General features: G+C 36.9%; 2 pseudogenes; both read left to right on the top strand.

Annotated features, from left to right (window-relative positions):
- The first annotated feature begins 5,255 nt into the window (after positions 1-5,255).
- On the top strand, positions 5,256-6,426 carry LOC143407254 (kit ligand pseudogene; annotated as a pseudogene).
- A 27,895-nt stretch (positions 6,427-34,321) lies between these two features.
- On the top strand, positions 34,322-130,853 carry LOC143407586 (cordon-bleu protein-like 1; annotated as a pseudogene).
- Positions 130,854-138,888: the final 8,035 nt, after the last annotated feature.

The raw sequence follows: 138,888 nt of genomic DNA, 5'->3' as shown, positions 1-138,888 counted from the left end.
ACTAAAAGAAGAAGAGAGAGAATTCAAATTACCAACATATGGGATGAAAAAGGCAATATCACAACAGACACTACATAAATACAGAAGATAATTAGAAATTATTTTGAAACCCTATATTCCAATAAAATAGAAGATAGTGAAGATATCGATAAATTTCTTAAGTCATATGATTTGCCCAGATTGAGTCAGGAAGATACACACAATTTAAACAGACCAATAACAAAGGAGGAAATAGAAGAAGCCATCAAATCACTTCCAACCAAGAAAAGCCCGGGAATGGATAGGTATACAGCAGAGTTTTACAAAACCTTTAAAGAAGAGTTAATACCAATACTTTTCAAGTTATTTCAGGAAATAGAAAAAGAAGGAGCTCTTCCAAATTCATTCTATGAGGCCAACATCATAGACCAATATCTCTAATGAACCTAGATGCAAAAATCCTCAATAAAATTCTGGTGAATTGGATACAAAAGCATATCAAAAAAAAATTGTACACCATGATCAAGTAGGATTCATCCCTGGGATGCAATGCTGGTTCAATATACGGAAATCAATAAATGTTATTCACCACATCAATAGACTTAAAGATAAGAACCATATCATCATCTTGATAGATGCAGAAAAAGCATTTGACAAAGTACAGCATCCCTTTATGTTCAAAACACTAGAAAAACTAGGGATAACAGGAACTTACCTCAACATTGTAAAAGCTATCTATTCTAAGCCTCTGGCTAGCATCATTCAAAATGGAGAAAAACTGAAGGCATTCCCTCTAAAATCTGGAACAAGACAGGGAAGCCCTCTCTCACCACTTCTATTCAATATAGTTCTCAAGATACTGGCCAGAGCAAATAGACAGACAAAAGAAATTAAGCCATAAAGATAGGAAAAGAAGAACTTAAATTATCACTATTTGTGGATGACCTGATCTTATACTTAGCAGACCCAAAAGGGTCTACAAAGAAACTACTAGAGCTAATAAATGAATTCAGCAAAGTGGCAGGATATAAAATCAACACGCATAAATCAAAGGCATTCCTGTATATCAGCAACAAATCTTCTGAAATGGAAATGAGGAAAACCACCCCATTCACAATATCCTCAATAAAATATACTTGGGAATCAACCTAACAAAAGAGGTGAAAGATTTATACAATGAAAACTACAGAACCCTAAAGACCGAAATAGAAGATCTTAGAAGATGGAAAAATATACCCTGTTCATGGACAGGCAGAACTAACATCATCAAAATGGCGATATTACCAAAAGTTCTCTATAGGTTTAATGCAATGCCAATCAAAATCCCTATGGCATTTCTTGTAGAAATAGATAAATCAATCATGAAATTCATATGAAAAAATAAAAGATCCAGAATATAAAAAGCAATTCTAAGCAGGAAGTGTGAATCAGGAGGTATAGCGATTTCAGATTTCAAACTGTACTACAGAGCAATAGTAACAAAAACTGCATGGCACTGGTACCAAAACAGGTGGGTGGACCAATGGTACAGAATAGAGGACACAGAGACCAATCCACAAAATTACAACTATCTTATATTTGATAAAGGGGCTAAAAGCATGCAGTGGAGGAAGGATAACATCTTCAACAAATCGTGCTGGGAAAACTGGAAATCCATATGCAACAAAATGAAACTGAATCCCTTTCTCTCACCATGCACAAAAGTTAACTCAAAATGGATCAAGCAGCTTGATATCAAATCAGAGACTCTGTGCCTGATAGAAGAAAAAGTTGTCTCTGATCTACATATTGTGGGGTTGGGCTCCAAATTCCTTAAAGGACACCCATAGTACAAGAGTTAAAAACAAGAATCGACAAATGGGAATTACTCAAACTAAAAAGTTTTTTTTCTCAGCAAGAGAAACAATAAGAGAGGTAAATAGGGAACCTACATCCTGGGAACAAATTATTACTCCTCACACTTCAGATAGAGCCCTAATATCCAGAGTATACAAAGAACTCAAAAAATTAAACAATAAGAAAACAATAAACAAATGGGCCAAGGACCTGAACAGACACTTCTCAGAGGAGGACATACAATCAATCAACAAGTACATGAAAAATTGCTCACCATCTCTAGCAGTCAGAAAAATGCAAATCAAAACCACCCTAAGATACCATCTCACTCCAGTAAGATTGGCAGCCATTATTAAGTCAAACACCAACAAGTGCTGATAAGGATGTGAGGAAAAGGGTACACTTGTACATTGCTGGTGGGACTGCAAATTGATGCAGCCAATTTGGAAAGCAGTATGGAGAATCCTGGGAAAGCTGGGAATGGAACCACCATTTGACCCAGCTATTGTCCTTCTTGGACTATTCCCTGAAGAACTTAAAAGAGCGTACTACAGGGATACTGCTACATCGATGTTCATAGCAGCACAACTCACAATAGCAAGACTGTGGAACCAACCTAGATGCGCTTCAATAGATGAATGGATAAAAATTGTGGCATTTATACACAATGGAGTATTACTCAGCACTAAAAAATGACAAAATCATGGCATTTGCAGGGAAATGGATGGCATTAGAGCAGATTATGCTATGTGAAGCTAGCCAATCCCTAAAAAACAAATGCCAAATGTCTTCTTTGATATAAGGAGAACAACTAAGAACAGAGGAGGGAGGAAGAGCATGAGAAAAAGATTAACATTAAAGAGGGAGGAGAGGTGGGAGGGAAAGGAAGAGAGAAGGGAAATTGCATGGAAATGGAAGGAGACCCTCATTGTTATACAAAGTTACATATAAGAGGATGTGAGGGGAAAGGGAAGAAAAAAAACAAGGGAGAGAAATGAATTACAATAGATGGGGTAGAGAGAGAAGATGGGAGGGGAGGGGAGGGGGGTAGTAGATGATAGGAAAGGCAACAGAATACAACAGAAACTAGTGTGGCAGTATGTAAAAACGTGGATGTGTAACCCATGTGATTCTGCAATCTGTATACGGGTTAAAAATGGGAGTTCATAACCCACTTGAATCAAATGTATGAAATGTGATGTCAAGAGCTTTGTAACGTTTTGAACAACCAATAATAAAAAAATAAAAATAAATAAATAAGTAAAAAAATTAAATTACCATAATAATTAAACTTACTTTCTAGGGTTTCTTGGGGAATTAAAATAACTAGTAGAAAGAGTGATTCATGCACTTGGTAAATTAGTTTTCTTACTTCCCTCTGTCTCTCTGTATTAGTCAAGGTTCATTGGAAAAAGAGAATCAATAGATTGTTTGTTTGTGTGTGTGTGTGTGTGTGTGTGTGTGTGAGAGAGAGAGAGAGAGAGAGAGAGAGAGAGAGAGAGAGAGAGAGAGAGACGAAGAAGAAGAAGAAGGAGCAGGAGGAAAAAGAGGAGGAGGGGGAGGGGGAGGAGTGGGGATACAGCTTTAGTTTTAGGCATTTGCTGAGATTGATAATTCTAAAATCTGCAGAGCACTCCTGTGGGCTAGAGAAGAGATGATGATGTAGTTTCAGTCTAAAGGAAGTCTGGCAGCAGAATCATGCTTGTTTAGAAGAACTCAGTCTTTTCTCATAAAGCCTTCAGATGATTATCAAATTATGACAGGTATTTTATCTTACTGAAAGTCTTTTTAAATATCAATCGCATCTAAAGAAATCTTCATAGCAACCTCTGTATGGGAATTTTATCAAAATTTTGAGACTTATTCAAGCCAAGTTGACACATAATATTAAGCATCATACTTCAATGTAGCAAGCAGTAACCACATTTCAAGGCAAATGCAATCCATATATTTTATACTCTTGTATAACAGAAAGTCTATTCCATTTTCTCAAAAGTAGGTGGGAAAATTCAAATCATAGGATAATGAAAACCACCTTATCTTAATGTAACTAAATTTAATTAAACATTTTATTGAACATTTTGGTAGATATGCCCCCTCCTAAAATTAATTGGTGTATCCCTTTATCACCAGAAAATAGGAGGAAGTAAACAGTAGTATGGGAAGCATGTGTTACAATAGTTTTCCTTATTTCTGTAATAAACTTTCTTTATCTTAACAGAACCAGATAAAGTTCGGGATGTCAGAAAATGTCTCACTCAGAAGATCCTATTTAAGACTGGGAATCACATAGGGCTGTATGTTCATTACACTTTGGAGGTGGGTTGACAGAAACTAATATCCTAGTAAAGGAAAAGCTTATACATAGACTCTGAGGCAATTGTGAGCCAGCAGGAGATGGGGAAAAAGAGAAAAAAGAAGAGCCTTTCCATCACTCCAACTTTAAGAAAAGCAGTCAGGGCAGTGGGAGGTCTTCTGGGAAAAGCTACAAAAACCTGGATTTTCATGAGGTTTCCTTCTTTGAGGAGTCAAATGTCTTTTAGGACCTGTCTGCTTTGAGCACACTTCAGTGACTTCAGATCATTACCCCTGCCCCAGGGTTTACAATTGTTATCTGCAGATATCATTACTAGAATTAGAATGACCAATGTTCTTTTTTTAGACAGAGAGAGAGAGAGAGAGAGAGAGAGAGAGAGAGAGAGAGAGAGAGAGAATTTTTAAATATTTATTTTGAGATTTTGGTGGATATAACATCTTTATTTTATTTTAATGTGGTGCTGAGGATTGAACCCAGCACCCTGTGCATGAAAGGGAGCGCACTACAACTTGAGCAACATCCCCAGACCACCAATATTCTTTTTTACATTTTTTACTATAAAAATATTTAAATAATTGGAAAAGTAAGAATAATATGACTACAAATACCTGTGTTCCTGCTTCTTGGCATTTAGGATCTCAAAATTTATGACAACATTGCTTCTAAGACCTTTCATTAGGCAGAACATGGAAATACATTTGAAAAGTCATGAATTCTTAGAATGTCAATTCAAATTTAATTTTTATATTTTCATTTTGTCTCTAACAATGAGAATCTGCGCTTCTAATAACAATAACATGTAACATGATATATTCCAACAGGTTTGACTTTGATTTTGTTTCTTTAAATTTATTCTCTGTTCCATTATAGGTAATAGTTTATATTTATTTTGTGTTTTATCATTACTTCTTTTTAATATAAGTATAATATATCTATTCCTCTGGTCCTACTTGTATTCCTACTTATTTTTCCTTTTTTTAAAAAAAAATGTTAAAATATAGCTGTGAGCACTGCTTGTAAATATAATTATGGATATTTTCAAAATATGGAGATAAAAGGCATCTCTGCACATCATTGAAAATGACTTACTTCTTTTCTCGCCACCTCGCGCTGGGACCGGGAGCGCTGCGGGAAGCACGGGCTGTAGAGAGGGCGCTGCGCTCGGGCTGCCCAATGCTCGGACTATCTGCCGCTGCTGCTCGTGCAATATGCTGGAGCCCCAGAACAGCTAAACGGAGTCGCCACATCACTGCCTGGGCTGGATCGCAGCGCTGCCTTTCCTTATGTAGAAGACACAAACTTGGATTATCACTTGCATTTATCTTCAACTGGTCCTGTTTAATCCTCTGGTCAAAACTAAAGGGATCTGTGGGAATCCTGTGACTGATAATGTAAAAGACATCACAAAATTGGTGGCAAATCTTCCAAAAGACTATCTGATAACCCTCAACTATGTCACCGGGATGGATGTTTTGCCTAGCTATTGTTGGTTACACAGATGGTAATACAGTTGTCAGTCAGCCTGACTAATCTTCTGGACAAGTTTTCAAATATTTCTGAAGGCTTGAGTAATTATTCTATCACAGACAAACTTGGGAAAATAGTGGATGACCTTGTGGAGTGTGTGGAAGAAAACTCACCTAAGAATGTAAAAGAATCATCTAAGAGGCCAGATCCCAGGCTCTTTACTCCTGAAGAATTCTTTAGGATTTTTAATAGATCCATTGATGCCTTCAAGGACTTTATGGTGGCATCTAAAACTAGTGATTGTGTGCTTTCTTCAACGTTAAGTCCTGAAAAAGATTCCAGAGTCAGTGTTACAAAACCATTTATGTTACCCCCTGTTGCAGCCAGCTCCCTTAGGAATGACAGCAGTAGCAGTAATAGGAAAGCAGCAAATTCCATTGAAGACCCCAGCCTGCAATGGGCAGCCATAGCTTTGCCAGCATTCTTTTCTCTTGTAATTGGCTTTGCTTTTGGAGCCTTATACTGGAAGAAGAGACAACCAAATCTTACAAGAGCAGGTGAAAATATACAGATTAACGAAGAGGATAATGAGATAAGTATGTTGCAAGAAAAAGAGAGAGAGTTTCAAGAAGTGTAATTGTGGCTTGTATCAACACTGTTACCTTCATACATTGGCTGGTAACAGTTCATGTTTGCTTCATTAATGAAGCAGCTTTAAACAAATTCCTATTCTGTCTGAAGTGACAGACCTCATCTTTATCTGTTCTCGCTACCCATGACTTTATATGGATGATTCAGAAATTGGAACAGAGTGTTTTACTGTAAAACTGGCAATGCATTAATCATCTATAAAGAAGAACTTGCATGGAGCAGGACTCTATTTCAGAACCTGGGGGTCTTGTGGTCTCATTCAGAACTTGCAAGTGATGATGGGCGAGAAAGCATGTGTCCCAGTCTGCAGGCACCATTTGCGCGGCTCCAGAAATGTCTAAGTGCTGAGAAACCACACGGCTTTACTCTACAGTTACCACCTGAAGCCTGTAGTCGTTCTGGTCTCTGCAAGTAGATGTCAGCCGGGATAATAGGGGGAATACATTTTTTTCTAAAAGGGATCTAGAAAACTATCTTAAAAAAAAAAAAGAGTAAAATCTCAGTAGTATCAGCTAGAGTCAGGTGTGGGAAGCCGTGGGAACAGAGGGGTTGGAACAGGTGTTATCAATCTTGTAGTTCCTGATTAAAAAAAAGGGTCTGATCCTGATCTCTTCTGACACAGACATGCACACCCATATCCCACTAGATTCATGGACATGGTGGCTGGCTGGTTCTATTTATGCAGGGGAGCCAGTGCTGAATTAGAACCGTAATGCCTTGGCATAGGGAAGACTCTCAGATCGTCCCAGGAAGAATCTATGAACACTGCCCAGCAGAAGAATGTTCCCAGGAGGATCTTTGGCACCCCTCGTGAAGTTGGCCTTTTCTCTTGACCATTCTATAGCATGTAAATTGTGTTTGCAAAATATATTATGACAGGCTTATATTCTAAAACTGTCACACAGTTGTGTAAATGGACTTGAGAGAAAATGCTCAATGTACAAAGGTCCCATTTTCAATTTCCACCATGGGAGAGAGTAAAAAGTAAATTATGATATTTAGCATCTAAGGTTAGAAAACCATACCCACATGCTAAATGGGTATTGAAAAACTAGGTTACTTGGCTTTTACTTGGCAAGGAATCAGGAAACTTTATTTATAGTATAATCACCATTATCTGTTTAAAGGAACCATTTATTTAAAATCAGGCACTCTATATTCATTAAGGTTAATGGATTAAAAATAAACAAAAAGAGAGCTTTATGTAGTTATGCATGTCAGTTTGCTATTTAAAATGTGTGATGGTGTTTGTCATGTTAAGAGTGAAATCGGTAGAATTCCCAATATGTAAATTGTACTTTTAAGCCAGAATTTGTAAGACATTATGTTAATTCCCCTGGTCAATTTTTAATAGTTGAAAGAACTTCTGACTAAAATCAAAGAATGATTTTTTTTAGAGTTTTTACTTTGATAAGGTTCTTCTAGCAGATCATGAACAAATACATAAAAGAATCCAAAGCTTTTCATTCTAAATCCTTGTGATAACACCAGTGCCATATACTATAACCATAAGCTGACCATTTTCAATGTAGTTATACAAAAGGGCATGAAAAATTAACTGCTAGCTTTCCTTTGATTTCAAAGGTCCAAGAATTTCTAGTGTAGTTGGATTTTAGCTCATCTTCACAGCTAATCTACATCCAGTTTCAGTATGTGGCCTTTGCTCTTTTTTTATACCAAAGAGCTCAGCTGACTTCTAGGGTCCCTTTCTTGTCCAACATGCTGTGCTTCCTCAAGTGCTGGCCATTTCTTTAAGAAACAATCCAAGTGCATTGGGAAGCTGTATTAACTTGTTCAGGCCCTCAGATACCCCATGGTACAAATGATTAGTAATAAAATTAGAGATCAGTTTAAATTGCTGAAAGGACCTAGCTCAGTGTGTGGCATTGATTGTTTTGAGGAAAATAGACATAGGTTAACATGAGTTTTAGGTGTAGGTGGTATATAGATGGAAAAGATTGATACTTCTAAGTCTAATAGCTTGATTTATTTATCCAGTAGTTTCAGTTTCCTTGGGCATGTGAAAATGCTATTTCCTAGCTTGAGAGTTCCTTAAATATAGTTTTGTTCTCAAAGCTAGTAGTTGGATTTTAAAACACTGAAGGACATGGTAGTAATCAATACAGCTAAGTAAATAAACTTAGCAGGTTATGAAATCTGACATAGTAAAGAGAGAAGAGTGTATCCTGTCTATTAAATGTATTGGTTCATTGAGAGTTACTTGGATTGCCAATTTTTGAAACACTAAAGTATAATAAAACGCATGAATAATAGAAAAATGTTCATCATTATTTTGGATGCTAGCTGCTTGGACATTAAATATGTCATATCTGCTTTGAGATTAAAAATTACATATATGTAGATATATAAATATATATATATATATATATATCTTTGTTTATTTTATCCCATATGTGTTCAAATATCCTTTATTATAAATTATGGAAAACTTACACTGAGATGATAAACAATGAAATCACATTTGATTTGGTGCCATGTATCTAATAGTTCTCTCTTGTAATATTTCAAAATTGTCTTTTAATTAAAATGATCTCATGTGTCTGCAGATTCTCAATTATACTGAAAGCTCTGAACCTTTTTGGTAGAAACCACGTCTGTAGTAAAACAGGCTGTGTGATAAATGGGGCCTGCCTGCCCAGTGCTAGTGAAGTGATCTTCTTAGATATGGTTTCATAATCTAATGTGCTTGACACACTACCACTTTTAATGAGTCAGAGGCAAATTGATTTTTTATTACAAGAATAGAACAAGTAAACTAGCTCTTTAAAAAGGATTACTTTGTGAAAAAATGAAAATATGAACAAGTATATGTCCACAATGAAGTATTTGCTTTTAGTAAGAACTAGACACATTTCACTGAGCATTAAGGTATCTAGAGAAACTTTGTGGCATATTTTGCTATTCTAAATCTAATTGGGGTTAGAAATGGACAGAAAAATCCATTCTGAAATAAATGGATATTTCCTAATCTCCTTCTGCAGCTAGGTTTTGGTTTCAAGATCGAATTCTAATATGGAGCTTCTAGTCATTCCGTATCTATTCTTCATTAAGAAATGTATTCTTCATAAAGGCAGTTTGGTATAGTGGTATGGATGTTGGAAAAGATTTTCAGGAGCCTCCACTCTGCCTTTGTGGCAAATGACCTTTCTTCTTTGGATCTCATTTTTCTATTCATGTGTACAGTAAACTTGGAGGTTGCTTCTCTTCTCTGAGGGTGAGTCCTTATTGCTTATGATGGACAAAGCAGAAAATAGAACAGAAACTCTCCCATACAAAACATCCATCTCTGATCTCTGAATAAGCATCTTGACCTTAAAAAGTCATTGCTGTTTTTTTTTTCTAATGTAAATAGGGTCCATTAGTAAAAGTGAAATTCAGTCTCAAGTAGGGTGAATTGGGTAACCATTTACATGAGAGATGGCTTTTATATTTGCTTAAATAAATATTTTGGATCACCTCTGAGGAATGCAAATAAGTAGTACATTTTAGTAAGGAAGAGATAAAAGGAGATGCATATAACATTTGGAAATACACCAAATTAAGCCTTTAAATGTCCTTATTTTACTGAAAGCTCACAGTAGAAGATGTAAGATGCTCATAAAGTTTATACATGCCGAAAGACATTTTAGGACCAATATATAAAAGGATAATCCATAAATTACATTTTAGATTTGGACGGTGGGATGAGAATTTTAAAGTGACCCAGCTTATCTTTGAAATAACATTATTTTGAAATTGGCTTTAAAATGCTTTATTTGTGGAGTTTGATTACACAATTCTTAGGGTTGCTGCTTTCCATTAACTAATCTTGAAATGCCTTTTTAAAGACAAATAATGGTACTTTCATTTTTATAGCAAGGTGTTTCAGAAATAATCCATATTAAAATGGATGCTTATGATCCTAAAATGTTTGCTAAGCATTGTAAAAATGTACAACTGCCATCTCCAACTACATTTTATAATGTTATTTTTTAATAAAATTAAGATAATAATTGTTGAAACTAAAAACCATGGTGTTTTCATTTACTTGATTTCTGACCTGTAAGACTTAATGTAATTTTCCAATCGAAATAGCCTATTTCCTGTACTCTAAGGATCAATGTATGAATATAGTGTCCACTTGCCACTGTCTTCTAAATCATTGGACTTGAAAAGTATTCAGATATTTAGATGGATGCACAGATGTATCTCTAGTTCAGTCATAGATTGGAGTTTGCATATTGTAATGTAAATGTATGTCAACACTATTCTAAATAGTTTTATTATGACTGAAGTCTAATTAAATAAAAAAGGTTGTAAAATGTGAAAAAAAAGAAAATTGACTTACTTATTGCTGCTTATACAATTTGGTATTTACCTTTGGTCTAACAATTTAAGACAAAATTACTTGTTAAGAATTTGTTTGCTCACTTATATTAAAAGTAGTTATCATGATTGTAAGGTTTATAATTCTTTGGTTCTACTTTTAAATTATGCATTGTTTATCTGCCTTTTAAAAATTTTACAGATTGTAAATCCAGGTTGCTTCTGGATTATTATTAAAGGAAGTGAATTTGAGTATCCACAACTAAATACTGCAGTGAAAGACTTTTATAACAGCATGTGTCTAGATACAGAAATAAAGCCATGCATACAGGAAGAGGGGCAATTATGTTCTATATGTGCTTTAATCACTGTGTCTTGGAAAACTACTCACAATGTAGCATACTTTGTCACCTAAGCTGATGAAGACTTTATGGGTAATGCCAGTTGTTTATAATTATCACTTGTGTTAGGATTTTCAGCACAAGTTGGAAGATAGCCATACAAAGACTGTTTTTTTATGATCAATGTGGGAAAACTGGAAATGGCACAACATCCAAATCCAGGCATTAGAGTCATAGTCTTGGGTATTGGAATGAGAAAATTATTTTAAATCCTCAGCCGGTGTAGACACTTCAGCAGAGGGTTTGCAGTTTTCAGTTTAGTGCTGACACACCTCCCTTTTGGTTGCTTTAGACTTAGGCCCAACGCATGCTTCTGTATTTTGCTTACACCATGTTATGGCCTGCTCTCTTTTCGACTTCTTACAATATCAGGGCCCATCATCCACCGTGTGATGCCACAACCAGCATGGCCAAAGTAGTAGGTTCCAGTGATGGACAAAGAGGGATGAGAAAAATAAACATACACACACACACACACACACACACACACACACACACACGATTTGCTAGGCTTTGGATTATCTGTTGAGTATGATGATCCTGTGTTTCAGTCACGATGTCGAGGAATGTCACTTAAGTTTAAGGGGTTCCCCTTAAGAGAAGCTGCAAGTATTTATTCATTCATTCAGCCACCCAATATGTAGTTTTTGAAGACTTATTATGTGCCAGGCACTGTGATGGGTCCTGGAAATATGGCAGTAAGCAAAACAAATAAAAATACACATCTTCATAGAGCCAAAATCCATTTGTTATGGGAAGTAAACAAACATAGAGGGTGGAAAAAGCTGTGCAAGTGAATGGAGAGGATGGCCGTGTGGTTGCAGTTTTATATCAGTCTCACACATGACATGACTGACAATTATTTGTAAGCTTTCTGATTTTAGAAGTTAAAGCAATGTATTTTTAAATTTTTGCTTTCTAAAAATTTTCCTTAGTTAAGGAGTCAGAATGATTTTATAGTACTTCCCCTAACCTGTGGGTGATATGTTCTAAACCCCAAGCGAAAACCTGTGTATATAGGTGGGGTTTTTCCATGTACATTAATATTTATGATACTTTAATTTATAGATTAGTCACAGCAAAAGATTAATAATAACATGTAAAATAATAATAATAATAATAATAATAATAATAATAATAATAATACACTTTAATAGTTTGCACTTTGGGGCCATTAATGGTTACTTGAATATAAGCAACTGCAATACCAATTCTGTAATGGATATGGTTACTGAGTGACTAATGGGTAGGTGGCACATGCAGCATGGGTATACTATACAAAGGAATACTTCATGTTCTGGGCTTGATGGAATGAAATGGAAGGAGATGGTGAGATATCATCAAAATACTCAGAATGGAGCGTAACTTAAAACTTGTGAATTGTTTATTTCTGGAATTTCCTATTAATATGTTCAAGTTTTATTTAACCAGTGAGCACTGAAACTGTGGATGAGGGGACTACTGTAGTAAGAAAAACAGTGGAACAGAATCTGGGAGACCTGTATTCCTCCTGAAATTCTTTAACTGGGAGACTGTGTTCAGCTTAGCAGGTCTAGATGGTGACATCTCTCCTCTTCTGTAAGATAAATTGTAGGCTGAGATGGTTTCCAGAGCAAACTTTTGGTCCAAATATGTGACTAGAGATTCTTGACATCAAACAGAAAAACCAAATCTTTCTTTTTCTTTTATAGGTTTGTGTGGTGGTGCAAGGCAGCCTCTCTCTTCTCCACCTTCCTTCCTGGCAAGGGCATATAGGTTTGGGCACTTTGTTTTTCATCTCCTGGAGCCTTCACCAGCTGTTGCATTCCCTCAGTTTGCTCCTGTGATGGGGCAAGTCCATTAGGGAAGGGTTGCTGTAAGAAAGACAGTAACAGGAAGTAGAGAGGAACACTTATCTCCCCAGAAGGGTAGGTTGCTGGTCCGGCCTCAGGTTGCAGAGATCAGATTGTGTGCTCAAGTGTGTGTTCCTTATTCTCCTGCTTATCAAAGTGGCTTAAGGTGGAGAGAGAGATCATAATGAGCTGGTAACTGGGTGGTGACTGGGTAGTCTTCACTGACTCTGGAGCCACATGTCACATTTTTTTAGAAAACATGAGCAACAAGTCAGTCTCAGTGTTTTGTGATAAAGTTTATAGTTTTCTTCTCAGAGTAAGAGATTGTCAGCTTAATAAATAACTATAGTATTCTTCTACTGAAGGAGGAGCAATACCAAGTAAACTTCAGTTGCAATAGGAGGGGTCTCCTGAATATAAATAACAATGTGACAGCAGGAATTTGCAGATATTGGGGACTTATAGGTACATAAGGAAAAAGTAGATCCTTTTCCAGCTTGTAATTCTGCATGTTTATAACCACAATTGTTATCAAAATAACTTGTTTTGAGCTCTTGGGGACTTTGTTTTTGTATCTGTTGTTTTGATCTAGGTTTATTGAGGCAGGAGAATAATATGATGAAATTGGGCAATCACCTTTTCCTAAACTTTATGAGACAAAAGATGATGTACATAAAGGCATGATGAGGATCCAGGGAAGAGACCAGTTCACATTGAAATAATCTGGTAGAGTGAGCTGTCATTTGCCTTAATCTGAAGAAAAACATTGTACTTTTTTTGGTACTGGTTTTGTTTTGTAGTATTGAACCGATGCACGCTATCCTCAGCCTCATGCATGTACTCTATCACTGAGGTCCATACCCACCCCCAGCCTGATATTGAACTTACTATCCAATCTCAGTATTTTACTTCTTCGTACAAAATTGTCAAATACTGATTGTTGTGAAATCCATCTATTTAAAGAAACTTTCATGTAATTCTGGTCTTATCAATGTTGATATTTAAAGATCATAAATAGAATTTCTCCACAGATGTATTCATTATGACTCAACCACCAAATCCTCATTGAAACACTTGTTTTTCTTAAATTTTTGGGCATCTTTGTTGAAATTTTCATACCAACATATGCTCACCATCAATCTATGTACTATATGTATATTTGTGCTTTTTACATAAATATAAAGATTTTTTGTCATTCTTCAAGAAAGAGCTTTTGCCTTGCCTGTAGTAGTGCCATTAGAAACAATTATTTGTATGTGTTTTGTTTTACATTAAGCATAGTAATTATATAGGTATATTTAAATGACTATATTATGCACAATTTTTATTTGTAATGGAACTATCTCTGTTTCACTTTTCAGCATTCGGGTTGCTGTAGAATCTTTTATGCAGCTTCACTATAGAGGAAAATAATTCAGATAATATTGCACAAAACTATTTTGTGAATACAATGCTGAAATTGTGTAAGTACAGCTTCTTCAATAGTTTGAATCATTAAAAATCTTAAATTAAGTGTTTATTTGAAATCTATTCCTTGGCAGCAATGCTAAGGAATTCAGAGGTCTCTGTTCTGCAAAAAGTGGCTTCTGAGTCACTGCCAAATCTGGCTGTGCAACAGAGTCCCCTGGGCAGCCCCATCTCCAGAGGCTTAAGTTGGGGTCAGGAAATGAAGAGAGGGCCTATGCTGCTTGACCTTTCTAGTATTTTTTAACTTATAAAAATTAAGAAGTTATCTATAAAGAAAATATAAAACAGAATCATGGCCATGAAAGGTTTATTAACCAGGCATGGTGCTGCATGCCTGTTGTCCCAGCTGCTTGGGAGGCTGAGGTAAAAGGATAAGTTGAGCCCAGGAGTTCAAGGCCAGCCTGGGCAACATAGACCCTGTATCAACTAAGCAAAAACCAAATATTTACGGCATTTCTCTCCAGACCTGTGTCCTCCCTCCTATGAGGACTTGTGGTCTATTAAGCATCTCAGTAAAAAAGATTAATAATTTTCTTCCAGATCAATGAAATTTTAAAGTATTATAATTATGCTGTAGTTATTATGAAGGCAATGTTTTTACCTATATGTTTTTTCCTAATTGGTTATGATTAATACTTATAAAACACATTTATTTCTATATGTTTATTTCTTATTCAACTAATTATTAGTGCTTCTGTTTATCACTTACTTGCTGAGTGGAAATTTCCAGTCCTGCCTAGAGCCCACAGGTCCCTCATATTAATGTTTTAATTTCTCTAATTGTCTAGCTTACATGATTATCAACAAGTCACTAAGTTGTAGGTTTTGTGCTTATATTCTTCTTGGATGGACCAGGGAGCTGCTGTCCTCTTACAGAGGTTGAGTCTCTATGGTGGGTGACATATTTACCCTGGCAAGGTAAATAAAACTCTCTTTTGATTTGAAATTCAAACTTAGAGTGTTTCCTGGAGTGCCTCCCCATAACATATCCATTCCAGCAAATGCCACAATTTCATTCTTCTTTATGGCTAAGTAATAAGGAATATATATTTTTGTTACAATGTATTTTTCCAAATTAATTTATACAGCTTCATACATGTTCTTTTAAAATCCCAACATGATTTCTTTAAAAATTGAGCACTTTGTGTAAAACTATAATGTTCATTTAGATGAATAAAATTCTAAAAATACCTAAGAAGAAAGAATAACAGAAGTTCAGAGTAGACTAGTAGTTACCACAAGCTGCAGAAAGAAGGCGGGGAGAGATGGGAAAGGTTGGCAAAATAAAATAATAAACATCCAAATGTCATTTTTAAATGAAGAAAATTCACCAAGTGAAGCAAAGCAATTTATTGAATAAACTTTTTTTTTTTTAAAAAGAACAATTCACAATCCAGCAGCACAAAAGTAGAAGAATAGGGCCACAGGATCAGGAGGCATTTACAAACAGAAAAGATATGTGAGGTATAAAAACAACTCAACTGGTTACAAGGTCAGCTTTGCAAGTTGCAAATGGTGTTTGTCTCATTTGGTCAATTCAGACCTCCCTACTGTGATTGGATTGGACTCTCTGTTAAAAAACAATACTCTTAGTTTCATTTCAATCCTCTAAATACTAAAATAGATTGCAAATGAAGGTATCACTGGGGATAGGAGAGCAAGAGAAGGAGGATGTGTACACAGAAGACATGGAGCCACATTATCCCTCCAAGACTCTCTGTTTCCACATGGAATTGTAACCAACAATCCAGGACTTTTTGTTTAATGAAATTAGACCCAGAGGAGCTTCTGAATTAATCTGACCTATCCCCAACTAACTGCCAGTCTTGATGGCAAAAATGTTGCAAAAATGTCCATGGGTATGCAGAAGACCAACCTCTAGGGAAAGATGAATTGGGTGCACCTGACTTCATCACACACCAACGCCCCAGCCAAACCATGCAGATTTCTAAACTGTTTCATAGTGTTTATGTTGTACCGGGTACTCTATGTTAATTCAGATGGTTTAGAAAATGTAGAGTCACTCCACCCCGCCCCTCGAGGCTCAGGGGGCCTTCAGCATTACCCCCTCCTTCTCAGAGGGAAGGGGTTATTTCTGTGGCAGTTCTGAAGGTCGTCAGATGTGCATAAAGCAACTGGCCAGGGGGTCGTGGTGCTGAGGACTTCCTTGGCTAGTGAGCATACAAGCATGCCCAGGTCTCCTCTCCCAGCCTCTGCAACTGACTCTGCGCTCAGGTCTATCACTGCAGGCAGCATGGACAGCAGCCAATTAGCGCATTCTGGCTAGCTGAGGAAATCGCCCCCAGAGATGAAGTTGCAACTCTGTGTGAGTACAGGCGGGTACAGGGATGCTGGCAAATGGGCGGACAGTAGGTGCGGCCAGGCGCTTTCTCTACAGACTTGTCCCAGCCAGTCTCCCTGGAAACGCAGCCACTTTCAAAGTTCATATTGAAGGTTTTGGAGGCGAAGTGTGGATTTCCAGGGCGGGGTGCCATAGTTACCACGGAAGATCAGACTGAAGTTTCAGCAGGGAGCAGGGTTCAGCCCTCTTGCCCATGCCCTTGGGGTCACCTCCAGTGGTTCACAGCTGCTGTTGGCCCTGTGCTTCGACCATTCAACTTTGTTATTTCAGTATTTTTCGTCCTGTGAGCAGGGCCTTCTAGATTTATCCTGAAGCCTAAGCTCTTTAAAAGGGCTAATTGTTTTATACCGAGGTAATTTCAGATGCACATTGAGACAGAATTGGTGGGGAGACCCCTTGCCCTTTACCCAGCCTTCCTGGGTGAACTCATCTTGAAACCCCGTGTTGTGGCCATATCAAATGCTGACAGCAGCACAGTCAGGGTGCAGAAGGGCTCTGGTGTTGAGCAGCTGGCCTGTCTCCCTTTCTTTTCACCTCTGTCCCTCCCAGTTCTGGCACATCCTTCACCCCTGACAACCTTGAAGTTGTCTTCTGTGTCTGTGAACTGGTCATCTGACCAGTGTTGCTTCAGTGGACTCAGGTGGTATGTTTCCTTTCATAGAGTTTCAGCATGAGACTCTGGTGACTTGTCCAAGCTGTTGTGTGTCAGCAGTGTATTTTCTCTTTGTTAAGTGGTAGCCTGGCCCATGGATGTACCAATCTCATGCCTTGACCATTGACCCACTCATCTTAGTTCAGGAATCCTTATGGCAAAGTACATTGAACACATTCCCTGTGACTGTATTCTCTTTGAGCATAATGCCCTCGAGTCTTGCCTTTTTCTTTTAGGATTGTTTGTTTTTGTTCTATGTTGAGTTTGGAGAATACCTTATACATTTAAAATATATAAACTCCACTTTTCTCAAAGTGGAGTTTATATATATAGTTTTATTTTTTCTTTTACTGGGTGGGGTATTGAGAATTGAACCCTAGGGCACTTTACAAATGGTTTACATCCCGAGTATTTTTTTTTTTATTTTTTAAGATGTGGTTTCAGGAAGTTGTGGAGGCTGGCCTTGAATTGAGTCATAGGCCATCCTCCTGTCTCAGCCTCCCACGTTTATGGAATGACAGGCATGGCCACCACATGCAGCTTGCATGTTCATTGAGTATTTAACTTATATTTTTATCCACTGAATCAGGGCTTCCACTGAACAGAAGTTTATTAATTTATTCATCTTCACTTTTCTAGGTTTCATTTCATTGTCAAATCTGGGAATGTTTTGCTTAACCATAGGTTCTAAAGATTTCCCCATATACTTTAGTTTTGTTTTCATAAATGTCATGGTTTGGGTCTAGAATGTCCCCCAAAGCTCAGGTGGCAGTGCTGAAGTTTTAAGAGGTGAAAAGTCTGGATTACAAGGGCCCTGACTTCCATCAGTGGGGTAACCATTCTAATAGATTAATAATTTGAATAGAGCAGGTTGGTTTATAGCTCATAGTAGAACATATGCACAGGATGTGTGAGGTATTGGTTTCCATCTCCAGTACCAACAATTTCTGAATTCAATGTTTTATATGAATTTAAATATCATTGAATAGCTGTAGAATGCTAACTTTAATTATCTACTTATGATTTTTGTCCCAATATGATTTTACTGTCATGTTTGCAATGAACAGATGATTAACTAATAATTTCTGATGAAACACTTAAAGTATCATATTTACAGAACACCCCTTTCAATACAAAATAAATAGTTCTGTGCATTCCAAGTAAGTGTGAGAGATATTTACAATGAATTTCTAGGAGCAAAAGACTAAAAGTAATAGTTCTACATTAAAATGTTATTTAAAGATAACATATTAATATAGGCAGAAAAATATCAAATTGAATCAAGTGTTCTCTGGGGTTGTAGCTTAGTGGTAGAGTACTTGTGAGGCACTGGGTTAGGTTCACCACCACATATAAATAAATAAATAAGCAGAAACTTCTATCAACAACTAAAAATATATCTTTATAAATAATCATGAAATAGTGACTTTATGTCTTTTGCTTGTAAGTGGATGAATCTAGAAACTATTATGCTCCGTGAAGTAAGCCAATCTACCCAACATTGTCAATCTATAAATGTCTCAATAATATGTGTCTGGGTCGAGTACAAACATGCATTGTATTTGATCTTATTGATATTATATACATACAGTCCATCAAATGCTTACACATAGTGAGAATCTCACTGTCCCTTTTACTGAAGGAGGCTCCTGACATTCCATGGAGAGGGACTGAGCCCTCTCAGGATCCCATTTTCCTCCCCTACTCCACCATCAGCTGTGGGGAAGGACAGGTTAGATGGAGTTCAGATGGGACCCTTAAGCAAGGAAAGAAAAGAGCTACTTGTTATAAGCTGGCCTGGGGAGAAGGGGGCGCTGTGCAGACAGGTGGGTTGTTGGGCTTCCAGACTGTAGTGGACCCCGCTTTTCAGAGCACGCAGCTCCAGGGTGAGGCTCTAGCCACACGTTCACTTCCTGGAAGGTTCTGCTCTCTACTTTTCAGGTTTGACCTCTAAGCCCCTGGAGACCCCCACCCAGTTGCCCTTCTGAAGCTCCAAGGTCCTGTCCCTATTACCCGGCCCCTGGTGCCTGAATGCCGCTCAACCATGGTGCCTTGAGACCCCCCCCCCACTTACTTCCACTGGTGGGCCCAAACCAGACCCACCAAGGAAGAGAGGCCAGATTGACAGCACAATGCTACAAAGTATCCAAGCTACAGCTAATTCACTAGGCGCTAGAAACCCATTGCCAGGATGGGGTGAGAAGAAGGAGGAAGCTGTGATCTGAACGACCTCTGCCCTGGGCACAACAAGTATAGTCAAAGCTGGACTGGTCCTTCTGCCCTCCTGCCGGCCATCAGTGGATTCCCCACTCCATGCAGACTTGAGAACTGCCCTGCAGTGGGTGTATAGGGGACTGCATGCTCCAGAGCTGTTGGATGGGGTGGCTCAGAAGCCTGAGGCCTGGGCACCTGGAGCTGGGCTTCAAAGGGAGAAGGCCAAATCTCCGTTTTTTGTTTTTTTTTTCACCTGCCCATTCTCTCTCTGACCAATATGGAAGCACTTTTCCTGAGGCCTTCCACCACTTTGCTTGCCTATGGGATCCAAAGGCTGCATTCATTTTTTTGTCTTCATGTAGAGTGGTGGTTGCTGTGTTCTTTAGTCTGAACCTAGAATCCAGGCTCAGAGGATCCTCCTTCCTCTGTTACTAAAGGGTCCATTTTCTCCCCTCTGTGGAGAATTGAAGAACAGGACAGAAATAATTAAACAAACAAACAAACAAAAACCCAGCATGTTTATTGCAAGAGCAAAAGGTAACAAAGTAATAAACGTCTCCCAAGAGAAGGGGAGTCAACAGGAAATACTGACTGGTTCTTTTTGTAAATATATTTTATCTGTAATTGGACAAAATAACTTTATTTTATTTATTTATTTTTGTGGTTCTGAGGGTTAAACCCAGGGCCCCACATGTGATAGGCCCTGCTGAACCAAAACCCCAGACCCCTGACTGGTTCTTTCCATAAGCTTTGGACCTTCCTCCTCCTTCTATCTCCTCCCCCTCCACACCCCCCTTATAACTCACTGGATTACTCCATGTGTATGCATCTTAGTCTTTCTGTTGGACCCCCAAGCATTGGAGTCTGCAGTGGGAGTGGGACTGGTATAGGCTGGGACAACTCCTCCTTTCTCCTAGAGGCTACAATTTGTCCCATGGCTGCATTACAGCCCCATCCACAATAGCAGCCAGCACAGCCATCTTGGGTTAGGCATGGGCAGCAGGGGCTGTGTGGGAGGGGGTGAGGACAGTGGTGAAGTAAGGAGGTCGACTGAGTTTCCTGGAAGCTCAGGGCCTTGCTCAGTTTGGTCATTCCATGCCAAAGAGGCTTTCCCCTCAGCCTTTCTAATTCTCTGTAACCACCCTAATAGGCTTTCCTGCTGGCCACATTGATGTTACCTGGTGGCACCTTGATGGGTATGCATAAGTGTACATGCTGACATTCAAGGAGGGCAGGGCAGTCATGGCAGCCTCCTTTTGCACACACACCTGTGTGAAGAGGTGATGTCAGGTGTCTGTATCATCCTTTCATTTCTGGGGACCTGGGATGAGCTCACCTTCCACAGTGTGAATTCTGCTGTTAAGAATCCTTCTGTACCTACATGTGTTGGCCAAAGTCTCAGGCTAGATTAGGAGGACCTTGAGGGCAGATGGGCAGCAATTTAGGGGACTGCAATAGCAGTCATGTGACTGTATAAATGGCAACCTGCCTTGTGTATGCTGTATGGAAGCAAAGGTTCCCAGGTTATCAATCCTCATTACCATCTCTGGCCTCTCAGCTCCCAGTCCTTCCCCTTCCCCTCCTGGGAGGCCAGCCTGTCACAGGCCAGCTGTGCTTGTGTCTCTGGTAGTCTGGATTTGGGTCCTGCTGGAGTGAAGGGTTTCTTGAGACATAGCTCACAACTCTTCTGTACGTCCTGTTCTGCTGGACTGGCCTCTGGGCCTGGCTGGACCTTGATGCAGGCATCAGAGTATAGGAGGAGGCATTAGCTCTATAACGGGAGGTGCCAAAGACCCTGACAGTGAGAACCGTGTGATAGCTTCCTCTGGTCAAAATCTGTGTCTGAGATATCCTTCATTCCTCCTTTCCATCATAGATTTGCCTCCTCCTGGGCTCAAGGAGGCCCAGGAGGCATGGGTGGACCTGTCAAAGCCAAAGGCTTCTCAGAAAATACCCTTTATTGCTACTCTGGGGTGAGGTTGCCATCTACATGGGTAAAGTTGGTGATTGAACTCAGTGTCTCGTACATGCTAGGCAAGCACTCTACCACTGAGACAAAATTTTGGTCCAATTTTCTTTCAGAAGCTTATAACTTTTTTAACAATTTTCATCATTGGCCTCAGATCATCCACACACCCAAATATAATATGTGAACACGTCCTTGTTTGAAATCCACATTCAATTCTCTGATGTTTCATGGTACTGCCAATAATTATATGTCCTATCTTGGCCTCAATTAAAACAAACTTGTGCTGCATACCTCTATAGTCCATGTCCCTCTTTGTTTTAAAAGCATAAGGCTTGGTGGTCCTTAACATCCCTGTAGATCAGCCTGTTTCATAATCAGTAACCCCTGATTAAACTTACCACATATTCAATATCAACGTGTATATTAATAGGGAAAGGAGTGTTGAGTTAAATTCTCACTGGTGTTTGCCTTTGATGTAAACTGAAACAAAGTTCCTTGGATCCTGAAATGGAAACCCTGAGATGACACAGATATATGAGCATGTTCTGTTTGTGTTATACTATGTAATAGATAGGGCTGGATTTTATATGCATACACTACAATTCCTGCATTTTAAAATAATTGTTACTTCCCAAGTGTGATAAGCATAAGGAATATTGTAAGAGTCATGTGATCTTGTGCAGGTGTTTTGGATTTGGAGTCAGATACAGCTCATTTTTAGTCCCAGTCCACCTGCATATGAGTTGTGAGAATTTGTCCACAGGAGAAAACAGATATTATAGCCTGGCCATTTGGTCTAAGCCCAAATTGCCCAAAAAGTTTGTATTTCATGTATTTAAACAATAGAATCAAGGCTGTGGAAGACTGCAGGTGATGTGTTCCTAACCTCCTGGAATCCCATCTTTTTTTTTTTCCACCTGATGTCTGCAATGGGAAAGAACTTGTAATCAGTATTAAGTGGGAAAAATAATCTCCTTTTGGACACTTACTGATTGGAGCTTCCAGCTCACAATCAGGACATTGTTTCTTCTAATTTTGGGGCATGAGGAGAAATATTAGTAGGGAACTCTATCCCTCAACTCTATCATGGAAAGAGATGATCAGGTCCTTTAAGTTCCTGATGTTAAGGGACCCCTAGCTCTAAAATCTGGATTGCGGTTCCTGTGAACTGAGATGACAGAGAAAGTCAAACTCAAAGTTGTAGTTCCCAAAACACACATACTTCATTAGTAGTACTTTATCTGTCACAGAAAGATAAAATTCTGGGTAGGATAGATATGTTATTAATACTACTTTCAACTGTTTCTTTTTATTTTGTTAATGGAATACTAGAAATATTTAAATTGCTCTGTGCCTTACATGTTTTACATTGGACATTGTTGCTTTAGGTGGTTGCTTTCCAGTTCAACATGAAATCTGTCCCCTAAGAAGAAGAGAGGGCACAAGAGTTAAGTGAAATTCTGTAATAATTGTCATATTATTTTTCTTCATGAATAATATGCAGCATATATAATTCATAAACTGAAATTATAAATTATACAAATTTGTTCTGCTTGTTGGGCTAGATCCAATTTCTGGAAGGAAATCTTGCCATAAAATAGCAGCAGCCTGACTAGGCACACCTGATGCATGTCTATAATCCCAGCATCTTGGGAATCTGGGAGAGAAGAATCATGACTTCAAAGCCACCCTCAGCAAAAGATAACTGCCAAGAAACCCAGTGAGAATCTGTCTCTAAATAAAATACAATATAGGGCCGGAGACATGGCTCAGTGGTTGAGTGCCCTTGAGTTCCATCTCAGGTATCCTGTCCCCCAAAATAGCAGCAGCTTGAGGCTCTGGTGTGCAATCTGAGACCTCAAAAAAAAAAAAAAAAGCTGCAACCAAGAATGTTTAAAACTGGCTTTATTCATGCATGAAATGGATACAATTCCCTGTCACTCAAAAAGAAGGCTCACTGGTCTCAAACTGGTAGGGAACAGTGTGAAGCCATATGTCAATCAAGAGCACTTAGTGAAAACTATCCAATCCTGCATGCATCCCAGAAGCAAATTATAAATCAAATTATGATTTGGTAAATATACATAATATTCATTATATACATAATAATTTCATAATATACATGAATCTGAAATCTGGTGCTTTTCTCTTGAGTCTGCCATTTCTGCATTCAACTCCAGGCTTCACTCTTATGTTTGGGAGTCCCAGGTTGCTCTGATGTACAGGTGGTGGAGATCCCTATGGAGCAGGCCTGGCTCCTGAGCACATGGAAATGGTTAGTGTGCTATGACATCATGAGTCTGAGGAGGGAAGCTGGGGAAGGGAGACTGTTGGAAGCTGGGAAAGGGAGATGGGCCTGGCTGTGGCAGGAACAGGTGCTGGCAAATGGGGACTCCGGGCAGTCTCTGTAGACTGCAGTCCTAAGGACTCCACTGGGGCAGTACACCCCCAATCCTACTGGCTCATCCAGGTGGGGAGCATATGAGTGGCAGAGACCTCTCACAGACTTCCTTAGCCTTGCAGGGCATTTTCAGTCCCTTTCTGAAATACTATCTCGCAGGAGTACAACTGCAACCTAGGCTCTTGCCAGATGCTGGTTATAGACAGGTGGGATGGCTATAATAATGAAATCTTTACATGCCCTTTTCCTTCAGGAGAGGACCTGTGGTCTATAGCACCTTGCTTGTTCCTGAGCTAGCTAGTTTTCATTTTTACTATCTTAAATATTATTAGGAATTGAACCTAGGGATACTTACCACTGAGCTATAAAACTTGAACTTTTAATTTTTATTTTGATATAGGGTCTAGCTAATTTGCTGAGAGTGGTGTTGTTAAGATTGGATTTATCTAGACTTTTCAATTGCAATTAAGTATGTAATTTTTTCTTATATGTGGATTCATATACTGATTTGTTCATATAGTGATTCCTCGGTGATTATTGTAATAGCATAATTTCATAATATACATGAATGTCAGGGGATGATAAGTATTTCTTTTGCTCTTACAATTGAAAATTTTTTTGTCTAATTACATAAAATTTTAAGAATGTATGCTTTGGTTATTTATTTTATTAAAAAGAAAAGCATGTTGATTTTTAAAATTATTGCATTACGTTACATATTATTTGAGTTCATTTTGACATAATCATATAAGCATGGAATATAATTTGCCCCACTTCATTACCAGTAATTCCCCTTTCACTATTTTTCTACCTTTTCCTCTTTTCCATTTATTTATAGCTTTAAAGAATTACTGCTTTATTGATACACATAAAGGTACAATTGCCTGTGATATATTCATATATGTACAAAGCAGTTTTGGTGGTAATATACTGTAGGTTAATTTGGGGAAAATTCTCATCTTTATAATGATGAGTTTTATCATCTACATACGGAATGTGTAATTGAGTCTTTCATGTGTTTCTGATAATTTTTATTTTCTCACAATTCCTAAATATTTTTTCTAAACTTGTGTACATGTGAATTACCACATGAATATTAAACCTATTCAAACCTTAAACATAGTGTTTTACACTATTTTAAACTGGATATACTATAACCAAAAATGAGACTGGAACCTAGTGTTCATTTACCCCACAGATTATTATTTATCTCTTTCAAATGTTTGGAAGAGTACTGTTGTGGTCTTTCATGTTTTCATGGTCACATATGCTGCGATTTGAGAAGTAACTCTCATTGATGGGGAGTGTCATGTATCTTGAAGGCTTGTTTTTTTTTTTTCCTTGAAAGTTTTTGACACTGAATTATGCATTCTATTATCCTGATTTTGGAGTTTATTACAAAAACATATGGGATAAGATTTGGCAAATCCTTGAAATATTTATACATAATTTATTGTTTATTGAATAAAAGGACATTTATTTTTAGTAATAGTTACATAATTATTAAATGTCTTATATGCCTTTTTGATTTATTTCTTTCCTGAGTCATACTTAGCATCTGGGCCTGTGGTATGCTCTTTTGCACTGTATAATTTCCAAGTGTTTATACTCATAACAGATCTGGGATAACAGCACTTTATTTGAAGAGTTTCGTAACATTAAAGAAGGAAAAACATTTGTGTTGCTCCTGGGATGTCTTCTCTAGGCATTGTCTTCAAAATGGGGAGAAAATAATATTTCTCCAGACAGACATTCCTTATATCAGGAACAAAATAACCTTTGAAGGGATTCTATAGAGTTCTGTCTCTGTGTAGTTCTCTGTGTTTTGCTGACTTACCATTTATTATGCAGAAATCTGTGTTTTCTCACCTTTAAAATGCAAATAATTGTAGAGGGCACTGATGGGTAATTTCATCAAGGCTCCTAATACATGTATGTGCTTTGGTCCACAGCTCACAAACCACTTGGAAGACACTGTGTATATATTGATTGTTTAGCCATTATGTGCCACTCATATGATTTTTTTTCAAAAGCTTGTAATAACCACTTCACCATAGGCCCCGTGTCATTCATGTGCCCAAGTATAACAGATTGAATCCTTCTTTTCTGAATTTCAGATTCCAGTTCTCTGATGATGCAAAGTGACACAACTAATTATATTTCTGCTTGTCCTCCTTTTACACTGTGTCCTCAATGAAATAGTTCTCTGCCCAATCCCTCTATCGGTCATGTTCTTCTATGTTTATAAAATGACATGGAAATCTGACCACAAGTCTGATACTAGCCTCAGAATCATTTGTAAAGGAGGGTTGAGATTAGTTTTGGCTGGTGTCTTCTTTGTTATAAACTAAACCAGGACTTCACTGGGTACTTAAAATGGAGCCCTATAACCAATCATGTATATAAAAATGTTTTGTTTATGTATTGTATGTATCATATATGTTCATGTTGTATATAATACATAATTATAAACAGTTCTATATGTATTCATAGAGAAAAGGCGTAGGATTGCCCACTTTAACCACTTATATTCAACATAGTCCTTGAAACACTGGCCAGATCAATTAAACAGATAAAATAAATTAAAGGGATATGTATTAGAAAAGAAGAACTTAAATTAGCACTATTTGCAAACAATATGATTCTATAACTAGAAGAGCCAAAATGATCCACCAGAAAACTTCTAGGACTAGTAAATAAATTCAGCAAAGTAGCAGGATATAAAATTAACACCCATAAATCAAAGGCATTTCTGTATATCAGTGACAAATCTTCTGAGAAGAAAATGAGAAAAACTACATCATTTACAATATTCTCAAAAAAATATGATACTTGGGAATCAACTTAACCAAAGAGTTGAAAGAGCTCTTTAATAAAAACTCCAGAACCCTATAGAAAGAAATCAAAGAAGACTTTAGAAGATGGAAAGATCTACCTTGTTCTTGGAGAGGCAAAATTAATATCAAAATGACCATATTTCCAAAACCACTCTACAGATTTAATGCAATTCCGAACAAAATCCCAATGGCATACATCATAGAAATAGAAAAAGCAATCATAAAATTCATCTGGAAAAATGATAGACCCAGAAGAGCTAAAGCAATCTTTAGCATGAAGAGTGACGCTGGTGGCATTGCTATACCAGACCCTAAACTATTCTACAGAAAAATAGTAACAACAGCATGGTATTGGCACCAAAAGAGGCAAAGGATTTTTACAATAACAGTTTAATGATTTCATTCCACAACCAGGTCTGGTTTTGTCATCACAATGTAACAAATAACTTAGTGGTCTTAATACTTGTACTTTTCAAATTTTCAAATAGTTTTTCTCCTACTTTAACCCTGCAAGAAAAAAATTAATAATTAAAACATTAAGGAAAACAAGTAATTGAGTACTCTTGTGCCACATCCCCTCAGATGCAGGACCCTTTCTCAGCATTCTCCTGTTCCTCCCTGCCAGGTTCACAAGAATCACCTGGGGTCACTGTGTTAAGCTGATGTGAATCACAGCCTCAAGAAAGATGTACTTCTGTACAGTGATACTATATGAAATAGTGAAGGAGAGAGCAGGGCTTACAGCTAGGCTCCCCTCAGCTCTCAGGCCAAGGACAGGATCTTCTCACCCCTGACCTTTCATCACCTATCTCTGTTCCATCCAGTAGCTTCTAGTTTGTCCTTCTGAGACTACTCTGAGGAGAAGGAAGGTCCAGGTCTTGACTTTATAAACCACATAAATTTATTGAGCATGTACTATGTGAAAATCCTCAGGCTAGATTCTGAGATGAGGAGTTATTTGAGGCAATGTGCAGTTTTTAACTTGCATGGAAATTGGTTCCTCTTATCAACATTATTACAGTCCTGCTTTTCTCCTGCAGAAAACACATAGTTTGCTGAGGAGTGTGACATATACTGTCCACTTTAGCAAGACAGGGCTGCAGGTAAATTGTTTCTTGGAAAATACAGCATGGTGAGGTTCAACATTGTGGGCCCACTTTATGGAATTATTCCCTGAAACTCATGCTCCCACCACTGACATCTGTCCCCTATCATTTAGGAATATTCAGTATAGCCTAAGTCATACTATGGTTGAGACTGGGTCCCAAATAGTGGAGCCCAGACCAACAATTTCAACAGAGAACTGGACATGAATGTGGATTCTCAGGTCACAAACAGAGAGTATTAGTATTAGTCTCAGAGTGGCTCAGGAATCGTAATTTTCATGATCCCTTCAGGTTCATGTTTGGGGCTGAGTACCTATGGTCTGACTTGGTCTCTCCTCCAAGAACAAGATCTTTTTTCACCATTTTACTAAAAACAAACAAACAAAACAAAACCAAAACCAAAAAAATAAAAAATAAAAACTTTTTAAGATGACCTCACTGACTCACCACATGCAGGCATCAAAAACTGTCCAGTTCCAGTGCAGATAGAAATACCCTGAGATCCAAAGGGGTGGGCACCACAGTTCCCTAGTGCTCAGGAGATGAGGGAATCCTGTTGTAATGACCCCTTTAAGACTCTCAATGACAACGCCCACACCAGATAGTCAAAACCTTGTGAACATTTTGAACTTTACTACTCTTCCAAGGTGGAATCAAAACCCACTGTCACTGTGCTCTGTCCACAATTGGAAAGATTGCAGTTTTCTTATGTGAAGATTCTGGTTCATGGTATGCTGATACCTGCTTGTTGAGACCACGAGAGGGCAAGCATGAATTTTCCTGCTGTCTTTTCTGAGCCTCTCCCATCACAGTGCTTGAAGTGTGCCTGTGCTCAGGCCCATTTTACTGCAGTGCCCAGGAACATATATGAAGCCAGGGGCTTTGACTAGAGGGAGCAATGACTATAGTACTGAGCAGGAAAATCCTTTGGAAGGTTACAAGTCCTCCTCCCCTTGAAGGTCAGCCTGACCATTTCCCCACAGCCTGTAGTTCAGGAGGTGGCACAGCTATGGTCACAGGCTTAAATACAATTTGAGAGTAGTGGTGACATAAAGTGGCAACAGTCTATTTTCTTCTGGTAAAAAAAAAAAAGTTTACTTTGTTTGTAAGGACACCCAGAACATATGGCCTGCCTTTTTTAATGCTTTAAAATATTCATTTGGAAAATAACTGAGGAGCTGGAAAGAGAACTAACATTTGATTCTTGGGTCCAAGTCTAGCTCTATCCCAATCTTTTGTGGGCTTTTGTCTGCTCCTGGGTCTCTTCTATGGCCCACTTTGAAAGAAGAGAGTGTGTGCAACAGGAACAGTGCTTGCACACTTCCTACTTCACAAATTCAGTGGCCTTCCTTTGCTCTCACCACTGAAAGCCTTTTCTATTACCCAGCATTAAAATGGGAGGGACTAACAGGAATCTGGTGCACCCCCAGGACCCAGGCTCAGGGTTGAAGGCTATATATGCAGTTGACCTAGCCCTATGGAGAAGCTTTACAGGTTTGGCATTATTGTAAGAGTGCTTTGGGTTTGTCTTAATCGGATATGGAAGACTCACAGAAATGGATAGGACTGTCACAGAGAGCTACATTTTTCTATGAACAGCACTGTAGGGCAATGAGGGAAGTACCAGGGTTGGTTAGGAGCAAAGAGGGTGGAAGGTGATGGAGAATATGGGAAAGAGACTTTACTGTATTTGTGCAGGAAGAAACGACAAGGCAGCAGAAGCAGGTTTAGTTAGGGTTACTATATTTTAGTCATTTCAGTGGGCTCTAGTGGGCAGGGGTCAACCCTGGTTCTTTGGTACCTGGACCTGCTGTGCTTGGAGCAGGCAGAAAGAGGCCTGTGAGGTTGGGTGCCTAATAGGGAACTGGTGGTGTGAGAATTTGATTGCTTAATTTGCATAAGGTGAACATGCTAGAGAGATGGCTGACTCTCTGTGAATTAGCTATATCCAGGAAGGTATGCCCTGGGTACAGCGGTACATGCCTGTAATCCAAGTGATTCATGGGACTGAAGCAGGTGGGTTGCAAGTTCAAGGCCAGCCTGTGCTATTTAATGAGACCCTGTCCCAAAATAAAATTTAAAAAAGGGCTAAGGATCTTGTTTAGATGGATATCATCTGTAGAATGTTCCTGTGTGCAATCTTCAGTACCTCACCTACCCCAACACATGCTTGCGATAGAGGAGGGGGAAAGACTACTTTCTCAATGGGGGTTACAGCTTAGGAATAATCTTGCCTGATGTTCAAGGAGGTACATCTGGCTTGACATCAACAACTGGATTTGGCCTGGAAAACTTTCAGATGGATTGCAGAACTCTCTGACAGAGAGACTTTAGCACTGCAACCAGGCCCAAATTAGCAATTTTCCTGTATGCAGCCTTTCAGTTTCTCTTGAGAATATACTGGGTGTCTCCTTCTCTCCCTTCTTTTTTCCCTCCCTTCCTCACCAGTAGGAGACACCTAGTAAGGAGATGATCATTGTGGTTAATGCACTGGGGACCAAATAAAAAACTAGACAGACCCAGTGCTTTCATGTGCTGCATGTATGATCTAGCCCAGGGTTCCTGAGCTCCAGCATGGTTAACCTTAGACACCATAAGATTGTTCATGGTGAGGTGCTTGCCCATAATTATGATGTGTAGCCATTCTGTTACCTACATATTAGATATGCTATGACCACACCTTAAATTTTTTAACAATCAAAAATGCCTCTAGACAGGTCCCATGTGCCATGGGTGTGACCACTGCCCTAGCCTGAGAACTGATGAGCAGTGAGGCAGACAGGTAAGTTCACACTTGCAGTGAAGTTTGAACAAAAGTCTTGGTGCCTTCTTGGGGTCTGCTCATAGTTTGCTACTGCTCACAGAGTCTGAGTTATTTGGATTTGCAGGGGTTGTTAATACACGTGAGTTGTGAGAGAGTAATTGACCAGAGACTCCCAAATAAAACACCCATTAAGAGAGGTGACATCTTAGTATGGTCACTCGGTTTATTATTGCCATAACAGCAAAACCCAGTGAAGGTATATGGTTTAGACCACTATGGTGAGCATTCAGTAAGTATATCTATTATCATTTTAAAAACATTTTAAATGACTTAATTGTCAACATTTACACACAGTATAAACTGAGTCTGAGTCCAAAGACTGAGTCTCCTCTTCCTCGTCCTCCTCCTCCTTCTTCTTCTCCTCCTCTTCTTCCTTTTTCTTCTTTTCTTGCTGGAGATTAAACCAAGGGGCACTCTACCACTAGGCCACATCCCCAAATCTTTTTTATTTTGATTCAGGATCTTGCTAAGTTGCTTACAGCCTTGCTAAGTTCCTGAGGCTGTTTTTGTACATGTGACCCTCCTTCCTCATCCTCCCTAGCTGCTGGGATGACAGCTGTGTACCACCATGCCCAGATGAAGACTGAGTCTTGCAGAGGCCTGGGAGAACCAGAAGTACTGAAGTTGAAGAGGTCTTCTCATACTTAATTAGCTGTTAAAACCCTAATTCTCTGAGAAAAAGCACCTTGCAGAGTGATTTGAAGAAAGGTACAAGGAAAGGTAAGTTCCTGAGTTTTCATACTGTTGCTGGAGAATGGCTTGCCTTTTCTTTGGTGACACACCTGCATCCTTATAACAGTTTCTGGCAAGATGAACGCATTACTTTGTGGGCTTTTAATTTACATCATTCTTACATCATTCTTATTCTTGGTTTTACAAATGTAACAAATCAGGATGTTACAAAACCAGTGATTTGAAAAGGGTGCAAGACTGTGGTTTTATTTTAAGAGAAAGAAAGCAACTCTGCTTCATCAGGTTCTGTCTTAGCATTCTGTAATACAGATGTCATATATATGCAAATAGAACCACACATTGTTAGAAAGGCACACCATACTTCAGCTGGCCTGTCTAGTAAATAATATAGTGTGTTTATGGGGAGGTGTTTTGTGCTACATTCTTGTTTCTGCAAAACCTCTGGAGGGTAAGGGACTCAAGGCCATGAATGGAGGCTCAGGGGCTCAAGGTCATGAATGGAGACTCAGGGGCTCAAGGTTATGGATGGGCCTCCAGCTGTCTATGCATTGTAAGCAGCCACACACACACACACACACACACACACACACACACACACACACGTGTGTGTGCGTGTGTATTTAACAACAGGGTGTGCTGCTGCATTTTGCTGTTCAACACTTTCATTTCTTAATCACCTGGTTTCAAAATTGTGAAATCTGTGTTTGATGTTCAAAGCTAAGTTGTATCATGCAGGGAATTTTAAAACCCACAATGTGATGCCTGAAGTGTGACATCAACATTTTTGGACTGTTTTTTGTGGACACGAAATCCTGAAAAATTTTTTCTTAACTAACTACCGAGCAAAGGACATTGTCAGCTGAATGTTTTGACATTTGCCTGTTATCCTAGCAGCTCAAGAGGCCAAGACAGGATGATTGTGAGTTCAAAGGTAGCCTCCACAACTGCAAGGCCCTAAGCAACTCATTAAGACTCTGTCTCTACATAAAATACAAAATAGGGCTGAGGATGTGGTTCAGTGGTCATATGCCAATAAGTTCAATCCCCAATCCCCTTCCAAAAATAAATTTAATAAATAAATAGATAGTTAGATATTGACAAAGGACAGTGATTTTCATCTGAGGTTATGGGGGCAGGGAGAATTTCCTAGCTCATAGCTGAACACTTTCTCTAGGTGTTTTAAGTCCTACATAAAATCAGTCAAAAATTTTTTCCTCATTGTTCTTGTTTTTGGAGTCATACTGGAAATCTGTGACAGAGACAGATGGACAGACACAGGGTAAGTATAAAATTTTCTGTAATTAAACCTAATTGTAGACACTCAATTCTCAAGTCTTTTGTTGGAATTCAGATTTATTTTCTGTAATATAATAAAACATCCAGATTTGATGCTCTGTGCATTTGAATAGCATAAGCAAAGGCTGATGTAGCAAGAACAGATTGTCATTTATATTCTGTGATCCAGAATTCCTTTATGAATCAGCTACCTCTAACAGAATGACAAATCTAGTCAATTAGAATGTTGATAAGTTCTGACTTCAGATCAAATTGATGCCAGAAATTTTATTGCCCAGAATTCATTCATTTTATGATTCTCTGAGTTTATGCTTATTTATTATTTTTATGATTTTCTTATATTGCATTACTCAGAGACAGAATCCAATCATCTAATATGTTTGTTCTTAAGGAGTAAAATCTTCAGACTAGTTGTTCATGTAACAAAAGTATTTTAATTTCATGGTAAACCAAATCTAAATAATCCTTTCTAAGCTTTTCCATTGTCAAATTGAGTTTTATTTCAAAATACACATTTCACTATGTATTTGTGCTTTACAAAAACAGTCTCAGCAAACACAATAATTAAAAGACATTTATCTACAGTGATTTGTACAATTTGAATTTTTCATTTTTGTCAAGCTCCAATAATATTTGATAATACCATTTATGATGCTTTCATGAACAAAATTATATTACAGAATAGGTGTATGTCACTCTACCCTAATAAAAATGGACATGAAACATATATTATTATTTAAATATTTATCTACTTTTACCTCTCAGTATATCCTACAAGTATTATTCTAAATAAAGCTTAAAAATAATGCAGACAAATCCCACGGAACTTTGGGACTCAAATGATCCTCCTGTCTCAGTCTCCCCATAAGCTGGGACTACAGGTGTGCCCCCTGATTTTGAGGATCCTTCACGTACACACACACAAAAAAAACCTTTTCAAAATATTATCTAATTCTGTGCATAAGTCTATACAGAATTAAGTGATCAGGCAACATGGATTTGATAGAAACAGTAGTGACTCAGTTAAAAAAAAAAAACATTTAAAACTTGAGTAGGTCATACCTATAATCCCATTACAAAACCTTTTTTCTGACAAAGGACTATATCCAGTCCTACTAAATATACTTCTACAACTCAGTAATAACAGGACAACTCAACAAATAATAGACATGATCCAAATACATTCTTCACAGAAAAAGAATGACTGGCCAATAAAAGACAGTCAAATGTTGTCAACTTCATTAGTCAACATGGAAGTACAACCCTAAGCCACAATGAGATGCCACTATATACGCAGCAAAATGGCTAATGTATGAAGACTTACATCACTAAATAATGTGAAGATATGCCACAATTGGAACTCTCATATATTGCTCATGAGAATGTTCAGAATTTTTGACAGTTTCTTTTAAAACAAAAAAAGAGATCAACCTTATGTGGTATCCATTCCACTCTTTGAGTTATTTACCTAAGTGAAACATACATGCATACATATATATGTGTGTATTCATACACATATACACATACACATACATATTTTTCCCCAATACATCTAGTAAGATAAAGTTCAAAGCCTGGAAAATGCTGACATGTCCTTCCATGGAAAAAATAAATGCACTATGATATATTCATAAATGAATACTATTGCAGTAATAAAATAGAAAGCAAAACAAAACACTGATTCAAGCAACATGGATGAACCTCCAAAGCATATTGATTCAGACACAGAGTGTAAGATCTCATACCTTTCTTACTCATCCTAATAAGACTCACATCCATAATAAGAATGAAGTAATTCAGACTTGAAGACGGCACCAGAAGATCTCAGAAATGAATATCTCCTAAATTAACAAGTGAGTTACAACTCCTGAATAGAAAATAGGTGGAATGTAGCCTTTGAATTGTATCTTTTAAAAAAACCTTATTCCTCCTGATGGGCAGAATCAATAGCCTCTGGGACAAGAGTCCCATTGTTTCTCTATTGCTAGGAAAAGAATAAAACTTCACCTTCAATTTTTACTAAAACAAACAAGAAACAAAAACAATAACAAAAAAAGTGTAAGTACCCATTATGTTTCTAGGTTGAGGCTCAATGGTAGAATACTTGCTAGCATGTGTGAGGTATTGGGTTTGATTGTCAGCACAGCATATAAATAAACAAAATAAGGATCCAATGACAACTAATTTTTAAGAAGAATCCATTTATACTAAATTATAAAAAGACAAAGTAAAACACTCAATGGTAGGATAAAACAGAATACTGCCTTTAATCAGTGGGAAAAAATCAATTAGAAGGAACACAAGGGAACTTTCTCAGGTGTGGTTTAATATTCTTTATCTTGAAAGCAGTTTAGATTATAATGATTTATTGAAATTCAACCCCATTTGACTTAAAATGCATTTCATTGTATGAACATTTCAGAACAAATGAATAATAAACATTGAAATATAAATGATATACAAATAAGTGTATGTATGCGTGCCTACACACACATATGCGAGAGCAGTGGCACTCAAACAGCAATGAACTCATATAGAACCCAGATTCAGGATTCTAAGTGCTAGGCCCACATTAAAAGGAACCAGGGCTTTTAGAGAAACAACTAATACCAGAGTTTGAACAGCCAATAAAGAGTATATTGAACCTGAAATATCTACTGTCAAAAGAAAGTACTTCATAAAGGCAAATACCACATATTCTCATTTACATGTGAAATGAAAAATAATTAAATTAATAGAAGCATAGGGTAGAATGGTGTTACCAGACGGTGTGGCATGGGAGACACGGGAAGAAAATGGTCAAAGCGTACAATATCTCAATCAGACAGAAGGAATAGATTTTTCTGTTTTTTGAGAACTATTGCACACCATGGTAAATAAAGAATAATATGCTATACATTTCAAAATTACTAAAAGAATAAATTTCAAATGTTCTCACCACAAAAATACTCTGGTATTTAAGATGTTGCATATGTTAGAAAGCTTATTTCACACTATGTATATAAACTATAACATCACCTCATATATTATAAGTATATACAACTAAAATTTGCCAATTTATACTTTAAAAAATAAACAAAGAGGAAAGTAAAGTGTTCAAACAATGGCCCAAATTGAAAAGCCACTTAGATTTCCTACTAATCATATCTGGCACAACTTGAAAATCTAAATCATGAAATAATAGATTACAGCCCACTGAATAAAATAAGTTTCAAGAAGTCTATATTAAAATAAATGTGAATAAATTTAAAGCACGATAATGATTAAGATACAGATACCCTATAAGTCATTCATTAATCACAAATGGGAAAGAGTAACTCACAAATGAAAGGCCTAGCAGAAAACTCCTTAATCAAGTATTTAAAATGAGCATAACCACTAAAAAACAAATTGAGTATTGTATATCATGCTACATAATAGGACTAAAGCACTGATCAAGAATTAGGTTATGGTCCTGGATTTTGTTCTAACCTAGCCTGAACCTAGCCTGAAGAAATAAATATAAACCTGTACATGAGGATGATTAGTCAAAACTACCTACACTTAAATACTATTGGCTACCCCAAAATAGTAATGGGAATATATTGCTTCATACTGCCAACAACATAGACCTACCTGGTGGCTGCACTCACACTTCTTCATGATAGAAGCAGTATGTACTATCTAAGCATTTCCTCCTAGTCTTTAATTCAGGTCAGAGTTCATTATCACCACACAGCCCAATTTCAAATTCATTCCCTCTCCTTACAAAATTGGACTACATATGGAAGAAGGTCAGTTTACTACTTGAGAACCTGGTGCACTAGTGAGAGGACAATCACTCCACCCAGTGTTTCAAAAGCCATGACTTGATATGTGCAATAAGGGAGTCAATGTCTACTTTTAAGAATCAGGAAATTAGAAAATCTGAAATTCTGAATGCATATGAGAAAACATCCTAAGAATGCCCCTCAAACTGGAAAGATCAAGTTGGATAAACTGTCCCCTTTTCTGCTCTTGAAGGCAATTCCAGGTTGGAAATCACAGCCAGAGAAGAAACTCACCACATTTCATGAGGGGAATCTTGTGTGAAGGCCGCACATCCCTTCCTGGAAGCCACAGGCCTGGAGAACCACCTCCGGAACTGTACAGCGAGCGTGATGACAGACACTTCACCCTCTGAAACATCCCCACTAGGGACAAGGAAGAAAAGGCAAGCCTCCTGAACGAGAGGACCACCCGGAGAGGCCACCCGCCTGGGGGACACCCCAATCACTCATCCAAAGTACTTCCCATCCCGGGGGAGCCCACCACCCCCTTGGCGCCACAGCCTCTCTGCCTCCCTGGCCACCCGCTGCTTCCCGCTCCGCCTGCCATCATGGGCCCAGGCAGGCGCAGTACCAGAGAGGACAGCCCGCTCTTTGCTGAGCGCCTTCCAGGCCTGACTTCCTGCAGGCGTCCGTGTCCTTCTTCCAGTGCCCTTCCGCTTCTCCAGGTCTCACTCTTCCACCGCCACCCGCCAGCTGCACCGACACTGAAGCACCACGTTCCCCACGTGGGGCTGTGACACCCAAAGACAAGATCTTGGCCTTCGTGAGTCTGCGCCACTTGGGCTGCCTGAGCCCGCCGACGGCGGGACCAGAGTGCCGCCTGGAGGCCTGTGGAGGGCATGACACCCACTCAAACCACACCCCACCCTCCACTGGTTGCAGCGATAACTTCTGCTCCAGTCCTGCTGTATCCCTGCAAGGGTGACTACTTTTGCATCCATTACCCTACCTCAGACATTTCTCTGTTCATTTAGTTCTACCCTGCTCCAGCAGACTAGCAACAAGGAGTTTGATGAAACTGTTGAAAAATCTGAAAGAATGAAACATTCCTGCACAGTTCCACTTATTAAATCCCCATTTTTTTAGAGACAGGGTCTTGGTTGCTCCTAGCCTCACTAAGTTGCTGAGCCTGGCTTAGAACTTGAGATTCTCCTGCCTCAGCCTCCATAGTGGCTGAGATGACCAGCATGTTCCACCACAACTGGCAGAGCATAGGTTTCATTGTATTTGAAGAGAAAAACTGAAAAGTCTATTTCCGTGTGGAGCTCTGTTACAGCAAGGGTTAATTATAATATTATCTGTACATATACACAGGTCCGTGTGTGTCTGTGTGTGTGTGTGTGTGTACGTACACGTGGAATTTAGTTGAAGGACAGAAAAAGGTACACAAGAGGATGGGTAGGAGGAAAGAATAAAATTCTAGCTGGTTGCTGAAGGGCTTGTCACAATTGTACCTCTCCTTTTCCTGTCTCTTTTTTGCTGTGTGTGTGTGTGTATGCTTTTCTTAAGTGATTCGCTTTGTGTGTATGTGTGTGTGTGTCTTAATTTCTTGGGCACCTGCAGGCACCTTTGGTTTTCAAATGCACATTTTCCTGCTGGTTAAGAGGCTTGGGCGGGTGGTGGTGGTGGTGGTGGTGGTGGTGGTGTTCCGAAGATGGTACAAGAGGGGGGTCTGTCTAGGGTTCAGGGGAAACTATATTTGCCTGGACAGATCTAATTTGATGCTAGGATTGAGCATTGGCCTCTATGAATTTTAACTGCCCCCCCCCATTTCCCTGTCCCTTCCCGCAGTGTTTGTACCACACACACCAAATGCTTTGAGACAGCCTCCTGTACAGTGCCAATTGATTTTCTTCACCCTTTTGTTTTGATCATTCATCCTATAGTTCTAGGATACTTATTTGTCATGCATAAAAGCCTTGTTACAGTGAACTCAAGCCATTGACATTTAAAATTAAATTGTAACAGGTATTGTCAATAGCTAAACCGGTCATTGATAGTGCATTCCTAATTACATTGGGAGAGTATCCTAACTGGATATTCTGCCAAATCAAGTTGGAAACATTGGCTCTTTATCAGCAAGTTCATTTTGACTTGCAGAAAGTTTGGGGATCCACTGATCCCTCACCATTTTCAAAATACTGGGTTTAGAGAGATATGGAGACTATGATATTTTGCTGAGGTTCCTTGCATCAGATATAGGTCTGGTCTCCTCTGTGTAATGTGCCAGGAAGGGAGGCTTTCCCTTTGAAATGGATGGACCTACATATTTATAGTGGGGTCAAGTTTACTGCAGGGCATTGGTTAGTTTAGTTCATGGGTGTTAGACTCATTCATAGATCCTTCCTTTCTCTTTCCTGTTCCTTAACCTTTTCACCCACTTCTTTTCTCCTTCCCTTTTTTCTCCATGTATATGGGTATACGTGTGTGCCAGGGAGTACTTACTCAATAGTAGGCTCTTGTCCTATGGTTTTATGCAAATTAATTTCTTATCATAACCCCAGGAGACAGATATTCTAACATATGATGAAACTGAGGCACTGAGAGGGTAAAACATTTGCATAAAGTCCTGTGGTTTGTCTGCTTTAGTCTTAATATGCATATGGGTGAAACACAGTGCCCAATAAATAACAGCCTTTTTGCATACTAGACAAACTCTGCCCCTGAGCAGCATCCTCAGCCCTTAATCAGTTATTCTGTATAAAATTATTCTGTTGGTATAAACATTGGGGTAGAAGTTTATAGTTTTCATGAATAATTTTTTATTATGAATATTCACAACTTTTTACTTCATAAAATATAAAATTTTATCTTAAGTGGATAGTTAATTTACATGTGACTTGAACACATGTATTGTCACATTTCTACATATTATGAAGTTTTTACAAAGTCAACAGGGTTTTTATAGCAAAACATTTTCTTTTGTATGAAATTAAATACTGAATATTAAAATATTGGACAAAATTCTTCTGTCTAGGTAAATGTTTACTGGATTTACTTGCTATTTATTCAGCTGTTAACCTGCTGTTTGAACTATTATGGAAGTAGTTTTATTTATGCTGTAACATGCACATTATCCATCTTCAGAGCCCCTCAATTATATGTGGTGTCTTTATGAATAAATGTCTTTGATATCTATGAACTAGATTATACTTAGTTGCTAAGTTCCTTTTACATAGGATTTAATTTAGTTACATAAAAGTTATGAGATTCTTAAAGATTTTCAATAATTTTGAATTATTAGTATAGATTTATAAATAGGAATACTTTAATAATCTTTACTATATTAAGAATTACCAAAGTATAATAATAGTAACAAAAACTAATCACAAGATAAAGTGTACTTTCATAATTTCCTCTGTGGCAGATACTGTGCTAAACTCCTTATATAATTTATCTAATTTATTATGGTTTGAATAGAGAGCAAATATTCTAGTGGTTTTTCAAAAGATTCTTCTTTTAATTGAGGCAACTGACAAATGATTCAAAAGATAAATATTCCTTAAATAAAGAATAGGATAAAACATGGGTGATCTGTATATTATGTATATTGTTAATTTTAAAGTAAACAATGTAAAAAAAACACTGGACATGAGATTTTCTCTTCTTTGGTTTAAATCTGCTTAATATGTAAGGGTTGTGGATTATTTAATCATTTATTACTTTTGCAGTACTGGAGACTGAATGCAGGGCTCTCTGTCATGGAGCTACATCCCCAGTTCTTTTTATTTTTATTTTAAGGCAGGATCTCTCAAGTTGTCAAGGCTGGCCTTGAACTTGTGATCCTCTTGCCTCACCCTCTTGAGTTACTGAGAATATAAGGGAGCACAATAAACCTGACAAATTTAGATTGTTTGATATGCAAACTAATATTTGTTTCTTAGAATTTGCTTTAGATATAGGAAATAACATTAATGAAAAAGAGAATAAGAAAGAACTGTTTATAAATATATAATTGTAGATAAACTCATTATTTTAGATATTTTAGAAAGTTTACTTTAATAAATTATTGTGTAACTCCAGCTTTAATCCATGTTTCAGAAAACTGTGAGAGTAATGATCAATTTCAAGAAAACACAGAAAGCCATATTGAGAGTCAGTCCACGTGCACCCCTTCAGGAACTGGTTCCTGTCATATGTAGCAAGTGTGAGTTTGACCCACTGCACATACTGCTGATGAAAGACTACCAGTCCCAGGAGCCCCTCGACTTGACAAAATCTCTCAATGTCTTGGGACTATGGGAGTTATATGCCATGGATATCAGCAGAGGTGAGATAGGCCTTTCGTTTTATTGATTGAACAAAATGTGCATACGTGTATGTGTGTGCTGTGTTTATATACAAGTGTTCTCAGGTTCATTATGACGAGAGGGAAGTAAATTCATGTTGTTGGGAATAAGAAGAAAACACTAAATAAAAACAAACACTTGGAAATAAAACAAATCAATTTAAATATAAAACAACTTGATTTCAGTTATTAAAATAGGAATAAAAATTTGTAGCTCTTATCCACTTTTTTTTTTCAAAATTCAACTTAATTCTTTGTGGTTTTTAGATTTAAACAGAAAACAAAAATTTACCTGAGAACTCATTGTTTTTATCAAGTGTGAGTTACTGTGTAATTTGTGTGAAGTATTCTTACAAATTTCTTGCCTATTCCTCCCCACCCCCAAGATCATCATTCACAATACACTGGCTTATAAAATGAATCAATTTAATTCCAAAATTTTTCCAAACATCTTGTAGTTTTAATCTATAAAAATAATGTTTTGTATTAAAATTTTTGGAGATCTTAGATGATGCTGGTTTGTCTGGTATCTTTTACACCCAGGCAAACGTATTTATCAAATATGAATATGTCTTACTGGGATAAATAAAACTTTAGTGAAGCAGACAATTACATATTCTGCACAGAGACCTTCAAGCATGCTGGTATTTTAGCATTATGTAATTCAGAGACTACTTTCTCAATTCAGCAATGTTTTTTACTTGAATAATCAGCATCTTCACAGTCAATTTACCCTCTTTTGCCCTCTCCTGTAGCCACTTCTGTTACTGCCTTCAATAAGTAATCTCTACAAGGTAAGACACACAAATCAGTAGAAATTATAAATTATAACATGAAATTGGGTATGTTGAAAATAAACTTATAATTTTTCCCGTTTTCTTAACTATTACTAACATAGATTCTGTAAGAGATTTTTAACTTGGACTTTGCTTTTATTTCCTAAAAAATAATTTATATGTTCCCTGTTTTGTTCTCGGAATTTAATTATGATAATTTTATTTCAACAAATACTTAAAATTATATCTTAAAAGTAGGAAAAATCATAATTCTTACTCTTGTATAAGAAAAAGTGATTTTGTTTGGATCTTTATTGAGTACGATGGTAGTACTTCAGTGATATTATAGAAGGATCTCAGATTTTTTTCTGTTGAACAACTATTCAGAAAAATAATGGTATATTCATAATAGTACTATTTTATAGTCATTAAAATCATTTGTGAACATTTTACAATATGGAAAGTGCTTATGCTAAAATTAGCTTTTAAGCATATAAATGTGTTTTAATATAATATGAAAAAAAAAGAAATTTCTGAAAGGAAATAGATAAAATTTTTTAATAGTGTTTACCTTTGGGAGTTGAACTGTGGTTGACTTTTCATAGTTCTTTATGCTATAGGATTTTATAATGAACATGGTATTTTCATAGAGAACAAACTTTTTTAAGAATTGTCTAATAATAAACTCTGGAAGTTGTTTTCCCCCATTAAAAAGAGTAGACTCAGGTAATTGATTACTCTAATAATTACCAAACTATTTTTAAAAAACTTAATAGCTACACATTCTCTATTAGTGTATTATTAGAATAATTTTTGTTGACTATTTTCAAATTTCTTTAAAGCACTTTCAATTCCAAGAATTAAGCCCACATAAGTAAATATTTATTATCAATGGCCATCATGAAGACTAGCCTAATCAAAGAGTTGAAAATTTTTATACCTTAAATTAAATGCTAAGAATTAGAAATCAGGCATTTTAATTCTGACATACATTGGCTGTCAGTTCAATTCGGCAAACTGATGGCAACAGCCTTATCTATCTGGATCTTATCTTCCACTTCTATAATAATTTAATAAAACAAAAATTGGAAAAAAAATGGTTTCTGTGTTCCTTCCAGAAACAACACTGTTACTTGCACTTGGCTTCTGCTCCTAACTTTGCCACTCTGTATGTATTTAACCCTAAGCAAATTTCATAATCCTTTGTACCTCATTTTAAAGGTGTTGAATATATAGATTGCTATTATCCCTTCCAGCAGTGGAAGTATGTGATTTTACAGATGATTGAATGCTCTGAATAAGATTAAGAAAGCTTTTTTTTTTTTTTTTTTTTTTTTTTTTTTTTTTTTTTTTTACAGTGTCTACAGGTCAATCCAAAGTGCTGTAAGTGTCTTCAGCTCTTAGGTTGTTTGGTATTATTGGAAACTATAGTATTGAGTTGTTTTTTAAAATTGGCTCAAATTTTCACTTGTCTTAGTGTTTCACTTTGACTTGTAGTGATCCTTACTTAGAACTTTAGGGAAGATGTCAGAGGGTGACAAGATTTCTGGAAAAATCATTATTTGAAATACTCTCCAGATAAATAAATAAATATTCTCCCAGTATTAGGGATTGAATTTAAGGGTGCTCTTTATTGAGCTACATCCCCAGCCCTTGTAAGAATTGCTTTATTTTGAGGCATGGTCTGGCTACATTGCCCAAGTAGGCCTTGAACTTGTGATCCTCCTGCCTCAGCCTCCTCCATAGCTAGGATTGCAGGCATGTGCCACCATGCTTGGCACTCTGGTTATATTATTTATTGTGCCACCATATGAATTTTCCACCTGTTCTTCTAACTAAACTTAATTGTGTGTGTATATATATATTTTTATTAGGGGATTCTATCTTAAAATGAAATGGCATAAAAAAGAAAAACTACAAGTATTACAGAAAGTTCTTTAAATAGATATTGGTTTTAGTTTTACCATGTATAACCTGTGTATCTTTGTGCAAGTTATTCAAATCTCTGGTCACCTGGCTCCTTGGATGTGAATTCGAGTGATAACATTGCTTATATTTCTTTATATCTATAGGGTAAATGCTGGCATTACTCAAATAAGAAGGGCTTAGAATTATAACTAATGATAACTCCTTCAAAAAGATGTTCTAAGAAGTAAAATGGGCCTATGAAAAAGTCTTTAAACATAAAGTCTTATCCACCTGTTCATCATTATTAATTGTTACTATTGTTAGGCTTTTCATGTAGAATGCATGCTACTTAATTAATATTTGGATTATCAGATATGAGTTTTAATTTGTGGAATATAGTTTTTCTTTAATGTTATCAAGACATATTGCATCAATATTTATTGGTACTATCTTTGCCTTCCTAGAGAAGTCCCTACATTATTATGATTTATTTCATTTATTGAATGTTTATTTTAAATAAACATTTAAGAATGTGTATTTACTATGTTCTGCTTTAGCTATATCAAATTTTGACACACAGTGCTTTGTTTTCAATGTCATTGAAATTACATTGTGATTTGCTATAAAACCTTGTTTTTTGTAAAAGAATGCTTTTTAAATTTATTCCTGTCCTATTTTTTTTTTATTTGCAATTGGTTTGTTGACAAAAACCAGGTCATTTGTTTTATAGTTTGTCTTACTCAAAATTTTGGTGATGTATCCTTGTCACATGTTTCTTTGTCCCCTCTATTTCCTGAAATTTGACTATTAAATCTAGAGCCTTAGTCAGGTTTTAGTGACACATCTCTGGCAAAAATATAGTAGCCAGGCATGGTGGCACTTGCCTGTAGTTTCAGCTATGCTGGAGGCTGAGGCTGACTATTGGTTGAGCCCAGCAGTCAGGCTGTACAACATAGGGAGACTCTGCCTCCAAAAAATAGAGAAAAAAGAAAGAAAACTTCATAGGTATTATTTTTGTGTTACCCTTAACTGACAGTAACATGTTATCATCTTTTCTAATGTTAGCCATCAACAATTATTGTCTGCATCTTAAACAGTAATTGATAAAGGACAAGAGTGTATGTAAACATTATTTTAACTGTTTGTTGAGATATTTCTATAAAACAAACTCACTCATACCAGCAATTTGACTCCCTAGATCAAATTCAGTCAGAAAAGGTCATATGAAAATGGGATAATTTCTTTCTCTTTACTGGATGTTTTTTTTAAATAATGGACTTGTTCTCTAGCATGAACATGATGAAGAGTTCTTTTCTTAGTATCATTATGAAAGCACAGAATGAAAGTATGTGATTGCTTCATTTATGGAATCATGACACCAAATTTGTTCAGATTTTTGCATTAGAAACCATCCTGAGTCCCTCTAACATGAACTCCAATATATTTTCACAGTTTTCTTAATTGTTTCAAGATCATCTTGTACATTTTTATTACTATTATTATTATCAATATATATTATACAAAGTATTGGGTTTTACTCTGACATTTCCATATATACATGTATCATATTTTGATCATGTCTACCTTTCATTCTACTTTCTCTTGCTCTTTGCCCACCCCCCAGTATCCTTCCCCCTTTCCAATAATTCCTTTTCTACTTCAATTCATCTCCTTCCCACTTTTTACCCTTTGAAAAAATACTAAGGAATGATCTATTTGGATTTTTTTTTTGATGGTGGTGATGGGGAGGGGGGAACTAGGGATTGAAGCCAGGGGTACTTAGCATTGACATCCCCTGTCTATTTATTTTTACTTTGAGACAGGGTCTCACTAAGTTGCTAGGGCCTTGCTTAGTTGCTGAGGCTGGCCTTGAACTTTTGATGCTCCTATTTCAGCCTCCCAAACTGCTGGGATTACAGGTATGCACCACTATGCCCAGCTCTAGTTGGATTTTATGGTAAATCTATTTTTAGTATTTTGAAGAATCTGTAAACGGTTTTCCATACCAGCTATACTAATTTACATTTTCATCAACAGTTTATACAGATTCATATTTTTTCCACATTTCAACTATCATTTGTTATTTTATTTTTTGCTTTTGCTTTGGTTTGTTTATTTATATGACAAGAGCCATTCTAAATAGGGTGACAGGAATCTCCATGTAGTTTTTTGTGATTTATTAAGGCTAAAGATATTATTTTTACATATATTTGTTGTCTTGTATTTGTATTCTTTTGAGAAATGTCTGTTCAGATCATTGGTCCAGTTACTGATTAGAATATTTGTTCTTTCTGAAGATTAATTCTCTGTCACATGAATAGCTGGCAAAGATTTCCCCCCATTCTATAGATTTTCTCTTCCTCTCTTGGAGGTTTCCTTTGCTGTGCAGCAGAGTTTTGATTTATTGTAATCCTATTTGTCAATCGTTGCTTTTGTTTCCTGAGGTATCAGAGTACTAGTCAGGAAGTCATTGTCTGTTCCAGTATTTTTAAGTGTTTCCTGTATGTTTTCTTCCAATAGTTTCAAAGTTTTATGTCTTAAATTAAGATTTTGATCCATTTTGAGTTGATTTTTCTTCAGCGTGATTGAAATCTAGTTTCAATCATCTGCATGTGGATATCCAGTTGTCTTAGTACCATTTGTTGAAAAGGCTTTTCTCCAGTATATGATTTTGGGCACTTTATTGAGATCAGCTGTCTGAAGATACATGGGTTTATTTCTGGGTCCTCAATTCATTATATGTGTGTGTGTGTGTGTGTGTGTGTGTGTGTGTGTGTGTGTGTACATATATGAGAAAGAGAAATTGTAATGATAATTGTATTATCTGTAAATAGGGAGATATATCTTATTTATGTTTATATTCTCTTTTTTAAATATTTATTTTTTTAGTTGTAGTTGGACACAATACCTTTATTTTAATGTGTTAGTGAGGATCGAACCCAGGGCCTCACATGTGCTAGGCAAGTACTCTGCTGCTAAGCCATAACTCCAGCCCCTTTATATTCTTTTTTGTTGTATCCATGAATATCTGTTTTTATGTCTATACTTTGTTTTTTAAATTAAAATAGCTCTGTAGTATACTTTATTTATTTGCTTGTTTAGTCATTTGTTTATTTATTTTTTGCATTACAACTCTTAATACACCTTTATATCACAATTTATCATATCTTTGATTGTATATAAGGTATGTTGACACCAAATTCACATCTTCATATTTTGTATACTTATGAGGGTCTCTATAGTATATTTTAAAATAAAGGATTACAATGCCTACATCCTTAGTCCTTTTGCTCAGAATGATTTTGATTATTTGTGGTCTTTGTTCATTCCAGATGAATTTTAGGATTTTTTTTTTTCTATTTCTGTGAAGAACTGTGAAAGATATCATTGGTATTTTGATTGTGATTGCATTGAATCCATAGATCATTTTCAGTACTATGGCTGTCTTAACAATATTAATTCTTCCAATCCATGAAAATGGAAGATCTTTACATCTTCTACTCTCTAATGTCTTTCTTCACAACTTTCCAATTTTCACTGTAGCAATCTTCCGCCTCCTTGTTCAAGAAACACTGATTTCTTTCTCAGTGCATTCATTACTGATATATAGAAAAGCTATTGATTTTTCTATATTGATATTGTATCCCTACTACATTGCTGAATTAATTTATCAGTTTTGAGTCCTTTGGTGGAATCTTTAGGATTTTCTCAGAATATAATTGTATTATCTGCAAATATGGATAATTCAGCTTCCTCCTCTCATATTTATATCACTTTATATATTTTCTTACCTAATTGCTCTGGCTAAAATTTCAAGCCATCTACTGAATGAACAAGTTGAGAATAGATACTATATTTCCTGATTTTAGAGGAAATGCTTTCAGTTTTTTCCCCATTCAGAATGATGATGGATATAGGTTTATCATATATAGCTTTTATTATAATAAGGTATCTTCTTTCGATATCTAATTATTCAGAACTTAATCATGAAGGACTGTTGAATTTTAGCAAGGACCTTTTCTGCATCTATTGAGATGATCATGTGATGTTTATCCTTGATTCTATTTATGTGCTGTATTACATTTATTGATTCCATCATTGCATCCTAGGAATGAAACCAACTTGATCATGATATATGCTCTTTTTAATGTGCTGTTGAATTACATTTGAAAGTATTTTATTGAGGATATATATCATCTATGTTCATCAGGGCCATTGGTCTATAGTTTTTTTTGTTGTTGTTGTTGTATCCTCATCAAGTTTTGGTAACAGGGTGATACATTGCAGAATGAGTTTGAAAGGGTTTTTTTCCATTTTAATTCATGGAATAGTTTGAGGAGCATTGGTGGTAGTTCTTTAAAAATCTGGTAAAAATTCATCAATGAATCTGTCTGGTTCTTATACTTTTTTGTTGGGAAACTCTTATTACTGCTTCAATCTCATTGCTTATTATTGATCTATTTAGATTTTTTTATGTCCTATTGGTTCGATTGTGGTAGGTCATCTGGGCCCAGAATTTTGTTAATTTCTTCTAGAATTTCCAGTGTATTGGTATATAGTTTTACTCAATATTGCTAATGATCCTATGAATTTCAGTGATATGTGTCATATTATCCTTTTTTCATCTCTTTATTTGTTTGGGTTTTCTTTTCTTTTTTTTTTTGGTTTGTTTAGCTAAGTATTTGTCAATTTTGTTTATCTTTTTAAAGAACCACCTTTTAGTTTAATTGATCCTTTCAATTCATTTATTTCCTGTTCTGATGTTTATGATTTATTTCCTGCTACTGATTTTGGATTTGGTTTGCTCCGGATTTTCTAATGCCCTGAGAAATATCATTAGATTATCTGTGTTTGCTGTGGTGATTTTTTTAATGTATGTACTCATAGTTATAAAATTCCATCTTACTACTGCTTTCATTTTACTTCTGAAATGTTGGTAATTATGCAACACTGGCTGAGTCATAAAGAATTGAGTGTATGTCTTAGTTGTGATTATTGATCCTGAGTATATCTTAGTTTAAGTTTCCTAAGTTGTGAAACAGCAATATTTGTTTCTTTGAGAATTTGATAAAAGTAGTCCTGAGTGATTCATTTCAGATTATAATGACAACTTTTATTACTGCTTAAGTTTTTGTTTTTATTTATTTTTAAAGTTTTTGGTACTAGGGATTGAATCTAGGAGTGTTTTACCACTGAGTTACCTTCCCTATTACCCCCTCTTTTTTAAAACAAATATTTGAGATGATTTTGCTTAGTTGCTGAAACTGGCCTTAAATTTGTGATCTTTTTGTCTCAGTCTCCTGAGTTACTGGGATTCTAGGCATATACCTCCATGCCTAGCATATTAGATAAAGTTTAAGAGGGAAAGTAAGAGAAGAAAAACTTGGAAGTGAGTATTCAACTCTCTGTACCAAAGTAAGATGTATTTCTTTTTTTTTTCAATCCTGCCAAATATCACAAAACCTGGACATTATGAAGGAAAAATGAAATAAAGGTTTTTTTTAGTTTTTTTCAATGTAGTAAGAAAAAGTGGGAGCAATTATTTTCTTATGCAATATCTTAGAAGAGTCTTCAAATCTTGTATAAAATAAGTGGTTTTTATCTTGAAATTGCATATAGACACTGTCTTTTTCTTATTAGACTGGAAGTGCTCCTGCAACCCCTTTAATAAATAAGCACCGCCCAACTTTTTCAAGGTCCAATACTATTTCCAAACCATGTGTTTCAAACATCCTGCCATCGGATGCACCCAAGAAGAGTCGTGCTCCATTGCCTCCAATGCCAGCATCTCAGAGTGCCCCTCAGGACCTTGCAAACATACAGGAGAGGCCAGCTTCTTGTGTGGTGAAATCCACAAGTGTGGAGGAGACTGGTAAGGTGGGTAGGTTTGTTATGTTTTACAGGATGAGACAAGGTTATGTAACTTAGACTCCCAAGAAAGTTAGTAACAGTTATTAATATGTAATAACATGAATAAGTACTTAACTAAAATTGGTACTGGGAAAAGATTATATGTAGTTTGATGCAATGAAGAATAAGTTGCTATTTTAAGAAGCTTTTTTTTCAAGCAAATAGCTGGTCTATAAACATTGTCTTACTTAATGCGTATATTACAGATGAAAATGCTTATTTTCAAATGAAAATGTTTTTAAACAACAGTCTTTGTGCTAATTCATGGGCTTCTAATTTGTATGTCTTCTTTCCTAATTTTGAGATTCTGCAGAGGAAATACTGGTGTCTACCTAAAATCAATACTCTATTTTTTAAAATGAGCCTTTTAATAGAACATATTGTGATTACCTTTATGTGTTCTTATGTTCAAAGCATTGCTCTATGTGTACCTTTTCCTTTAAGTTTTATTTTTGTTCTTCTTCTTCTTTATAGTCTTATTTTTACTCCCCTATTATTATTGGTTCCCTTTAATCCTAAATTTGGGAATCTATTAGCAAACAGCTTTTTATGACTAAGCAATCTGTACATTCTTGCTTTATTCATGTGGAAGGTAGATGATTTTTCAAGTAAATGTGATTGAACATAAGATGATGTATTATGTTGCTTGTAATCACACAATGATTTAAATGACTTTGAGAGCAATTTTTATTTTGAAGTATTCAAGACAACAGGTGGTCTTCTCATATCTGGTTGAAGGATTTTATTTCCTCCGCAGAAGTTTAGTAAATTCTAGCCTCAAGAAATGAACTCTTCCCATCACCTAATATGCGTTTGGGTAATTTCTTAATTTAAAAAAACCCAGCAACTTGATTATAGTTTTTTTTGTAAACTATCATGTGTGTCTTTAGAACATAGCAATTTGAATAGAAACACATCTTTAAAGAAATGCTTAATGAAGTTGTTACTTAGAAAATCAACTCTCTTATTTCTATTAAGATGTCTAATTTAATGTTTGTTGTATAAAATCTCATAAATCAGGGATTTTTTTTCTGTGATGGAGTCATTTTTCTGACAAAGTTTTCCAGGGTTACTTCTTTGTAGTTGAGTGAAGCTTTGCAAAAAAGGTGATCCTTGAGTTCAGTCTTAAAATGAGTGTGGGAGTCCATCAGTCAGGTGGAGGACCCTGTCCAGAAATTCAGTTCCTGAATACAATAGCTTGCCTGGGTGTGTGCAAGGATCAGATTGAACCAGCAAGGAAATCTAGAACCAAGTCAGGGTCAGAGACTTCATTTTGTGCTTGTAGCTCCTTTGCATTTCTTCATAACAAAAGCATTTTCAGGATTTTTTTATACTTGTATTTACCCTAAAATTACATCCTAAGTGTGTAAGTTATTATACTCTCAAGTAGTTACCAAAGCATCTGTTTCCTGTATATAGAAATCATCATAACCCCTGCTTATAAATCTTTCTTCTGGATTTCCTCATTCAATCCATTCCAGTGAAGTTCCTTTGTACTTGGCTCCCCAGGAGGTCTAGGTTGTCTCTTAAAATTCTGGACTGTGAAACCAGTGACCTTACTGAAAGCTATTTCTTTTGATTCTCGCCCTCTGCTCTATGACCACTTGGTGCCCTGTGTTAAGTAATCTTTTTTTAGTATGTTGCCTTTGGCAAACTACACATCTTTATACAATTTTTAATTATTTTTTTTTGATCTGGACATCTGGATAGTTCTTTGATGTGTTGTTCAGCAGAACCCAGAATTATTTTTTTAATTTTTTTTATTATTTAAATTATTATTTTCCCTAGAGAAGCTGAAGAACCATTTTTTTTATTTATTCATTACAAAAGTGCATGTATGCACACATGTGAATTCTTGGTTGCCTAGGCATCTTAGTGCCTTTTCCTTACATTCCTGGCCATATTTGATGTGAATAGTCACCCTTTGGTCCTGATTTTTTATCTTCTGCTGCATCTCACTGTGTACCTCCATACCTTGCACAGATCCAGGAAGAATCAGTTTTTGTTGTTGTTGTTTTTTTTTTTTTTTAGATGGGGATTGAACCAATGATGCTTTATCACTGAGCAACATCAAAAGCCCTTTTATTTTTAATTTTGAGACAGAGTCTCGCTAAGTTGTTGAGGCTGGCTTTGGACTTGCAGTCTTCCTGCGATTACAGGTGTATACCATGGTACCCTGCTAGGAACCAACTTCTTATACTTTAACCACATCCTATTTTTATTTTCCTTGCTGTCACTCTTTCACCCATTGTCTGAATTGGAGATCTCGCGACCCCTTGCCCACAAGGAAGACGCAACTCAGGAATGTTCTTTCAGCAGTTTATTCAGGCCTTGATTAAAGTATCTTTTAGTGACCCCCCTCTCTCCCGAGCGCCCAAGCACAGCCTAATAAAGCCTCCCACGTACCAATCTTAAGCCGCCACGTGGATCTTTCTTATAGGGTGGCAAGGGGTAGCTTGCCAACTCTCCATAAAAGGATTTGTTTACCACAGGACACAGTGGAAGCCGGCGCCATCTTCTAATGGCGGCCACGATCTACAACAATGGCTTACCACAGTTCCACCTTCTATTTTATAAAACAATGCAGGCGAAAGTAGAGGTCCTATCCCACTGTGCAGAAGCAGCTGCAATGTATGGTTCAGTCCTAAGGAGGCGCCTTCCCCAGACCTGACCCCATATCAGCCGACGCCTTTTTTCGTAGGGCGGGGGCGTGGACGTCAAACCCGCATGCAATAGGACATGCTTTCCTTGAGGTCCGCTGAGGGATCACTCAAGTGCAGTGCTTTGCCTCGCATCCTGCATCGTGACGACGGCGAGAAGTAGGGCAACACAGGTAGCCTGGTAACAATAACAAATTTTTAGTTGGCAACACAATCCCTAAGCCCCAGAGGAAAGTAAAGAGTCTGTAGTCGAGAAGAAAGACCAGTCCTAAAACCCATCTGCGTGCAATGGTAACAAGACCTGCAGAGTGCAAGGGCTATTCAGTACTGGGGGAGAATAAGAAAGAGGACATGCCAATCCCAGTGCAATGTGAAATTAACTTGGGGTGCAATGGCCATGCCCAGTAAATCACTGTTTCAGATGTGCAAGCCAGATTTGCGGAGACATGCCATTTTCTAAAGCTGCAAAAGCTTGGATGATCATAGCCCTATCGTGAGCATTGCGGGCCTTGAGGCGACAGAGAAACCACAAACAGAGAAACATACCGAAGCAACACATTGCACCAAAAATGCCTACCCCCACCCACTCTTTAAAAAAGGAAAAAGCAGAAGATATCCAATTGGTGAATTGACCCAAAGTCAAGGGATCAACACGAGTGCTATTCAAGACAGCTATCTGGGTTAGTTGAGACTGGATCATGTCTTCTGCTTCCATGGACCAATTTCCAGCCAAATATTCGCCAATGATGCGGTCTCCTGTTTTGATGCGGTCAAACAGTCTCCTGTTTTGACTTTACCCCTGATGGCTTTTTCTTCTTTTCACTTTCTTTCTCTGTCTGTCTAGCTTGAGAGGCCTTCTCTTTTACTTGAATTTTTTCCTCTGTCTGACTAGTTTGAGACACTTCTCTTTAAATTGATTTTTTTCCTCTGTCTGACTAGTTTGAGAGACGTTCTCTTTTAATTTAATTTTTTCTTCTCTCTGACTAGTTCGAGAGACTTTCTCTTTTACTTGATTTTTTCCTCTGTCTGACTAGCTCGAGAGACCTTCTTTTTTACTTGAATTTTTATCTCTCTCTGACAAGCTCGAAAGACCTTCACTATAACTTGAATATTTCTACTATAACAATAATACAACTCAAGAAGATAACGCCAAACAAAACTGAACCAGAATGAAACAAAAGTGGAGCAACACAAAATCATTATAATAGCTTTTCTATCCTCCTGAAATGTCCATCCGTCTTTCTCCCTATATGCTCCTCAGATGTGAGCAGTTTTTCTTCCATCTTACCCATCTCCAGAGAAAGGCAACTTAAAACAAATGTGAAGCAAAACAAAAGAGAAATCTTAAAATTGCTACCCATCCTCTTGCCCTGCCTTCAGGGGTGAGCAGTTTACCTTATCACTTACCCCCACTCATTTCCCTTGCAGCCCATCAATTGCCACAATCTGGCTGGGCACAATTCAGGAACCACTTGACAAAAGAAACGAACTTTATTTTAAGAACCACACACGCCAAACAAAACATCTTCTCAGGAAAACCTTCAGAACCCAACTGCCACCACCGGCTTCCCACAATCCAGGAGTGACTTACCTCACTTACTTGTTGATGGAACTCTCTGAACTGGAAGCCATGCACACAGAGCCAGTCCCAGTGGGCTCATTGTTTGGATTTACTTAGGACAGTGTCAGACTTTCTTGGTACATACTGATGTGAGGATGGCCAAATTCCAGGAGAGCTCTGAAGTGGAGCCTTTCCTGAGAAAGCAGATAATGGCTCACCGCTGGCTCATGACAACTTCAAAGAGTTGGCCAAGGAGACCAGATCTGAGACAGAACAGGCTATTTCGTGGGAACATACTAAGGCCACCCAGTCAGAGGACACTCCGGATAGTCACAGACCTACTTGAAGGAAGGAGGTGACTTGTGGGTGTGGGTGTGATTTTGTGGTTTTGTCTCATGTCCTGACAATAGGTAGGAAAGGCAGAATGTTTGGTTTATTGTGGAATGTGTCTAGTAAGTCTTTTGACAAGGCGAGTGTTTCTATGTCTGTGTATCTCTCTGTGTCCGTGGTTGTAGACCATGGAAAAGAGAATGCATCAATCGATGTGTCCTGTCTAGTACAAAGCTTCCCAGCATTCATCCTCCCCAACTTATGAATGGAGTGTGGCTTGGCTTATGGATGGGCAACACCTACTACCTTCCTAAGTTCCTGTTTTCTTCCTGAATTTTGGCCACTCTCCAGGATAGGCTTATGATTTTGTGTCCAAGATATGTACCACCTCCAAGCTCTGTGACAGGGCCATGTACTGGATAGCTGAAGGGAATGGGAGCATCTCAGAAAACTCAGACATCAGTGTGACTTGTAAAGTCTCAGTGGAGAAACCCTGCTTTGGCTAATTTGCTTACTTATAGTTCATTTGCCCTGCATGTCAGGAAGGTCTCTGCCTCAGGCCAAATCTTTGTGAAGTCTGAAGAAAACGGTTTTCAAATGAAAATTAATTGGTATCACCTGTGGCTCTTTAATTACTTGCTTTGGAAAGGGATGTTTCTGAATCAGCCTCTTGGCCCTGTGTGAGGCTGATGGCTTAGATCTCAGCACCTGATAGATCTAAAGAATGATCCCATGTGAGCATCCAAAAGCTAATTGCCAAAAGAGCAGTCATTGTGGATGAAGTCTCTCGCCTTCCTCTGTAAGTATACTGACCTCCATCAAGTGAGAATAAGGATTCTGTGGGTAAAATGAGTTCTTCAAATCCCTACAGAGTCCAGCCTTTAGGTGTTTGGGTTTTCTCATGACTCCAATTCACATAAAGAATCTAAATCCCACAGTCAGAAAGCCTAAAATTGGAGAAGCAGAGCAGAATTAACGGCAGGCATATTTGATCACTCCTGGTTCACAGAAAGGCTGTTCAGGACACCCTGACTTCATGCAAATGAGGGGCAAGGGGCCTTATTTTGGACACTCTCTTTGGCTGCCACCATCATGGAAACCTCCAGCCAGAGGTTATAATGAGTGTTTATATTGAAGAAGATGAGGGCCATGTGGGAGTGTTTTTGTATTAATTGTAGTCATTTTTTGTGGCGGTTGGAAGAGATGCCTGGGTCCAACTGGGCTTGAACCCTTGTGTGATTCCTTTAGAAACTGAGTTCTGGAACTGAGTTTAGAGAAGTATTGTCATGAATTGTCTTAGGATTTTAATATTCCATGCATGAGAGTCGCCCATGGAAACTGAGATCTACTCCCAGGGTTGTTTTCCACAAAGCACTGCAAATCTCAGCCTGGATATCACATGATTTTATTCTGAAAAACATGGCAGCCATAGTTGAGAGTCAAAACACACATGGACCTCACATTGTAGACCTCGATGGGCCTGGCTTCATGTGACCTTTTTGCCACTCTTTGGAAAGGCTTGCCTGTGAGAGTTTTCCAGAGGTTTCATTGAAATGAGCTTCCTCAACATTTAATATTTCCTAATTGAATTAAAACCCCCAGTGCCTCCAACTTCATCCTTGAGAAGTGGCTTGATAAATACCATGAAATTTCTGAAATTTCCAAGACCAGGTGGCACTGAAGAACCTTTGGATGTCCTATTGTTGATCATGAGTATACCAGACAGTGCCTTGATTGACTGGGTTTCATGAAAATGGTGTAGAATAGAGATGCCAGTAATTTGGAGCCTGCTGATTAGTGGGCCTAGAGCAGTGGTGTGCATGTGTGTGATAAAACATCTGTTTTGGGGCCATGTGAATCTTCCATTGGCTTCCAAATGGCTTGTGACTGACATGGTGCAGCCAGCAGACCCTTCTATGTTAAGGCATCTTTTTATATGTATAGGTTTTAGGACAATGTTCAGAATCAGGTTGGTACGGTCAAGGGGGTAAGCTATGTGGGTTAGGAGCCAGATTGGTGCATTCTCCTGTGGATCCTGACGAACCACACGTGACAGAACTCCTTCCGGGACTGTGTTCCAGTTGAACTTTTTTTTTTTTATTTTGAGAAGCATATACCAAATTCCCAGTGCACTAGCAAGAAACACCATGGAAAGTGGAGGATGACGAAATGGCTTCACAGTCCACACGGGGAGACACATAGCCCCCAGTGGCAACAGTATACCTACAAAGAGAGAATTCAGCACTGCTGCCTCATGTTCATTGGAAAATAAGATGCCATGTCCTCCAGGTCACATAGATTCAGACCCAGCTTAGATGGTCTCACTAAAAAGGAAGCGAAAGCTCCTGAAAACAACATATATTTCAAGTGCCCAACCTCAAAGGCAGTTTCTCAAGAAGTGTTTAGGCCAGCAGATTACCATGTCTGTGGAGTATTTCCCATGTCACTTACTTTTGGACACTACTCTACCACCTCCAAGGTTGTGCACTCCTGAGCATTTTTCATTCCAGATATGTATTTACAGATTTTCTAACTCTTCTCCTCTAATTGTGACTTATTTGGGTCAATGGTAATGTCAAGTCATTGTTCTATATGAGAGGGGGAAGATTTTTTTGTAGCACATATTTGCATACACATTGGATTCATTTTCCAATTTTTCATTCGAAATACTGAATCCCTGACACTAGCCCATACCCTTATAGACTCTGACTACTAATAGTAATATGATGAGAAAAATAACCCAAACAGAATAGAAATACAAGCAGTTCAGAAGAGGCATGGTGTGTAGTTGTACTTGCCTTTTGCATGATATAAGGTAGGAGTTATAAATCTAGTCAATTATTTGTTGAAATAATTCTCCATTTTTTTTAAAGTTAAGAAATATGTGAATTCCTGTCTCTCTTTCTCTGTAGCCTATTAAGCACATGTATTTTTATATGCACAAATAGAATCCTACCTGGTTTCACACGTACATACTTGTGAGGTGGCTGACTTGGCAGATACAAATTGTGAGAAGAGATCACTTCTCCTAAAGGCTGCTGGAATTAAAATTCAACCCATGGGTGACCTTCCTAGATGAACAACATTATACATACATCCATGTTCAGTAAAATGAATATTTTTTGATATGTGGATGAGTTATTTCTTATGATGAATTTCAATTGGCATATATATTGCTACATTATAATGTGTGTGTGTGTATATATATATATATATATATATATATATATATATATATATATATATATAGTCTCCAGATTTCCAAAATATGAAATATATGTGTCTTACTATACACTGCCTAAATTCATTCATGTTCCATGTTCCTGTATGGGGATTTAAAATCAATTTTTCACAAGATTATTCTCAGAAATATACATCCACTGAAATACATATTTGTTTCCTAGTACTGAAAAGTAACTTCAGGGAATGGTGCTAAGAAATCCTAATATTTCTACAGTAACTGTTCCAGTTTAACATCAATGCAAGTAGACACCTATGGGACATGATGTGTATTTTGAAGTTTATTTTTATTCAACACTGGTACATTACTATTTCATCAGTTTATGGACATTATAGGATATACATTTCATCCACAATTTTACGAATTTTTAGGCATTTGGTTCACTTTCAATCACTTCCTTCTTCAGAAGACATGTATTCCTCCATGTTTCTTGACTGTTCTTTTCATTAGATTCTTTCCAAACACATTATTTTCGATTTCCATAATCACTTTTGAAGCAAAACTCACACACTCTTCATGATAAACCGTAACACTAATATTATCATTAGATGGTTGGAATGAATGTATGTGTATCAATATAAGATTTCTTGTATATTTTCAGATATCAATTCAATCCATTATTTAAAGTTTGAACCAGTTATATTATTTATTCACAGTATGGTCTATTAAGGAATCATCTCTATATTCATAGACCCAGGGTATACCTATTTGTATCCCCAATACTAATTTATAAGGCTTTAAAATATTGCTTTCAAAAATGGTGGAAGAAATATTCTAGTCACCTGATATACATATACATTTCATCACAGTAATATTCCTGACAAAAAATGCAAGTGTCACACTTATGATTGTACCAAAGCCTATATTGAAAGTGAGCATGTATTACTAACAACATCCATGTCCTGATTCACTAATGATCTCAAATATCATTCCTATTGGTGACTACATATTTGTTTCTTCCTAAGACTGTATATTCAAACTCAACCCTGTTAAAAATGTCTTATCCTATCACTCACTTTGTACTTTGCCTGATTTCCTAATTTCTCTATTGATATCTGCTTTCCTACACATTTTCCCCAGTTCATCACTGTGGCTGACTCTTCAAATATGCTGACATTTACATTCACTCTCTTACCAAAACCCTATATCTAAAGTCTTTTGATCCAACTCCTCGATTCACTCAAATGGGTTCTTCAAAGCCCTTCAGAGGGTAGCCCATAGGTGCTTGGGTTTTCTCATGACCCCGATTCACATAAAGAATCTATACCCCACAGAGAGTAGGCGTCAAATTGGAGAAGTAGAGCATTATTAATGGCAGGCCTATTTGATCACCACTGGTTCACAGGAAGGGTTTCCATGCCACCCTGACTTTCGGCAAATGAGGGGCAAGTAAGCTTTTTTTGAACACTGTCTTGGGCTGCGCCCCTCATGGAAACTTCCATCCAGAGGTTATTATGACTGTCTATGGAAGAAGATGAGGGCCATGTTGGAGTGTTTTGGTTTAATTGTGGTCATTTGTGTTACGGTTGGAAAAGATTCCTGGGTCAACCCGGGCTTGAACTCTTGTGTGATTCCCCTTAGAGACTGAGATCTGGAACAGATCTCAGAGTAGTATTGGCATGAATTGTGTTTAGAATTTAGGAGGCCACACATGAGAGTTGCCCTTGAAGACTGAGATCTAAGCCCAGGTTGGCTTTCCAAAGAGCACAGGGAATCTCAGCCAGGATATCACATGACTTTATTCAGAAAGACTTGGCAACCATAGTTGAGAGTCAAAACACACATGGACCTCAATTGTAGACCTCAATGGGCCTGGCTTCATGTGACTTTTGACCACTCTTTGGGAAGCCTTGCCTGTGAGAGTTGTCCCGAGCTTTCATTGAAATGAACTTCCTCACTATTTCATGGTTCCTGAATGAATTGAAACCCACAGTGCCTCCAACGTCATCCTTGAAAATTGGCTAGATAAATACCATAAAATTTTTGAAATTCCTATGAACAGGTGGCACTAGAAAACCTTTGGATGTCTGTTGCTGATCACGAGTATTCCAGACAGTGCCCTGATTGACTGGGTTTCATGAAAATGTTGTAGAACAGAGATGCTAGAAAGTTGGAACCAGCTGAGTAGTGGGCCTAGAGCAGTGGTTGGCAGGTGTATGATAAAACAGCTGTCGTGGGGCCACATGGATTTTCCCTTGGCTTCTAAATGGCTTGTGACTGACATGGTGCAGCCAGCAGACCCTTACAAATAGAGGGATCTTGTTATATGGAGAGGTTTCAGGGCAATGTTCAGAATCAGGTTGCTATGGACATGGGTGCAAGCTTTTTGGGATAGAAGCCTGGTTGGTGCATTCTCCTTCAGACCCTCACCCACCACACGTGAGAGTACTCCCTCTAGCACTGTGTCCTAGTTTACCTCCTTGTACTTCGTGAAGCCAATACCAAACTCAGAGTACTGCAGTAAATAACACCACAGAAATTCGAGTATGACCAAATGGCTTCACAGACCACATGGTTAGACACTTAGACCCCAGTGGCCTCAGTTTACCTACAAAGAGAGAATTAAGAACTGCTGCCTCATGTTCAATAGAAAATAAGGAACCATGTCATCCAGGTCACATAGATGCTGACCCAGATTTGATGGTCTCACTACAAAGGAAGCTAAAGCTCCTGACAACAAGAAATACTTCAAGGGCCCAAACTCAGAGGCAGTTTCTCAAAAATTTATTAGGCCACCAGAGCTCCATGTTTGTGGAGTGTTTACCCTGTCCCTTACATTTGGAAATTTCTCTATACCTCCAAGGTTGTGAACTCCATTCATTTTCCTTTCAGATATATATTCACAGATTTTCAAACTCTTCTCCACGAATTGTGTCTTACTTGTGGCGAAGGAAATATCAAGGCATTGTTCTGGAGGACAGTGGGAAGATTTTTGTCTAGCAAATATTTGTATACACATTAGATTCATTTTCCTATTTTTTATTTGAAATACTGAATTCCTGACATTAACCCATACGCTACTAGACTCTGACTTTTCCCGGGTGCCTATGGTTGGTAAACCATCCTAACTGGTGAATGTGACACAGGAAGTAGGGGCAGCCTCCATGTCATGGAACCATTGGAAGCAAATGTTAGGACAAAGTGGTTTCCAAGGTAGTGACCTCATTCAGTTCCTGAAGGAAGTGACCTACCTCACTTCCTTGGTGATGGAACTCTCTGAACTTGGGATCCAGGAAGCCAGGCACCCAGAGCCAGTCCCAGTTCCTTTCCCAGTGGGTTCACTTGTTTGGATTTACCAAGGAGAGAGTCAGTCTTTCTTGTGGATGACTAAATGCCAGGAAAGCTCTGAAGAGGGGCCTTTCCTGAGAAAGCAGGTAGTGACTCACCGATGGCTCCTGACAACTTTACAGAATTGGTAAAGGAGACCAGATCTGAGACACGACATGCCATTTCGGGGGAACATAGTATGGCCCATCAGTCTGAGGACACTCTGGATACTCTCAGACCTACTTGTGTAAAGGATGTGCCTTTATGGGTGTAGATGTGAGTTTGTGGTTTTGTCTCATGTTCTGAGAATAGGTAGGAAAGGCAGTTTGTTTGGTTTGGAGTGGACTGTTTTTAATAAGTCATTTGACATGGTGAGTGATTCAATGTCTGCGTATTCCAATTTGTCCGTGGTTGTAGATATTAGAAAAGTGAATGCATCAATGCATGTGTCCTGACAAGTAGAAAGCATCCCAGCCTCAGCACACATCCTGCCCAATTTATGAATGGACTGTGCCTTTCCTTATCGATGGGCAACACCTACTATTTTCCTTAGTTCCACTTTTCTTCCTGAATTCTGGCCACTCTCCAGAATAGCCTAATGTTTTTTTGTCCAAGATATGTACCACCTTCGAGCTCTGTGACATGGCCATTTACTGGATAGCTGAAATGAATGGGTAGCATCTCAGAAAACTCAGATATCAGTGTGACCAGTAAAGTCTCTGTAGAGAAACCCTGCTTTGTGCCTTTTGCTTTCCTACTGTTCTGTTGACCTGAATGTCAGGTAGGTCTTTGCCTCAGACCACCAGTTTGTGAAGCCTGAAGAAAACTGCTTTCAAATGGAAATGAATGAGCATCACCCGTGGCTCTTAGCTTAATTGCTTTAGAAAGGGATGTGTCTAAATCATCCTCTTGGCTCTGTGTGAGGCTGTGGCTTAGATTCTCAGCACCTGATGGATCTAAAGAAAGATCCCATGTGTGCATCCAAAACCAAAATGGCCAAAAGATCAGTCATTGTGGATGAAGTCTCTTGTTTCCTCTGTTAGGTTCCTCACCTCCATCAAGTAAGAATAGGGATCCTTTGGGTCTAATGAGTTCTTCAAAGACCGGAAAAGGTGCTTGGGTTTCACCGGACTCCAAATCACATAAAGAATCTATACCTCACATTCGCTAGGCCTCATAAAGGAGAAAAAGAGCATTATTAATGGCAGGCCTATTTGTTCAATCCTGGTTCACAGGAAGGGTGTCCAGGAAACCCAGACTTTAGGCAAATGAGAGGCAAGAGAACTTGTTTTGGACACTATCTTGGGCCTCGCCCCTTATGGAAACCTCCAGCCAGAGGTAATGATGAGTGTCTATATGGAAGAATATGAGGGCCATGTGGGAGGGTTTTGGTTTTATTGAACATGTTCATAACACTAACCATACACTGTTCCATCAACTTAAGTATTCAGAAGAGCAGGGACAGATTTGTTCTTACAATACAGGAATGTAGGAGATTTTTGACCTGCTGAAAACCTCAAAGGTCAAGGCAAAAATAATCCCTGGAGAAGATGTAGGCAGGTATGAAGGACCAGAGAGAGCAAAAGTCATCTTCCATGGTAAACAACCTGGTCAGGATGAAGGGTTGAGTCTGAATCAGACTCTCTCTCCTTAAGGAGAGGAGATGGAAAAAACGGGGCCTGTGTGGAGAGCTGTTCCCAGGTACCTATGGTTGGTATACCCTTCTAACTTGTGAAAGTGTCTCAGGAATTAGGGGCAGTCTCCATCTCATGGGACCCTTGGAAGCAACTGTTAGGACAAAGTGGTAGCCAAGGCAGTGACCTCATTCAGTTCCTGAAGAAATGACCTTCTTAACTTCCTTGGTGATGGAACTCTCTGAACTTGTGATACAAGAAGCCAGGCACCCAGAGCCAGTCCCAGTCACAGTTCCAGTGGGCTCACTTGTTGGATTTACCAAGGACAGAGTCAATCATTCTTGGTACCTACTGATGTGAGGATGGCCAAATGCCAGGAGTGCTCTGAAGAGGGACCTTTCCTGAGAAAGCAGGTAGTGGCTCAACGCTGGCTCCTGACAACTTCACAGAGTTGGCCCAGGCGACCAGATCTGAGGCAGGACAGGCCATTTTGGGAGAACACAGTATGGCCCACAAGTCAGAGGACACTCCGGATAGTCACAGACCTACTTGGGGGAAGGAGTTGAATTTGTGGGTTTGGGTGGGGTTTGTGGTTTTGTCTCATGTTCTCAGAATAGGTAGGAAAGGCGCTTTGTTTGGTTTGGAATTAACTGATTCTGCTAAGTCCTTTGACAATGTGAGTGTTTCTATGTCTGTGTATCCCAATGTGTTAGTGGTTGTAGACATTAGAAAAGAGAATGCATCAATGGATGTGTTCTGTCTAGTAGAAAGCTTCCCACCATTCATCCTGCCCAATTTATGAATGGACTGTGGCTTGCCTTACGGATGGGCAACACCTGCAATCTTCCTGATTTCTTCCTCAATTCTGGTCACTCCTAAGAATAGGCTCATGGTTTTGTTTCCAAGGTATGTACCACCTCCAAGGTCTGTGACATGGCCATGTACTGGATAGCTGAAGGGAATGGCGAGCATCTCAGAAAACTCAGATAGCAGTGTGACCAGGAATATCTCAGTGGAGAAACCCTGCTTTGGGCCTTATGCATACATATTTTTCTGTTGCCATGAATGTCAGGAAGGTGTTTGCCTCAGGCCAACACTTTTGGAAGCCTTAACAACAGAGTTTTCAAACGGAAATAAATGTGCATCTCCTGTGGCTCTTTGCTTAATTGCTTTGGAAAGGGATGTATCTAAATCAGCCTCTTGGCCCTGTGTGAGGCTGTGGCTTAGATTCTATGCACCTGATGGATCTAAAGAAAGATTCCAATAGTGCATCTAAAACCAAAATGGCTAAAAGAGCAGTCATTGTGGATGAAGTCTCTTGCCTTCCTCTTGTAGGGTACTTACTTCCATCAAGGAAGAATAGGGATTTTGGGGGTCAAATGGGTTCTTCAAAGCCCAGCAGTGGCTTGCCCTTAGTGCTTGTGTTTTCTCATGTGTCCAATTCCCAAAAAGAATCTAAACCCCACAGTGAGTAGGCCTCAAATTGGAGAAGTGGAGCAGTATTAATGCAGGCCTATTTGATGACTCCTGGTTCATAGGAAGGGTGTCCAGGCAAACATGACTTTAGGCAAATGAGGGACAAGGAAGTGTATTTTGGACACTGTCTTGGGCTTCACCCCTCATGGAAACCACCAGCCAGAGGTTATGATGAATGTCTATATGGAAGAAGATGAGGGTCATATGGGAGTGTTTAGGTTTTAATTGTGAGAGATGACTGGTTCCACCTGGGTTGAATTCTGGTGTGATTCCCCTTAGAGACTCAGTTCTTGAACTGACCTCAGATAAGAATTGCCATGAATTGTGTTAAGAAATTCGGAGGCAACACATGAGAGTCGCCCTTGGAAAATGAGATCTAGTCCCAGGGTGGCTTTCCACAGTTCACTGGGAATCTCAGCCAGAGAATCACATGATTTTATTCTGAAAGACATGGCAGCCACAATTGAGACTCAAAACACACATGGACCTCACATTGTAGACCTCAATGGGCCTGGCTTCAAGTGACATTTTGGCCACTATTTGGGAACCCTTGCCTGTGAGAGTTCTCCAGAGCTTTCATTAAAATGAGCTTCCTCACCATTTAATGGTTTATGAATAATTGAAACCCACAATGCCTCCAACTTCATCCTTGAAAATGGTTACATAATTATCATGAAATTTTTAAAATTACCATGACCAGGTGGCACTGGAGAACCTTTGGATGTCCTGTTGCTGATCATGAGTATACCAGAGAGTGCCTTGATTGACTGGGTTTCCTGAACATGGTGTAGAACACAGATGCCAGTAAGTTGGAGTCTGCTGAGTAGTGAACCTAGAGCAGTGGTGGCCAGGTGTGTGATAAAACATCAATGGTATGGCCATGAGGATCTACCATTGGAATCCAAACGCTTTGTGACAGACATGGTGCAGCCAGCAGTCCCTTCTATGTAAAGGCAACTTTTAATATGCAGAGGTTTCAGGGCAATGTTCAGAATCAGGTTGCTATGGTCAAGGGGGCAATCTATGTGGATAGAAGCCTGGTTGGTGCATTCTCCTGCAGACACTGACCCACCACACGTGACAGAACTCCCTCCAGCACTGTGTCCCAGTTGAACTCCTTGTATTTAATGAAGCAAACACCAAACTCCCAGTGCAGCAGCAAGAAACACCAAGAAAAGTGGATCATGACCAAATTGCTTCACAGTCCACACGGGGAGAAACTTAGCCCCCAGTGGCCACAGTTTACCTGCAAAGAGAGAAACCAGCACTGCTGCCTCATGTTCATTGGAAAATAAGATGCCATGTCCTCCAGGTCACATAGATACAGACCCAGCTTTGATGGTCTCACTAGAAAGAAGCTAAAGCTCCTTAAAACAACATATATCTCAAGTGCCCAAACTCAGAGGCAGTTTCTCAAGAAGTCTTTAGGCCAGCAGAGCTCCATGTTTGTGGAGTGTTTATCCTGTCCCTTACTATTGGAAACTCCTCTACCACCTCCAAGGTTGTGAAATTCTGAGCATTTTCCATTGAATAAATGTATTCACAGATTGTCTAATTCTTCTCCTCTAATTGTGTCTTACTTGGGGCTAAGGTAATGTCAAGGCATTTTTCTGGATGAGAGTGGGAAGATTTTTTGGTAGCATATATTTACATACACATTGGATTCATTTTCCAAATTTCCATTCGAAATACTGAATCCATGACACTAACCACTCATTACTAGACTCTGACTACTAATCCTAATATGATGGAGAATAAAAACCCAAACAGAATAGAAATATAAGCAGTTCAGAGGATGCATGTTGTATATTTGGACTTGCCTTTTGCATTATATAGGGTAGGAGTTATAAATCTAGTCAATTTTCTGTTGAAATAATTCTCCATGTATTTATAAAGTTAACAAATATGTGAATAACTGACTCCCTTTCTCTGCAGCCTATTCAGCAGATATAATTTTATATGCACATATAGAATCCTACCTGGAATCACACGTACATTCTTGTGAGGTGGCTCACTTGGCAGATACAAATTGTTAGAATAGTTCAGTCTTCGTAAATGATGCTGGAACTGAAAATTCAACCAATGGGTGAGCTTCCTGGTTGAACAACTTTACACAAAAGTCCATGTTCAGTAAAATAAATATTTCTGATCTGTGGATGATATATATTTCATGGTGAATTTCGATTGGCATATATATTCCTACTTTTTAAAGTCTGTGTGTGTGTGTGTGTGTGTGTGTGTGTATACAAACTCTCCAGATTTTTCAAAATATGAAATATGTGTCTTATTATACACTCCCTAAAATAATTCATATTCATGTATGTGGATTTTTAATCAACTTTTCACGAGATTATTCCCAGGAATATTCACACACCTGAAAAACATATTTGTTTCCTCGTACTGAGAACTATCTTCAGTGAATGGTGCATACAAATCCTAGTATTTCTGCAGTAACATACCCAGTTTAACATCAATGCTAATAGATTCCTATGGGACATGATGTGTATTTTGAAATTCATTTTTATTCAACACTGGTACATTGCGATTTCTTCAGTCTATGCATATCATAGGATATATATTTCATCTAGAAATTCGAAAATTTATAGGCATTTGTTTCATTTTCAATCACTTCCTGCTTCAGAACACATGTATTACTCCATGTTTCTTGACTGGTCTTTTCATGAGGTTTCTTTTTCGATTTCCCTAATCACTTTTGAAGCAAAACTCACACACCCTTCATGATGAACCATAACCCTAATATTACCATTAGATGTATATTTGGTTTTAATGAATGTATATATATCAATATAAGATTTCCTCTATATTTTCATATATCAATTCAATCCATTATTCAAAGTTGGAACCAGTAATACTATTTATTCACAGTATGGTCTATTCATGCATTATCTCTATATTCATAGACACAGGGTACACCTATTTGTACCCCCAGTACTAACTTATACATCTTCACAATATTGCTGCCAGAAATGGTAGAAGAAATACTCATGTCACCTGATCTAGTCCATGTTATCACAGTAATATTCTGGAAACAAAATGCAAAGTTCACACTTATTATTGTACCAAAACCTAAATGGAAAGTGAGCATGAATTACTAAAAATATTCCTTTCCAGGTTGCTACCGCTCTCAAATGTGAATCCTATTGGTGACTATATATTTGTTTCCTCCTAAGATTATATATTCAACCTCAAGCCTGTTGAAAATGTGTAATCCTATTCCTCACTTTATACTTTGCCTAATATCCTAATGTCTCTATTGATTTCTGCTTTCCTAAATATTTTCCCAGTTTATCATTGTGACTGACTCTTCACATGTGCTGACATTTAAATTCACTCTCTAACCGAAACCCAATTGCTAAAAACATTTCCTCCAAAACCTATAATCACTATTCTTTCTAAACCTACCAACACTCTTCCTAATCCTACTGACTATAACTTTTTGATTGGATATTCTTGTGACATTCAATCATCCAAGGTACAAGGTCCTATAACATTGTATATGGATTTATTTAAGACATCTGTGCAGAACGTAAGTCAAAGCTAAGTATCCCAATTAAAGGCCCAATGCCCTTCTGGGCTTCAAATTTTACCTAGATTTCTGTTTTCAAACTTATATTTCACCTAAATATTCTTGTAAATATCGCACATTCCCAGTACCATTATTCATTGCTCAGAATGATTCTTAATCCAAATCGAACCTGTTATTAACCCTAACCAAACACTGTTCCCTCAATCTTACTTTACAGAAGAGCAGCGACAGAGTTGGTCTTACAATACAGGAATGTAGGGGATCTTCCAGCTGCTGAGATCCTCAAAGTTTTAAGCAGAAATGATCCCTGGAGAAGACATAGGCAGCTATGAAGGACCTGAGAGAGCAAAAGTCATCTTCCATGGCAAACAACCTACTCAGGATGAAGAATTGTGTCTGAATCAGCCTCTCTTTTCTTAATGTAGAGAAGAGAGATCAAACCAGGCCTGTGTGGAGAGCTGTTCTCGGATTCCTATGTTTGATATACCATTCTAACTTCAAGCTATGTGGGAATGAAGCCTGGTTGGTGCATTCTCTTGTAGACCCTGAAAAACCACAAGTGACAGAACTCCCTCCAGCATTGTGTTCCAGTTGAACTCCTTGTATTTCGTGAGGAAAATACCAAAGTCCCAGTGCTGCAGCAGGAAACACCACGAAAATTGGAGGATGAACAAAAGTCTTCATAGTCCACACGGGGAGACACTTAGCCCCCAGTGGCCACAGTTTACATACAAAGAGAGAATTCAGCACTGCTGCCTCATGTGCATTTGAAAGCAGGAAAGAATGTCCTCCAGGTCACATAGATGCAGACCAAGCTTTGATGATCTCACTACAAAGGAAGCTAAATCTACTGACAACAACATATATTTCAACTGCCCATCCTCAGAGGCAGTTTCTCTAGAAGTCTTCAGGCCAGCAGACCTCCATGTTTGTGGAGTGTTTACCCTGTCCCTTACTTTGGGATACTCCTCTACCACCTCGAAGTTTGTGAACTCCTGAATATTTTCCATTCCAGATATGTATTTACAGATTTTCTAACTCTTCTCCTCTAAATGTTTTGTAATTGGGGTGAAGGTAACGTCAAGGCATTGTTCTGGATGAGAGTGGGAAGATTTTTGTTTAGCACATATTTGCATACACATTGGATTCATTTTCCAATTTTCCATTCCAAAGACTGAATCCCTGACACTAACACATACCCTACCAAACTCTGACTATGAATCCTAATATGATGGAGAAAATTAACCCAAACAGAATAGAAATACAAGCAGTTCTGAAGAGGCATGGTGTATAGTTGGACTTGCCTTTTGCATGATAAAGTGTAGGTGTTATAAACCTAGTCAATTTTTAATTGAAATAGTTCTCCATGTGTTTTTTTTCCTTTAATATTTATTGTTGGTTCTTCAAAACATTACATAGTTCTTGACATGTCATATTTCACACTTTGATTCAAGTAGGTTATGAACTTCCATTTTTGCCCGTATACAGATTGCAGCATCCCATCAGTTACACATCCACTGTTTTACATATTGCTATACTAGTGTCTGTTGTATTCTGCTGCCTTTCCTGTCCTCTACTTTCTCCCATCCCCTCCCCTCCAATCCTCTCTCTCTACCCCATGTACTGTAATTCATTTCTTCCCCTTGTTTTTGTCCCCTTTCCCGTCACTTCCTCTTGTATTTAATTTTGTATAACCATGAGGGTTTCCTTCCATTTCCATGCAATTTTCCTTCTCTTTCCTTTTCACTCCCACCTCTCACCCCTGTTTAATGTTAATCATCTTCTCATGCTCTTCCTCCCAACTCTGTTCTTAGTTACTCTCCTTATATCAAAGAAAACATTTGGCATTTGTTTTTTAGTGATTGACTATCTTCACATAGCATAATACGTTCTAATGGCATCCATTTCTCTGCAAATTGTATGATTTTTTCATTTTTTAATGCAGAGTAATACTCCATTGTGTATAAATGCCACATTTTTTAAATCCATTCATCTATTGAATGGCATCTAGATTGGTTCAACAGTCTTCCTATTGTGAATTGTGCTGCTAAGAACATATATTTATCAGTGTCCCTGTAGCATGCTCTTTTTGGGTCTATAGGGATTAGATCAAGAAGGGGAATTGCTGGGTCAAATTGTGGTTCCATTCCCAGCTTTCCAAGAAATCTCCATACTGCTTTCCAAATTCGCTGCACCAATTTGCAGTCCCACCAGCAATGTACAGGTGTACCCTTTTCCCCATATCCTCGCCAGCTCTTGTTGTCGTTTGACTTCATAATGGCTGCCAATCTTACTGCAGTGAGATGGTATCTTAGGGTGGGTTTGTTTTGCATTTGCTGAATGCTCGAGATGGTGAGAATTTTTTGATGTACTTATTGATTGATTGTATGTCCTCCTCTGAGAAGGGTCTGTTCAGGTCCTCGGCCCATTTTTTGATTGGGTAATTCATTTTCTTATTGTTTAATTTTTTGAGTTCTTTGTATAACTCTGGATATTAGGGCTCTATCTGAAGTGTGAGGAGTAAAGATTTGTTCCCAGGATATAGGCTCCCTTTTTACCTCTCTTATTGTTTCTTTTTCTGAGAAAAATCTATTTAGTTTGAGTAAGTCCTCTTTGTAGATTCTAGTTATTAACTCTTATGCTATGGGTGTCCTATTGAGGAATTTGAAAACCGACCCCACAGTATGTAGATCATAGCCAAAGTTTTCTTCTATCAGATGCCGTTTCTCTGATTTGATATCAAGCTCCTTGATCCATTTTGAGTTTACTTTTGTGCATGGCGAGAGAAAGGGATTCAGTTTCATTTTGTTACATATGGAATTCCAGTTTTTCCAGCACCATTTGTTGAAGATGCTATCCTTCTTTCATTTCATGCTATTAGCTCCTTTATCAAATATAAGATAGCTGTAATTTTGTGGATTGATTTCTGTGTGCTCTATTCTGTACCATTGGTCCACCCGCCAGTTTTGGTACCAGTACCAAGCTCTTTTTGTTACTATTGCTCTGTAGTATAGTTTGAGGACTTGTATCGCTATAACGCCTGATTCACACTTCCTGCTTAGAGTTGTCTTCGCTACACTGGGTCTTGTATTTTTCCATCTGAATTTCATAATTGTTTTATCTATTTCTACAAGAAATGCCCTTGGGATTTTGATTGGCATTGCATTAAACCTATAGAGAACTTTGGTAATATCGCCATTTTGATGATGTTAATTCTATCCATGAACAGGGTATATTTTTCCATCTTGTAAGATCTTCTATTTCTCTCTTTATGGTCCTGTAGTTTTCATTGTGTAAGTCTTTCACGTCTTTTGTTACGTTGATTCCCAAGTATTTTATTTTTTTTGAGGATATTCTGAATGAAGTGGTTGTCATCATTTCCATTTCAGAGGATTTGTCGCTGATATACAGGAATGCCTTTGATTTATGATTATTGATTTTATATCATGCCACTTTGCTGAATTCCCTTTTGCGTCTGCTAGGTATAGAATCATGTCATCTGCAAATAGTTATAATTTAAGTTCTTCTTTTCCTATTTTTATGCCTTTAATTTCTTTCATTTGTCTAATTTCTCTGGCCAGTGTTTCAAGAACTATGTTGAACAGAAGTCGTGAGATAGGACATCCCTGTCTTGCTCCAGATTTTAGAGGGAATGCCTTCAATTTTTTCTCAATTCAGAATGATACTAGCCTGAGGCTTAAAATAGATAGATTTTACAATATTGAGGTATGTTCCTGTTATCCCTAGTTTTTCTAGAGTTTTGAACATAAAGGGATGCTGTACTTTGTTGAATGCTTTTTATGCATCTATTGGGGTGATCATATGGTTCTTATTTTTAAGTCTATTGATGTGATGAATAACATTTATTGATTTCCGTATATTGAACCAGCCTTGTATCCCAGGGATGAATCCTACTTGATTATGTTGCACAATTTTTTAATTATGTTTTTGTATCTGATTCGCCAGAATTTTATTGAGGATTTTTGCATCTAGGTTCATTAGAGATATTGGTCTGTAGATTTGTTTCTTTGAAGTGTCTTTGTCTGGTTTAGAATCAGGGTGATATTGGCCTCCTAGAATGAATTTGGAAGTTCTCCCTCTTTTTCTATTTCCTGAAATATCTTGAAAAGTATTGTTATTAGTTCCTCTTTAAAGGTTTTGTAAAACTCTGCTGTATACCCATTCGGTCCTGGGCTTTTCTTAGTTGGTAGTCTTTGGATGGTTTCTTCTATTTCCACTATTGATATTGGTCTGCTTAGGTTGTCTATATCTTCCTGACTCAATCCGGGCAGATCATATGACTTAAGAAATTTATCGATGCCTTCACTATCTTCTAATTTATTGGTGTATAAGGATTCAAAATAATTTCTGATTATCTTCTGCATTTCAGAAGTGTCTGTTGTGATATTGCATTTTCATCCCATATGATAGTAATTTGAGTTCTCTCTCTTCTTCTCTTCATTAACATAGCTAAGAGTCTGTCAATTTTATTTATATTTCAACTTTTAGTATTGTCAATTTTTTCAATTGTTTCTTTTGTTTCGATTTCATTAATTTCAGCTCTGATTTTAATTATTTCTTGCCTTCTACTTCTTTTGCTGTTGTTTTGCTCTTCTTTTATAGGATTTTGAAATGAACTATGAGATCATTTATTTGTTGTTTTTTTTTTAAGAAAAGAACTCCAAGCAATAAATTTTCCTCTTAGAACTGCTTTCAATGTGTCCCATAGATTCTGATATGTTCTGTCTGTCTTTTTCATTTATCTCTAAAAATATTTTATTTTCCTCCTTGATGTCTTCCCATTGATCATTCAGTACGTATTTTTCATTCTCCAAGTGATGCATGAATTTTCCTTCCTTCTTTTATTGTTGATTTTCAGTTTCATTCTATTATGATCGGATAAGATGCCTGGTATTATCTATACTCCTTTATATTGTCTAAGAGTTGCCCTGTGACATAATATATGATCTATTTTTGAGAGGTATCCATGTGCTGCTGAGAAAAAAGTGTAACTGCTTGATGTTGGGTGGTATATTCTATATATGTCAATTAAGTCTAGGTTATTAATTGTGTTATTGAGTTCTATAGTTTCCTTATTCAACTTTTGTTTGGAATATCTGTCCAGTAGTGAGAGAGGTGTGTTGAAGTCTCCCGTGATTATTGTATGGTGGTCTATCAGACTCTTGAACTTGAGAAGAGTTTGTTTGATGAACATAGCTGAACCATTGTTTGCGGCATATATATTCATGATTGTTATGTCTTGTTGGTGTATGTTTCCCTTAAGCAGTATGTAGTGTCCCTCTTTACCCCTTTTGATTAACTTTGGCTTGAAATCTATTTTATTTGTTATGAGTATGGACACTCCTGCTTGTTTCCGAAGCTTATATGAGTGATATGATTTCTCCCAACCTTTCACCTTCAGTCTATGTATGTCTTTTCATATCAAATGCGTCTCCTGTAGACAGAAAATTGTTGGGTCTTCTTTCGTGATCCATTCTACTAGCCTGTGTCTCTTAATTGGTTAGTTTAAGCCATTAACATTTAGGGTTATTATTGAGATATGGGTTGTTCTTCCAGCCACATTTGTTTTTTTTATGTTACTAAACATGGTTTGTTTTCCTCTTTGATTATTTTTCCCCCCTTTACTGTACTACCTCCCACTGTTGGTTTTCATTGTTATTTTCCATTTTGTCTTCCTATAATGTTTTGCCAAGGATCTTTTTAAGAGATGGTTTTCTAGCTGCAAATTCTTTTAACTTTTGTTCATCATGGAAGGTTTTAATTTTGTCTTCCATCCTGAAGCTTAAATTCGCTGGATACACAATTCTTGGTTGGAACCCAATTTCTTTCAGTGTTTGAAAAATGTTATTCCAGGATCTTCTAGCTTTCAGAGTCTGTGTTGAAAGATCAGCTGTTATCTTGATTTGTTTACCCCTAAATGTAATCTGCTTCCTTTCTCTTGTAGGTTTTAAAATTCTCTCTTTATTCTGTGTGTTTGGCATCTTCATTATAATATGTCTAGGTCTTTACCTCTTATGATTTTGCACATTCGGGGTCCTGTAGGCTTCTAGGATTTGGGATTTTGTCTCATTATTCATGTCTGGGAAGTTTTCTCATATTATTTCATTGAATAGATTGCTCAATCCTTTGATTTGGACCTGTATAACTTCTTGTATGCCAATTACTCTTAAGTTTGGTCTCTTCATGTTATCCCATATTTCTTGGATGTTCTGCTCATGGTTTCTTAACAGTCTTGCTGAGCTGTCTATGTTCTTTTCAAGTTGAAATATTTTGTCTTCATTGTCTGATGTTCTATCTTCTAAGTGATCTACTCTGCTGGTAGTATTCTCAATTGAGTTTTTAAGTTGTTTTATTGCTTCCTGCATTTCTATGATTTCTGTTTGTTTGTTTTTTATAATCTCTATCTCCCTGTATAGTTGATTTTTTGCTTCTTGGATTTGTTTATGTAATTCATTGTCGAATTGATCTTTCATTTTCTGATTTTGCTGTCTAATGTCTCTCTGGGGACTCCAGATCATCGGAAGCAAGTATATCCTGAATTTTTTATCTGACATTCCATCTGCTGCAGATATTACCTCTTCTAATGTTGAGTTGATCTGCATTGCTTGTGGTACTTTCTTTCCTTGTCTTTCCCTACTGTTCACGTTTCTTTCTGCTTGGTGAAACTATTGTGTTATTGAATTTTACCCCTAAATGTTTATATTGCTAATGTATTCTTGAAAAGTCTCCCTTAAAGGCATGGGCGGCAGCTCTGCCCCTCCTCCAATTTGGGCAATGTGCCTACCACACCAGCAGGACCTGTTCTGCCGGTTGGTAGCTGGTCCGCCTACCTTGCAGGAGCGGGCAGTTGCTCTACCCCTCTTCGGGCTCTGGTCCTGTTCAGCCAGTGGGTCACAGGTCCACCTACCTTGCACGCGCAGGTGTCGGCTCTGCCCCTCCGCACGCCGCTGGGCCTCTTCTGTCTGTGGGTTGCAGGGCTGTCTACATTGCAGGCGTGAGTGGCATCTCTGCCCCTCCCCAAACCGGGGCGATATGTCTACCACGCTGGTAGGTCGCTGGGTCTGTTCTGCCGGTGGGTGAGAGGTCCACCTTCTTTGCAGGCACAGGCAGCGGCTCGGCCCCTCCCCAATCCTGGTTATGTGTCTAGCACCCTGGCGGGGCCTAGCACCTGGTCTCTCGGTTATCGCAGGTCCGCCTACTTCGCAGGCTTGGGGGCCGGCTCTGCCCCTCTGAAGGCAGCTGGGCCTCTTCTTCCGGTGGCTCACAGGTTCACCTATTGTGAAGTTGCAAGGGGTGTCTCTGCCCCTCCGCGGGTTTCTGGGCCTGTTCTGCCTGTGGGTCGCATGTCTGCGTTTCTTGCAGGCGCGCAGAGGCTCTGCCCAACCCCCAACCAGGGCGATGTGTCTTTCACGATGGCGGGCCGCTAGGCCTGTTCTACCGGTGGCTCGCAGGTCCGCCCTCGCCTCTCCATGTGTTTTTAAAATTAACAAAAATGAGAATTCCTGTCTCCATTTCTCTGTACAATTTTAGCACATGTATTTTTATATGCACATATAGAATCCTACCTGGTATCACACGTACATACTTGTGAGGTTGTTGACTTGGCAAATACAAATTGTGAGAAGAGATCACTCCTCCTAAATGCTGTTGGAACTTACAATTCAAACTATGGGTGAGCTTCCTAGTTGAACAACATTATACTTAAATCGATGTTCAGAAAAATGAAGATTTTTGGATTTTTGGATGATATATATTTCATGATGTATTTCGATTGGCATATATATTGCTACTTTTTAATGTATACATGTGTGTGTGTGTGCATATATATATATATATATATATATATATATATATATACTCTCCAGATTTTTCAAAATATGAAATGTATGTGTCTTATTATATACTCCCTAAATTCATTGATGTTCATGAATGTGGATTTTTATTCAACTTTTCATGAGAATAGTCTCAGAAATATTAATCCACCTGAAATACATATTTGTTTCCTAGTACTGAAAACTAACTTCAGTGAATGGTGCATACAAATCCTAATATTGCTACAGTAAATGACTCAGTTTAACATCAATGCAAGTAGTTTCCTATTTGACATGATATATATTTTGTCGTTCATTTTTATTAAAAAATGGTACATTCATATTTCTTCAGTTTTGCCCATAATAGAATACATTTTTCATTCACATATTCACAAATTTATAGGCATTTGTTTTCACTTTCAATTACTTCCTGCTTCAGAACATATGTATTCCCCCAGGTTTCTTGACTGTTCTTTTAATGAGACTTCTTTCCAAGCACATTATTTTCGATTTCCGTAATCATTTTAGAAGCAAAACTCACACACACTTCATGATAATCCATAACACTAATATTACCATTAGATGTATAACTGGTTGGAATGATTATATGAATATCAATATAAGATTTCCAGTATATATTCAGATATCAATTCAACCCATTATTTTAATTTGGAACCAGTTATATTATTTATTCACAGTATGGTCTATTCATGGATTATCTCTATACTCATATAACACAGTGTATACCTATTTGTACCCACAATACTAAATTATATGTCTTCAAAATATTGCTCCCAGAAATGGTGGAAGAAATACTCATGTCACCTGATCTATATATACATTAATCACAGTAATATTGTGGAAACAAAAAGCAAGGTCACAATTATGATTGTACAAAATCCTAAATGGAAAGTGAGCATGGATTTAAAAAAAACATCCATGTCCAGGTTGCCTAATGCTATAAAAAGTGAATCCTATTTTTGAGTACATATTTGTTTCTTCCTGAAATTACATATTCAACTTCAACCCTGTTGAAAATTTCTAATCCTATGACTCACTTTATACTTTTCCTGATTTCCTAATGTCTCTATTGATACCTGATTTCCTGTATTTTTCCCCAGTTCATCACTGTGACTGACTCTACACATGTGCTGACATTTACTTTCACTCTCTACCCAAAACCCAATTGCTAAAGATCTTTTGGTCCAAATTCTATATACGCTCTTCATTCTAAACCTACCGAATATCTTCCTAATACACCAACTATCCCTTTTGGAATGGATGTTCTCTTCGACATTCAATCATCCAAAAGACAAGGTCCTATGCCATTGTATATCAATTTATCTGAAACACCTGTGCAGAACATAATTTAAAGCCAAGAATCCCAATCATGGGGCCAATTTCCTTCTGTCCTTCAAAAATTACCTAGATTTCTTTTTTCATACTTATATTTCACCTATATATTCTTGAAAATATCACAAAATCCCAATACCATTTTTAATCTCAGAGAATGATTCCTAACCCAAATGGAACCTGTTATTAACCTTAACCATACAATGTTCCCTCAATCTAACTTTACAGAAAAGGAGGGACAGAATTGGTCTTCCAATACAGGAATGTAGGTGATCTTCCACCTGCTGAGAACCTCAAAGTTCCATGCAGAAATGATCCCTGGAAAAGATTTAGGCAGCTGTGAAGGACCTGAGAGAGCAAAAGTCATCTTCCATGGCAAACAACCCTGTCAGGATGAAGGGATGTGTCAGAATCAGCCTCACTCTTCTTAATGTAGTGAAGATGGACCAATCCAGGCCAGTGTGGAGAGCTGTTCCCGGCTGCCTATGGTTGATATACAATTCTCAGTTGTGAAAGTATCACAGGAAATAGGGGCAGCCTCCATCTCATGGGAACCTTGGAAGCAAATTTTAGGACAAAGTGGTTTCCAAAGCAGTGACCTCATTCAGTTCACAAAGGAGGTGACATTCCTCACTTCCTTGGTGATAGAAGTCTCTGAACTTGGCATCCAGGAAGCCAGGCAACCAGAGGCAGTCCCAGTACCATTCCCAGTGGGCTCACTTATTTGGATTTACCAAGAACAGAGTCAGTCTTTCTTGGTACCTACTGATGTGAGGATGGCCAAATTTCAGGAGAGCTTTGAAGAGGGGCCTTTCCTGAGAAAGCAGGTAGTTGCTCACAGCTGGCTCCTGACCACTTCACATATTTGGCCAAGGAGACCAGGTCTGAGACAGGATAGGACATTTCAGGGAACATAATAAGGCCCACAAGTCAGAGGACACTCTGGATAGTCACAGACCTCTTTGGGGGAAGGAGGTGCCTTTGTGGGTGTGAGTGTGAGTTTGTGGTTTTGTCTCATGTTCTAAGAATAGGTAAAAAAGGCGGTTTGTTTGGTTTTGAGTGGACTGTTCCTAGTAAGTAGTTTCACAAAGTGAATGTTTCTATGTCTGTGAATCCCACTGTGTACGTGGTTGTAGATATTTGAAAAGAGAATTCATCAATGGATGTGTCCTGTTTAGTAGAAAGCTTCCCAGCATTCATCGTGCCCAATTGATGAATGGACTGTGGTTTCCCTTATGGATGGGCAACACCTACTAATTTCCTAAGTTCCTGTTTTCTTCCTGATTCTGGCCACTCTCCAGAATAGGCTCATGGTTTTGTGTCCAAGATATGTACCACCTCCAAGCTCTGTTACAAGGCCATGTAATGGATAGCTAAAGGGAATGGCTAGCATGTTAAAAAACTCAGATATCAGTGTGACCAGGAAAGCCTCAGTGGAGAAACTCTGCTTTGGACCTTTTGCTAACCAATTCTTCTCTTCCCCTGAATGTGAGGAAGGTCCTGGCCTCAGGCCACACCTTTGTGAAGCCTGAACAAAACAGTTTTAAAATGGAATTAAATGGGCATCTCCTGTGGCTCTTTGTTAATTGCTTTGGAAATGGATGTGTCTGAATCAGTCTCTTGGCCCTGTGTGAGGCTGTGGCTTAGGTTCTCAGCACCTGATGGATCTAAAGAATGATCCCATGTTTGCATCCAAAACCAAAATGGGAAAAACATCAGTCATTGTTGATGAAGTCTCTCGCCTTCCTCTGTTAGGTTCCTTACCACCATCAAGTGAGAATAGGGATCCTTTGAATCAAATGAGTTCTTCAAAGCCCTGCAAAGGCAATCCCATACATGCATGTGTTTTTTCATGACTCCAAATCACATAATGAATCTATACCCAACAGTCAGTAGGCCTCAAATTGGAGAAGCAGAGCAGTATTAACAGAAGGCATATTTGATCCCTCCTGGTTCACAGGAAGGTTGTACAGGCCACCCTGACTTTAGGAAAATGACGGGCAAGTGAGCTTATTTAGACACTGTGTTGGGCTGCGCCCCTCATGGAAACACCCAGCCAGAGGTTATGAGGAGTGTCTATATGGAAGAAGATGAGGGGCATGTGGGAGTGTTTTGGTTTAATTGTGGTTATTTGTGTGGCAGTTGGAAGGGATGACTGGGTCCACCTGGGCTTGAACTCTGGTTTGTTACTTCATAGAGACTGAGTCCTGGAACTGATCTCAGAGAAGTATTGCCATGAATTTTGTTGGGATATTAGGAGGCCACGCATGAGAGTCACCATTGGAAACTGAGCTCTATTCCCAGGGTGGCTTTCCACAGAGCACTGGGAATCTCAGCCAGGGTATCACATAATTTTATTCTGAAACACTTGGCAGCCATTGTTGAGAGTCAAAACACAAATGCACTTCACATTGTAGACCTCAATGGGCCTGGCTTCATGTGACCTTTTGGCCACTCTTTGGGAAGCCTTGGCAGTGAGAGTTCTCCAGAGCTTTCATTGAAATGAGCTTCTTCACCATTTAATGGTTACTGAATTAAATGAAACACTCAGTGCCTCCAACTTCAACCTTGAAAGATGGGCTCGATAAATACCATTAAATTTTTGAAATTCCCATATCTAGGCGGCACTGGAGAACCATTGGATATCCTGTTGGTGATCATGAGTGTACCAGACAGTGCCTTGATTGGCTGGGTTTCACGAAAATGGTGTAGAACAGATGTGCCAGTAAGTTGGAGCCTGCTGAATAGTGGGCCTAGAGCAAAGGTGGGCATGTGTGAGATAAAACATCTGTGTTGCTTCCTTGTGGATTTGCCAATGACTTCCAAATGGCTTGTGACTGACATGGTGCAGCCAGCAGACCATTATATGTAAATGATTCTTGTGATATGGATAAGTTTCAGGGCAATGTTCAGAATCAAGTTGCAATGGTCAAGGGGGCAAGCTATGTTGGAAAGAAGCCTGATTTGTGCATTCTCCTGCAGACCCTGTCCCACCACACGTGACAGAACTCCCTCCAGCACTGTGTCCCAGTTGAACTCGTTGTATTTCGTGACGCAAATACTGAACTCCCAGTGCAGCAGCAAGAAACATCACAAAAATTGGAGGATGATCAAATGGCTTCACAGTCCACATGAGGAGACACTTAGCCCCAAGTGGCCACAGTTGACCCAGAAAGAGAGAATTCAGCAATGCTGCCTCATGTTCATTGGTAAATAAGAAAGCATCTCCTCCAGGTCACATAGATGCAGACCCAGCTTTTATGGTCTCACTACAAAGGAAGCTAAAGCTCCTGACAACAACATATATTTCAAGAGCCCAACATCAGAGGCAGTTTTTCCAGAAGTCTTTAGGCTAGAAGAGCTCCATGTTTGTGGAGTGTTTACATTGTCCCTTACTTTTGGAAACTCCCCTTCTACCTGCAAGGTTGTGAAATCCTGAGCATATTCAATTCCAGATATGTACTCACAGATTTTCTTACTCATCTCCTCTACAAGTGTTACTTGGGACGAAGTTAAGGTCAAGGCATTGTTCTGGATGAGAGTCGGAAGATTTTTGTGTAGCACATATTTGCATACACATTGGATTCATTTTCCAATTTTCCTTTCGAAATACTGAATCCCTGACACTAACCCATACCCTACAAGACTCTGACAACTAATCCTAATCATAGTTCCATGATTGTGGACTGTTTATCCTGTCCCTTAATTTTTTAAACTCCTCTAAAATGCCCAAGCTTGTGAACTCCTGAGCATTTTCCATTCCAAGTATGTATTCACAAATTTTCTAACTCTTGTGCTCTAATTGTGTCTTACTTGGGGTGAAGGTAATGTCAAGGCATTGTTCTGAATGAGATTGGACAGATTTTTTGGATCGCATATTTGCATACACAATGGATTCATTTTCCTTTATTTCCATTTGAATTACTGAATCCATGACACTAACGCATACCGTACTAGACTCTGACTACTAATGCTAATATGATGGAGAAAAATAACACAAACAGAATAGAAATACAAGCAATTCAGAGGAGGCATGGTGTATAGTTGGACTTGCCTTTTGCATGATAAAGGGTAGTTGTTAAAAATCTGGTTAATTTTTAATTGAAATAGTTCTCCTTGTGTTTTGAAAGGTATCAAATATGTGAATTCCTGTCTCCCTTTCTCTGTTGCCTATTCAGCACATGTATTTTTATATGCACAAATAGAATCCTTCCTGGTACCACACGTAGATTATTGTGAGGTGGCTGACTTGGCAGATACAAATTGTGAGAAAAGATCACTCCTCCTAAACGCTGTAGGAACTGAAAATTCAACCTATGCGTGAGCTTCCTAGTTGAACAACGTTACACATAAATCCATGTTAAGTAAAATAAATATTTTTGGATCTGTGTATGATACGTATTTCATGATGAATTTTGATTGGCATATATATTGCTACTTTTTAATATCTCTGTATGTTTTGTGAAAAATCTACACTCTATAGATTATTCAAAATATGAAATATATGTCTCTTATTATACACTCCTTAAATTCATTCATGTTCATGTATGAGACCATGGCTCATGCAACAGCAAAAGACATTTATTGAGGATCTAATAGAGCATGCTGGGGCTCCGTGCTCACTCAAGAAGGGAGAGCAGCCGAGATCCCCAAGCAGGGGTTGAGCAGTGCTTAAGTACACGTTTTGGGAAGGGCGAAACTACATATATCACAGTCTCTTTTAAAAATCATCATACACTGCGGGAAAATCAAACAACAAATCCTAAACATGATTAGTTCATTCATTGGTGGGAACACGTCAGGCGGGAGTGATAGGTCAGTTCTAAAGCGGGGTACACATTCAAATTGATTGGTTTAGGCCCTGCGATGCATATGCGCTAAGCCACACAGGGTCCTAGGTTATTAAACAATCAGGCGGTCAGGGGGAATATTTACTGGGCAGTCCAGAAAATGTCCTACAAGTTAAAGGAATTTCAGGTTTTGCGTGTAGCATAGGAACTTAACAATACCTGGTCCTTTACATTTTAAATCAGGCCTTGAAGCTCAGAAACTTTACAACACTGGTCTTTTAAACTTTAACTTTTACACTTTAATTTCAATTTCTTTTACCCTTACAGATCACTCCTGGTTCACAAGAAGGGTGTCCAAGCCACCCTGACTTTAGGCAAATGAGGGACAAGGGAGCTTATTTTGGACACTGTCTTGGGCTGTGCCCCTCATGGAAACCTCCAGCCATATGTTATGATGAGTGTCTTTATGGAAGAAGATGAGGGCCGTGTAGGAGTATTTTGGTTTTAATTGTGGTTATTTGTGTGGCGGTTGGAAGAGGTGACTTGGTCCACCAGGGCTTGAACTCTGCTCTAATACTCCTTAGAGACTGAGTTCTGGAACTGACCTGAAAGAAGTATTGCCATAAATTGTGTTGGGATTAAAGGAGGCCACAAATGAGATTAGCCCTTGGAAACTGAGATCTAGGCCCAGGGTGGCTTTCCACCGAGCACAGGGAATCTCAGCCAGGATAACACATGTTTTTTTTTTTTTACTGAAAGAGTTGGAAGTCATAGTTGAGACTCAAAACACACATGTACCTCACATTGTAGACCTCAATGAGCCCGGCTTTATGTGACCTTTTGGCCACTCTTTGGGAAGCCTTGCCTGTGAGAGTTCTCCAGAGCTTTCATTGAAATGAGCTTACTCACCATTTAATGGTTCCTGAATGAATTGAAACCCACAGTGCCTCCAACATCATCCTTGAAAAATGGCTATATAAATACCATGAAATTTTTAAAATTCCCATGACCAGGTGGCACTGGAGAAACTTTGGATTTTCTGTTGCTGATCATGAGTGTACCAGACAGTTCCTTGATTGACTGGTTTTCATGAAAATGGTATAGAACCGAGATGTCAGTAAGTTGGAGCCTGCTGAGTATTGGGGCCAGAGTAGTGGACTATACGTTTGTGAATAAATATCTGTGGTGGGACCACGTGGATCTGCCATTGGCTTCCAAAATACTTGTGACCGACATGGTGCAGGCAGCAGACCCTTATATGTAAAGGCATCTTGTTATATTGAGAGGATTCAGGGCAATGTTCAGAATCTGGTTGCTATAGTCAAGGGCTAAAGCTATGTGGGATAGACCCATGTTTCGAACATTCTCCTGAAGACCCTGACCAATCACACGTGACAGAGCTCCCTCCAGAATTGTGTCCCAGTTGAACTCCTTGTATTTCATTAAGCCAATTCCAAACTCCCAGTGCAGCAGTAAGAAACACCAGGAAAATGGAGGATGACCAAACGGCTTCACAGACCACACGGGGAGACACTTAACTCCCAGTGGCCACAGTTTACCAATAAAGAGAGAATTCAGAACTGCTGCCTCATGTTCATTAGAAAATAAGGAACCATTTCCTCCAGGTCACATAGATGCAGACCCACATTTGATGGTGTCACAACAAAGGAATCTAAATCTCCTGACAACTTCATATATTTCATGTGCCCAACCTGAGAGGCATTTTCTCAAGAAGTCTTTAGACCAGCAGAGCTCCAAGTTTGTGGAGTGTTTAACCGCTCCCGTACTTTTGGAAACTGCTCTACCACATCCAATGTTGTGAACTCCTGAACATTTTCAGTTCCACATATGTAATCACAGGTTTTCGAACTCCTCTCCACTCATTGTGTCTTACTTGGAGCGAAGTTAATGTCAAGGAATTGTTCTGGACGAGAGTGGCAAGATTTTTGTGTAGCACATATTTGCATACACATTAGATTCATTTTCCTATTTTCATTTGAAATACTGATCCCTGACACTAACACATACCCTAATAGACTCTGACTACTAATGCTAATATGATGGATAAAAAGAAACCTAACAGATTAGAAATACAGGCCTTTCATAGGAGGCATGGTATATACTTGGATTTGCCTTCTGCTTTATCAAGGGTATGTGTTATAAATCTTGTCAAATTTTCATTGTAATATTTCTCCATGAGTATATATATATATATATATATATATATATATATATATATATATACTCTCTAGATTTTTCAAAATATGAAAAACATGTGTCTTATTAAACACTCTCTAAATTCATTCATATTCATGTATGTGGATATATAATCAACTTTTCACAATATTATTCTCAGAAACATTCAACCACCTGAAATACATATTTGTTTCCTCATCCTGAGAACTAACATCAGTGAATGGTGCTTACAAATCCTAATATTTCGACAGTAACTGACACAGTTTATCATCAAAATGAGTAGATTCCTATGGGACATGATGTGTATATTGATGTTCATTTTAATTCAACACTGGGACATTACAATTTCTTCAGTTTATGCACATCATAGGATATATATTTCCTCCACAGGTTAGCAAATATATAGACATTTGTTTCACTTTCAATCACTTCCTGCTTCAGAACACATGTATTCCTCCATGTTTCTTGACTGGTCTTTTCATGAGACTTCTTTCCAAACACATTATTTTCGATTTCCTTTATCACTTTTGAAGCAAAACGGACACACACTTCATGATAAACTATCACTGTAATATCACTATTAGATGCATAACTGGTTGGAGTGAATGATTATATATCAATAAAAGATTTTTATATATTTTCTGATATCAATTCAATACATTATTTGAAGTATAACCAGTTATATTATTTATTTACAGTATGGTCTATTCATGCATTATCTCTATATTCATAGACACAGGGTACACCTTGTTGTACCCCCAATACTAATTTATACATATTTAAAATATTGCTCCCAGAAATGATGGAAGAAATACTCATGTCACCTAATCTACATATGCATGTTATCACAATAATATTCTGGACACAAAATGCAAAAGTCACACGTATGATTGCACCATAGCCAAAAGGAAAACAGAACATGGATTACTAAAAACATCCATGACCAGGTTGCCTAATGCTCTCAAATGTCAATCCTATTGGTGGCTACATATTTGTTTCTTCCTAAGATTATATATTCAACCTCAAAACTGTTGAAAATGTTTAATTTTTTCACTCAGTTGATACTTCTTGCCTGATTTCCTAATGTCTCTATTGATATCTACTTTCCTACATATTTTCTCCAGTTCAACATTGTGACTGACCTTCACATGTGCTGACATTGTCATTCACTCTCTAACGGAAACACTATTTCTAATGAACTTTTGTAAAATCATATACTCGCTCTTCTTCCAAAACATACTGACAATCTTGCTGATCATATCGACTATCACTTTTTGAGTGGATGTTATCTACTACATTCAATGATCCAAGGTTCAAGGTCCTATGCCATTGTATATCGATTTTTCTGAAACAAGTATGCAGAACGTAATTCAAAGCTACGTATCGCAATCAGTTGCCCAATGCACTTCTGAGCTTCAAATCTTACCTAGATTTCTGTTTTCATACTTATATTTCATCTCTATATTCCTATAAATATTGCAGGTTCCCAAGACCATTATTCATTGTGCACAATGATTCCTAACCCAAATCAAACCTGATATTTATGAAAACCATACACGGTTGCCTCAATCTAACATTACAAAACAGCAGGGACAGAGTTCATCTTACAATACAGGAATGTAGGGTATCTTCAAACTGCTGAGAACATGAAAGTTCGATGCAGAAATAATCCCTGGAGAAGATGTCAGCAGCTTTGAAGGACCTGTGAGAGCAAAAGCCATCTTCAATGGCAAACAATCTAGACAGGAAAAAGGGATGTGTATGCATCAGCCTCTCTCTTTTTAGTGTAGAGAAGTTGGACCTAACCAGGCCTGCATGGAGAGCTGTTCCCAGGTGCCTATTTTGATATACCATTGAAACTAGTCAAATTCTCAAAGAAAGTAGGAGCAGCCTCCATCCAATGGGACCCTTGGAAGCAACAGTTAGGGCAAAGTTGTTGCCAAGGCAGTGACCTCATTCAGTTCCTGAAGGAAGTGACCTAGCTAACTTCCTTGGTGATGGAACACTCTGAAATTTTGATGCAAGAAGCCAGGCACCGAGAGCCAGTCCCAGTCCCAGTCCCAGTGGGTTCACTTGTTTGGATTTACCAAGTACAGAGTCAGACCTTCTTGGTACCTACTGATGTGAGGATGGCCAAATGCCAGTAGAGCTCTGAAGAGAAGCCTTTCCTGAGATACCAGGTAGTGGCTAACCGTTGGCTCCTCACAGCATCACAGAGTTGGCCAAGGAGACAAGATCTGAGACAGGAGAGGCCACTTTGTGGGGAACATAGTATGGCCCACCAGTCAGAGGACACTCCGGATAGTCACAGACCTAATTTTGGGAAGGAAGTGCCTTTGTGTGTGGGAGTGAGTTTGCGGTTTTGTCTCATGTTCTGAGAATAGGTAGGAAAGGTGGTTGGTTTGGTTTGGAGTTGACTGTTTCTAGTAAGTCTTTTGACAAAGCAACTTTCTATGACTGTGTATCCACTGTTTCCGTGGTTGTCGACATTAGAAAAGAGAATGCATCAATGGAGGTGTCCTGTCTACTAGAAAGCTTCCCAGCATTCATCCTGCACAATTGATGAATGGACTGTGGTTTGCCTTATGGATGGGAAACACCTACTAACATCCTAAGTTCCTGTTTTCTTCCTGAATTCTGGCCACTCTCCAGAATAAGCTCATGATTTATTGTCAAAGATACATACCACCTCCAAGCTCTCTGACATGTCCATGTTCTTGATAGCTGAAGATAATGGGAACATCTCAGAAAACTCAGATATCAGTGTGAGCAGTAAAGTCTCAGTGGAGATACCCTGCTTTGGTCAATTTGCTTAACTGTGGTTCTGTTGCCTTGAATGTCAGGAAGGTCTTTGCCTCAGGCCACCCCTTTGTGAAGCCTGAAGAAACAGATTTCAAATGGAAATGAATGGGCATCACCTGTGGCTCTTTGCTTATTTGCTTTGGAAAGGGATGTGTCTTAATCAGACACTAGGCCCTGTTTGAGGCTGTGGCTAAGGTTCTAAGCTCCTGATAGATGTAAAGAAGATCCCATGTGTGCATCCAAAACCAAAATGGCAAAAAGATCAGCCATTGTAGATGAAGTCTCTTGCCTTCCTCTGATAGGTTTCTGACCTCCATCAAGTGAGAATAGGGATTTCTTTGCCTCAAATGAGTTCTTCAAAGCCCTGCAGAAGTACGTGGGTTCTCTCATGATGCCAAATCACATAAGCAATCTATACCTGACATTCAGTAGGCCTCAAATTGAAGAAGCAGAACAGCATTAACAGCAGGCAAATTTGATGACTCCTGGTTCACGGAAGGGTGTCCAGGCCACCATGAATTTAAACAAATGAGGGGCAAGGGTGCATATTTTGGACACTGTCTTGGCTGCGCCCCTCATGGAAACCTCCAGCCAGAGTTTATGACGAGTGTCTATATGGATGAAGATGAGGGCCATGTGGGAATGTTTTGGTTTTAATTGTGGTCATTTGTGTGGCGGTTGGAAGAGATGACAGTGTCCACATAGGCTTGAACTCTGGTGTGATTCCTCTTAGAGACTGAGTTCTGGAACTGACCTCAGAGAAGTATTGCCATGAATTGTGTTGGGATTTTAGGAGGCCACGGATGAGAGTTGCCCGTGAAACCTGAGATCTAGGCCCAGTATGGCTTTCCACAGAGAACTGAAAATCTCAGCAAGGATATTGCATGATTTTTTTCTGAAAAACTTGGCAGCCATAGTCAAGAGTCAAAAGACACATGGACCTCCCGTTGTAGACCTCAATGGGCCTGGCTTCATGTGACCTTTTGGCCACTGTTTGGGAAGCCTTGCCTATGAGAGTTCCTAAGAGCTTTCATTGAAATGAGCTTCCTCCCCATGTAATGGTTCCTGGAAGAATGGAAACCCCAAAGTGCCTCCAACTTCATTCTTGAAAAATGGATAGATAAATACCATGATGTTTTTGAAATTCCCAATGAACAAGTGGCATTGGAGAAGCATTGAATGTTCTCTTGCTGATCATGAGTGTTACAGACAGTGCCTCGATTGACTGGGTTTCATGAAAATGGTGTAGAACAGAGATGCCAGTAAGTGGGAGCCTGCTGAGTTTTGGGCCTAGAGCAGCGGTGGGCAGGTGTGTGATAATACAACTGTGGTGTGGCCATGTGGATCTGCCATTGGCTTCCAAATAGCTTTTGGCTGACTTGGTACAGCCAGCAGACCATTATATGAAAAGGCATCTTGTTATATGTGAGGTTTCAGGACAATGTTCAGAATCAGGTTGCTATGGTTAAGGGGGCAAGCTATGTGAGATAGAACCCTGGTGGGTGAATTCTCCTGCAGACCCTGACCCAACACACGTCACAGAACTCCCTCCAGCACTATATCCCACTTGAACTCATTGAATTTCGTGAAGCAAATACCAAACTCCCAGTGCAGCAGCAAGAAACACCACAAAAAGTGCTGCATGACCAAATGGCTTCAGAGTCCACTCAGGGAGACACTAAGCTTCCAGTGGCCACAGTTTACCAACAAAGAGAGAAATCAACACTGGTACCTCATGTTCAATGGATAATAAGAAACGATGTCCTGCAGGTCACATAGATGCAGATCCAGCTTTGATGGTCTCACCAGAAATGAAGCTAAAGCTCTGGACAACAAGATATATTTCAAGTGTCGAAACTCAGAGGCAGTTTCTCAAGAAAGCATTTGGCAAGGAGAGTTCCATGTTTGTGGAGTGTTTACACAGTCACTTACTTTTGGAAACTCCTCTACCACCTCCAAGGTTGTGAACTCCTGAGCATTTTCCATTCCAGATATGTATTCACTGATTTTCTAACTCTTCTCTTCGAATTGCGTCTTACATGGGCTGAAGGTAATGTCAATGGATTTTTCTGGATGAGAGTGCTAACACTTTTGTGTAGGACACATTTGCATACATATTGGATTCATTTTCCAATTTTTCTTTTGAAATACTGAATCCCTGACACTAAACCATACCCTACTAGTCTCTGACTACTAATCCTAATATGAGGCAGAAAAATAACCCAAACATAATAGAAATACAAGCAGTTCAGAGGAGGCATGGTGTATAGTTGGACTTGCCTTTTGCATTTAAAAGGTTAGAAGTTATTAATCTATACAATTTTCGTTGCAATAGTTGTCCATGTGATTTTAAAGATAACAAATATGTGAATTCTTGTCTCTCTTTCTCTGTAGCCTACTCAGCACATATGTTTTTATATGCACATAGAAAATCCTACCTGGTACTACACGTACATTCTTGTGAGGTGGCTGACTTGGCAGATACAAATTGAGAGAAGGGATCACTCCTCCTAAACGCCGTTGGAACTGAAAATTCAACCTATGGGTGAGCTTCCTAGTTGAACAAATTTATACACAAATCCTTGTTCAGTAAAATGAATATTTTTGGATCTGTGGATGATGTATATTTCATGGAGAATTTTGATTTGCATATATTGCTATTTTTAATGTCTGTGTGTGTGTGTCTGTGTATATATACATATATATGTATATATACACACTCTCTCCAGATTTTTCAAAATATGAAATATATGTGTCTTATATACACTCCCTAATTTCATTCATGTTCATGAATGTGGATTTATAATCAACTTTTCACAAGATTATTCTCAGAAAATTTCATCCACCTGAAATACATATTTGTTTCCTAATACTGAAAACTAACTTCAGTGAATGGTACATACAAATCCTAATATTTCTACAGGAACTGACACAGTTTATCATCAATGCAAGTAGATTCCTATGGGACATGATGTGTATATCAACGTTCATTTTTATTCAACACTGGGACATTACAATTTCTTCAGTTTATGCACATCATAGGATATATATTTCCTCAACAAGTAAGCAAATTTATATGCATTTGTTTCAATTTCAATCACTTCCTGCTTCAGAACACATGTATTCCTCCATGTTTCTTGACTGATCTTTTCATGAGATTTCTTTCCAAACACATTATTTTCGATTTTCTTTATCACTTTTGAAGCAAAACGGACACACACGTCATGATAAACCATAACTATAATATCACTATTAGATGTATAACTGGATGGAATGAATGATTTTATATCAATATAAGATTTCTTATATATTTTCTGATATCAATTCAATACATTTTGTAGAGTGGAACCAGTTATATTATTTATTCACAGTATGGTCTATTCATGCATTATCTCTATATTCATAGACACAGGTTACACCTCTTTGTACCCCCAATACAAATTTATACATCTTCAAAATATTGCTCCCAGAAATGGTGGAAGAAATACTCATGTCACCTGATCTACATATGCATGTTATCACAGTAATATTCTGGACACAAAATGCAAAAGTCACACGTATGACTGTACCAAAGCCTAAATGGAAACTGAACATGGATTACTAAATACATCCATGTCCAGGTTGCCTAATGCTCTCAAATGTCAATCCTATTGGTGACTACATATTTGTTTCTTCCTAAGATTATATATTCAACCTCAACACCATTGAAAATATCTAATTTTTTCACTCACTTTGTACTTTGCCTGATTTCCTAATGTCTCTATTGATATCTACTTTCCTACATATTTTCTCCAGTTCAACATTGTGACTGACCCTTCACATGTGCTGACATTGACATTCACTCTCTAACCGAAACCCTACTGCTTATGAACTTTGTCCAAATCTTATACTCACTCTTCTTCCGAAACATACTGACTATCTTCCTGATCCTATTGACTATCCCTTTTTGAGTGGATGTTCTCTACTACATTCAATCATGCAAGGTACAAGGTCCTATGCCATTGTATATTGATTTTTCTGAAACATGTATGCAGAACATAATTCAAAGCTACGTATCGCAATCAGTTGCCCAATGCACTTCTGAGCTTCAAATCTTACCTAGATTTCTGTTTTCATACTTATATTTCATCTCTATATTCCTATAAATATTGCAGGTTCCCAAGACCATTATTCATCCCGCATAATGACTACTAACCCAAATCGAACCTGTTATTAACCCTAACCATACACTGTTGCCTCAATCTAAAATTACAAAAGAGCAGGGACAGAGTTCTTCTTACATTACAGGAATGTAGGGTATCTTCCAACTGCTGAGAACCTCAAAGCTCGATGCAGAAATGATCCCTGGAGAAGATGTAGGCAGCTATGAAGGATCTGAGACAGCAAAAGTCATCTTCCATGGCAAACAACCTGAACAGGAAGAAGGGATGTGTATGCATCAGCCTTTCTCTTCTTAATGTAGAGAACATGGACCTTAGCAGGCCTGCATGGAGAGCTCTTCCCACGTGCCTATTTTGATCTACCATTCTAACTAGTCAAATTGTCACACGAAGTATCAGCAGCCTCCATCTCATGGGACACTTGGAAGAAACTGTTAGGACAAAGTTGTTGCCAATGCAGTGAACTCATTCAGTTCCTGAAGGAAGTGACCTAGCTAACTTCCTTGGTGATGGAACACTCTGAAATTGTGAACCAAGAAGCCAGGCACCGAGAGCCACTTCCAGTCCCAGTCCCAGTGGGCTCACTTGTTTCGATTTACCAAGTACAGAGTCAGACCTTCTTGGTACCTACTGATGTGAGGAAGGCCAAATGCCAGTTGAGCTCTGAAGAGGGGCCTTTCCTGAGATAGCAGGTAGTGGCTAACTGCAGGCTCCTCACAGCATCACAGAGTTGGCCAAGGAGACAAGATCTGAGAGTGGAAAGGCCATTTTGAGAGGAACATAGTATAGCTCACCAGTCAGAGGACACTCTGGATAGTCACAGACCCACTTTTGGGAAGGAGGTGCCTTTATGTGTGTGGGTGTGAGTTTGTGGTGTTGTCTCATGTTCTGAGAATAGGTAGAAAAGGTTGTTGGTTTGGTTTGGAGTCGACTGTTTCTACTAACTCTTTTGACAAGGTGAGTGTTTCTATGTCTGTGTATCCACTGTGTCCGTGGTTTTAGACATTAGAAAAGAGAATGCATCAATGGAGGTGTCCTGTCTAGTAGAAAGCTTCCCAGCATTCATCGTTCACAATTGATGAATGGACTGTGGCTTGCCTTATGGATAGGAAACAACTACTAACTTCCTAAGTTCCTGTTTTCTTCCTGAATTCTGGCCACTCTCCAGAATAAGCTCATGATTTATTGTCCAAGATATGTACAATCTCCATGCTCTGTGACATATACATGTTCTTGAGAGCTGAAGAGAATGGGAACATCTCAGAAAACTCAGATATTAGTGTGAGCAGTAGAGTCTCAGTGGAGAAACCCTGCTTTGGTCCATTTGGTTACCTATAGTTCTGTTGCCTTGAATGTCAGGAAGGTCTTTGCCTCAGGCCACCTCTTTTAGAAGCCTGAAGAAACAGTTTTCAAATTGAAATGAATGGGCATCACGTGTGGCTCTTTGCTTAATTGCTTTGGAAAGGGATGTGTCTTAATCAGACACTAGGCCCTGATTGAGACTGTGGCTAAGGTTCTCAGCTCCTGATAAATCTAAAGAAGATCCCATGTGTGCATCCAAAACCAAAATTGCAAAAAGATCAGTCATTGTGGATGAAGTCTCTTGCCTTCCTCTGTTAGGTCCTGACCTCCATCAAGTGAGAATAGGATTCCTTTGTGTCAAATGAGTTCATCAAAGTCCTGCAGAAGTGCTTGGGTTCTCTAATGATGCCAAATCACATAAGCAATCAATACCTGACATTGAGTAGGCCTCATATTGTAGAAGCAGAGTAGCATTAACGGCAGGCCTATTTGTTCACTCCTGGTTCACAACATGGGTTTCCTGGCCACTCTAAATTTAGACAAATGAGGGGCAAGGGTGCATATTTTGGACACTGTCTTGGGCTGCGCCCCTCATGGAAAGCTCCAGCCAGAGTTTATGATGAGTGTCTATATGGATGAAGATGAGGGCCATGTGGGAATGTTTTGGTTTTAATTGTGGTCATTTGTGTGGCGGTTGGAAGAGATGACTGGGTCCACAAGGGCTTGAACTCTGGTGTGATTTCCCTTAGAGACTTAGTTTTGGAACTGACCTTAGAGAAGTATTTCTATGAATTGTGTAGGGATTGTAGGAGGCCACACATGAGATTTGCCCTTGAAACCTGAGATCTAGGTCCAGGATGACTTTCCACAGAGAACTGAAAATCTCAGCAAGGATATCACATGATTTTATTCTGAAAAACTTGGCAGCCATAGTTAGAGTCAAAAGACACATGGACCTCACGTTGTAGACCTCAATGGGCCTGGCTTCATGTGACCTTTTGGCCACTGTTTGGGAAGCCTTGCCTGTGAGAGTTCCTCAGATCTTTCATTGAAATGACCTTCCTCCCCATGTAATGGTTCCTGGAAGAATGGAAACCCCAAAGTGCCTCCAACTTCATTTTTGAAAAATGGATAGATAAACACCATGAAATTTTTTAAATTCCCAATGACCAGGTGGAACTGGAGAACCATTGGATGTCCTGTTGCTGATCATGTGTGTAACAGACAGTGCCTTGATTGACTGGGTTTTATGAAAATGGTGTAGAACAGAGATGCCAGTAAGTTGGAGGCTGCTGAGTAGTGGGCCTAGAGTAGTGGTGGGCAGGTGTGTGATAATATATCTGTGATGTGGCCATGTGGATCTGCCATTGGCTTCCAAGTGGCTTGTGACTGACTTGGTGCAGCCAGGAGACCATTATATGAAAAGGCATCTTATTATATGCAGAGGATTCAGGGCAATGTTCAGAATCAGGTTGCTATGGTCAAGGCGATTAGCAATGTGGGATAGAAGCCTAGTTGGTGCATTCTCCTGCAGAGCCTGGCCCACCACACGTTACAAGACTCCCTCAAGCACTGTTTCCCATTTGAACTCCTTGTATGTCATGAAGCAAATACCAAACTCCCAGTGCAGCAGCAAGAAACACCACGAAAAGTGGATGATGACCAAATGGCTTCAAAGTCCACACAAAGAGTCACTTTGCCCGAAGTGGCCACAGTTTACCTACAAAGAGAGTCTTCAGCACTGGTGCCTCCTGTTCATTGGAAAATAAGAAACCATGTCCTCTAGGTCACATAGATGCAGACCCAGCTTTGATGGTCTTACTACAAAGGTAGGTAGTGCTCCTAACAAAAACATATATTTCAAGTGCACAACCTTAAAGGCAGTTTCTCAAGAAGTCTTTAGTCCAGAAGAGCTCAATGTTTGTGAAGTGTTTACCCTGTCCCTTACTTTTGGAAACTCATCAACCACTTCCAAAGTTGTGAAATCATGAGCATATTCAATTCCAGATACGTATTCACAGATTTTTTACCTCTTGCCATATAATTGTGTATTACTTAAGGTGAGGGTAAGTCAAGGCATTGTTCAGGATGAGAGTGGAAAGATTTTTTGTATCACAATTTTGCATACACTTTGGATTAATTTTCCTAGTTGAACAACATTATACATAAATCCATGTTCAGTATAATAAATATTTTTGCATCCGCGGATGATATATATTTCACTATGAATTTCAATTGGCATATACATTGCTACTTTTTAATGTCTTTGTTTTTTTTTTGTATATATATATATATATATATATATATATATATATATATATATATCTCCTATCCAGATTTTTCAAAATATGAAATATATGTGTTTTATTATACACTCTCTAAATTCTATTATGTTCATATATGTGGATTTATAATCAACTTTTCACAAGATTATACTCAGAAACATTCACCACCTGAAATACATATTTGTTTCCTAATATGGACAACTAACTTCAGTGAATGATGCATACAAATCCTAATATTTCTACAGTAACTGACTCAGTTTTACATCAATGCAAGTAGATTCCTATGGGTAATGACATGTATTTTGACGTTCATTTTTATTCAAGACTGGTATGTTGCTATTTCTTCAGTTCATGCACATCATATGATATATATTTCATCCACAAGTTAGCATATTTATAGGCATTTGTTTCACTTTCAATCACTTCCTGCTTCAGAACACATGTATTTCTCCATGTTTCCTGACTGGTCGTTTCATGAGACTACTTTCTAAACACATGATTTTCGAATTACATAATCACTTTTGAAGCAAAACTCACACCCTTCATGATAAACAGTAACCCTAATATTACCATTAGATGTATAACTGGTTGGAATGAATGATAGTATTTAAATATAAGATTTCTTATATATTTTAAGATATCAATTCAATCCATTATTTTACGTAGAACTAGTTATATTATTAATTCACAGTGTGGTCTACTCATGCATTTTCTCTAGATTCATATACACAGGGTACATCTCTTTTACCCCCAATACTAATTTATACATCTTCAAAATATTGCTCCCAGAAATGGTGGAAGAATTACTCATGTAACCTGATCTACATATATATTTTATCACAGTAATATTCTGGACACAAAACACAAGGGTCACACTTATGTTTGTACCATAGCCTAAATGGAAAGTGAACATGGATTACTAAAAACATCCATGTCCAGGTTGTCTAATGCTCAATATCAATCCTATTGGTGACTACATATTTGTTTCTTCCTAAGATTATATATTCAAACTCAACCCTGTTGGAAATGTCTAATCCTATCACTCATATTATACTTTGCCTGATTTCCTAATGTGTCTATTGATATCTGTTTTCCTACATATTTTCCCCTGTTCATCATGTGACTGACTCTTCTCATGTGCTGACATTTACATTCATTCTCTAACCGAAAACCTATTACTAAAGAAATTTGTTCCAAAACCTATACTCATTCTTCTTCCTAAACCTACTGACTATCCCAGTTTGAGTGGATGTTCTCTTCTACATTCAATCATCCAAGGTACAAGGTCTTTTGCCATTCTATATCGAATTATGTGAGACTTCTGTGCAGAATGTAATTCAAAGCTAAGTATCCCAATCAAGGGCAAAATGCCCTTCTGGGCTTCAAATCTTACCTAGATTTCTCTTTTCATACTTATGTTTCGCCAATATATTCTTATAAATATTGCATGTTCCAATACCATTATTCATTCCACAGAATGATTCCTAACCCAAATGGAACATGTTATTAACCCTAACCATGCACTGTTCCCTCAATCTAATTTTACAGAAGAACAGGAACAGAGTTTGTCTTACAATACATAAATGTAGGTGATCTTCCACCTGCTGAGAACCTCAAAGATCCATGTAGAGATGATCCCTGGAGAAGATGTAGGCAGCTATGAAAGACCTGAGAGAGCAAAAGTCATCTTCCATGCAAACATCCTGGTCAGGATGAAAAGATATGTCAGAATCAGCTTCTCTCTTCTTAATGTAGGGAAGATGGACCAAACCAGGCCTGTGTGGAGAGCTGTTCCAGGGAGCCTATGGTTGATCTACCATTCTAACTTGTGAAAATTTCAAAGGAAGTAGGGGATGCCTCCATTTCATTGGTCAATTGAAAGCAACTGTGAGGACAAAGTGTTTGCCAAGGCAGTGACCTCAATCAGTTCCTGAAGGAAATGACCACACCTCACACTTTTGGTGATGGAACACCGTGAACTTTTGATCCAGGAAGCCAGGAACCCAGAGTCAGTCCCAGTCCCAGTCCCAGTGGGCTCTCTTGTTTTGATTGAACAAGGACAGAGACATTATTTTTTGGTTCTACTGTTGTGAGGATGACCAAATGCCAGGAATACTCTGAAAACTGGCCTTTCCAGAGAAAGCAGGTAGTGGCTCATCGTGGACTCCTGACAACTTCACAGAGTTGGCTAAGGAGACCAGATCTGAGACAGGACAGGCAATGTTTGGGGAATATATTATGGCCCATCAGTCAGACCACCCTCTGTATAGTCACAGACCTACTTGGGGGAAGGAGGTGCCTTTGTGGTTGTGGGTGTGAGTTTTTGGTTTTGTCTCATGTTCTGAGAATAGATAGGAAAGGCAGTTTGTTTGGTTTGGTATGGACTGTTTCTAGTAAGTCATGTGACAACGTGAGTGTTTCTATGTCTGTGTATCCCACTCTGTCCGTGGTTGTAGACATTTTAAAATAGAATGCATCAATGGATGTGTCCTGTCTAGTAGAAAGCTTCCCAGTATTCATCCTGCCCAATTTATGATTAGCCAGAAGATTGCCTTATGGATGGGCAACACCTGCTATCTTCCTATTTTCCTATTTTCTTCCTGAATTCTGGCCACACTCTAGAATAGGCTCATGGTTTTGAGTCCAAGATATGTACCATCTCCAAGCTCTGTGATATGGCCATGTACTGGATAGCTGAAGGGACTGGTGAGCATCTCAGAAAACTCAGATATCAGTGTGACCAGAAAAGTCACAGTGGAGAAACCCTGCTTTGGGCCTTTTGCTTACCTATTTTTCTTTTGCCCTGAATGTCAGGAAGGTCTTTGCCTCCAGCCACCCCAATGTGAAGCCCTAAGAAACAGTGTTCAATTGGAAATGAATGGGCATCAACTGTGGCTCTTTGCTTAATTGCTTTGGAAAGGGATGTGTCTGAATCAGCCTCTTGGCCCTGTGTGAGGCTGTGGCTTAGATTATCAGCACCTGATGAATCTAAAGAAAGATACCATGTGTGCATTCAAAATCAAAGGGCAAAAATTGCAGTCATTGTGGATGAAGTCTCTAGCCTTCCTCTGTAAGGTTTCTGACCTAAATCAAGTGAGAATATGGATCTTTTGGGTCAAATGAATTCTTCAAATCCCTGCAGAAGCATGCCCATGTGTGCTTGGGTTTTCTCATGACTCCAAATCACATAAAGAATCTAAACCCCAGAGTCAGAAAGCCTCAAATTTAGAATTGGAAAAGTATTAATGGCAGACCTATTTGATCACTCCTGGTTCACATGAAGGGTGTCCAGGCCACTGAGATTTTAGGCAAATGAGGGACAAGGGAGATAATTTTGGACACTGTCTTCGGCTGCGCCCCTAATGGAAAACTCCAGCCAAAGATTATGAAGAAGATGAGGGCCGTGTGGGAGTGTTTTGGTTTTAATTGTGGTCATTTGTGTGGCAGTTGGAAGGGATGACTGGGTCCACCTGGACTTGAACTCTGGTGTGATTTCCCTTATAGACTGAGTTCTGGAACTGACCTCAGAGAAGTATTGCCATCAATTGTTTTGGGATTTTAGGAGACCACACATGAGAGTCACCATTGGAAACTGAGATCTAGGCTCAGATTGACTTTCCACAGATCACTGGGAATCTCAGCAAGGATATCACATTATTTTATTCTGAAAGACTTGGCAGCCATAGTTGAGAGTGAAAAAACACATGGACTTCACATTGTAGAACTCAATAGGCCTGGCATCATGTGACCTTTTGGCCACTCTTTGGGAAGCCTTGCCTGTGAGAGTTCTCCAGAGCTTTCATTGAAATGAGCTTCCTCACCATTTAACAGGTCCTGAATATATTGAAACCCATAGTGCCTCCAACATCATCCTTTAAAAATGGCTAAACAGATACCATGAAATTTTTGAAATTCCCATGACCAGGTGGCACTGGAGAACCTTTGGATGTCCTGATGCTGATCTTGAGTATACCAGACAGTGCCTGGATTCACTGGGTTTCATTAAAATTGTGTAGAACAGAGATGCCAGGATGTTGGAGCCTGCTGAATAGTGGGCCTAGAACAGTGCTGGGCAGGTGTGTGATAAAACATGTGGTGGGGCAATGTGGATCTGCATTTGGCTTCTAAATGGCATGTTACTGACATGGTGCAGCCAGCAGAAACTTCTGTGTAAAGGTATCTTGTTATATGGAGAGGTTTCAGGGCAATGTTCAGAATCAGGTTGCTATGGTCAAGGGGGCAAGCTATGTGGGATAGAAGCCTGGTTGGTGCATTCTCCTGCAGACCCTGACCCACCACTCGTCACAGAACTCTCTCCAGCACTGTGACACAGTTGAACTCCTTGTATATCGTGAAGCAAATACCAAATTCCCAATGCAGCAGCAACAAACACCACGAAAATTGGAGGATGACCAAATGGCTTCACAGCCCACACTGGGAGACACTTAGCCCCCAGTGTCCACAGGTTACCTTCAAAGTGAGAATTCAGCACTGCTGCCTCATTTTCATTAGAAAATAAGAAACCATGTCCTCCAGGTCACATAGATGCAGACCCAGGTTTGATGGTCTCACTACAAAGGAAGCTAAAGCTTCTGACAACAAGATATATTTCAAGTGCCCAAATTCAGAGGCAGTTTCTCAAGAAGTCTTTAGTCCAGCAGAGCTCCATGTTTGTGAAGTGTTCACACTGTCCCTTACTTTTGGAAACTCCTATACCACCTCCAAGTTTTCAAAATCCTGAGCATATTCTATTCCTGATATGTTTTCACTGATTTTCTAACTCTTCTCCTGTAATGATGTTTTAGTTGGAGCGAAGGTACTGTCAAGGCATTGTTCTGGATAAGAGTCGGAACATTTTTGTGTAGCACATGTTTACATACACATTGAATTCATTTTCCAGTTTTCCATTCGAAATACTGAATTCCTGACACTAACCCCTACTCTCCTATATTCTGACTACTAATACTAATATGATGGAGAAAAATAACCCAAACAGAATAAAAATACAACCATTTCAGAGGAGGCATGGTGTATAGTTGGACTTACCTTTTGCATTATATAGGGTAGGAGTTATAAATCTAGTCAATTTTTTGTTGAAATAGTTCTCCATGTTAACCAAAATGTGAATTCCTGTCTCCCTTTCTCTGTAGCCTATTCACCACCTGTATTTTTATATGCACAGATAGAATCCTACCTGGTACCACACGTACATTCTTGTAAGGTGGCTGACTTGGCAGATACAAATTGTAAGGGATCACTCCTCTTAAACGATGTTGGAACTGAAAATTCAAATTATGGGTGAGCTTCCTACTTGAACAATATTATTCATAAATCCATGTTCAGTAAAATAATTATTTTTTCTATCTGTCGATGATATATATTTCATTATAAATTTCGATTGGCATATATATTGCTATTTTAGATGTGTGTGTGTGTGTGTGTGTGTGTGTATATATATATATATATTCTCCAGATTTTTCAAAAACCGAAATATGTGTCTTATTTTACACTCATCAAATTCATTCGTATTCATATATGTGGATTTATAATCAACTTTTCACAAGATTATTCTTAGAAATATTCATTCACCTGAAATACATATTTGTTTCCTAGTACTGAAAAGTAACTTCAGTGAATGGTGCATAAAAATCCTAATATTTCTACAGAAACTGACCCAGCTTAACATCAATGCAAGTAGATTCCAATCGGACATGATGTGTATTTTGACATTCATTTTTATTCAACACTGGTAGATTACTATTTCTTCAATTAATGCACATCATAGGATATATATTTCATCCACAAGTTAGGAAATTTATAGGCATTTGTTTCACTATTAATCACTTTCTCCTGCAGAACACATGTATTCCTCCATGTTTCTTGACTGGTCTTTTAATGAGAAAAGGGATGGACAAGGCAAGGCAAGGCAAGTGTTTTGTGTTTTATGTCTGTGTGTGCGTATGTCCATATTTCATATATGAGGAGTGCTCATGACAAAATGGATCAAAATTATTTTTTTATTATTCACGTAATTTTAATGGTTTAATTTAAATTGGGTAAACACCTGTTAAAGATTATTTTAATATGTGTACAAATAAACAGGTTAACAGATCCGTTTGTTTATTCTCATCTTTCCTCTTCATTATATTTAATAATTCTGTTCAAGATAATGTAAATTGTTCTAAAAAAAATGTTTTCTTAGTACCTGTTGAAATGTTACATTTTTTTTTCTTTCTTTCCTTAACATCATTGTCAGAATTCCTATTTTTCATCCCAGTGCTGGTGAAGACAAAGATGAAACCAAACTACAACTTCTTCGATAATTATCACAACTAACTGTATAAACTGATACATCAATGAATAATAACTCAACAAGTAATGTTCAATCAATGAGTCGATTTATCTTGGGAGGAAATGGACATATTGATAGATTCCTCCACTTTGAACTGCTTACAAAACTTGCCTGGACTATGTATCACTTGTATGCACTGTGATCTATCTGTTGATACAACAAATTATGGTAATGCTGGCGTATCTTTGCTGATGTGTCACCAGTGATGCAATTTTCCCTAGGAGTTGTCAATTGATTTGGTGTTGTGGCATTTCTGTATCCTCCTCCCTTCTACTAGTGATGGTCTAATTTTTGGGGGCCAACAGAGGTGAGGCAAAGAACCTCACCCCCCCACTGGCACCAAGGCCAAATCTGGGGGCCAACAGAGGTGAGGCAAATAACCTCACCCCCCACTGGTGCATAGGCCTATCCACAAGTATGGCTATATGCTGGACCAGTAGTCAGTGATGGGTATGATCCAATTGCAGTGGTATCAACCTAAGACAGGAGGCTGACGCCTAAAGGTCAGTTTTCCAATGACGGGTAAGAACCATATGTTCAATTGGACAAACCTAACAGGCACGGTCCCTAGCCACATTACTTGTTGCTTAATTAAACAGAAGGGGGGAGATGCTGGGAGCCACAGCCAATTAATATGATGCATGGCATTTTTGATTGAATGGTGACACCAGCTAGCCATTGAGATGATATGATTATGTTAAAAATTACATTCATATGGATACCGGACTCCTGCTGTTTACCTGGGCCTGCTGCGGGACTCCTGCAGAGTTCCCATTGGTTGGGAAAGTGCAGTAGGAGGGAATTCCGGGGGAAGTGTTTGCGCTGGGGGTCCGGGAAGGAACCGGCGGAACGCCGCGTGGGTGGATAAGGATTCTTCCTGGGCACGAACGTGGTATTTGGCGGTTGTTTCAAAAATAAAGTTTGTTCCTGTTTGAGTGGCTCGTGATCTTGTGCCCAGCCAGACAGCGGCAATAAGTAACTTAATTTTTTAAAATATGGGCTGTCTTCATCTTTTACTCACTTTTATATCAATGGCTTACAAGCAGATGATGTATCTGCTTGTATGAGTAGGTATATATTTGTTGTCATTTTACTTAATTGGTTTTAATCCTACTTTTCAACAGAGTAATTAAGGCTGTACTCTTCTATAGGTAAAATTTGTATTTTTAATCTTTAAGAAATATACTGTTTTTTAATCCAGATCATCGGGTAACATTTTATTTTCCCCTCCACTCTCCTCTTATCATATGGAAAGTGGACCACACGTATCATTCTACAATTGCCTAGCAATAGTGGTTACCATGAAGTTTGCAGTTTGATACATGGAATACAGCTGTCTGTACTTCCAAAAATATGACTGGTTTCAGTAGAGAAATGCACTGGCACAATATATTTAATCTTTCCCAGATTTAAAGCATATTTTGTCATTGTGGTTTTCATAAGGTTCATTTCAAGGGTCACAATAACAAAAGCAATGGTGAATGCTTATATATTGACTATTAATATTACATATCAAGTTTAAAGAATATTACCCAGTTAATCTCCACAATAACCCTCTGTATCACTACTTTTTAGTTTTCTGCCCAATTTACTTCTGACCGAAAAGTTAAAAAAAAATATGCTCATTATAAATTTAAATTTTAAATAAAAATATTATTCAAAGAACAATGGGTTGTGGGATTAATGTGGATTTCTTTTCCTTATCTATTAGTATGCAAAAAGTTGTTTCTCTCTAAAATTGCACAAGATATTCATAAAACCATATTGAAAACCATCAGTGTTAGGAGACTTTCTTGACCAGTCCTTGTGGTTCAGAGTTTGCTTAGCCTGTCTGCCGTGGGAGAGATTCACCTTTCAGTGGTAATTGCTTTGTGTTAACAGAGGCCAGGGCAGAGAGAAGCGGGCGTCTTTCCTAGAATGATGGTGATAAGCTTTTAGAGGTGGGGCACTGTCTGGAATGAAACCAGCTATACATCTTTGCTGCATTTTTTGGAATCAACTGAATTGGCCCCTGTTTGTTTACCTATAGGTGTTTCATATTCCCCTACCCTGTCCCTAGAAAGACTTCTGCTAAAATGATAACAGAAGACTAGAGTTACCACCATTCCCTATCTTTAAGCTTGATCATGGGCTCTGCGCTCTTCTGGTTCATCCAATCTTTTCCCCACAAGATATACTATTGAGAGAGGCCCTCATCTTTGGTCTTTAACAAAATGTAATAAGCAAAGGTTTCTCAATAACGAGAATTGGTTGTATGCTATTGCAGAAAATTGTAGGGCTTATGAAATGAAAATGCATGTTGCTTCAAGAGAAGTGTAAAAACATTTTCAGTTCATACACCAGTTGTAAAATTTGTAATTTATTTCTTCTTTGCATAGAGAAAGACTGGGAAAAAAAAGTATATTGTGGCAGAACAGGAATTGTTGTGGTTTGGAGCATGGTTTCATTCTATTCTTGGGCCTATGATTTTTTTTTTTGTCCTTGTCATTTTCTTTTCCATCATCATCTTCATTGAACTTCTCTGTGGCTTGGTTTTCTCCTCTGCAGAATAAGGTTTTGTAACTGTGTTCATCAAAGTGTCTTCCAGCTCTAGTATTGTAAAATTATTTTAATCCTTTTATTTTCTTTTAAAATTGGATGAAAGGGCTTTGTTGTGGGAAGCTTTGATCAGTGGTAATGAGATGGTGATGCCTACTTCAACTCTGTGAGGTTTTATGAAACCTAAACTACAGAAGCAACTTAAGACATTGAATAATGGACATCTTTCTCCCTGGACTCCTGAAGGACCACATGGGTATCACTGAAAAGTGCTCAAAGACTTAGTTTCATGAAGATGTGGTAAAGTTAAGGAAGTTGCTAAGATATTCAAGTTAATGAACTTGAATATTTCATACTATCTCATAGTATTTACTAGGAATATACAGCTCTCAAAGAATAATGGTGAAAAAAAAAATATATATATATATATGTGTGTGTGTGTGTGTGTGTGTGTGTGTATTAAAATTATTATAAATTGTATATACAATTTATAATAATTTTACAGGATTTCTTAGGTTCTCTCTATTTACCCCACTCCTCCCCACATGTGAAAATAATATTGTAAACAGATAATAAAAAAACTCCTAATAGATATATTAAATAACATTATTAAAATTTGGCTACTGTTTATATGCCTTAATTCATTTTTTGTTTTTGTGTTCTTTAACTCTTATCTAGAATGCATTGATTCCAGTGACCCACATCTTATGATTCACCTGATTAATTAGTGATCTAGTAACTAGTGCAAAGCTAGTCCTCAGCTAGTCATCAATCTTTTGAACATTATTTAATTCTGTTTTCAACTTTTATTTACTTTCATTTGAACCAGTGAATTTTGATTTGGATGAGAATTGTGGGACACTAACTATCTGGCCTGTTTTTCAACCTGACGTTGCCCTTTTTGCTAGAGGATTCTGTTTTTTCCTTGTAGTGTTTCCCTTTTCACAGAGCACACAGTTTGGTGATGTGTGCTTCTATTACAGGTGCAGTGGTCACTCATGGCAGACAGATTTATCAGTAGCTTTAACTAAATTAAATAATTGAATATCTCTAATGATTAACCATAACAGTTTCTCCTGCTAAATAGAAACCCATTTTCTCATATTGTAAACCCTTTAGACTTAAAATAATTAAATTTTAACCACTGTTAAATATATATATATATATATATATATATATATATATATATATATATATATATATATATATATATATATAAAATTTGACCAAAGGAAATGTATCCTGGTTATAAAAGGTAAACATTTATAAATTATTATTTTTTTAATTCTTCATGTAAGCTTCACCTATTAGATTGTTCAAATTTATATACTCTAATGCATATTCACATACTCATCACCAGCATTTAACAAACTAATGTTAAATATTTAACTTTTATTAAAGTCCTTCATGGTATGATGAAATAACTTGAGGTGATTAAAGGTGGAGAATTTTAAAACAGCAAATTTGGCTTATACAGCAAACAAAGCACATGTTCCTGAATATTGAACACTGTTGGGTTTTAAAGTTGATCATAACTGAGCTTGATTCAAGTAGGACCCCCAATGCCACTGTCACCAAAGAGAAAGGCAGTCATAAATACTTCCTTTTTTTAATATCCATACATTTTACTTTAACCTTAATAATTATCATGTTTTTATTTTGTTTACGGAATACATTCACATGTCATGTAATAACAGCTGATAAATATGGAACATGTACTGTGTACTAGGCACCATTTTATATATGCTGAGATTATTTAAGGATCACAGCACCTTTTAACATAAATATGGTGACTTTTTATAGATGATGAGACTGAAGGTCACTGAGACAGTAAATGACACATTTCTTGGTTCTCCCCCTAGTGTTGACCCCATAGTCCATTTTGGGGATCACCATTATGGTGAGCTATCTTCCAACATAAAAAACTTCTATGAACCTCCCTCTGGTTTAAAAAGATACACTTCAGCACACTAGGTGATTGAAATCTGATCAGTGCAAAAGTACAGTTACTTGGAGACTATTGGGAGCATATCCTGAAGGACACAGGAGAATATATTCTAAATGGAAACTTGTGTATTACTTAAATAACTGTGGTAATTTAGGAAGTCTACATTCTAGTTGTAAGTATTCCTGTGTTTGGAGCCTTTCCAAACTTTTGTATTAGGATATATATATATATATATATATATATATATATATATATATATATATATATATATACACACACACACACACACACACACACACACACACACACACACACAGTATACATATCTAAATACACCCAGCTTTCTTGGCTACAAGCTAACCAAGAAATACTTCAGTGTTCTTATGTAAATACTCCATCTTTTCCTGGAGACTTTCACCCAAGAGAAGGATATGTTCAGTAGATACAGATCATCTTTTCCTCAAGACCAAGTACTCCTCCAGGTTTTCTTAGTAGTGATATTTTAGTCAACCCCAAAAAACTTCAAATTTGACTTTTAGTAACTTTCTTTGGCTGTTACCTTAGCTGACTAAAGCTCTTTTCTGAGAGTCTCTTTTTATAAAAACAACTAATCTCTTCTGTATCCCATAGGATGACTGAAAATATAAAGCTATGTTTTTAAATGCTATTACTGGTGTTACACCTCAAAATTTACATTTCTATTATTAATCTTGTGTTGATTATCTAATCTCACAATTCTTATTAATTCAGAACTCTTGCTTTTGGATCATCTTACACTAATTGTTACATTTTTATTTTGTCTCTTTATTTAGCAAGTTTTCACTATTAATTAAAAGATTTAATCTAGTTATGACAGGCACAAGTTCTACCTCATATCAATTAGTAATAATCATGTCTCTCCTAATGTCCTTGTTCTGAGGGTCTGTGGTTCAAACTGCAACTCTAGAAATGTACACCCATTTAGACCAGTGTTTTGTAGAATGATTATACCGTATATGCTTCCCAAAGTATCCATAGCTTTGCATTCCCTCAATTGTCTTCATAAATGCTATTTATTTATTCTGACAAGTTTTAAATTCTTTGTTCATAGAAATATACATATTCTGTACAAAAATGCTAGCTTATTTTAGGATCTCCAAACTGATAAATATATGAATATGTGGGTATTCTGTATTTGAGTTATGGATATGTTTTTTTTTTAATATTTTTTTTTAATTAATTTTTATTGTAGGTTGTTCAAAACATTACATAGTTCTTGATATGTTTAAATGAATCTGTGAGTATAAAAATTCCTCTATGTTTAAAATTTCTATGCTGTCTGCTTTACTGTATTATGAAAGTCTTTAGCTCTTAAACACTATTGTCTGTGAAGTTCATATCATGACTGCTTTTAGCATGTAATAGGTGAGATCCATATGTGACAGTGATTGAGAATATGGCCTAAGGTGGAAGTATTTTTATTATATACCTCATGAAATCAATCAGTTAAAACATGAGAAACATGAAACTAAGGAGGAAGATCAAAGATGTCATTACTTGGTGTGCTTTTACTGCATTTTTACTAATAAACCAGGTCTGCAGTGAGAGTGATGCTTGAATAAGGCTAAACTGAAGTCAGTTTCTCAAGAAATAACATCTTTAGATTTTTAGACAAATATTTTAAAATGTTCTTTTAGCATTTAACCATCTCCTTGAGTTTCTCTGAATTTGCTAATACTATGAGAGATCAAGTGAAAGTTTCAGACCACAGAGGCATTATAAGCTACTCAAATCAGTATTTACTGCTAATTCCTCACTATGTTTCTATATCATCTGTTTATTACTGAGGATCCTTATCTTGAATTATTTCAGAGGTCTGTTGGGGATCCATCCCATGACCTCCCGGTGGGGTATGATCACAATAGTTAATCAGAATTGACTTTAGTGGTTCAGAATCAAAATCTGAGTTTGAGTGGTAGGTTTTCTTTTCTTGCTATATTATTAGAGGTCTGAGTTCTGAAAGAAGGAACAGTGTAATATGATGGCAAGGGCTAGCTATAACTATATACCAACTGATATGGTAGAAGTTTAATGTTTTGGGGGATGATGAGATCACCAGCCACCTTATCTCTCCTTCCTTAAGAGGAATTATGAATGAGGGGTTTGTATATTATAGAATCTGCCATGTAGGCTTCTGTTTCTGTCCCTGTAGTGATTCATCGTTGTCTTTAGTATCTCACACAGTTGGCAATGATGATAGCTTTTAAATCATTTTTTTTTCTTTTGAGGCAGGTTTTTTTCCTCTGGCAGAAGTATTAGAAAGTTATGAAATAGTAAATTCATCACTTTTTTCTGGATGTGTAGCAAAGCACAAAGACAGTGAACTTCTTATGTATTGGACTATTTTGCGTCGATGTACTTACATGGTCCTGTAAGAGTGGAATGACCCAAATTTACACAAGCATCTAGTCCAAGTTTATCAAGACTTCTTACCCATGAAGAAGAAAATACAGAATTCATTTTCCACTCACTTAAATATTTATTGAGAAACTTCTGTATGCCAAACAATTGTTCCAGAATTACAGCAATGAGCAAAATAGAAAAACAAGTTCCTGCCTTTACAGCCAATTCCAGTGGAAGCAGATAATAAACTAATAAATAAGCCAAAAGCTGTTAAAGGCTTATAGTAAAAAAAAAAAAAAAAGCTTGGAAATGGGATAGAAAATTTTGGAGTCATGGAGGAAGGCATTGAAAGGTGACATGTGAGAAATAATCAGAAGGAAATGAGGGAGAGAAACATTAAGCTATCAGAAGGAAGAATCTTCTAGGTATAGGAACAGCCGGGGTAGCCATCCCAGGAAATCTCCAGGCACCATGAAAGGCAGCAAAAAGGCCAGTGTGACTGGAGTGAGCTATTCTGTCCTTGCAGATGGTCAGAGACATCTAGGAAACAGGACATCAATTAAAAGGACTTAGATTTTTCTGTGCCAATTGGGAAAATACTAGAAGGTTTTGAACAAAACATCCTAAAGTGACTTACACACTTTAACAGGATCCTTTTTTTTTCTGCTATGTTGAGAAAAGACAGTAGGCATGCATCGTAGAAGCAGAGCCCTGTTAGAGTGTTGTCAATGATTCAGACTCTATGGTAGAAGTCAAGCTGATGCTTGGTGTCTTTTAAGGGAGGAGCTAACAGGGTAGACTTGTTATGGATGATGAGAGAGGAGATGACAGCAAATAGAAAAATGACTTGCTCTTTGCTGAGATAAAGACCATGAGAAGTACAGAGTTTGGGGTAGAAGGAAGAAAAGGAATGACTGCTAAGATTTCAGGTTTAGACGTGCTAAGTTGAAGTGGCCTTGATGTGGAGACCAAAACAGGTCATCAGATGGAGTAGACATGAGTTTACAATCATCAGCATGTATATAAAACTTAAAGGTAACAAATCATCAAGAAAGTGTGAGTACAGATATTAACAAGAATATGGCCAGAGTTCTGGTGACACCAATGTTGGTCAGAAGATGAAAAGTAATGCACCAAAAAAGCAGAGCAGCCAGAGTATGGATCTGTTGAGAGTGAGAAATGTGGTGTTCTGGGTAAGAAAAAGCACTACAGAAGGGAGGTCATGTGTGTTTATTGCTGCTAACAGGTCCAAAAAAAAAAAAGAGTTCTGAGAAATGACCACTGATTTATTTGTGGTCAAGGTTATTGGTGATTTTGATAGGAAAAGTGTTAATGGGTCAAGGGTTGGTAAAAGTTTAATTGGGAAACTCAAGTGGGAAAAGAGAAATTGCAGAAATAAAGTATGAACAATTCTAAGTTTTGTTATAAGTGAAAGAGCAAAGATGGTGTGGCAGTTGGCCAGGAGGCATTAATCTGCCTGAGGAGGCAGGATAGTCCTAGGTTCTGCAGACATTCACCTGCCAGGAATGTGAGCAGTAGCCATTTGTAGTCTGTGACCTCAAGGACCTTATCTTGGGTAAATATAAATTCTTGAAACATTTTCCACTGATACACTGGTGCTAATAAGAGATAGATTAACCAAGCCAGCTATTAGTGTACCAGTATTCTTCCCCCTTTTTAACCCTTGCTTTACATTCAATAATTTCTCTGATTCTTCTGTAAAAGTTAGTTTTCAACTGTATTTCTCAAAAGCCTTTTACATTTCAATTTGTTATTTTTATATTTGTCCCCTGTCCTAGTCTAAGTTAATTGAGGAGGGCCATATTTTATTTTTCCTTACATTTTACCTTACTTCTGCAGAGATTTTCTTTTGTTCCATAACTATTTTTTGAATAAATTACTATTGTGTTTCATTTTGGTAGATGATGGATTTGTTGTTATAAGATGTGTGTCTTTGCAATTTCTAAATATAGGGAATGGAAGGGATATTAAAATCAGCTTTACAAATAATTTATCACAAATGGTGATGATCAGTGTTGTCATAAAGAACTGGTAAGATGTCATAAAATATTTTGTAAAATATGCATGATTAAAAGTATATGCATTTTTAAAGGAAAAAAATAAAATGATGATGTAAGAAATACACCTAATGTTTATGAAAATAAACAGAAGAATACTCAAAGAAAAATAAATAAATAAATAAATATAGGATTGTGTTTGATGGTTTTGTTTTTACAGAGGCCCTGTGAAGCAGGCATAGTGAGAACAGGCTCACTGCAGCTCAGTAGCTCCTCCATCTGGGGACTTCATCTTTGAGGAGAACAAAGTGAAAAGCACCTCCCCCACCCTCCAAAGCAGCCCAGCATTCAAGTGATGGAAATGGCCGAGTGACTGGTAATGTTACTTTTCCCATTAACACTATCATTTGTATTATGTTCTGCTTAATACAAACAGAAATGATATATGTTTGTCTTTTTATTAAATAATGACATTTAGGATTTATAAATAGTCCCTGATTATTCTCACTTGACTGCTTTCTATGAATCTGCAACACAAAATAAAATGACAAAATTATATGACTTCATTATCCTAAAATGAGCAGATTGTAATTTGTAAACTTATTTAGAAAACATTGTCACTCCAGGATTGACTTATATAGTAAGAGGAATAAATCTAAGTGGAATTTTGTCATTTCACAGTTGGGTAGTAAAATGACTTTTAGCAAGGTCAAGGCTCAATTCTTTCTGGATTGTATTAAAAAAGCTACAGTGAAGCTGTAAAGGTGCTTTATGTATGAGGCTTGTTTATAAGTTGTGTTGTTCTTTTTAGCCCTGCAGTTAGTAGATGGGATTCCTCCAGACAGTGCTTTGGAAACAAGCTCCCCTGAGGGGCCATCCAGCCCAGGTATGACACCTTGATTCCACTCTGTGTCATTATTGAAAAAGAATTTCCATGACAGTTGAGGAATGGATTTAATTAGAATGCTCTTTGAAAGAGATCAGATTCTTTGACCTCATTTCCCAAATTTTTTTCGTGAAATGAATTCTCCTTCCCTTACTCCCCCCCAAGATAAGAGATTAGAGTCTGAAACTGGCACAAGATCAACATTTCAGTTCTGGAATAATACCTGCAGAACTTTCCCTGTTTCGTCTCTTGTTTTTCCTTATTCAATGTTAGGTCGACATTTGTTAACCTACTTCCCAAGAGTACTGACACATCATAGTTAGAAACATTTAGTATGTTTTGGGGAAAAAATTTACATTAAAATATAAGCATAGTTTCTTTAAACAATGCTTCTAGGTATGAATTCAATGACCAGGTATCCTACTGTCATGGTAAAAATTTGTTACCTTGAAAATACTTTCTATTATATAACTTGCATTATCAGTTCTCCTCAACTAAGTAAAATTCTAGTAAAAATAGAATGATTCAATCTAATATCATTTCCAATATTTTCAATAATAGCTACTTAGTGGCCCTTATAAAAAGATGTACAATAAAATTTCTCACCTTTAGCGTTTGTTAGACATAAATGAATACAATAGATTGGAAATGTGATACAGAAACAGAATATTATATACTAGTACCTTATCATGGGGATAATTTTGTTAAGTACGAAAAATACTAATTATGACTAATTTTTAGCATTTGTTTTCACAAATTTGAAAAAGTCCAGGAGCACCTAAATTTTAAACTGAATCTTTAATCTTTATGATTTAGGAATTTGGAAATTTATATATATAAATTCTTTACTCCTGTGTTTGTGATTTTAAATATTTCTATTATATAACTAATAATGATATTTTTCAGAATAATATCAATGACACCGTCTTATTCTACAAAGGAATTGTAATCAATAACATTAGCAAATGTATGGTGAAATTAGAAGATTTTGAAGTACTGGAAAAAGATGTGCATGCTATTTGAACTCTGCTCACTATCTGTTTCTCTCCCTTTGTTCTCTTTTCGTCCTCTTGTTTAATGCATGGATAATTGTGAGCTCAGAAATCTGATTTCTTCGAAAATGCTTTCTGGTCTCTGCTTGCCTTAACTTTGTTGTCTAAGTGCCATTTCTACAGAATCTGCTTCTTTGGCAGAAGCCTACCTGGGCCCTGGGCTCCTCAGTCATGAACAGAGCACAGTTCCCAAACTGACAGATGAAGCCTCTCTCTCTGAGGGCCCTGGAATGCCTGAGGCAGCCATAGCATCATTGACATGTAGGTGTCAGGCCTTTCCTGATTGTGGCTTTGTTTTATGCAGATTAAGACATCATCCAGTATAGATTTGATTATTTGTGAAGCCTTTCTGTAAGAATGTTTCATAAAGAAATAGGAATTTCTTTTCGCTTGAAATTTTATCCATGTTTACAGTTTAAAATAGTAAACTATATAAATGAATATGATGCAATGTAAGATAAATAAACTTAGGAATTCTGTAGAGTTTTACCTTCTATTTGACTTCTCACTTTTTTTGAGGGAACTTTGAAATGTTACTATTTTCAATGAAATTACTATATATAATATAGTTTAGATTCAGAATTGCCAAAAATGAGAAGGAATTAAAATGTCCCCATTCTGAAGAATGGGCAAATTGTAGTTCATCCATGTATTAGAATACAGTACTTCTACTTAATCATAAAAAGGAACAGCAATGAATCCACACAATATGGGTGAATCTAAAACATATTATGTTAAGTCAGGAAGCCAGTTATAAATGCCTAGATGTTATATTTTTATTTATGTGACACTTTTGCAAAGGTAAAACTATAGGGATAATGGTTGCCAGAGATCAGGAAGTGTGAAGAAGTTTAGGTGACTAATACAATTTTCTATGTCTTAATTGTGGTGGTAATTGTATTTACACAACTATATCAGTCCATCAAAATCCAAAGAACAGTGTGAATTTTACTGAATGGAAATAATTTTCCAAGGATGAAAGAAAAACAATTCTAGTAGCATCAACAATGCTGTGACACAGTAAATTTGAATGAATGAATACCATAAAAAAAGGATTCTATTTGAATAGGATTAATTTAACACAATTATATTTTTGCAAAGGAATAGTATTTAACAGGCTATTTTGTCATTTTGATGATCCCCAGGACAAAAATAACAGATATCTTAAAAGTCCTAGTTAAATTTTAAATTTTAATGACTTCATAAGCAAAATGCTACAGACTTACAAAAATGTCTTTTGGAAGTTTAAGTAGCTACATTTCTTTTCCATATGTTAATTATTTTTTAATTTTAAGTAATTAAAAATATTCTTTTCAGTCAGTATTTGCTATTTTTAAAGGGATTGAAAAAATAAGTTAAAATATTCAAATTATCTAAAATAAAAGAAACTTCAATCATTATACTTTCAATTGATTTTTAAACAATTTAAATAATTTTTTCATATTTATTCTTGAGAATTCTTAACAGTACTTTAAGATTTAGAACACCATGTTCTTTGAAAGTGATTACGCTGCCTTTAGAACTTTTAAACCCGAAATAAAATAGTTGTGATAGAATACCTGTGAAACTTATTCATTGCTCACAGCCCCTTCCCCATTTCTTTTTTTATTTTAGTGCTAGAATTTGGCACATACTAAATAAATTTGATTTTTTTTTCAAAGTGTGAACTTACCTTTGCTAATCAAACAGACTGAAAATTCTCTTGGGTGATTAGAAATTCTTAATATCATTCTAAGTGAAATAGGTCAGACTCAGATATTCTGACAAGGGTTGTATGTTTTCTCTAACATATGGAAGTTAGAGGGGAAAAGGGATCTCATGCAAATGAAAGGGAGTAGAAGGAGGGGATGGAAAGGGAGGGAGGAGCTGAGGGCATGGAAAGTATTAGTAGATGAAATCAATCAAAGCATGCTATGTCCATGAATGAAAATACCACAATAAATACTGCCTTTACATATAAGTATAGTGTACTAATTAAAATAATAGTAATGGAAGGCAGATCATTAGAGAAGCCAATCAAGGAGAGGGAGGAGTGGAGGAAAAGGGCAGGTAGTAGGGAATGAGATTGATTAAATTATGTGCATAATGTGTAGGCTCATGACATAATGAATCCCACAGTTATGAATAATTTTCATGCATGGGTGGAAAATAATTATTGCCTTTTATAAGACTTTTAATAATAGGAATGCTTTTCAAGTGGATAAATATATATATTTAAGTAATCTGGTATGATGTTTACAACCATCAAATCATCCCAGAAAAATTCAAAAAAAAATTGAAACATCTTACTCATGCCTTATACCTTAACTTAGACCAGTTTCTCAGTGAGGACCTTATACTTGAAAAAAAAATAATGTATCTGAAATACTTATGACAGCATGAGAAATACAGGAATAATGATGGATAATTTGCTAAACATCACATCAGTTAATATAATTTTCAAAAGACCTGAATACATACTGAAGAGTCATGTATAAAACACTTCTACATCTGAACCATCATGGTCTTTTATTTTTCTCAGTACACAGTTTTCAACTTATATAAATACACTCTTACTATGATATGATATTATAGACATATAATATTGCACAAGGCATCATAATGGCTATTGCACATGTGATGATAAAGCAACATTTGCCAAAATATGTACACATAAAAATTCACTGAAATTCTTAAATATTTCTTAGTACTCTAATTTAATTGGGACTTTTTTATTGTTAATTTAAAGTACCCCATATTTGTTTGTTTTTGAAACAGGGTCTTGCTATATTGCCCAGACTGACCTTGAAGTCCTAGACTTACATAGTCCTCCTGCCTCATCGTCCTGAAGTGCTGGAACTACAGTCATGTAATACTGCCTGAGACAGGGGATGGAACCCAGGGCCTCAAGCATGCTAGGCAAGCTTTTAACTAAACTGTATATCCAGGCTCAATGCCTGTTTCTTAAGAAGCACAATGAATATACTTTTCTGTCTCCACATTAAGAGATAAAATTATATTTTTAAGTAATTTAAACGTCAAATACCTTAAAATTTTTATTAAATTTTGTGAATGTGCTGATTACTATAATCCAATGCTGGAACATATTTAAATCCTTTTGAAGTAAAACTTGACTTGGAAGTTTTATTTTATTTAAGAAAATTCCAGGACCTTAGTGTTTGGTTTAAATTTATTTTCACAGCTCATCTTGACCATAATTATGAACATCAACTGCTAAGTATGTCTCCAACTTTATCATAGTACCATTGAAGTAATGATAAAACATATTTTTATACAATAAAAAGTTAACCACAACAGTTGAAAACTGATAACTACACGCATTAGTATATGATATTTAAGATATGATAAGTGGAACAAAAGCTAGGTTGAAACATTGGGTATAATATACTTCTATTAATATTAAATAAACCAACAGAAAAGGAAATGTGAATATGGGTGTCTGCTTATGTGTGCATGTTATGCTTTCTGACAATAGACAGGAAAAAAGTGTTGGAGGAAGTTGCCTCTGAGAATCAAACTGGATGTTATTAAAAATTATCAGTGCTTAATACTTGTTTCCAGATTAAAAACATATTAAGCATTTAGATCACTTAACCCTGGTTGCACAGTAGAATCACCTGAGGAATCTTAAACATTCTTGCCCCCCACCTTTTGAGATTTTTATTTAATAGCTGTGGAGTAGGATATGAGCTTGAGTATTTTCAAAAGGAGTTCAGATAATTTTCAAGTTCTGATAACTACTGAGTCAAACTTCATGTGCAAAAATCTCATGCTTGTTTAATTTGCATTTAAAATAAACTTGTATTTAAGTTACATTGATTTTTACAGCATGGATATAAAATTATTTTATAAAACATACTCTTAAGTGAAATATTTAACTTGACATTTATAATACTAAATGATCTTCTATGAATAAAACCTAGAGTGACACAATATAATGCATGCATATAATCGTAAATAAATTGTATTTATTTAATCCTAAATAATAAATACAATTTATTTAGGATTATATACATGTGAGACAATCTTGTTATATATTAACATGATTATTCTCCATGAGAAAAACATTTCACTACTAATTTTGAACCTAATTTAAAGACTTCAGCTAATTATTAAATATTCCTTCCTTGCTAGGATTACATAGGGTAAATGAAACAAATTAATATTCAGAATTATATATGCATTTCTTTGTATCTGGAATTAGCTCTGATTATAGCCTGGAAGAAATAGAAGAAAAGGAAGAACTGAGTGAAGGGCCTAAAGATGAGGTGGAAAATATTTCTTTGAAGTCACCAGACATTCCTTTTACATCTACTTATATAACAAATACACTGAAAAATGATTCTGACTCAGCCCTTGGCATCAATAGCAGAGTCCTCTCAAAACTCCAAGGAAGAAAACCAAGAAACTAGAAACACAGATGGACCATAGGTAGTCTGAATGCCAGAGTGTTGTTGGCAGTTTGTTTAGTTAGTACTATTCTTCTAAAATGTAGATTGGATATTTTAAATACAAATAGAGTCAGTTCCTTTTGTTTAGATTCTACCACTCTTACCATCATCATCATAAAAAATGTTTATTAATAGCATATGTATTTGTATATAATTGTGTTCAAAATCTATCAAATTTACTAGTTCAATATCCCTGTGTCATATAAGCCATAATTTGCATGACTCAAATATCAGAGTTTTTGTGTATTTTGCCTATTACTTATTTGACTTAAGTGCAACATTTAATTTTTAATTTTTATCAAATGCTCACTGGCATATGAAAACGAGTCTCTGTATTAGAGTATAAGTTCAAATCCCCAGTATTATTTTTACAGTCAACTTTATGATGCAGAAAGGCATTTTCCATATTATCCTAGGTATCTAAAGCTATAGTGAATTCACATATATTATGTTTGACATGCAACATTATCAATAAAGATGAAATTAGCCAAATAAAATAAATCATCTTCATCAGAGGTTTAACATAATTTGCATGGGATTGTCTCCAAATTAAACCATTCTGTCACTAGAAAAAAAAAATCAATGAGGTCAATTCAAGTACGATTTAAATAATTGACTTTGCTAGATGCAAGACAAAAATGTTTAATTAAATTTCCTTTTTCATTAAATGACAAATAACCAAAAATATCAAAATAAAGACACTATTTTGGTAATGAGTCCATTTTCCCAAGCTTTTTATATCTTTCTGTGTAATAGGACCACTATATGAAAAAAAAAAATTATTAGGTTTCACAGAAACATTTCCTCTCAGTTGTGATTTTTTCTTTGCTTTTAAATTTTCAGTATTTGGCAGAAAGAGATGATTATTTCAGTCCATCTGTCTTTGGAAATTAATGCCTGTTTTCTTATTGTATGAGTTTGAATAGTATACACATATACAATATCATATCTTCCAGAGGGTCACACAGTACTGTGTATGACACAAGCAATGAAGATATGATAGCCCGCAGTGTAAGAAATTTGAAGTCCGATTTGGGCCCAAGCGAAGAGAATGGTGGGTTTTATAAACACTGACCGCTTATTTACACATTGGTAGACAATGAAGTGCCAAGGACTATCCTTAACACATATCAACGCATTTAATCTTATATATTGAGTCCTTTAATAGCCACCTCATTTATAGGCTATTATGGATAGCCTATAAAGGCTACTGAAGATTGAATCACAAAGATATTAATTCCCACAACTAATAACTGATGGACCTAGAGTTTAACTCAGTCAGTATTACTCCAAAGTATGCTCTTAGCTCTCCAATGCATTACATTGATGATGTTGTTAAGTCTTAGGGATTGTCGAACTTCAACCTTAGATCTTAAAAGCAATGTCCTCTATGCATCTACTTCTGTTCTGTTTTTCTGTTTTCCTTCTAATTCTGTAGCACAGTTCTATTTTACATCATACTCAAGTTGCTATATTTTGGATGAAACTCATGTGCCTGATTTTCAAGGTTCAAACCATCTAATTATCTAATCTTCTTTATACTTTCCCCAATTCTTATTCCCATCTCAAGACAGTTTCTTCTTTTTTTCTATGATGTAGTTCCCTCCATTCTATCATTTGGTCTATGCTCATCTCATTTTTGCAGAAAAATCAATTTCCCATTGAAATCCTACGACTTTGTTAATTTTGTTACACGATTCCTAGAAGCCATGCAGTTTTGTATTCCTGACTCCTCAATTGAATTGGATCATCTTGTAAGAGAAATTGATCTTGCACAATGATATATTTCAAGGGAATAAGAAGAAAGTGATTTATGAATGCTGATAGCCCAACCTATGTTAACATAAAAAAACAGTAAATATTCGTAAAAAACATAATACTATAGTATTCATACTTGGATAAGAAGTCATAGTCCTAATGCTATCTGTATATCTATGTCAGTTTCATTTTTTTGGTATGTATATGTTAACTTGAATGTGTATGCTGCTGATTGACTTTACTTCAAATGTACAGTCCCATTCTGAGACACATGGAGAATGTCTTTTCTCCATGTGTAAATCATTTCCTATTCTTTATATCTTGATAATTTTTTCCCTTCATATACTGTGATGGCAGTAGCATTCCTATTGAGAAATCATGATTTAAAAGCTTCTTCTTTCTTAGAAAAAATGATTTAGCATATTATTTTCAAAGATTTTTTTTTTAGAGAGAGAGAGAGAGAATTTTTAATATTTATTTTTAGTTTTCAGCAGACACAACATCTTTGTTTGTGGTGCGGAGGATCGAACCCGGGCTACACACATGCCAGGCAAGCGCGCTACTGCTTGAGCCACATTCCCAGCCCATTTTCAAAGATTTTGACATCAAGTTAGTGCTGGGGTCACAGTACATTTACGAAATATTTATTTTGATTTGCACACACTTTGCAATGACCTTTTGTCAACTTTAGGTGATTTTAAAAATAAATAATTTATTATTCCCAAAGTGGTTTTATTCTCTTTTCACCTACAGTATACACTTATTCAAACCATCCTTTGGTCAGATTGTAGATGTTTATATTAATTTTGAGTAGAGAAAAGACATTGCAGTATAGAAGCTACGTTCTCCTTCTATTGGCCACCCTTGGAAAATAACTTGGCCATTCACAGACCAAGTAAGACTCTTGTCAGATATGTATGAGGAGGAATTAGCTAATAAATTAAGTGGTGATTCTAAGCTTCCAGGCCTGAAAATCACTGGGAATAATTGTGAAATGTTGATGAAAAATTTAGAGCTAAATTCAATGATTCAGTAGGTCTAACCCACTGAAAATATAAAAAACAAATTTGGAATATAAAACTAATAAATTAATGTTTGTTAAGGAGAATTTAATTTAATTTATATTTTTACATTGATTTACTTCCTCTTGGAAAATATTTCTTTTTTTGAAACTGGATAATATCCAGTTTCAAAATATAGTCAGTGGAAAATAAGAAACAGCAAGAAGAAAATATATTTAGGCTCATTTACATTTTTAAAATTTTTATTCTTTTTAGTTATACATAGCAGAATCTATTTTTGTATATTTTTATAATCATGGATTATACCTTATTATAATTAGTATCCCAGTTTTGTGGACATAAACAATGTTCAGATTGTGACGTATTCATATATGTATATAGGAAAGTTATGTCAGATTCATTCTACTGTCTTTTCTATTCCTAACTATCTTCCCTGCCTTTCATTCCCCTTTATCTAATCTAATGAACTTCTATTGTTCTCCTCCCCTCCTCTTTTTGTAGATTAGCATCCACATATAAGAGAGAACATTTGACCTTTGGTTTTTGGGATTGGCTTATTTCACTTAGCTTGATAGTCTCCAGAGTCATTTATTTACTGGCAAATGTCATAAAACCTTTCTCTATGACTGAGTGATAATCCATTGTGTGTGTGTGTGTATCATAATATTTCCATTATATATATATATATATATATATATATAGTGTGTGTGTATCATAATATTTCCAATATATATATATATATATATATATATATATAGTGTGTGTGTGTATCATCATATTTCCATTATATATATATATATATATATATATATATATATATATATATATATATATATATATATATAATGTACATACACACACACACACACACACACCCCTACCCACCATAATTTCTTTATCCATTCAATTATTGATGAACATCTAGGTTGGTTCCATAGCTTAGCTATTGTGAATTGAGCTGCTATAAATGTTGATGTGGCTGTGTCGTTGTAGTACACTGATTTTAGATCCTTTGGGTATATACTAAGGAGTGGGACAGCTGGGTCAAATGGTGGTTCCTTTCCAAATTTACTGAGGAATCTCCATTCTGCTTTCCAGAGTGGTTGTACTAATTTCTGGTTCTTTGAACAATGTATGAATATACCCTTTCCCCCACAATCTCATAACCAATCATTGTTACTTGTATTCTTGATAATTGCATTTAGGCTCATTTTCTGTTGCCAAAAAAAATATGTCTTACATTCTTCTGTGCTCATAATAGTGTTCAGAATAGTGCTTTCTATATAAACATTAAATACTTAACCAAGTTAATTAAAAGCAGAATCAGAAATTTGCCTCTTCTTTGCTTCCTTATCTTACATATTCTTAATTTTTAAATCCCAAAAGTTTTCAGTTCTTAGTAATTGAGAAAGGAAGTCACTCAAATAGTGAACATAATGTGATAATCAGTTGAATTTTATTTGAGAAAATAAAAATAAATTCTATTTTAAAATGACATACTTGATATAGGAATCTGGTAATGCAAATATTAGCTGCTATGACCAAATAATAGTACATTTAAGCAATGTTTAAAAATGTGAATTTTTTTTTAAATTACATAAAAATTTACCTGACATCATGACTTATTTTGTTTGGGTATAGCTTGCATGGTTTTGTTTGTTTGTTTTCAGAGAAACTATTTACTGTAGCTCCTCCAATTTTAGGGCTTGTATTTGATCTCATCCTCTTTTAGGTAAAAGTGTATGATGATAAAACTATAGAGAAATACTTGACATCTTTCATGAGTTGACTTTTGAGGCCTGCCACTTATTAGTGCTATGCAAGCCATTCCCATATCTCAAAAGGGAGGTTACTGGTCATCATGCAGGAGAAACAATGCCTCATAGCAGGTGCTTACTAGGTATGGATGCATGTTCATAATGCCTGCACCCTTCCAGATGCTATTCCAGTTCTCTGCCATCCTGTGGAGTAGAAGCTGTTGCTACTAATGCAGGGATTGGCAGGCAATTTGCATTTTCAGGTCATATGAACTAGAATTAGAGAAAAAGTCGACAGGATCTAAGAGGGAGACTGTCACAGATCTCTTGGGCTACAACTCTAGAAGAATAAGGATACTTTTTTCCCCACAGAGAAAAATTAAAACTAACATTTTTGTTTTTATAAGGTTGAAATCAACCATTTTATGACTAAAAACAAATTCCTCCAAAAGACTTTATTAAGGACACCCAATGTGCACAATCAATAGACTGTTTTTTGTTTTTAATTCTTCAATTTTTTTTCTTTCTTTCTTTCTTTTTTTTTTTTTTTTTTTTTTTTTTGGTGATGCTGGGGATTGAACCCAAGCAAGGCCTTAGTGCATGCTAGACAAGTGCTCTACCTTTGAGCTATAACTCCAGTTCTTTACTTTCTTAAAGATCATGTTTTCTGTCGTTTGTCTTAATTAAAAATGACATTTACTGAGATTATTTTAATACTAGATATGAAATATAAATTTACATGAGGGGCTATTGAAAAAAGATTCTGGAGGGAAAAATACAATTTTTGAATTTATCAATTTCTTTCTTCATTAACAATGATGGAAAAATGAAATCTTTACTTATTTTTTGGAGCATAGATGCCTTCTCTATATTGTCTATTCTAGACAATATTCTATCTTAAAATATTACCTGTGATATATATGTACACAAACGTAGATGTGTATGTATGTATCTGTATAATTTACATATAATTATATCTATAATTTAGAATACTTATTTTCACACCTATAATCCAAGCCACTCAGCATCACAAGTTTGAGGGAAGCCTCAATAATTTACTAAGACATTCTCAAAATTTAAAAATTTAACAAAGGGCTGGGGATGGACTCAGTGGTAGAGCACTTGCCTGCAAGCTTGAGACCTTGGGTTCAATCCACAGTACTGTAAAACAAACCAACATTTTTTCACCTCTTTACGTGTCAGCAAAATGAAGCTGTGAGGGGTTTTTATAATTTAACATGTGGCTACATTAGTTAAAGAGGTTCAAAACTCAGATTCTTTTGACTGTACAGGCCTTACTGCTTTCTCTGTATGCCACTGCCTGAATTTGTATAATTAGTGATATAAAGATTATCTGTAGCATTCAAACCAACTGATGATAGGTTAGATGAGGCAAACATTGTAAACTTGAGTTTTTCTATTTTTTCTCTCCATAGCTCAGAATGAAATCATTGTCCTTACAACAAATACAGAAGATACTATGAAAAATAGAGTGAGGAGAACAGAAATCAATGTAGAAGGGGAAGCAAAAAATAAGGACGCAGTCATGGAAATTGACAGACAGTCAAGCTATCAAGCACATAAAATTGTTATAACTTCCAAGGAAAATCATCTACTAGCAGCATTAGTATCAGACCACAAACTGAATCAGCTTGGTGCAGAAAAGATGACAATGCAATTCAGACAATCCCTTCCTGCATAAGTTCTGGGAATCACCAAGATCATAATTTGCCTGCTTTCAAAGTTGATGAAAGTGTGCAAACTTCAAATAACAAACCAACTCAACACCTATCTTTAAATCTACAAAATTCTGTAACTACCTCAATAGAATTGAGGATTCAGAGCACCCCAGTAATATATTCAGAAGACAGACGTGCCATAAAAGATCCAGCTTGTGCACAATGCGATGATGATCCTTTGTCTCCTATAGATGGAATTGATAACTATTCAGCTGCCACTTTACAGAGAAGACTATAATCCCAAGCCAAAAGCTTCAAATGAAATTGCAAGAGAGTATATACCCAAAATTGGAATGACTACTTATAAAATAGTACCTCCCAAATCCCTGGATATACTGAAAAACTGAGAATCAGAAACCATATGGTATAAAGATGATCAAAAGATACATGCTTCAGGGAATGTGAAGGAGGTGGCCCCACAAACACAAGACCTTGTTACTTCTGAAGGCCAGGGGAGCTACCACTAGATTCTAAACCAAAGCCTAACTTGAGAACAGAGCAACAGTTGCACAGGGCTGTGAGCTCACCCGATGGTACTGTGACTGATCCTCTGAAACCTCCCAGAATGACTAGAGACACTGGCACAGCTCCTTTTGTGCCAAATTTGGAAGAAATAAACAATATTTTGGAATTGAAATTTAAATCTTGGATTTCAAATCCCCAGGCCTAACCAAGATCTTTTTTCTTGCAGATGCAGAAGAGAGTATCAGGTCAGTACGTGACATCTGCAGCTGCCAAGAATGTCCATACTGTCCCTAATCATTCCCCCAAGGAACTAACCAAAAAAAAAAAAAAAAAAAAAGAGATGGAAAGGGACACACTGCCTCCTTCAGAACAGACACTTTCTCCCTTAAGTAAAACTACTCAAATTAAAAAGATGGAAGATGACATCATCAACCAGAAACCTGCTGAAACCTCTCCTCCTCCTATAGCTCCCAAGGCTATGCTTCTTCCCGCTAGTCAGGTAGCAGCAGTAAACCTGGATATTTTGAAAACTTTTGGTGCCCCAAGACCATATTCAAGTTCTGCTCCTTTGCCATTTGCCCTTGCTGTTGTGAAGAGGTCACAGTCTTTCAGGAAGGCATGGCCCGAGGCACCCAGTGTGATTGCATCCACCCAACCTCCAGCTCACACAGAGGATGGGAAGACTTACTGTGTACACAGGTGTGCAGACACCCCACAAATTGATATGATGGATAAGGTAAATGTTACCTTTTAAAAAAATAAGTATTCAGATTATTATGGAACCTAGTTAAAATAGTGGATAACAAGCATGTTGGTATGTTTGTGCATTATTGAACTCTGAATTCTTATTAATAGGATACCATGCTACTATAGGGAAGAAAGTAATACATAAATATCATTATTTACTCTGAATAATTCACATAACTTGATTAGATATTACTATAAGGTTGTCATTATATAATTGTATTATTAGTAATGATATTAAATTTCTTCATTTATAGGCTTTGTTAATTTACTAGTTTAGAGTTTGAACTATTTTCTTTGCTAATTCATTTTTAGTTTTTCTGGATGTCCTGGCATACTTCATTTTCTCTTAAAGTTTTATAGTACTATATAATGCAATATAAATAGTGTTGGTTATATGAAACAGCAGTATCAAAGACTAGATAAAGTAACCCAACACCTGGGCTGTGCCTTTTCCATTATATTCATTCAACCTCACAGCTGACCATACATTTTTGCATGTAAATAATTCAAATTGAAATCAGTTCTAAAGTGTAACTTTCTTAATTCCCCATTTTGTTAAGGTCACTTTTTTTCAGTTTTACATGTGTTGACTAAAATATCATCTAACTATTGTCTGCCTTAACAACTTACCAAAAAATGTGTCATTGAGATGATGCTTAGTCAACTAAATAGTGTATTTTGCCAGGTTCAGACTGTATAGGCAATGAGGGTATGAAATTCATAGTGTGACTCATGATAATCTGCATGTGAGTTTTAAGAAATGTTTTGTGTACTTTTACTCTGATGGTGTTTAAAGAATACTTTCATATTTCTGTGATGGTTCCAGAAGTATTTTACAGTACTTTTTCAAACATTCTTAGAGTAGGAGAACATTAACCGTACTGCAAGTGAATATTTTCCAGTAATTTTAAAGCAATATTTATAGTGGGAAATATTTACATTTATTATTTGTTAAGGCATCAGGAAGTGATGCATGATATAGACTTTAATTCTTGAGTTGGAAATAAAACCTGCATTTTTTCCATAAACTGGAATACCATTCCTAAACAATGGAACTTTGATTTAGATAATGCATTTTTTGAGTCATTGTCCAAACCATGTTTAACTCATTATTTTTTATGGCAGTTGGAAAAAGACATGTTTAAGATTACTTGATTTGCCAGTTAATTCTGATACTGAATATTCCTTCCTAAGAAGTTTAAGATTTTGATTCTTCAGTTTAGAAGTTACTAATGTTTATTTTTATCCTCATGGGAAAAATAAAACAGCCAACCAAAGTCCCCATGACTTCCTGAAACACAAAATAAATATTTACATGTAGTAATTAATACTCCTTTATTAAAAGATACTTTAGATTTAACCACTATGAAATTGTCAATATTTGACTGTGCTTTCAAAAATATTCATTTTCCAACCTGTATGTTGAAAACATGAACATGGATTATTTTTAATTTTGTAGAATTTTCTGATTATTAGTTTGGCTCTTCTAGTCAACTTCATGTATTGGAAATATCATTATTATTTGACTTCACACAGTAAACTGTATCCTTGAAAGAGAGAGACCATTTTTCTTTCTTAGCCTCCTCTGTTCAAGGGAAGGGAAGGTAAAGTAATGCCATTGTCTTCTAGTTGAGCTTTGGAAGCAAAAAGAATTTATTGGGTGAAGAAACAGCCATATCTAAATCACCGATTGGGCAAATGGTAATTCTTAAAGAACTATTGGTGATAAAAAACGTTTTACAAAATTGAACTATTGTTCCCTTGGAATTCATATAAATATCGTGCATTTATTTTTGTAGCAAAATAACTCTGCACATAATGAACAAAATTCTCAACACCAACTCCAGCTGACTGCCCATCATTCACCCTTAAAAGACAAAGTTCTTTAACATTCCAAAGCCCTGACCCTGAACGGATCCGACATAGTTTACTGACTGAAATCCGTTCTGGAGAGGCTGCTGCCAAATTGAAAAGGGTAAGTTTTCTTTATCAGATGGGTGACAGTGAGTTTATTTTCAATATTGTCAAACTAATACTTGAGGGAAACTTTTTTCTAGCATTTAAATCCTAATTTAGAGGATGCCAGAAGTTTACTCTTTTATGTTAGGGGTCATTTTTGAATTATAAACTGAAGGAGTCCAGAGTTTTATAAATAGTTTAAAATGTTGGCTCTATTTTCCACAACATGAGCCAGGTGCAGAACATGACTTTTGGTTTATTATTGTATAATTATATATAATTATATATAGTTGACAGTGCTCTGATATCTTATTTTAAGAAATTATGTTAGCATATTAAGATTCTTTAGAAGACTGCTTCCTATTCCAGAAAAGGTAGACTTCCGGTGATGGGAACCACCAAGTTTCCAGACATAGCTTCTCCAAAATAACTGTCATAGGTGGAGTTAGAAGAGTTATATAGCTTTAATCAAAAGAATAAGAGAGCCTGGCATGGTGGCACATGCCTGAAATCTCAATAACTTTGGAGGCTGAGGCAGGAGGATTGTGAGTTCAAAGCCAGCCTCAGCAATAGCAAGGTGCTAAGCAACTCAGACCCTGTCTCTAAATAAAATAAAAAATAGGGTTAGGGATGCAGTTCAGTGGTCAAGTGCCCCTGAGATCAATCCCTAGTTCTCCACCCCACCAAATAAATAAGAGAATTGGGGTGTGCTGGCACATACCATGATCCCAGATACTTGGAAGGCTGAGGTAGGAGCATTTCAAGTTTGAGCCTGGGCAACTTAGTGAGACTCTGTCTCAAAATTTAAAAAAGGCCTGGAGATGTGGTTCAGTGGTAGGCCACCCCAGTAGCACCACCACCAAAAAAAAAAAAAAATCTAGAGAATGTAGATGAGAACTAATACAGAAACCACAGTCTTCACAATGCCCTGCCATAGTTGTCTAGTTCTTCTTCATGGAGGTGTAGAAAGCAGGAGAGAGGAGGGTGTATCTTTCTTCAGGGTAAATGCTAAATGAGTATCCCAAGGAAATTTTTGCGGGTGAGTTTCTTCACTCTATACCCTTCATGCCCTGAAAGAGTACATGGTGAACTTTGAGCAGAAGCTGCACTAAGAATTCTCAGAGTCAATCATCTCTGCATTCCTACTGCTTGATTCCCCAGTAGTCATCGTCTTAGAAATACCTCAACACTGAAGACAGAAGGAAAGTCTTCGGGATTTCACTGACTCCCTAGGTATTTGATTTTGTGAATTCCTTTTATAAACATTTTATAAACTATTTAGAGAAGAGTTAAGAGACTTGTTGAGCAAAAATGGAGCTCAACAAAAATTAAATCTGCAAAGGAACAGTATTGCTACAAAAACTGAAAAGAACAGAGAGGCAACTTGGATGTCTCAAGAACTTCAGCAATTGCCATACTCAGCTGCTCTAGCCAGTTTTCTCAATATTTGAGTGACAGATGTTCTTCTCCCAGAAGACATGCTGCTCATATCTGGGCAAATATGGAAACGTTCAAGAGTGAAGAAAACAAATAATTCAGGGGGATTAGTGTTGAATTTTATAGCTTTTTTTTTTTTTTTGGCTGGGGGGAGCTGCATTTAGGTGCCAAGCAGCATAGAAATTTGGTATAGCTTTAAATATTGAAATTGGCATTTCACAGATCATGACAAATTTACACTTAAAGGGGGAAATATTCTCATGTTAATAACTGTACAGTCTTATTTTTGAAAAATTTTTTATTTCTCATCTGATAAATTAAAGATGAGTTTCAAACCAGTCACTGTACAGCTATAGTTTTCTCAATTCAATAAATCTGACAAGCGATTTCAAGAACATGAGTTCCAAGTACCAAATATTTTACTATATACTGGGAATGTAAAAATGAATAAAATGAAGCCTCTATCTTCTGCACATTCACATCCTAGGCCTGAAAAACAGTGTCACATCAGCACCCAGGAGAACCAGTAACCACTCAGAAATTGACTGCAGTGCTACTGCACTTAGTTGATGAATACATGAATCAGTTCCAATGAACTAATTTTAAATACTGTGCATTAAGTTGGAAATGCCTTTTAAGCCAACAGAATCGTACAGCAGGCAGCTGTGTATTTGGTGTGTTACTGGCCCTGAGTTGGCAGTGCTTTCACACAGAAAACCCTCATTACTTCCAGAATGAGCTGGATGTGGATCAACACAGAAAGGTGACTGAAATGATGATCCTATAATTGTATCTTATTTTAAACTCATTACATCAGATTGTATTGAGTTTAAAATTTCATCTCTTGGACTAGGCGGTTATTGATAGCTCTGTCTGTAGAGTGGGATCTCCTAAATTTTTTTAGTGAATATTTCATACATTAACCCATTTTATTTTACAAAAAACATTGACATAAGATCTAATACTGTTTTCAGTATCCAAAATCGAGGACAAGCATTTTTATTTTTAGTCATATAATTCTGAAAATTGCATTTTTGTGTGCCAGGACTTACATATAAGTGTGTTCATGTAGTATCATATGCAGTAACTCTAAATAAGTATAACTGTAATGTCCAAATATAATAGAAAATATAACAATGCATTCAACACATATATGATCATATAGCAATACAATGAATGAAATAGAGTCAAACATGACATTATAAGAGGAGCACACACAAAAATTTATCCATGAGCTATTTAGCAGTATTCAAAACTTGTATATTGGTGATGCATGCATAGGTGTGGTCCTCTTTAGAAATGAATTGGGGCTTGGGATGTATCTCAGTGGTAGAGAACATGCTTGCCATGAGCAAGACCCTACATTCAATCGGCAGCACCAAAAATAAATAAATAATTTTAAAAATTAAAGCAAGGTAGTAATTATAAAAATCATGGCTATGGTTCCATCAAGAGGAAAAGAGGAGGAGTTGTTGAGGGCTTATAGAATAGGCATTCAATATAATGGGGAACCTAAAAACTATCAAGATAAATACTACTTGATGAAATACAAATTATATGAAATACAAATTAATATATAAAATTATATGAAATACAAATATATATGAAATACAAATTAATGCAAAAATACATGATAAGATATCCCATTTTTAAAGTCAGGTCAGTAGGGGGCTGGCAGTGTTCTTTCATTTTACCTGTGTGGTAAGTTGTTCTCATTTGCCTTAATTGAACTGTATGTCTACATTCACTGCACTTTTCCGACTTGTATTTCAAAAAACTGCAAAAAGTAGTGAAAATGGACACAGGCTCTTCATTTCTTGTAATACTTGCTTTACATCCGTGTTTTTGTCATGTAATGAAGATTTCTCCTAGTTTCTTTTAAATTCTGACATTTAAAATTATAACAACAATGATATTGCCAAATAAAATCTCCAATGATTTTAGACAGTAGGTTTAGATCGCTCATCAGAAAGTTGGCTCTGTGCTTGCCTCTATTTTGGCACCCAAATGTTCAATTTAACTCCAGGTATCAACCTGCTTTATGGCTCTCTTTCTTACCTGAATAATTAACCTGTGGATGGTTGGTTCACATTAGAACAATTAGTTAGTTGATTGCTGTAGTGTAAATGGGGTTTTTAACATGCCATGTTTTTTTCACGTTTTGGAGGGTTTTTCCACACCTTGCCTCCATTCAACCGTGTAATCACAGAGATCAGTCCTGTTTTCATACACAGCATTAATCTAGTTTAGTATTTCACAAATTGGGTTTCATGTTGAGATTTATATATGAACAATAAAGTTATTTACAGAGAATAAGATTAATGTTGGCCTCTATTGACACAAGAACTTCTTTGGATGCTTTTTATACTGTAGGGTGCCTAAATTGACTAAAAAGCAGGTCATTACACTGTTACAAAGAGAATATAGCTTTATAAAAATAAAGTCTGAAAATAAACTGATGAATAATGCTTCACCTTTGATAATAAATATTTCCTCAGACTGAAAATTTTAAATTTGGGTAGGTAGAAGCCTTGGCAGGGGGGTCGGTAAAAAACTGGGGAAGTCACCCAGAATCTGACTGGCATGTTTTATTTGTTTAACTGGCCTGTTTTTGTTTATATTTCCTTGGTTTGATTTGAACAAAAGATTTCAGGTTGATAGCTCTGTCTACAGTAAGAAATACTTACTAAGTACTACACTGTGCCAGGCACTTGAAAAATTGATATAATATGGTAACCAAATAGATAAGATCTTTGCCTCCTAGAATTTATAGAATAGTTCTTTAAGGATGTTCTCTCATATTTAAAAGTTTATTAAACAAAATTTTAAATATCAAAGCAAATGGCTCTTTTCTTTCACAGTAACCACTCTTGATAGATTGCTAACCTTCCAGACCACTTTTATAATATATAAACACATTTAGCTTACCAAAATGGAATCTTTCATAAGAAGACATTTTTGAAGCTTCCCATCTTATTACATATAGATCTATCCTATTGTTTTTTTAAGCCTACATAGTATTAACCTCTATGAATATAACAGAACCTATTTGCTAATTATTGATAACCATTAAATTGGATTTATACATGGTGCTGCAGTGAGCATGTTTTACTTCTAAGCATTTAGCTCCATTAGTATGTCTTTTTAAGTATATTAAACAATTTTTTTTCTCACAAAGAACTATGAGTACTCTAATTTCGGCATGAATTACAAAAACTAATTCTACACATGGAGACTTTGTGGCCAAAGTTACACAGTAAAATGTCATTACCTGTCTATTGTCTGTACTTGGAGAGGAATCCCATATGAACACTGAACAGAAGCATTTCTTCTTCTTTTTTCCCCCCAGGCAGGTAGTATCAACCACTCTGCTTCATCTTGGATTTACAAGAAATTTCATTACTGAAAGTTATTAAATCTTAGTTTAGTACAGGGAAGAAATGAAATACAAGGGAACCAAATACAAACTAAATTTACAAATTTCCTTTTCCTTTTCACCAGCTTACTTTTTTGGTCAAATCTTCAGCTCTTATGAGATAATGATAGCATTTGATTATGAAGCCAAATTAGCCAAATTATAATCTAGATAAACTGGTTTTTAAAGACATTTTTAAGTGGGTTATGAACTTCCATTTTTATCCCAAATACAGATTGCAGAATCACATCAGTTCATAACCCACTTGAATCTAATGTATGAAATATGATATGTCAAGAGCTTTGTAATGTTTTGAACAACCAATTAAAAAAAACATTTTCATTTTATGTTCAAAATAGTCAAGTTCCACTATTCAGGATCCACATTATTTTTCCTTACATTCTTTTAAATTGTAATTTTGAGATATTTAGAAAATTCTTTAGTGTTTTTATTCACTAACGGTTCGCAAATGGACTTTTAAAAGAATTTCAAAACTTAGGAGTTTATTTACTAAAAAGAAATCCCAAAGTCTCCACAATTGTTATGCACAAGAGTCATAGATTTGACCTTTCTTAGCCCTATAGATGAAAAGTGCTTTTTAAAACCATTTATTGTTGTTTTAAATAAATAAGAATAAGAGGTCACTGAGAACGAAACATCAAGATAATACATGTTATCAATATAAAAATTGTAAAATCATTCCTTTGTTAAATTTACTTTACTTGGTTGCATTTTCCAAAGCACTCTTGGGGAGCCAGAATTAATCTAGCTAAAAATGCTCTTTAACAGCTTGGCCCACAGTCTGTTTGTGCTCTTGTCCTTTATGTTGATTTGGTAATTTTATAAAGCTGAAGATGTGTTAATGGATTATTTAACTTGTTTTTTGTAGAAATAACAACTCTCTGGTTTTTCATTTCATGGTGAAGTGAACATTTATCCTTGATTATTTGTAATTTATTGAAATAATAAATGCTGAATATTAACACTTACAATTAAAAAGAAGTTAAAATATGCTAATTGTTGAAAATTTGACAGCTGTCCCATTTTAAATTGATGGATGCAAAGTATGTTTCTTCCTCTTAGGTTACTGTTCCACCAAATATGATATCTGTAAATGGGAGGCCGGTACTCAGCCATTCCATGTCCTCTAATGCCCAGGAGGGCCATTAAGTGTGGCCCCGCCACAGTGAACTTCACTGCTTCCACTTCACAGACCAGCTTCCTACCAACAGAGAACGGTTGCAAATATATATTCAGATGTACACTAACATAATATCTATTAAATTGTAAGAATTTGTGCTTTGGGTTTTCATGTCAAAAGAAGAATTATTAGAATTTATAATTTATAATTATTGTTTTGATGTTTTTTTTTCTTAAGAGCTAAATATGCTGCTTTAGAACTTTCAAACAAGGTGTAAATGACTTTCATTTTTTTTCAAATGAGAAATAAGCACCCTTTATTGATATCTGTTACTAACACATTCTTTATTGCTTTTGTTTACTGAGACAAATATAAATTAAGATTTATAGACATATTTGTGTGACACATGAGTAGGAAAACAGATCTGATATTTGTTGCATCAGTGTTAGTTTAACTGGAAACATTTATAAGTTATATGAAAGACTATTTTGTTCAGAATGGATGATCTAGAAAACTTGTGGTATCAAATATATTCTGTTCAATTATTTTCATTTGAGGAATCACATTATGCAAGACATGTGTATTTGTATTACAAATCAGTGTCAAATTTAGAGGAAATATATTTTAAAATTTTATAACATGGAACACTTTTGGTTTTTGAATGTTTAGAGCTCAAGTTGCACAGAATTTTAAATATTTTCTGTATATAATTTATCACACAAATTACATATTTTATGTGCCAGAGCCTTAAACATCTTCCTGTGAAAATGTTATATTGTGACACATTTAATATAGAAAGAGGAATAGGAGCTAGTTTATGTCCATATTGGAAAACTTCAGACTATTAGGAAGTTCCAAACATCCTGGTTTTAATTAAAATAGGTCATTATTTACTTCATATGCTAATATTCTAAATAATAATATATATTTACATAAATACTAAAATGGTAAAGCAAAACAGAGCCTGGGGACTAGAGCCTTTTGGTGTCTTTTCCCTGCTTAAAGAATTGCTCATTCTAAAAGCTTTGTTCAAACAAGCTGACATTATGTTGGTTTTCACAAAAGCTGTTGGGATATGTGAGTCTTTAAAAGGTACTGATTTTTTTTTTTATTTAATGAAAGCAAGTTATATATTGGGGGTGCCTTTTGTTAAAAATGTAATTTGTGCCAATCAGCATATATGTGTGCCTCACCTGATGAAACACATCTCTGTTGGCCAATAAACAAAGAATTACTATATGGTCTACCATTCATTGGGGCTCCTGAGTACACATTTAAGCCCTGACATTCTTACTGCAAAACCAGGGACTGAACATATAAAATGTTTAGCATCATTCCTGATACATGGCAAGGACATCTGAAGGGCCAAATTTTGCTGTTCTTTTCCCTGAATCAGACTTGGAATGAGACCCTCATAAGTAAATCAGTAGATAAAATGAGTTAATTTTTGAAAAATTGTGTTTGTCTAATTGGTTATTTTCTTGGGGGAAAAAAATTGGATCCCTAATTCAAAAAATCGTATGTTTGAGTTAAAGATTTATCATTTAAAAGTCATATTTTAAAACTTAAAAAGAACATATTCACTACTTTCAGACCTGAGCATATGAAGAAAAATGTTGAGATAAAATGAAAAGGCATAACCATTAAAGAAAGACACCAGGGGCAAAGGATGTGGCTTATATGGTAGTGCGCTCACCTGACATTCGTGAGGCACTGGATTCAATTCTAAGCACCACATAAAAATAAAGATATTTTAAAAATACGATACATTTAAGTCCATTAAAATGTGAAATTGAATGTACACTAAGTACTACAAAGTCAAAACACCAAAAGATATTTTCAAAATAAAGGGTTATTTTATAAAACAAAAATGCAAAGAAAATCTAAAAGGCTGATAAACCAATAGAAAAAAATATTCTTCATTGATGTTGGGTAAATTGTAACTAAACACAAATTACTACACCAAATTAGCAAAAAATGCAAGTTTCAAAATATCAAGTGTTAAGTACATGAAGCAGTGGGAACTCTTACTGTTGGTGGAGGGAGACACTGGCACAATAATCAGTCTTACTGTATCTAGTAAACTAAGTTCTCTTGTCACCTCAGAAAATTGCTTGTGAGTGTGTGTAAGGACACATCTGCAAAAACATTCATGGCAGCCTGTATACAACAGAAGGTGATCCTAATGAGTGTTCAACATTGGGAACACTCCCATGAGAGGCTTTTGTGTAACAGAGCCAACAAGCTAGAGTCATGGGTCAGCAAAGACAGTTAAAAGTAACTCAGAAAAGGTATGTTTTATGATACCATTTATATAAAGCATAAAATATGCTAAATGGCATATATTGTGGCTGTGTAGATAGAAAAAAATAAAATATGCACACATTTATTTGCTAGTGGTTACTTTAAGAACAAACAAAGAAAGATGAAATTTATAGGAGGTATCAATTGTATTTTATTTTATAAACTGTGAAAACAAGTGTTTGTTTCAACTGTAGGTTCTATATATTCTAGAAGCAGTTTAATGTTTTAAAGGTCATGTGGGACTTGGGAGGATATGAGGCATTAATACACACATGATCTAAAAAGTTTTCCTGTCCACACCATTTTAGAATATGTTACCATCTCTATTCTTTGAGAAGTTTGAGAACAGTTTTCACCTATCATTTCCTCAAGTCACAGTAAAAGTGAGAAACAGGAATGGTCTAGAATCAAACTTTTTTGAGTTTCATATTTAATTTTTGGCATCTAGACATTGGGTTTTGCCTTTCCTCCTTCAATGAGGTTATTTAGAACAGTTTAAAATTACAGTTTATATGTAACATGTAATAAAGTATGAAACACCCTTTTTTTGTCCCCATCATCACACATCCCTCTCTGATTATAATGGCTGTTAATATTTTGATATGAATCCCTAGATAGATGCATTTATATCCAATATATGTACACAGGTTTGTTTGGGACAAACATTTGCATTTGTGTGTTTTCTTGACATAGAGTCATGCACTGATATTCTAACAACTTGCCTTTTATTCCAACAAGGTTCTGAAAGATTTTGCCCCCACAGTCTTCATATTTCAGTTAACAATCCTCCTGTTATTTTTCTTATAGCACTACACAATACTTGCTGAAGCCAAGATATTGAGTTTAAATCTCTGGTCTACCACTTGTAAATCCTAGGATTCTTGGGCAAATTATTTTCTCTGCAAACTTGAATTAACATACCTATGTTATGGGGGTGGTTGCAAGAAATTGTTTCACATGCAATTCCCTTTTAAAATGTACTTGTTTTTAATACTATTAGTGAACAGGAATTGTTCTGAGGAGTGATCCTCCCTCACATCTTACCTAATTTGTACTGCCAGATCAGGCCTGGGTCACCAGGCATTGGCAGGAGAAGCCTCACTCCGCTCCTCAATCTAATTCCCAAAAATGAGACCAGTCTTTTTCTTAAGTCTTAAAGTTGATCGTATCTGAAAACTAAGAGTCCTAACTGATAAAATTGTCTAACGCCAGTTCATTTTCTACCCACAATTGTTAGAATAAATAGACCTAAGAACCAAACCCATCTTTTTACAATTAATTTCAATAAAAGGAAACTTGCAAGTAGAGGACACAATAAAGATCCATAATTAAAACGGTTTCTTCGAGATTATCTTTGGTATAAAAGTTACTCATTTATTTGGTATTTTAGAGTTTATACAGAATCTTTATTCAATCCACATTTGGAACAAAAAAAATTGCCCAAAGACGTTGCAGGTTTAAAAAGGCTACACAACCAGGCAAGTCTCAGAATCCCACATCTGATTTCCAGTCTGCTCTTTCTAATGACTAAACGCAGCAAATGATGGTGAAGAAAATGATGCTGTATTTCAAAGGACACCAAAACAGTAACCTACTTGTTCTGGATCTTCAATCTTCCTTTTCTCTCAGTGCTACCGACTCTTCTACAAATCTCCATCCTTATTATCATAGACTCTTGATTTGGATGCATTTTGCTTAATGCAAGAAAAAGTGCCACCATGCACTCAAAGGGACTTTTCTGGTAGCATTTTAGGAATTGTGGAACATTGTCGTAATTTTTATAGGAATGTTGGTATTGCTACTTCACAAACTAGAAAAATTCTTTTTAAAATCCATTACATTACTTAGAGAAGAAAAGGTACTCCATGTGAAAACAAATTTACAAAACAAGCAACTACACCCCAATTTATACTTACATTCCTGCATACCCCTTGTCATGGAGAATATCTCTTATTCATCAACCCACACACTTTGCCCTGGGACTTTGAATTTCCTCTCTTTAAAAAGGTAAAGCTGATTTCCTCCCATATAGAGAAGCTGTTTTTATGCCTAATAGAATGAGATGAAAATGACACTGTACAGGTTCTGAGACTAACTCAATGGTTTGCGTGTTTCTGCTTGTTTTCAACATACATTAAATGTTGCACTGAGAAAGACATCTCTGGGATAGTTGAGTAGTTCAACAGGAAGCAGGACTCACAACTGAAGCCAACCTAGGTCATTCAGAAGCCAAACCCCCAGATAGGAGCCAGACCATCCAAGATCAACTTAGCCACAGGCCCACACCCTTGCTACAACTCTGAGATTTCATCATTTGTTGGTATAGAGCATTAATGTGGTAATAGGTACATTACTCCCTGTTAAACACAACCCTAATTAAAAAAAAATGCCTTCGACCTGTTCAAGTTCACACACCCTGTCTCCCCAGAGTCCCCAGAGTACTTACTAAATCTGACACAAATACACCACAGACACCCATGTCTAGCTTCCAACAAGTTAAAAGTAATCCTAAATATTCTTATTTGTGGCACAGAAATATTTTCTTAAAAGTAATTCTAAATGTTCTTATTTGTGGCACAGAAATATTTCCTTTCTCTTTATCCTACTTTTTCATTTTGCCTTCAGACCTGGAAACTTGACAGCCCCAAAGTTATCTACAGCCTCCTCAGAAGTTTTTGACTTGTCTATTTCATAAGGTTGCCAAATAAAATACAATAGGACTAGTTAATTTGAATTTCAGATAATCAATGAATTATTCATTAGTATAAGTATGCCCTGTGCAATACTTGGGATACATTTATATTAAAAATTATTTATCTGAAATTCAATTTTAACTAGACATGCTATATTTTACTTTGCTAAATCTGGCAACATTACTATGACATAGAAAATCTGGAAAGAATAAAAGGAAGCAAGAAGTAGCATCTGTCACATAAGAAAAAGAGAGCAAGCCCAGGCCCAGCTGTGTCAAACTGAGAGGTGGCATTATACAGAAAAGTGGCTCAATCTTTGTGGTCTCTGATAGTTCACCATCAGAGCAATCCAATATAATGTTCATTGAGAGTTCAGAGAAGAAACTCTTGGTGAATTCCCTTGGTGGTTTTCATACACCTTCAAGCCTTCACAAAATCATATTCATAAATACTATTGATGTCATCATTAACCTCAGCATTATCATGATAATTATAAAAGTTGCTAAATCTAGGTGGTGGGTACATGATTTTTAACTCTTCACGTTTGATATTATTCATAATAAATCTAATAAATTATTGAGCCACTTTTTAGTGTAAATTACACTATTCAAGTGAATGGTAGCAGATTTAATTTGTGTCCATTTGTTTCTCTTCCACCAACTAAGAATGTTATTCAAAACAGTATGGATGATGTGAAACAAGTAACAATTTGGCAAAAGTATCTCAAAGTTAAGAGTGTTTATTGAAGGGTGTTATTGTTCCATCTTCAAAACACACTCTCCTAGATCATAGCATCATTTTTAAGCTGGGCAAAGAAGTAAAAAAAAAAATTCAAGTACGACCTATGCACCCTTTACTCTGTATGTGACCATTTAGTTAAGTTTTATCATCCATCTGATTCAAGAGACTTGGAGTAGCTAAGTAACTCACTCAGAGTGGTGCTGGGTTTCAAGACATTTGATACCATGGCCCCAAAGTCTGCTGCTTTGTTCCAGATATCGAGTGTGTTCTTGAACAGTTAGTCTTCAAAACTATTTTTCCTTCTGTGCAATGAGTATATCTTACAGAGTACATTTCCAACCTTTTCAACCTCATCTCAGTTGCCTAACCTAGGAAAGATCATAATGTAGTGACCAATTGCTATTATTTGAATGTTCCCTCTAATGCTCATGTTGAAATATAATTTCCATTGAAACAGTATTAAAAGGTGGGAACTTTGGTGATTCTATCATAGGGCTCCACTCTCATGAATGGCTTAATGCCATTATCAAGAGTGAGTCCCCAATAAAAGGGCTAGTTTGACCCCCTTTCTTTCTCATATGTTTGCTTGACTTCTGCTTTCCACAAAGGAATGACACAGGATGAAGGCCCTTTCTAAATTCCAGTGTCATGCTATTGAACTTCTCAATATCCAGAACCATGAACCATAAAAACTTCTATTTATAAATTGACCAGCCTGTGCTATCTGCTATAAATGGACTAGGATACCAATATTTCTCAGATCATTCTGCAATTTTTAAACATGATGGATGCTGGAAATTTATACCACATATTATGCCAAATCCTCAATATTGGTTCAGCATCTCATAAAGTTTTACCAGGTAGTTTATAGTATGGCCATGCTCTCAAGGAGTTAAGAATCAGGAAAAGGATGTAGGAATATGGAGTAATACAATTTTATATTTCCAAAGAAATAGCTGATAAATGTGAGGGGTTGCAAACACTTTTATGGTGCAAGGGCAAAGAGTAAGCAGGACTTCCAAAGATGAGTGGGTAGAAGTTAGTAATGTGAATATAAGAGGTGAAGTATTTAAGTTGAAATGTTTATTTGATAAACATGCACTGCTATGGTTTAGATATGAGGTGTCCCTCCAAATCACATGTGTGAGATAATGCAAGAAAGCTTAAAGAAAAATAATTGGGTTATGAAGAGCCTTTACCTAATCCCTGAGAGGGATTAACTGGGTGGTGAATGTAGGCAGACAGGGTATAGCTGGACACTAGAGATGTGTCTTCGAGGTTATATTTTGAGAGTTTAGTTTAGTCTCTCTCTGATTTCCTGTACTGCTTTCCTCTACCATGCCCTTTTGCCCTGATATTCTGCCTCATATGGGGCCCAGAGCAATGGAGTCAGCCATCTATGGACTGAGATCTGTGAAAGCATGAGCTCCAAAACAAAATTTCTTCCTCTAAAATTTTTCTTGTCAAGTCTTTTGGTCATATCAGTGAAAAAGTTTACTAAAACATACACTGAACATTTTCTTTCTACAAGGCAGAATGCTGGGTGATAAGGAAACAAAGATGACTAAGACATAATTCTAGTCCTCCAAGAATTATGGGCTGGTGATAATTCAGGAAATGAGGTCATAACAATATACAAGAAAGGTAAGTTGTCCATTTACCCATTAGATTTTTTGTTTTGTTTTGTTTTGTTTTTTAAAGATCTTCATATTTTCTTGATAATACCCTGTAATTTCTTACATTGAAGACAGAGGCACTTAACCATTGACCCACATCCCCAGCCCTTTTTTAGTTTTTATTTTGAAACAGGGTTTCACTAAGTTGCTTAGGGCCTTGTTAATTGTTTCCTGTTCTTTAAGTGAAAAAGTCTTTTTAAAGTAATTGAACACATCAGTGTAGTCTTTCATGGTTAATATTTTTTGTATCATATTTAAGAAACCCTTCTTTACTTGAGGTCAGAAGGGGTATTCATGGATATTTTATTCTCACCATTCTAAGATTTTGTTTCTAAAATTCAAGGTCTTAAATCATCTGAAGAGGTTTTTTTTTTTTTGGTATGGTATGAAATAGCTATATGCTTTCCTTTTTACTTATAGATGAATAGTTATTCTTTTCAGCTTGTTATGTAGACATCTGTGCCTTTCCTCAGTGACCTGGCCCATTAACTCTATAATTTTTAAGTAAATCCCTACATGTGTATGTTTGTTTGAGGGGCTACTTTTTCTAGTTCTTTGGTCAATATATTATTATAGCCTTATAATAAACCTTTATATCTTAAAAGAAAGTCACTCCTTTTCCTTCTCCTTCAGAACTAGCTTGGGTATTT

The sequence above is a fragment of the Callospermophilus lateralis genome, chromosome 9 (genome assembly GCF_048772815.1).
Source record: "Callospermophilus lateralis isolate mCalLat2 chromosome 9, mCalLat2.hap1, whole genome shotgun sequence".
NCBI lineage: Eukaryota > Metazoa > Chordata > Mammalia > Rodentia > Sciuridae > Callospermophilus > Callospermophilus lateralis.
Note: the sequence above shows the minus strand (reverse complement) of the source record. Positions and strands in the feature narration are given on the sequence as shown.